We start from the raw sequence: 140605 nt of genomic DNA on the forward strand, positions 1-140605 counted from the left end.
AGTAGAATCTCGCTCGCTCTCAGTCATATCATCTGACAAGCCATGGCCTGCTCCAAACATTTATTCAACCATATCGGGTAAAATTCGGATTCCGAACCAGACCAACACACCCCAAAATTTGAAACGCAATGAACATTTTTGCCAAATATGTCCTGTCTTCGTACCACCGACAAACAAAGACAGCATAGACACTACACTTCATGTAACATCACCACACAAATCAGTTCTTCCAGAAAAGAGCTACTCAGATTCGGTTAAAATTGACCCCGACCAACTCCTCTCTCCGTCTCACCAAGCAAAGTTCGCAACATTACACCATGAATATAATGATGTCTTCAACACTGCAATCAAGGGTTATAACGGTGCTTCTGGCCCATTTCAAGCAGTCGTCAACATGGGTCCTGTTCAACCACCGCAGCGCAAGGGCCGTGTTCCCCAATACTCCCGTGACAAGTTGGCTGAGTTACAACAAAAGTTTGACGAACTTGAAGAGCTCGGTGTTTTTGCTCGCCCGGAGAACGTACATGTCAATGTAGAATATGTGAACCCCTCATTCTTAGTCAAAAAACCAAACGGTGAATTCCGTCTTGTCACCGCTTTTGCAGACGTTGGCCGCTACAGTAAGCCACAACCCGCCTTCATGCCAGACATCGACAGCACACTACGCCAAATTGCACAATGGAAGTATATCATCACCACCGATCTCACTAAGGCCTTCTACCAGATTCCCCTGTCACACGAGTCACAAAAATACTGTGGCGTTGTAACCCCATTCAAAGGTGTCCGCGTATACGTGCGTTCAGCCATGGGAATGCCAGGCTCTGAGACAGCGTTGGAGGAGTTAATGTGTCGCGTACTTGGTGACATGCTTGAGGATGGTAGCATTGCCAAACTCGCAGATGATCTGTACTGCGGTGCAAATACAATCGAGGACCTTCTTGTAAACTGGAGACGTCTCCTGTGTAAGTTAGCAGCCAATGACTTAAGACTGTCACCATCGAAAACTGTCATCTGCCCGGCAACAGTCACAATTCTCGGTTGGGTATGGAATGAGGGAACCATCCGCGCAAGCCAACACCGTATCTCTACGTTGTCGTCATGTTCTCCACCGGAAAAGATACGCAACCTACGATCATTTATAGGCGCATATAAGGTCCTAGCTAGAGTGCTTCCAGGCTGTGCTTCTCTTGTTGCTCCACTAGAAGATGCGACTATTGGACAACAATCCCAAGATAAAATTCAATGGTCGGATGAGCTTCGTGATTCCTTTCGTGTTGCTCAGGCAGCATTATCATCAAATCACACGATCACACTCCCCAGACGCACAGATCAGATATGGATCGTCACTGATGCAGCCATTAAAAAACACAGTGTTGGGTCCACCATGTATGTCTCGCGTGGTGACAAGCTCCACCTTGCAGGTTTCTTCAGTGCCAAGCTTCGAGGCCGTCAGGCAACATGGCTTCCATGTGAAATTGAGGCCCTTTCTATTGCCATCGCAACAAGGCACTTTGGGCCATACATCATTCAGTCCCACCATAAACCGTGTATTCTTACCGACAGTAAGCCATGTGTGCAAGCGTACGAAAAACTTTGTCGGGGTGAGTTCTCAGCAAGCCCACGCATAACAACATTCCTCTCTTCTGTTAGTCGTTACCAGGCCAACGTGCGCCATCTGGCGGGCAAGGACAATATTCCATCAGACTTTGCCAGCCGCAATGCCGCAGAGTGTACCACCCCTACCTGTCAGATATGTTCGTTTGTAGAACGTGTGGAAGACTCGGTTGTCATGAACACATCCGTTGAAGACATATCATCAGGAAATAAACGCCTACCATTCACCAATAGGGCAGCGTGGCAAACTATCCAGTTGGAATGCGCTGATTTAAGACGCACACATTCTCATCTCACCCAGGGGACTCGTCCATCTAAAAAGCTAACTAACATCAAAGACGTCAAACGCTACCTCAACATCGTCACTATTGCCAAAGATGGTCTACTTGTAGTCAAGCGTACTGATCCATTCGCTCCACCTCGCGAGTGCATTGTTGTACCTCGACAGGTGTTAGATGGCCTCCTGACAGCAATTCATATTCGTCTCAGTCACCCGTCTTGTTACCAAATGAAGCAGGTCCTCCATCGTTATTTTTTCGCACTGGACATGGACAAGGCAATCCAACACGTATCCACCTCTTGTCACCAGTGTGCCTCACTTAACAAAGTACCTCACACAATTGTTAAGCAATCAACTTCAGATCCACCAGAATCTGTTGGCAGTTTATATGCAGCAGATGTAATTAAACGTGAAAGACAATTAGTCCTAGTCGTCAGAGAATGCGTCACGTCATACACCACAGCGTGCCTCATAGAAGACGAACGCAGTGAAACATTGCGCAACGCCTTACTGCGACTTTGCATTGACCTGAGCCCCCTTGATGGTCCACCCGCAGTTATACGAACAGACCCAGCTCCAGGTTTTGTAGCCCTATCGAAAGACAGCCTTCTTCGAAAATACCGTCTGAATATTGAGGTCGGCCGCATCAAGAATCGCAACAAAAACCCTGTCGCAGATAGAGCAATACAGGAAGTTGAGGATGAGATTCTCCGCCAGGATCCACTGTGCGCAACTATTACGCCACTCTCCCTCTCCATAGCAATCGCTCATGTTAACTCTCGCATACGGTCAAGTGGCTTATCGGCACGTGAAATGTGGACCCAAAGAGACCAATTTACCAATTACCAGCTTCCAATTAGCGACCGTAAACTTATTTTAGACCAACACACGAAACGTTTGGCTAACCATAAAGCTAGCGAGAAGTCAAAAGCTCCTACAGTAAAAACCACCAGTGCACCCAAACTTGAAGTTGGGGACCTCGTCTATCTGCACTGTGACCGCAATAAGTCTAGTGCCCGTGATCGCTACTTGGTGACTGGTATCGATGGCCAATGGCGCAACATCCGCAAGTTCCGCGGTAGTCAACTCAGGCAAACGTCATACCGTGTCAAAGAGTCGGAATGTTATATCGTACCTTCTCCGAAAGACACCGATCAAAACCCTATGTCATATCATCTGGACGAAGACGACACTCCACTATCTCCAACACATCCACCAATACCACCAAGTATACCTTCCGATCTAACACCGGCAACAGGTTGCACTGACACTCCCTTAGAAACTGAGTCGCAAAGTATTGGCTCAATAAACCCAATATTGTTGACTCCTGGAGACCAGACACCAACATCCCTGGCTGATGATAATCCAAAAGTCATGCAGCCCGTTCAACATAGACGATCAAGCCGTAACCGCCGGCTTCCGGAACATCTAAAAGACTATGTCATGGACTTTTAAGTCTGTATTCAGTTTAGATTATTTTTTGTGTCTTTCCAACAACAATTTTGAATTATCATGTTGCCTGTCATTTTTCCTCTTGCGTTTTCTTTAGTCTTTTCGAAAATGATGTAAGTTAAAGACGATAAGTGGTTACGCCACTATGTGTGTTTATTGTATTTACAATCATGTTAACGCCCTCTTGTGTTCGCTTTACATTTTGCTACGCATGCTCTGTTCTCTCGTTGTGTTTTCCCCGCCATGTTGGTTCTGTTTTCCCGTTGAGAAATAAACGGAGTTACTCGCTCGTTAGCGCTCCAACTGAAGTGTCTGGTTGTAGTCCAAGCTCTGTATACAACAGGTCTGTGTCCATACTGGCGCTTGTCTTGTTTCGGGAACCGTCGATTTTCGCTTTTCTTACATAACTCCATATATCCCTGACACAAACGCACGTTCTTACTGGTCTTGCAATCTCCACATTTCATGTTGACCTATTCGTAGCTCAATAAACAACTACACTACTGAGAAATTTCGTAATATTGCCGGACTGTATCCGTTACACGTGGATATCCGTTATTCTAATCTAGATCCCAGAAGGGATACGATATCAATAAAGGTTGTTGCTCACATCACGTGTGTACGTACGCGCCATATAGTACCATATAGTGGATATTCTGAGAGTAGGAGTTGTGGTACCATAGTGGATATTCTGAGAGTGGGTGTTGTGGTACCATAGTGGATATTCTGAGAGTGGATGTTGTGGTACCATAGTGGATATTCAGAGAGTGGGTGTTGTGGTACCATATAGTGGATATTCTGAGAGTAGGAGTTGTGGTACCATAGTGGATATTCTGAGAGTGAATGTTGTGGTACCATAGTGGGTATTCTGAGAGTGGGTGTTGTGGTACCATAGTGGATATTCTGAGAGTGGGTGTTGTGGTACCATAGTGATATTCAGAGAGTGGGTGTTGTGGTATCATAGTGGATATTCAGAGAGTGGGTGTTGTGGTACCATATTGGATATTCTGAGAGTGGGAGTTGTGGTACCATAGTGGATATTCAGAGAGTGGATGTTGTGGTACCACAGTGGATATTCTGGGAGTGGGTGTCGTGGTACCATAGTGATATTCTGAGAGTGGGTGTTGTGGTACCATAGTGGATATTCTGAGAGTGGGTGTTGTGGTACCATATTGGATATTCTGAGAGTGGGAGTTGTGGTACCATAGTGGATATTCAGAGAGTGGGTGTTGTGGTACCACAGTGGATATTCTGGGAGTGGGTGTTGTGGTACCATAGTGGATATTCTGAGAGTGGGTGTTGTGGTACCATAGTGGGTATTCTGAGAGTGGGTGTTGTGGTACCATAGTGGATATTCTGAGAGTGGGTGTTGTGGTACCATAGTGGGTATTCTGAGAGTGGGTGTTGTGGTACCATAGTGGATATTCTGAGAGTGGGAGTTGTGGTACCATAGTGGATATTCTGAGAGTGGGTGTTGTGGTACCATAGTGGATATTACGAGAGTGGGTGTTGTGGTACCATGGTGGATATTCTGAGAGTGAATGTTGTGGTACCATAGTGGGTATTCTGAGAGTGGGTGTTGTGGTACCATAGTGGGCATTCTGAGAGTGGGTGTTGTGGTACCATAGTGGATATTCTGAGAGTGGATGTTGTGGTACCATAGTGGATATTCTGAGAGTGGGTATTGTGGTACCATAGTGGGTATTCTGAGAGTGGGTGTTGTGGTACCATAGTGGATATTCTGAGAGTGGGTGTTGTGGTACCATAGTGGATATTCTGAGAGTGGGTGTTGTGGTACCATAGTGGATATTCTGAGAGTGGATGTTGTGGTACCATAGTGGATATTCTGAGAGTGGGTGTTGTGGTACCATAGTGGATATTCTGAGAGTGAATGTTGTGGTACCATAGTGGGTATTCTGAGAGTGGGTGTTGTGGTACCATAGTGGGTATTCTGAGAGTGGGTGTTGTGGTACCATAGTGGATATTCTGAGAGTGGATGTTGTGGAACAATAGTGGATATTCTGAGAGTGGGTGTTGTGGTACCATAGTGGATATTCTGAGAGTGGGTGTTGTGGTACCATAGTGGATATTCTGAGAGTGGGTGTCGTGGTACCATAGTGGATATTCTGGGAGTGGGTGTTGTGGTACCATAGTGGATATTCTGAGAGTGGATGTTGTGGTATCATAGTGGATATTCTGGGAGTGGGTATTGTGGTACCATAGTGGGTATTTTGAGAGTGGGTGTTGTGGTACCATAGTGGATATTCTGAGAGAGGGTGTTGTGGTACCATAGTGGATATTCTGAGAGTGGGTGTTGTGGTACCATAGTGGATATTCTGAGAGTGGATGTTGTGGTACCATATTGGATATTCTGAGAGTGGGTGTTGTGGTACCATAGTGGGTATTCTGAGAGTGGGTATTGTGGTACCATAGTGGATATTCTGAGAGTGGGTGTTGTGGTACCATAGTGGATATTCTGAGAGTGGGTGTTGTGGTACTATAGTGGATATTCTGAGAGTGGATGTTGTGGTACCATAGTGGATATTCTGAGAATGGGTGATGTGGTATCATAGTGGATATTACGAGAGTGAATGTTGTGGTACCATAGTGGATATTATGAGAGTGGGTGTTGTGGTACCATAGTGGATATTCTGAGAGTGGGAGATGTGGTACCATAGTGGATATTCCGCGAGTGGGTGTTGTGGTACCATAGTGGATATTCTGAGAGTGGGTGTTGTGGTACCATAGTTGATATTCTGAGAGTGGGTGTTGTGGTACCATAGTGGATATTCAGAGAGTGGGTGTTGTGGTACCATAGTGGATAATCAGAGAGTGGGTGTTGTGGTACCATAGTGGATATTCTGAGAGTGGGAGTTGTGGTACCATAGTGGTTATTCAGAGAGTGGGTGTTCCGGTACCATAATGGATATTCAATAAGTGGGTGTTGTGGTACCATAGTGGATATTCCGAGAGTGGGTGTTGTGGTACCATAGTGGATATTTTGAGAGTGGGTGTTGTGGTACCATAGTGGATATTCTGAGAGTGGAAGTTGTGGTACCATAGTGGATATTCTGAGAGTGGGTGTTGTGGTACCATAGTGGATATTCAGAGAGTGGGTGTTCCGGTACCATAATGGATATTCAATAAGTGGGTGTTGTGGTACCATAGTGGATATTCCGAGAGTGGGTGTTGTGGTACCATAGTGGATATTTTGAGAGTGGGTGTTGTGGTACCATAGTGGATATTCAGAGAGTGGGAGTTGTGGTACCATAATGGATATTCTGAGAGTGGGTGTTGTGGTACCATAGTGGATATTCAGAGAGTGGGTGTTCCGGTACCATAATGGATATTCAATAAGTGGGTGTTGTGGTACCATAGTGGATATTCTGAGAATGGGTGATGTGTTACCATAGTGGATATTCTGAGAATGGGTGATGTGGTATCATAGTGGATATTACGAGAGTGGGTGTTGTGGTACCATAGTGGATATTTTGAAAGTGGGTGTTGTGGTACCATAGTGGATATTCTGAGAGTGGGTTTTGTGGTACCATAGTGGATATTCTGAGAATGGGTCTTGTGGTACCATAGTGGATAATCAGAGAGTGGGTGTTGTGGTACCATATTGGATATTCTGAGAGTGGGAGTTGTGGTACCATAGTGGATATTCTGAGAGTGGGTGTTGTGGTACCATAGTGGATATTCTGAGAGTGGGTGTTGTGGTACCATAGTGATATTCAGAGAGTGGGTGTTGTGGTACCATATTGGATATTCTGAGAGTGGGATATGTGGTACCATAGTGGATATTCAGAGAGTGGATGTTGTGGTACCACAGTGGATATTCTGGGAGTGGGTGTTGTGGTACCATAGTGGATATTCTGTGAGTGGGTGTTGTGGTACCATATTGGATATTCTGAGAGTGGGAGTTGTGGTACCATAGTTGATATTCAGAGAGTGGATGTTGTGGTACCACAGTGGATATTCTGAGAGTGGGTGTTGTGGTACCATATTGGATATTCTGAGAGTGGGAGTTGTGGTACCATAGTGGATATTCAGAGAGTGGATGTTGTGGTACCACAGTGGATATTCTGGGAGTGGGTGTTGTGGTACCATAGTGGATATTCTGAGAGTGGGTGTTGTGGTACCATAGTGGATATTCTGAGAGTGGGTGTTGTGGTACCATATTGGATATTCTGAGAGTAGGAGTTGTGGTACCATAGTGGATATTCTGAGAGTGGGTGTTATGGTACCATAGTGGATATTCTGAGAGTGGGTGTTGTGGTACCATAGTGATATTCAGAGAGTGGGTGTTGTGGTATCATAGTGGATATTCTGAGAGTGGGTGTTGTGGTACCATATTGGATATTCTGAGAGTGGGAGTTGTGGTACCATAGTGGATATTCAGAGAGTGGATGTTGTGGTACCACAGTGGATATTCTGGGAGTGGGTGTCGTGGTACCATAGTGATATTCTGAGAGTGGGTGTTGTGGTACCATAGTGGATATTCTGAGAGTGGGTGTTGTGGTACCATATTGGATATTCTGAGAGTGGGAGTTGTGGTACCATAGTGGATATTCAGAGAGTGGGTGTTGTGGTACCACAGTGGATATTCTGGGAGTGGGTGTTGTGGTACCATAGTGGATATTCTGAGAGTGGGTGTTGTGGTACCATAGTGGGTATTCTGAGAGTGGGTGTTGTGGTACCATAGTGGATATTCTGAGAGTGGGTGTTGTGGTACCATAGTGGGTATTCTGAGAGTGGGTGTTGTGGTACCATAGTGGATATTCTGAGAGTGGGAGTTGTGGTACCATAGTGGATATTCTGAGAGTGGGTGTTGTGGTACCATAGTGGATATTACGAGAGTGGGTGTTGTGGTACCATGGTGGATATTCTGAGAGTGAATGTTGTGGTACCATAGTGGGTATTCTGAGAGTGGGTGTTGTGGTACCATAGTGGGCATTCTGAGAGTGGGTGTTGTGGTACCATAGTGGATATTCTGAGAGTGGATGTTGTGGTACCATAGTGGATATTCTGAGAGTGGGTATTGTGGTACCATAGTGGGTATTCTGAGAGTGGGTGTTGTGGTACCATAGTTGATATTCTGAGAGTGGGTGTTGTGGTACCATAGTGGATATTCTGAGAGTGGGTGTTGTGGTACCATAGTGGATATTCTGAGAGTGGGTGTTGTGGTACCATAGTGGATATTCTGAGAGTGGATGTTGTGGTACCATAGTGGATATTCTGAGAGTGGGTGTTGTGGTACCATAGTGGATATTCTGAGAGTGAATGTTGTGGTACCATAGTGGGTATTCTGAGAGTGGGTGTTGTGGTACCATAGTGGGTATTCTGAGAGTGGGTGTTGTGGTACCATAGTGGATATTCTGAGAGTGGATGTTGTGGTACCATAGTGGATATTCTGAGAGTGGGTGTTGTGGTACCATAGTGGATATTCTGGGAGTGGGTGTTGTGGTACCATAGTGGATATTCTGAGAGTGGATGTTGTGGTATCATAGTGGATATTCTGGGAGTGGGTATTGTGGTACCATAGTGGGTATTTTGAGAGTGGGTGTTGTGGTACCATAGTGGATATTCTGAGAGTGGGTGTTGTGGTACCATAGTGGATATTCTGAGAGTGGGTGTTGTGGTACCATAGTGGATATTCTGAGAGTGGATGTTGTGGTACCATATTGGATATTCTGAGAGTGGGTGTTGTGGTACCATAGTGGGTATTCTGAGAGTGGGTATTGTGGTACCATAGTGGATATTCTGAGAGTGGGTGTTGTGGTACCATAGTGGATATTCTGAGAGTGGGTGTTGTGGTACTATAGTGGATATTCTGAGAGTGGATGTTGTGGTACCATAGTGGATATTCTGAGAATGGGTGATGTGGTATCATAGTGGATATTACGAGAGTGAATGTTGTGGTACCATAGTGGATATTCTGAGAGTGGGTGTTGTGGTACCATAGTGGATATTCTGAGAGTGGGAGATGTGGTACCATAGTGGATATTCCGCGAGTGGGTGTTGTGGTACCATAGTGGATATTCTGAGAGTGGGTGTTGTGGTACCATAGTTGATATTCTGAGAGTGGGTGTTGTGGTACCATAGTGGATATTCAGAGAGTGGGTGTTGTGGTACCATAGTGGATATTCAGAGAGTGGGTGTTGTGGTACCATAGTGGATATTCTGAGAGTGGGAGTTGTGGTACCATAGTGGTTATTCAGAGAGCGGGTGTTCCGGTACCATAATGGATATTCAATAAGTTGGTGTTGTGGTACCATAGTGGATATTCCGAGAGTGGGTGTTGTGGTACCATAGTGGATATTTTGAGAGTGGGTGTTGTGGTACCATAGTGGATATTCTGAGAGTGGAAGTTGTGGTACCATAGTGGATATTCTGAGAGTGGGTGTTGTGGTACCATAGTGGATATTCAGAGAGTGGGTGTTCCGGTACCATAATGGATATTCAATAAGTGGGTGTTGTGGTACCATAGTGGATATTCCGAGAGTGGGTGTTGTGGTACCATAGTGGATATTTTGAGAGTGGGTGTTGTGGTACCATAGTGGATATTCAGAGAGTGGGAGTTGTGGTACCATAGTGGATATTCTGAGAGTGGGTGTTGTGGTACCATAGTGGATATTCAGAGAGTGGGTGTTCCGGTACCATAATGGATATTCAATAAGTGGGTGTTGTGGTACCATAGTGGATATTCTGAGAATGGGTGATGTGTTACCATAGTGGATATTCTGAGAATGGGTGATGTGGTATCATAGTGGATATTACGAGAGTGGGTGTTGTGGTACCATAGTGGATATTTTGAAAGTGGGTGTTGTGGTACCATAGTGGATATTCTGAGAGTGGGTTTTGTGGTACCATAGTGGATATTCTGAGAATGGGTCTTGTGGTACCATAGTGGATAATCAGAGAGTGGGTGTTGTGGTACCATAGTGGATATTCTGAGAGTGGGAGTTGTGGTACCATAGTGGATATTCTGAGAGTGGGTGTTGTGGTACCATAGTGGATATTCTGGGAGTGGGTGTTGTGGTACCATAGTGGATATTCTGAGAGTGGGTGTTGTGGTACCATAGTGGATATTCTGAGAGTGGGTGTTGTGGTACCATAGTGGATATTCTGAGAATGGGTGATGTGTTACCATAGTGGATATTCTGGGAATGGGTGATGTGGTATCATAGTGGATATTACGAGAGTGGGTGTTGTGGTACCATAGTGGATATTCTGAGAGTGGATGTTGTGGTACCATAGTGGATATTCTGAGAGTGGGTGTCGTGGTACCATAGTGGATATTCTGAGAATGGGTGATGTGTTACCATAGTGGATATTCTGAGAATGGGTGATGTGGTATCATAGTGGATATTACGAGAGTGGGTGTTGTGTTACCATTGTGGATATTACGAGAGTGGGTGATGTGGTACCATAGTGGATATTCTGAGTGGGTGATGTGGTACCATAGTGGATATTACGAGAGTGGGTGTTGTGGTACCATAGTGGATATTTTGAGAGTAGGTGTTGTGGTACCATAGTGGATATTCTGAGAGTGGGTGTTGTGGTACCATAGTGGATATTCTGAGAGTGGGTGTTGTGGTACCATAGTGGATATTCTGAAAGTGGGTGCGGTGGTACCATAGTGGATATTACGAAAGTGGGTGTTGTGGTACCATGGTTGAATTTACTCACAAACATTCAAGACAGAAATAATGTATTGCAACATTATTTGTTTAATTAAAAATTAGACTATATATACAGTGGAGTACTATACTACAGGCTCCATATTACGTGATAACCACCGTTGTAATTCAAATTTCTATATCAAAGAATAATAGGCTCAACTTAGTGTTGTCTGAGTGGGAGTGGCATACTAGTACATCAGTCACAATGCCTAGGTCAGAGGATAATACGATTACCGATGTCAGAAATCAGTCACAGTGTCTAGGATAATGCGATTACCGATGTCAGAGATCAGTCACAGTGCCTAGGTCAGAGGATAATACGATTACCGATGTCATAGATCAGTCACAGTGCCTAGGTCAGAGGATAATACGATTATGGAGGTCAGAGATCAGTCACAGTGCCTAGGTCAGAGGATAATACGATTATGGAGGTCAGAGATCAGTCACAGTGCCTAGGTCAGAGGATAATACGAGTACCGATGTCAGAAATCATTAACAGTACCTAGGTCAGAGGATAATATGATTACCGATGTCAGAGATCAGTCACAGTGCCTAGGTCAGAGGATAATACGATTACCGATGTCAGAGATCAGTCACAGTGCCTAGGTCAGAGGATAATACGATTACCGATGTCAGAAATCAGTCACAGTACCTAGGTCAGAGGATAATACGATTACCGATGTCAGAAATCAGTCACAGTGTCTAGGATAATGCGATTACCGATGTCAGGGATCAGTCACAGTGCCTAGGACAGAGGATAATACAATTACCGATGTCAGAAATCAGTCACAGTGTCTAGGATAATGCGATTACCGATGTCAGAAATCAGTCACAGTACCTAGGTCAGAGGATAATACGATTACCGATGTCAGTAATCAGTCACAGTGTCTAGGATAATGCGATTACCGATGTCAGGGATCAGTCACAGTGCCTAGGTCAGAGGATAATACGATTACCGATGTCAGAAATCAGTCACAGTGTCTAGGATAATGCGATTACCGATGTCAGAAATCAGTCACAGTACCTAGGTCAGAGGATAATACGATTACCAATGTCAGAAATCAGTCACAGTGTCTAGGATAATGCGATTACCGATGTCAGGGATCAGTCACAGTGCCTAGGTCAGAGGATAATACGATTACCGATGTCAGAAATCAGTCACAGTGTCTAGGATAATGCGATTACCGATGTCAGGGATCAGTCACAGTGCCTAGGTCAGAGGATAATAGGATTACCGATGTCAGGGATCAGTCACAGTGCCTAGGTCAGAGGATAATAGGATTACCGATGTCATAGATCAGTCACAGTGCCTAGGTCAGAGGATAATACGATTACCGATGTCATAGATCAGTCACAGTGCCTAGGTCAGAGGATAATACGATTACCGATGTCAGAAATCAGTCACAGTGTCTAGGATAATGCGATTACCGATGTCAGGGATCAGTCACAGTGCCTAGGTCAGAGGATAATAGGATTACCGATGTCAGGGATCAGTCACAGTGCCTAGGTCAGAGGATAATAGGATTACCGATGTCAGGGATCAGTCACAGTGCCTAGGTCAGAGGATAATACGATTACCGATGTCATAGATCAGTCACAGTGCCAAGGTCAAAGGATAATACGATTATGGAGGTCAGAGATCAGTCACAGTACCTAGTCGCATTACCAGTGCACAATAATAATAATAAAAATCATAGTAAAAAATTAATTGAAAAATAGTTGCAAGGAAATAGTGAAGCAAGAAAATATGAATAAGGTACAGCATTTTTGAAAACATTGTCAATATCAGAAAACTGATATTGTTGATGTCAGAAAACTTTCACACTGTCAATATCAGAAAACAGAGATATTGTTGTTGTGAGGAAACTCACATTGTCAATATCAGGAAACTAATATTGTTGATGTCAGAAAACTGTCAGTATCAGCAAACAGTGATATTGTTGTCAAAAACTGTCACATTGTCAATATTAGGAAACAGTGATATTGTTGTCAGAAAACTGTCACACTGTCAATATTAGGAAACATTAATATTGTTGTCAGAAAACTGTCACATTGTCAATATCAGGAAACATTAACATTGTTGTCAAAAACTGTCACATTGTCAATATTAGGAAACAGTGATATTGTTGATGCAAGAAAATTTACACATTGTCAATATCAGGAAACAGTGATATTGTTGTCAGAAAACTGTCATTGTCAATATCAGGAAACATTAACATTGTTGTCAAAACAAATTTCACATTGTCAATATCAGGAAATAGTAATATTGTTGTCAAAAACTGTCACATTGTCAATATTAGGAAACAGTGATATCGTTGTCAGACAACTGTCACACTGTCAGTATCAGGAAACAGTGATATTGCTGATGTCAGAAAATTTACACATTGTCAATATCAGGAAACATTAACATTGTTGTTAAAAAACTGTCATTGTCAATATCAGGAAACAGTGATATTGTTGATGTCAGAAAATTGTCACATTGTCAATATCAGGAAACATTAACATTGTTGTCAAAACAAATTTCACATTGTCAATATCAGAAAACATTAACAGTGTTGTCAAAAAATTGTCACATTGTCAATATCAGGAAACATTAACATTGTTGTCAAAAAATTGACACATTGTCAATATCAGTAAACATAACAGTGTTGTCAAAAAATTGACACTTTGTCAATATCAGGAAACATTAACATTGTTGTCAAAAACTGTCACATTGTCAATATTAGGAAACAGTGATATTGTTGATGCAAGAAAATTTACACATTGTCAATATCAGGAAACAGTGATATTGTTGTCAGAAAACTGTCATTGTCAATATCAGGAAACATTAACATTGTTGTCAAAACAAATTTCACATTGTCAATATCAGGAAATAGTAATATTGTTGTCAAAAACTGTCACATTGTCAATATTAGGAAACAGTGATATCGTTGTCAGACAACTGTCACACTGTCAGTATCAGGAAACAGTGATATTGCTGATGTCAGAAAATTTACACATTGTCAATATCAGGAAACATTAACATTGTTGTTAAAAAACTGTCATTGTCAATATCAGGAAACAGTGATATTGTTGATGTCAGAAAATTGTCACATTGTCAATATCAGGAAACATTAACATTGTTGTCAAAACAAATTTCACATTGTCAATATCAGAAAACATTAACAGTGTTGTCAAAAAATTGTCACATTGTCAATATCAGGAAACATTAACATTGTTGTCAAAAAATTGACACATTGTCAATATCAGTAAACATAACAGTGTTGTCAAAAAATTGACACTTTGTCAATAACAGTAAACATAACAGTGTTATCAAAAAACTGTCACATTTTCAATGCAAGAAAGAGCAATATTGTTATTGTCAGTATCAAGAAACATCAAGACAATAAGTGTTATGTCAAAGTCATGTATTGCCAAAGTCACATGGTAGTAGTGTTACCAAGTTCACTGAACTGTGCCATTGCCAAGGTTAAGGAATAGCAACATTAGATCATTACATTAAATAGACATTATCTGGCAAGAAAACTTCTAAGGTCTTATTTTCTAGATATTAAAAACTATTTAGATTAATAATTTGGTAATATAATGAATTCAATTATTAGACATGACATGGTGCCAAATATTGCACAGTGTATTATTTTAATAGTGTCATTCCTGGCCACTAGTAGATTTAATTTCACTTGTCTACTTATTTGAAATCAACAAAGAAAATAGTAACAAAAAATAAATTGAAGCAAAATAAGACTTGTTCAACCTCTTTAGTTTTCCAATAAAAACATTAAGTACTATTAGTGGTAAAATTAATAAAAACACAACATAACTACATTGCATGAAAGACAGTGGTTGTGTTAAAATGTGGACAGAACTGTTAACATTTACATATAATTAGCATATGTAAATTAAATACCATGTATAAGAACCAATCAGACATTGGTTTGCAATACCTTTCTGACAGTCAAACATTACTAATAACTATATGTTGTACATGTAGTATACCATGTATGTTTTGTTATTGATTTAAAAAATCAAGTAATGCAGACAACTTCGAGAATGTTTGAATAATTGTGTTCGATACTGCATCTTGATCAAGTGTGATTCATAAAAATGTTATGGCAACAAAAATATTTGGTAGATGAATCAAAGAAAATGCTAGATTGTGCGTGTCCTGAATTTATCTATACCTAGCAATTTGAAGTGCAGGCACACTTGTGTTTGCATGAAAGTTGCATTTACACACTGTTTATTGTAAGCAACACCTATCATCGAATACACTATTAAGATTGCTACTAATATAAGTTGGTTTGGAAACAGATCTCGAAATATTGAACCAATGAAACTAGCCTGCAGCAAATCAAACGTATGTTTCATTGTCATGATCACTCAAGGCAAATCAAACGTATGTTTCATTGTCATGATCACTCAAGGCAAATCAAACGTATGTTTCATTGTCATGATCACTCAAGGCAAATCAAACGTATGTTTCATTGTCATGATCACTCAAGGCAAATCAAATGTATGTTTCATTGTCATGATCACTCAAGGCAAATCAAACGTATGTTTCATTGTCATGATCACTCAAGGCCAATCAAACGTATGTTTCATTGTCATGATCACTCAAGGCAAATCAAACGTATGTTTCATTGTCATGATCACTCAAGGCAAATCAAACGTATGTTTCATTGTCATGATCACTCAAGGCAAATCAAACGTATGTTTCATTGTCATGATCACTCAAGGCCAATCAAACGTATGTTTCATTGTCATGATCACTCAAGGCCAATCAAACGTATGTTTCATTGTCATGATCACTCAAGGCAAATCAAACGTATGTTTCATTGTCATGATCACTCAAGGCAAATCAAACGTATGTTTCATTGTCATGATCACTCAAGGCCAATCAAACGTATGTTTCATTGTCATGATCACTCAAGGCAAATCAAACGTATGTTTCATTGTCATGATCACTCAAGGCAAATCAAACGTATGTTTCATTGTCATGATCACTCAAGGCAAATCAAACGTATGTTTCATTGTCATGATCACTCAAGGCCAATCAAACGTATGTTTCATTGTCATGATCACTCAAGGCCAATCAAACGTATGTTTCATTGTCATGATCACTCAAGGCCACTTTACTTTATTTAAGATGTGCCTTCTAAAAATTTGATTTCTTACGAATTTTACAAAATCAAAAGCCTTCATGATGCTTACAGTGGTCAGTGAGAGGTTTTCTGCAGATTATACAAAGTGGTTAGGCAACTTTAATTTACTGAAGAAATATTGCTATGTTTGTAACCCAAATTACAGTATTCATATCCATATTGCATCTTTAATGTACCGGTAATATCTGTCTTGTTTAGCAAATATGTAATCAACTTGGCTTGTATATAATGTGACACAGCAATACGCTACAGCATTAAGAATTGAGGGTCAACAAACTTTTTCGAAAAATAGACCTTCACAATTGTGTTTAATACTATGGAGGGGCTAGACTTGCTTGTAGTTGCGATTCTGATATAAAATTCTTGAAAAATAAATATAAATTGTGTGAACGAGGGGTGAACGCGAAAGTCATGTGACCACGAAATTCGTGTAAGCTCCCTTATATTACCGGGCAAATTCGGGCTTGTAATGATTGACATGTCAAATATGTTTCAACCAGAAGACAGGCTAATTAGCATATCAACTGAGACCCCGGAAACCATAAACACTTTCTTGGATAAACTTAGATCCCGATAACTTTACTTACTTTCTCATATCCGAATCACATATGCCATTTTATTTTAGATTGAATTTCAAAAAATGTCCAATGTTATCAGGAGAATGTTTGGAGACGGCCTTAACAGTATTAGCATACCAAAGCCTTCGTCGATATCAGCGAGAGGTCGTGGAGGCCTACTCAGATGGCCGAGACGTGTCTGCACCTACAGGCAGTGGAAAATCGCTGACTTTCAAAATGGCTTCATTTTGTATCGACTACAGGCATGTGTGATGTCCGGTTTATTGTTATGATCCGTGGTTCGGCTGCTCCACCCACCGTATGACGTAAGAAATCACACAGAATATCATATTATGTGCTCATGCTACAAATATGTGATTAAGACCAAGACTTTTTGTGTATATATTGTGAAAATGAAATGCAAGCTTCCTTAAGTATGTGTCGTTAGGAGAGGACATAATGCAAGCTTCCCTAACCAAGTATGTATTTTCAAGAAAGAACATAATGCAAGCCTCCCTAACCAAGTAATATTTGTTAGAAGTACACATAATGAAAACCCTAAACAAGTATGTATTTTAGGAGAGAACATAGTAAACCTCCTAAACAAGTATGTACTGTTAGGAGAGAACATAATGCAAGCCTCCCTAACCAACTATGTATTTTTAGGAGAGAACATAATGCAAGCCTCCCTAACCAAGTAATATTCGTTAGAAGAGGACATAATGAAAACCATAACAAATTATGTATTTTTAGGAGAGAACATAATGCAAGCCTCCCTAACCAAGTAAATATTTGTTAGAAGAGGACATAATGAAAACCATAACAAATTATGTATTTTTAGGAGAGAACATAATGCAAGCCTCCCTAACCAAGTAATATTTGTTAGAAGTACACATAATGAAAACCCTAAACAAGTATGTATTTTAGGAGAGAACATAGTAAACCTCCTAAACAAGTATGTACTGTTAGGAGAGAACATAATGCAAGCCTCCCTAACCAACTATGTATTTTTAGGAGAGAACATAATGCAAGCCTCCCTAACCAAGTAAATATTTGTTACAAGAGAACATAATGAAAACCCTAACCAAGTATGTATTTTTAGGATAAAGCAAGCCTCTCTAAACAAGTACCAAAAAATAAATAAGGTTAACTAAATAATTTTTCCAGCATACTTCACATGCTTCATCAGCAAATGGAAAAATTCAAAAATTTTTAAATAAATGAGGCAGCAGAGAAAATCATTTCATAATCAAAGTGTCTCTATCTTCTTATGTCTGAGGCTTTTGTAAGAATTAAGTTCACATCAGTGTCAGGATAGTTCTGAAATCAAAATGCAAGAGATAAAAAATTGTTACTTAACACAAATCAATGAATGTCTAATTGTTGCAGTTGAGACAAGCTTTTGTATACTATACAAGAAACCCACCACCAGTAGAAACACGACATTGACTTATCTCACCTGTAGTAATTTCATGTTAGATGAGAAGTCACCATCAATTAATTTATCACGAACCAAACTAAAATAGAAAGAAAACAAAAATCAACATGAAACTGTCACTGCTGAATTAGGTTACTACTATAACTGGAAAATAATAGATACTCTGAAATTATGGTTTTAGACACAATTACCAGGGCAGGAATTATCTGGAATAGAAAACTAAGCTGAGTTTGATTTTGTTAGGAATAGAGTAGAGGGTGATTAACCACTCTAGCAGGTTTTTTTGCACTCTCTGCTTTGAGCAAGCCGATTTACTATTAACCTTCTCAACACCAGACTTTCTCACCAAATTTTTTTCCTTATATTTGTCAATATTTTTGGAACTGAACCATAATTTTAGAGAAAACAGACAAAATTTGAGTCAATTTACAGTTTTTGTTCAAAAAAGTTGGCTATATTTGGCCCAATATTCTGAAGGAACATGCAGAATATAAACAAAACCATTTTGTGAATTACATGCAGACATACACCAAACACAATTATACATCCATACGTATAATTCATCAGCATGGTTACAATGTATGTGTTCATAGTGATGAATCTCTGAACAATAACTGTAGAAATGAGTCTTGTATGCACTCATAGAGTTAACAATAAATTAGTAATCTTTATGGACTAAATACAACTTTTGTGACAAAAAGCATGCAACATGATGTATGGGTTTCCAACCAAGTTTGAATGTGCACAAAAAGGAATATGGGCTGGGCATGATAAGGTACCGTATTCATTTATGATTTGTCAATATGTTATATAAGAAATAAGAAATTTATTGCATTCTTAGAACTAGTCACCAGCAATAAAATGTTAGTAATAAAATACAATACTGTATAATGACAGCATACTTTGGTTCACCAATACCTAAAAATGCTGATAAAATCATCACACAAAAGCTAGAAACAATTGAGACAAAAACATAATGCCACTGAACAATAAGTTTAACACTAACACTAACATGCTTCCGAAATTGAGAATTTCAGTCATCGGCATCTTCAGGAATTTGTTATGAATTTTATTTCTCAATTTCATAGTTTTTTTCAGATTAATGTGAATTCTCCAAACAACTATTGGGACAGATATAGGGTTCAACAGAATTCAATCCACTATGCAGTCAGCTTGAAAGCGGTTATAAATGTGTTTCAACAGGTTTGTTCTATGAAGTGTATTTTCGAGTCTAAAAATGATCTACTTTAGTCATGTGACCATTACATCTGTACAGATAACAAATTACTTATTTCTACAATTTATTAACAACTGTCACACAAAATTTTATTGTACCTAAAATGTTGAAATATATTGCCTGTAGAGGGCGCTATTTTACATTGCAATATCTATCACAATACAGTGCAGTATGAAATCTTGTGTATCAAAATATCTGATATACTTACATTATCATAGCACAACAAATATCAATCAGAAATTCAAATCTTTTTTCATCGGAAAACAATGAGTCCCAAAGTCTGATAATATCTGTTGGATGGAATTACAAATAGAATAGTGATATGATGTAAATGGGTATAAATTAGCAGATGTGGTACATTAAGAATTGTAATTTTTTCATTCCTGATGGCCAATGTCTTATAATAAAACATTTGAATATACATAATTAGGGTTCCTACCTGGAAGAGGAAATTCTTGTGATAATAATAATGTAACCCATCTAAATATAAAGAATTGAGGTTTAAGATCTTGTTCTTGTAGCTTCAACCAAAGTCTCATGTCTTTAGATTTCAGTTTCAGCATGGTATTTGTCATTGTTGCATTAATACCACTCGCTGAATCATCCAAGGATTTTATAAAACTATCACGTATTTCAGACATTAGGTTCATAAAACAAAAAAAGGCATCAGCTTCAGCATGTTCTGAAATGAAATAAAAGCGGCTTACAAAAGAATGAGAATCATTAGTATGTTTGAGAACTTTTGAGAGTATGTGGGAGCAGATAACATCATATTAAAATTGAATTCGGATAAAATGCTACTCAAAATGTGAAAATAACGTCATTTCCTGTATTTTTACACTTTTATGTGACATTTCATGTTACATCTGGATTAAATAGACTTGAAATTATAGGGTTTACAGTTACCATACTCAGTTCAGAGAAATCAACAAGTTTGGTCCATTTTAGGGCATTTAGCCATATTTTACCATGGAAAAATATATTTTCTTTATTTATTACTCAGATCAAAAACAATATCCGCAGAGGACCAGCTAATGGTCATGACCTTAACAGGGGGTATAGTTGCTACCTCTGCTGTGGTAGCTAGGTATGTGCTCATCTGATGCTACAGTACCATCCTGTTTCAAAGCTACACTGTATGAGATAACATCTTCAAATTTTGCTTGGCTACATAAGGGTGGAAAAAAGATATAGCCTAATTGCTCTATTTATTAGTAGTATTATTATTTTGGGTTCATATACGCTTGTACTGGAGATGCACATCTGAACAAGCGAATACAGTAAACAAAATGAAAGAGAATTGTTGATGACAACAAGTGATTGAAAAATAAATAATTTTTAGTGTGATTTAATGTGACATTTTCTTAATATACAAATTGAAGGTAAACCATTGGCTATAAACACATTAGAAACTGATTGACTATCAACCAATTTTGACATACCGGTTATACATGTAAAGGTTTTTCACCTTGGTCATTACATATAGAACATCTGATCCTCTTTATGCATGACAAAATTAGTCTCTACAACCAAATTATACTAACTTCTTTTATCTTTGTTTTTCAAAAAACAATCATGCACATTTACTAAATTGTCATTTAGTGTACCGGGGGTATTAACTATTTCAGCTGCTTTTGGTCATGAATTATATTGATTCTAAACACCAGCTCATAAAATTTCACCAATGTTTGGTGCTTTTTTGTTTGTTTACGCATGTCCAGTAATTCTGAACCATGTTATTGACTGAATAGGCTCAACCAAATAACAATATGGCTGCCTTAGTTTAACTCAGACAATTTGGTTACAGTTATCAAATTCAAAATTGCATGTACATGACAAAAAATGTTTTTACATCAAGACCCTTCTAATTTTGTCTCCTGTGCTTTGAGTAATGTAAATGTTTGAATAGTTTGTAAACAAAAGGAGACACAACATTTGCTTCTGCGATGTCAAACAGACATAACAATGCACCGCTAAATATAGGAAGACATTTACTTACGCTGCACACCCTGTGGTGTGTACCTACAAGTTGATGTCGGTTCCATTAGCATTTGTTCCCCAAAATTGTTGAAAACAATCTTAAATTTAGAGGAGAGGAATACTATATAGTTTACAGTGAAAAACATACTCATTGTAATTTGAAATGGCCATCAGATCGTTAAATTTCAATTCAGTAAAAATGTGACAGAAAAGTTGGAAAAAAAAGGCCACTGGTCAGATATTTTGAATTAAATCACTCAATTTGAATAACTAAATGGTGTTTTCCAAGCAAACAGATATTAGATAAAATAGAAACCTTGTATTTCTTTATCAGAGTCTGAAGCAAACACGTAGTATATTGGACCAATGATTTCATTCATTCCTTGTACATAGCCTTGTCCAGGATTTAATTTGGCATAGATAAATAATATTCTTTCAACAACTTCCCAATGTGCTTCCTGTCCTTCTGGTAATGTAGCATACTCATCTGGCAGGGATCTCTTTTTTTGATGAACCTACAAATGTAAAATTTGATGTGAGTTGTTCAATTCACTTTTCCTTTCTTTACACGCTATACAACTAGCATGAATGTAAAAATATGAATGTAAAAATGTTTTGTAATGAAAAAGAGATTGAACAGTTTGGATTAACAGATTTTGAATACACCTATTCTTCACAGTCATTTTGAACACAGCTGTTTCAAACATGCCTTGTAATTTTTTAGGAGAGAATTCTGCTAACTTTCAAATTACTATTGAAATAGCATTATAGATATTATACATATATTCATGATTGGATACCACAGGAAAATACTGAACTCCACTCATTATAATTGTTGGAAAGAACAATTTTGGGGCAACTAAATGCATCACCATTGGGTGCAATTTGCATGCTGAAATTTGCATAAATTTACATATTTTAATTTGCATAAATTTACATATTGAAATTTGCATACTGAAATTTGGTCACCTTCTTTCCTTTTATGTACATAGATCTGCTTTTTAATATAGAAATTATATTTTTGTTTGTAAGAAAGAGTTAAATTTACAACATACTGCTTACATTTGTGATACCCAACCAATTTTTGCCTACATCACCAGCATTGAGTACTGTGTACTCTACTCTCTTTCTCAGTGTTTCAGATTCAGCATTTATAATCTCCATGCATTGGTAATTTGTTGGTCGCTGGAAAAAAGCTATTTCTGGCAGTAACCTCCTGTAAATAAAGTAAAGTGCATGTAGCAGAGACAGAAAGTAAATGATTGGACTATACTGTAAAATACTTTATTTTCACTTGGAATTAATTTTTGCTATTTTTGCTGAAGGAATGATTTAGTGAAAATATAATTTTGTGAATATATAATCCAGCTAATACATCTTTTTTCCTATATTTTACATTCAACTCGTCAACATAAAATAAATTCCATACAAAACACCCATAAAGTCTTTTCAGCAAAAATTAATTCCAGCTAAAGTAAATTTTACAGTAATTATTAGAGTTTTTATTTTACAGTAATAGTAAATAATTACTTTTTCTTGTCATGAAATGTTTTGATTTATTTGAAAGAAGTTTTGTTGCAGCAAAGAGTTCAAATTAATCATGTGATGTCATTATCATAACCGGCATTGCAACTCACCTGTCATCTGTTTCGTAAATTGGTGTAAATGCAACTAGAAAAATTTTATTTTTAGTTTGTTTTGTGCAGAAATATTGAATGGTCTGTTATACCTCTAGTTCTTGGAATACTAGAATTGTTGTTGATTTTGTCATCAGCCTCACCTATCCATGTGTATGTTCTATGGAGAGCATTTTAGCCCTCGAATTTTAATACAAAATATAGAATGTGCACTACACCACAGGTGAATTCTGACTTACCTTGTGTCTTTATCTATTTGCAATAAGACATCATTATCTTTAAAATATTGAGACCAATTACTGTCTGGATTGGGGTTTAAAGGCTATAAAAACAAACCAGCACAAGACATAAAGCATGTTTAAAAGATTAAATAATTATACAAGCAGCCTCTCGGCTGAGATAGCTCCGCTGTTAGCAATGCACATTTCAATTAAAGAACAGAAGATATCATTAGAAGATGAACAATATGCATAGTATCAATGCTATGGGACTTGCTGTTTTCAACAAGAATGCAAAAATATCATTTTTCACCATAAATGATTGTGGTTTTTAACAAGAAGTCGAAAATATCACTTTTTACCAAAAATGACAAAAATATTCATCAAAATTAGAGAATTAAAGATATCATTAAAAAATGAACAAATTGAGAGTGGTCCACACGTAGTACATATATATGTAATATCAAAGCAATTGGACTTGCGGTTTTTAACAAGAAGTCGAAAATATCACTTTTTACCAAAAATGACAAAAATATTCACCAAAATTAGAAAATTGAAGATATCATTACAAAATGAACAAATCTTAGAGAGGTCCACATGTAGTACCTATATATGCTAATATCAAAGCAATTGGACTTGCGGTTTTTAACAAGAAGTTGAAAATATAATTTTTTACCAAAAATTACAAAAATATTCACCAAAATCAGAGAATTGAAGATATCATTACAAAATGAACAAATCTGAGAGAGGTCCACATGTAGTACCTATATATGTAATATCAAAGCAATTGGACTTGCGGTTTTTAACAAGAAGTCGAAAATATCACTTTTTACCAAAAATGACAAAAATATTCACCAAAATTAGAGAATTGAAGATATGATCATGAAATGAACAAATCTGAGAGAGGTCTAACCAAGGTACATATACACCAAGTATCAAAGCATTCAGGCTCGTAGTTTTCAAGAAGAAGTCGAAAAAGTAAAACATTGACACGAACGACGGACGATCACTCATATGATAAGCTCCGCTCAACAAAGTCGACAGCGGAGCTAATAAAAAAGATGAAACAAGCAGCCTATCAGCTGAGATAGCTCCGCTGTTAGCAATGCACATTTCAATTAAAGAACTGAAGACATAATTAGAAAATGAACAATATGTATAGTATCAAAGCAATCAGACTTACAGTTTTTAACATGAAGTCGAAAATATCACTTTCTACCAAAAATGACCAAAATATTCACCAAAATTAGAGAATTGAAGATATCATCACAAAATGAACAAATCTAAGAAAGGTCTACATGTAGTATCTATATATGTAATATCAAAGCAATTGAACTTTTGGTTTTTAACCATAAGTCGAAAATATCACTTTTTACCAAAAATTACAAAAATATTCACCAAAATTAGAGAATTGAAGATACCATCACAAAATAAACAAATCTGTGAGAGGTCCACATGTAGTACCTATATATGTAATATCAAAGCAATCAGACTATTGGTTTTTTACAAGAAGTCGAAAATATCACTTTTTACTAAAAATGACAAAAATATTCACCAAAATTATAGAATCGAAGATATCATCACGAAATGAACAAATCTGAGAAAGGTCTACATGTAGTATCTAAATATGTAATATCAAAGCAATTGAACTATTGGTTTTTAACAAGAAGTCGAAAATATCACTTTTTACCAAAAATTACAAAAATATTCACCAAAATTAGAGAATTGAAGACATCATCACAAAATGAACAAATCTGAGAGAGGTCCACATGTAGTACCTATATATGTAATATCAAAGCAATCGGACTTGTGGTTTTTAACAAGAAGTCGAAAATATCACTTTTTACCAAAAATTACAACAAGCAGCCTATCGGCTGAGATAGCTCCGCTGTTAGCAATGCACATTTCAATTAAAGAACTGAAGACATGATTAGAAAATGAACAATATGAATAGTATCAAAGCAATCAGACTTACAGTTTTTAACAAGAAGTCGAAAATATCACTTTTTACCAAAAAATTACAAAAATATTCACCAAAATAAATTAATTAGAGAATTGAAGATATCATCACAAAACGAACAAATCTGAGAGAGGTCCACATGTAGTACCTATATATGTAATATCAAAGCAATCGGACTTGCGGTTTTCAACAAGAAGTCGAAAATATCACTTTTTACCAAAAATGACAAAAATATTCACCAAAATTAGAGAACTGAAGATATCATCACAAAATGAACAAATCTGAGAAAGGTCTATATGTAGTATCTATATATGTAATATCAAAGCAATTGAACTATTGGTTTTTAACAAGAAGTCGAAAATATCACTTTTTACCAAAAATTACAAAAATATTCACCAAAATTAGAGAATTGAAGATATCATCACAAAATAAACAAATCTGAGAGAGGTCCACATGTAGTACCTATATATGTAATATCAAAGCAATCGGACTTGCGGTTTTTAACAAGAAGTCGAAAATATCACTTTTTACCAAAAATGACAAAAATATTCACCAAAATTAGAGAATTGAAGATATCATCACGAAATGAACAAATCTGAGAGAGGTCCACATGTAGTACCTATATATGTAGTATCAAAGCAATTGGACTTGCGGTTTTTAACAAGAAGTCGAAAATATCACTTTTTACCAAAAATGACAAAAATATTCACCAAAATTAGAGAATTAAAGATATCATTACAAAATGAACAAATCTGAGAGAGGTCCACATGTAGTACCTATATATGTATTATCAAAGCATTTGCACTTGCGGTTTTTAACAAGAAGTCGAAAATATCACTTTTTACCAAAAATGACAAAAATATTCACCAAAATTAGAGAATTGAAGATATCAACATGAAATGAACAAACCTAAGAGAGGTCTACCCAAGGTACATATACACCAAGTATCAAAGCATTCAGGCTTGTAGTTTTCAAGAAGAAGTCGAAAAAGTAAAACATTGACACGGACGACGGACGACAACGACGGACGACGGACAATCACTCATATGATAAGCTCCGCTCGACAAAGTCGACAGCGGAGCTAAAAATATTCACCAAAATTAGAGAATTGAAGATATCATCACGAAATGAACAAATCTGAGAGAGGTTCACATGTAGTACCTATATATGTAGTATCAAAGCAATTAGACTTGCGTTTTTTAACAAGAAGTCGAAAATATCACTTTTTACCAAAAATGATAAAAATATTCACCAAAATTAGAGAATTAAAGATATCATTACAAAATGAACAAATATGAGAGAGGTCCACATGTAGTACCTATATATGTAATATCAAAGCAATTGCACTTGCGGTTTTTACCAAAAATGACAAAAATATTCACCAAAATTAGAGAATTGAAGATATCAACATGAAATGAACAAACCTAAGAGAGGTCTACCCAAGGTACATATACACCAAGTATCAAAGCATTCAGGCTTGTAGTTTTCAAGAAGAAGTCGAACAAGCAGCCTGTCGGCTGAGATAGCTCCGCTGTTAGCAATGCACATGGCAATTAAAGAACAGAAGATATCATTAGAAAATGAACAAATCTGAGAGAGGTCCACATGTAGTACCTATATGTATAATATATCAAAGCAATTGGACTTGCGGTTTTCAACAAGAAGTCGAAAATATCACTTTTTACCAAAAATTACAAAAATATTCTACAAAATTAGAGAATTAAAGATATCATTATGAAATGAACAAATCTGAGAGAGGTCCACATGTAGTACCTATATATGTAATATCAAAGCAATTGGACTTGCGGTTTTCAACAAGAAGTCGAAAATATCACTTTTTACCAAAAATTACAAAAATATTCACCAAAATTAGAGAATTGAAGATATTATTACAAAATGAACAAATCTGAGAGAGGTCGACATGTAGTACCTATATATGTAATATCAAAGCAATTGGACTTGCGGTTTTCAACAAGAAGTCGAAAATATCACTTTTTATTAAAAATGACAAAAATATTCACCAAAATTAGAGAATTGAAGATATCATCATGAAATGAACAAATCTGAGAGAGGTCTACCCAAGGTACATATACACCAAGTATCAAAGCATTCAGGCTTGTAGTTTTCAAGAAGAAGTCGAAAAAGTAAAACATTGACACGGACGACGAACAACGACGACGGACAATCACTCATATGATAAGCTCCGCTCGACAAAGTCGACAGCGGAGCTAAAAAGTAAAACATTGACACGAACGACGACGAATAATCACTCATATGATACGCTCCGCTCGACAAAGTCGACAGCGGAGCTAAAAATTATTATTTCACATTGTTTCAATTATGCAATTTTTTCATCTTTGTCTCATCAATTTTATAGTGAAGAAAGCTAACAAACCATATTTGCTCTATAAGACGAACATTTCTAACAGAAGAGCATATAAACCAAAAATATATCTATTGTATGGTGGATCATTAAAATATGACATATTTTTAGCATATGCTGATGTTAGTATAGACCATCAATTGTTCATAGAGCTGGTTGATACATGAATTATATTATCCATGAAATGAATAAATATGTGGCATCTTTTACAGTTAAGAACATAAAGCTGGGATTGTTATAAATGTCAAAATGGATGCTGAAATTCAAATTAACCAATCCAGAAACGGTATCAAGACATCATCGTCAGTTCTAATTTGAATTGATAAGTTAGTTTAACAGTATTCAATCAGCAAGTGCCTCATTTTAAATAAATGGGCAGTCACAGTTAGTATTTCACATGAAAGTGTACGAGTATGGGAACAGACAATGTTTAGCTGTTGAGTCAATCTGTACTGAATTTGAATGAGGGCTTTTTTATAAATATATTTATAAAGTACAGCTAAGTACCCTAAGCCTGAACAGCTTTGTGCTCTTCACAATGTCACATAGTTGACATTCCGATTGTTGAATGTTATCTTTGATTATTTTTTGATTTCAATAAAATTTGTACGACTTGAAATTTATGTAAAAAAAAAATAAAGTCACACAAATTTGAATATGTCATAACCCATTTCACAAAATAACTGTAGTCAGGGATGGAAATAGAATTTTTCCCAGCATGCACAGTGTGCATGTTGAATTTTGCACTAACTTGTTGTGAAATGCACCAATTTTAAAGTATTAAAAAAATTTACGGGTTCTCAATCTATGTGATCATGAAAGAATTTGCTTTTTTTGAGTTATCTTACAATATTGGTTGAACTTAATTTAGGCTTAGTGAATATAATGAAAAAATGTGTTAATTTCTACATGCACAGCGTGCACATTGTATTTTGAGTTTACTTGCACTAGCTAATAATCTATGTGCATAGTGCAGTGTGCACATAATATTTTGAGTTTACTTGCACTAGCTAATAATCTATGTGCATAGTGCAGTGTGCACATAATATTTTGAGTTTACTTGCACTAGCTAATAATCTATGTGCATAGTGCAGTGTGCACATAATATTTTGAGTTTACTTGCACTAGCTAATAATCTATGTGCATAGTGCAGTGTGCACATAATATTTTGAGTTTACTTGCACTAGCTAATAATCTATGTGCATAGTGCAGTGTGTACATTATATTTTGAGTTTACTTGCACTAGCTAATAATCTATGTGCATAGTACAGTGTGTACATTATATTTTGAGTTTACTTGCACTAGCTAATAATCTATGTGCATAGTGCAGTGTGTACATTATATTTTGAGTTTACTTGCACTAGCTAATAATCTATGTGCATAGTGCAGTGTGCACATTATATTTTGAGTTTACTTGCACTAGCTAATAATCTATGTGCATAGTGCAGTGTGAACATTATATTTTGAGTTTACTTGCACTAGCTAATAATCTATGTGCATAGTACAGTGTGTACATTATATTTTGAGTTTACTTGCACTAGCTAATAATCTATGTGCATAGTGCAGTGTGTACATTATATTTTGAGTTTACTTGCACTAGCTAATAATCTATGTGCATAGTGCAGTGTGTACATTATATTTTGAGTTTACTTGCACTAGCTAATAATCTATGTGCATAGTGCAGTGTGCACATTATATTTTGAGTTTACTTGCACTAGCTAATAATCTATGTGCATAGTGCAGTGTGCACATTATATTTTGAGTTTACTTGCACTAGCTAATAATCTATGTGCATAGTGCAGTGTGCACATTATATTTTGAGTTTACTTGCACTAGCTAATAATCTATGTGCATAGTGCAGTGTGCATCAGAGTATTTAGAGTTTACTTGCACTAGCTAATAATCTATGTGCATAGTGCAGTGTGCACATAATATTTTGAGTTTACTTGCACTAGCTAATAATCTATGTGCATAGTGCAGTGTGCACATTATATTTAGAGTTTACTTGCACTAGCTAATAATCTATGTGCATAGTGCAGTGTGCACATAATATTTTGAGTTTACTTGCACTAGCTAATAATCTATGTGCATAGTGCAGTGTGTACATTATATTTTGAGTTTATTTGCTCTAGCTAATAATCTATATGCATAGTGCAGTGTGCACATTATATTTTGAGTTTATTTGCACTAGCTAATAATCTATGTGCATAGTGCAGTGTGCACCAGAGTATTTCAAACCCTGATAGTTGTCAGTGAACACCATCAATCAGGTAAAAGACAGTCTGTCAAAACTGAATTGAAACTGAATCAATGAAAGAAAATGAGTTACTCAGTATACTATAGTTTGGTATCCGTTAAGTGATGAAAGAAACAGAGAATTTGACCTCTGTTTGTACAACTTACATGGTCTTGTATAGCAGCACTATGTTTACTTCGTTTGGCACCGGGGATAATAATTAACTCTTGTATAAACTGTTTATAAAGCTCTCTGGTGGAAGAAGAATAAGTTCATATTACCACATGCCCTTGTCAATGAATTTTATCAATCTGGCCTGACATGCTTAGAATATTGTTTTACTCTGAAATTTAAATTTCTGTGTAGTATCCTAGTTTGCCGGTACAATTGCAATGAAAAAATGTAGAATGCATTATTCATGGTTATAAGATAATGCCAGTGCCTTTACCCAAAGATCAACAGAAATCTAGAGCACTGTTTTCAAAGATAAGAAAACTATGAGTCATTATCATAGGAACGCATTGAGTAACACATCAACAGTGTTATTATTCAGTCACGTACCTTTGTTTCTGAAGTGTTTCAGGCCAATGTGTTGTGTTATATGGTAAGTAATTTAGTAAAATCTATGAAAAGAAAGGAATCAGTCAATTTATAATTAAGAAATTCGTATGACCCAGGTGGAAATGCTAATTGTGGGTTTTGACATGTGCACATATACATGTACATGTATGAGTATGAGCATGTAGCAAAAACAATATTTCATGTCAACATCTGTTGATAACATGACACTGATAACAGTCCCCATTGGTAGTTTTTCAAAGTGATTTCTCAAGAGATACCAAACATCACAAACAAAAGACACATAAAAAGGAAAACAATATGGCCACCAGTTGGTCATTTTGAATCACATAGTGAACATAAAATGCATCAGTACCGGTAATCCATTACAAGTATTAAGACACCAACTTTTAGTGAAACCAGGCACATGCCTTAATTTATTTTAAATATGACATGGTGAAATGTTATTTTGGGAAATAAAATTGATTTCTTTGAACAAAATCTGTCAAATCCATGAAATGATATAGAAAACATAAAAATAACAAGTTATTAATTTGGATTAAAATTGTGAAACAAAATGACATGCATTACCCTAGTTGTATACCATGCATGATGTCATTCCCAAGATTGAATGTAATCAAACTACGCATGATTGAGAAATAATTGATGACATTTTCAAATGTTGTCTTTCGTACACAAGCCAGGCGGTCAGAGGTCGTCCAAATGAGAAACAAAATAACATTTAACATACTGGTACATGTATATCATGCGTCTTATATTTGTGGATATTTTGAACAAAGTCTGACTGTCAAGTCACATCTGAGAAATGACTAAGGACACAAGAAAAAAAACATTGATGTCCCTATTCCATAGGCTCGTAAGACCTATTTTGACATATGGCAGTGATATATGGGGCCATGAGAGTTCTTATAAATCAGAAGTTGAAGATATCCATTTACATTTCTGCAGATTTATTCTCGGTATCAAGAGAAACACTCCCATAATGGCAATATATGGAGAATTGGGTGAATATCCGCTACATTTATTTATACAAAAACAAATGATCAAATACTACAACCACGCAATGAACTCGCTTAACGTACTAATTAAAGAAGTAGCAATACTAAACAAGCAAATGAACAGTAAATGGTATATCGCAATAACGACACAATTAAACAACATCAATGAAAGTGACAAAATTAATTTGGACAGAATAACAACAACTGCTGAAAACAAAAATTTACAAATACAATTGGAAAAACAATTTAAACAGTACTGGAAAGAAGAATTGAATAATGCTCGAGAGGGTAATAAATTGAGAACATACAAAAAATTTAAAAATAAATTTTAATTAGAAAACTATTTGATATCACTGAAAAATGTTGAACTGAGACAAACATTATGTAAATTTCGACTAAGCAACCACAATTTAAAAATAGAAACAGGACGACATTCCAAACCAAAAACACCTGTAAAGGAAAAAGAGTATGTGAACTTTGCACAAAAAACCAAATAGAAGATGAACAACATTTCATCATGACTTGTCCAATTTACAATGACCAAAGAAAATTAATATTTGAGAAATGTAAGAAACAAATTAATAATTTTGATAATTTTACAATTAATGAACAATTTGCACTGACAATGAGTTATAATTTTACCTCATTTCATATCACACTCTGACAATTCATTAAAACTGCCCTTAACTTAAAGCGCGGCTCCGCAATCCCAGGAATTGCACCAGTGCATCACGGGAAATGTAACTTGCATGGTCCGCCCAGTTGTTTACTTGGTACACAGCTGTTATCATTTCAACTGAAGGCGTTAATTTCGTAAGCTAACGTCATGCATTACGCTATTATCTGATTTGAAAGGACTTGCTGAATCCCGTTGTTCGACGTTCACTGGGCCTACGCACTCTTTTGAAAGCCGTTTTCTGTGTTTGTTTCGCTCATGGTCGACTGTAAAGCACAATTTCTGTAAATGGCGTGACGGCATTGTAAGGTTCTCTCTGAATTGAGCTCATGCCTTTGCTTTCTTGCTATTGTACTAATATGTTACGTGTGCGACCTTTTTATACAATGTATTTATTCATTCACTCGCTGCTATTAGGCGTCGTTTATACAAAAAGTATTGGACGATGCTCGGACGACGAAATGCATGGACTGACGAAAGATACATCCAGCGCAAGTCACAACTTATGAGGGCTGATGACGTTGTGGTCACACAAAAAGAAGTGATGCCGGAGTGTGTTGTAAGACAGCAGATACGCGGACTGTATCCCAATCTTCCAGGCGTGCCTTATATGGGTCATCTCTGGTACTGAAAAATATGTGTCTTTCATTGATACAAACGAACCAAACGGCCCTTTTCAGGGCCAACAAATATTCCAAAAAGAGAACTACCGTATTGTCAATTACTTGCATCATGAAAAAAACTGTAGTTTATTTGAATGACCTACACAATGTAGTTGTCGTACAACGTTTGCCATAATGTGTCTTGTCGGCTCGGCAATAATGACGTTATGCAACGTCAAAAAAACAAAAACAAAAAAAAAAATTATTATACGTATATGGCTGTGCGGCACGGGTCCGACGCCAAATATACATAAATATATGCGCGGCTCATACTAGTACGTGACAAAAAGGGCTAAATATTTCACTGCGGGGACATGTTTCAGGGAACATTATAATTTTTTGTGAGACCTTTCAATTTATTTATTTCGAGAACGAAGAGAAATTTGAGAAGCATACTCGACATATTGTAGGGGACGTATTTGGGACTCCCTCGACTCTTTTCATCGATATCAGAGTGAAACCCATTTTTTTTACAGCCCTGTAACCGCGAATGTCTTTCTTTGCGCACACACACTACAGAAATTATTGGTATGTTTACGCAAAGTCCCTCCCCTCTCGCGCACACCCCAGCTCGTGCGATTCGCACTCGCTCGGGTCGGACCGCTTTGTGGAGCTCCGACGATGTCCCCTGAGATGAACGGACGGACAAACAGCTCACAGCATATCATTTCTTATTAGCTCCACGATATCACTTACATGATCAACTCCGTAATTACATAAACATACCTAGAGATTGAACAAATAACTCGGGATTAACACCTTACATTTGCATAAACCCATGACAGACAGCCAGTTTGAGCAGTCAAAACGACTGTTTGAATCATGCTTTTCCGTCGCTTTTACGCGGAAATCGCACTGACATCGCACCGAACTCGTAAATTAACATCGCAGTTGTATCGCGGACATATTCATGTTTGTGTACGACATGAAAATAAAGCACCACAGGCGTTAAGATTGCCGAAAAGAGTGATTTTGCGGAGCACCCCGAAGAGATGTTTCACGCTTGAGTGTCATTTGCATACTGAAAAGTGGCGGCCATCTTTCCTTTTATACACCCAGACCCGCGGTTTAAGACAGCAACACTTCCAAAATTGTTAACCCTTAATGCATTAACGCATCATTATTGTTATTACTTTTTAACAATGGTTTCTTCTACCTTTAATATTGCTGTTAGTGGGATTTATTACTATTCATGTTTTTTATTTGTTTTTATTTCGATTATTATTATTATTTTTTTTAATCATTACTTTAGTCTTAATGTTTTGTATTATTAGTCTAGTTTTGTTTAGTGTAAATGTAACCATTTTAATTAATTCCTCCTGGGGAATTTTACGTGTTTAATAAAGTATAAGTATTACTGAAATGCAAATTAAAGTAATTGATGACAACATTCAACCCAATATGTCTTGCCTTTGTTCAAACCAAGTCTGTTGAAACCAATAGAATGAAAACTTGTAAAAAAAAATGCATAAAAAATGATGTGATTCAGTAACCTATTGTTAGTGATGTTTGTATCAAGTTTTAATAAAATTGACTCAGACATACCCGAAAAATGTTTGTTAACATGTTTTTTTTTGGGACTAAAATGGCCACAAGTCAGTCAAAGGTCAACAAAATGAAACAAAAAACAAATCAATTGTCACTGAACAAATTTGAGATATTGTAATATATATTCTTGCCATAGAAAACAATTATGATAAATGCCTTGAAATATTTAGAGATAATAATAAGAGACTCACTTTCCAACATGTAGACCTCATACCAGGTTGATCTGGAACACCTAATGATAAAACATATTAATATCAAATTATTATTGAATGATCATTTATTAACCATTTGTTGTTATTTGTATCTTTAACATTCTTTTTTGCATACTCTTCAAACCTGTGAAACCATACTAACTTATTTAAATTATAGATGACTAGCATTTGATGGTGACGGAATGAAGGTTACGTCATCTGCTTTTGTCAAAACCAAAGTAGTTAGTGATTTATTAGTGAGTAAGTTTGCTAACTTGCTGCCCAATACTTCCAAGACTTGCTGTAATCTTAATGAGCATTGGGTGATCAAAACTACATTTGCGACTAGTGCTGTTGGCTGAGATTACTAGGGTTCAAAGGCAGGATTGTTTGGCATTAAGTATGTCTTTGGAAACCTAAATTTCCCATAATGAAAATAAAAGCATACAATGTTCGTTTACAAAAACTAAAACATTCCTCATATAGGTGATAACTTTTTCAAGAAGGTGTAAACATTATAAAAAATACCATGCTACACCAGCATTACTTTGTACATTCACGTTATGGGATCTTGGCACGTGCTGAAATTTATATATTAGAAGCTACAAGGCTATTTAAATGGTACAATGTAAAAGAGAAGATGCAGCTTCTATATTAGAGCATCTACACATACAAGTAATACAGAAATTTTTGATTCTCAATTGTTCAAAAAGAATGGTGTGGCTTCTAATACAGATTTCCCTCACTGATCAATGAGGAATTTTATATTGATGGTTCATCTTGTATAGCATTGTGATTGGTAAAATGGTGTTTAATCATTATCGTATGTATGCAGCCATGTAGAAATACACATAAGGATGTTGACATGGCACACCACAATATACAAATGGCCATTGGCCAATCTCATGAAAGTAAGATTCTATTTGTTTTTATTTTTATAGAATATGTATTTAAACATCTATTTTTCATAATATTTTATGATATTTTTTTTTCCATTTTATTTACAATATATTGAAATTAGACTCAAAACCGAAATGTTAGATTCTAGAAAATATTACAAATTTACTTGGCCGTCATTAGCCTCAGAGTTTTATTAGCTCTAATTTTAGTAGCTTGTATGTGTGGGGAATGCAAGCCTCAAGTCATTGTTGTACTATCAAAAGCATATAATGGATTGAAGATTATAGTGAGCTCTATATATAACATGTGTATGTATAGGAGAGAATGGAAGAAATATATATACCCAGAGTGGTTTGAAAATGGTGCATTTCTGGTCATTTTGCTTGTTGTTATGTAAAACGAGACAGCTCCTTCATGATAAAATATTTTCAGAATGTTGTTCAATGATACAGCAATTGTTTTCTGTCAACAGGCTGGAAATCATTTTGATCAGTTGGGAAATAAAAATTATGTTTTCGTCATTTTGAATCCCGCTCACTCATGCATGAACTAATAACTTTACTTCAGCAGCTCACACGCTTCTATGTTTATGTCAGGTCTATTTTTAGTAAATCAATAAACTACTCTCCTACATAGCTCACCAGGCATTGTCTGCTACAGGTGTATGTATCATTATAATAAATTCTCTCACTTGATGGGTATTTTTGGAATGTACTATGTACTAAAATTAGCAAACATTGTACACATGCGAAGTAAACACAAATATCCAGAGTAATTTTGATTTGTTAAATATTAGGCCTGAACTTTTAAATGCTGTGACACGTACCATACAATGTATATAATTGGTGGTTGGCAGGCAATCAAAATTTTATTTGACAGGCAAAATTTAATTAGATGTAAATTACAAAATAAACATAAATAATGAACAAAAATCAATTGTAAATCTGTGGTTACAGACTAAGGACTGCTATCTTTAATTTCAATAAAAATTTAAGACAGGCACTTTCTGGCTACAACTTTGTTGGTTGGAATTACAAAATTTAAACCATTTCTGAAAATTCTAAAGAATTGTAAAAAAAAAAAAATTTCATGAATTTTACTGATTGCGATAAACGCCCACTACAAAGTGTCTGGTTTTAATATAAAAACACAAACACGGCTTCTTGGAAATGATTATACCACATATAAATAGTCTATTTGGCAGAGCTCCAGAAGGAGTACCTACACTTTATGCAATTTTTTTTTAAATTATGCTAATTTATTCATGACGTAGCAGTTTCTGTGCTCATGAATATTCATTAATTTGTGGGTCATTACATTTTAAAAGGGGCGATATATTATTTTTGGGGGAAGAGTTAGAAAGGGGGATTAGCAATCCTTAGGGGGTCAATACAAAAGAAGGGATCGACCCATTTGGAGAGCAGCCATGCTCCTCGTGCCTGTTGTTGCACGTGACCTACAGCTGTCAACTGTGTTCGTTCTTCGACTGTGTTCGTTCTTTGACGACTTCGACTGGCTTCCATGTGAGGTAGTATTCTTGTGTTCTGTTTTCCTGACTTGAGTTTTTGAATCCGCTGTTTATGATTTTAACGTCTTTCATGTCTTTTGTAGGAGTGTCCAATCCGTGATTCGAACTTGCGATCTTTGAGTTCCCAGCGCACTGTCTTGTCCACTGTACCACGAGTGTCTTCACACAGGAGTTGGGATTTAAGTCCTATTAATAGGACACTGTCTTCACTAGCATTCAAAAATCTAACTAAACATACTGGATTCGAACCAGCGATCGCTCACATTGCTGACATAGTACAAATCAACTGAGCTATGTGGGTAGTCATGCAAATTAAATCATTTGTTGTCATATTTAGCTTTATTGCCAAATGGTGTTTGCGAAAAAAAGATGGGCAGGCAAGGGAATTGAACCCAGGTCCTCCTGGTCACTATGTAGAGAACTGACCCACAAGACCACAATAGATTGACTGGATGTGTTTGCATTTGATAAGACTATATAGTGTGTATATATATAGAAATACAACATATTTCTATTATTGAGTTACAATTGTCCAAAAAATTGCCAATTTTGTGTTTTTACTTGTGTAAACTATATGCATGCCATAACCCGTTAGTGTACATCTTGCCAATTGGGTGTTTGCCATTTGCGTTGCCCATACCTGACCCGACCCTAACCCTAATGCCAAGACACGTTCCTGTTAATAATTCCGTTGCCCATACCTGACCCGACCCTTACCCTAATGCCAAGACACGTTCCTGTTTATAATTGCTCAACAATGATACTCTGTTGTGCACTGTCTGCGGGTAAGTTGCATTGATGTCAACTGATTAAACAAGTCGCGTTTAAGTAATTTCCACTATTAACAAGTGGTTAAATTGTGACAATAAATGTGTGGACAAATATTTGAGATTAATGTTGGTGTAGACAACTCTCGTTTAATTACTTTACACCATTACAAGTTGTTAAATTGAGAGAATAAATGTCTCAACAAATATTTAATACTTAGTTTGATGTAAACAACTCACGTTTGATTAATTCCCACAATTACAGGTTGTTAAATTGAAAGAATAAATGTGCGGACAAATATTTTAGACTTATTTTGGTGTAGACAGCTCTCGTTTAATTATTTTACACCATTACAAGTTGTTAAATTGAGAGAATAAATGTGTGGACAAATATTTTAGACTTATTTTGGTGTAGACAGCTCTCGTTTAATTGTTTTACACCATTACAAGTTGTTAAATTGAGAGAATAAGTGTGCAGACAAATATTTTAGACTTATTTTGGTGTAGACAGCTCTCGTTTGATTAATTCCCACAATTAAAAGTTGTTAAATTGAGAGAATAAATGTGCGGACAAATATTTTAGACTTATTTTTGTGTAGACATCTCTCGTTTGATTAATTCCCACAATTACATGTTGTTAAATTGAGAGACTAAATGTGCGGACAAATATTTTAGACTTATTTTCGTGTAGACAGCTCTCGTTTAATTATTTTACACCATTACAAGTTGTTAAATTGAGAGAATAAATGTATGGACAAATATTTTAGACTTATTTTGGTGTAGACAGCTCTCGTTTAATTATTTTACACCATTCCAAGTTGTTAAATTGAGAGAATAAATGTATGGACAAATATTTTAGACTTATTTTGGTGTAGACAGCTCTCGTTTAATTATTTTACACCATTACAAGTTGTTAAATTGAGAGAATAAGTGTGCGGACAAATATTTTAGACTTATTTTGGTGTAGACAGCTCTCGTTTGATTAATTCCCACAATTACAAGTTGTTAAATTGAGAGAATAAATGTGCGGACAAATATTTTAGACTTATTTTGGTGTACACAGCTCTCGTTTAATTATTTTACACCATTACAAGTTGTTAAATTGAGAGAATAAATGTGCGGACAAATATTTTAGACTTATTTTGGTGTAGACAGCTCTCGTTTAATTATTTTACACCATTACAAGTTGTTAAATTGAGAGAATAAATGTGCGGACAAATATTTTAGACTTATTTTGGTGTAGACAACTCTCGTTTAATTATTTTACACCATTACAAGTTGTTAAATTGAGAGAATAAATGTATGGACAAGTATTTGAAACTTATTTTGGTGTAGACAACTCTCATTTGATTAATTCCAACAATTACAAGTTCTTAAATTGACAGAATGAATGTATGGACAAATATTGACCATTATATTTGTGACTAAATACCTGTTGTTTAATTAATTTCCACCTCTACAAGGTTGAGAGAATAAATGTGTCGACAAATATTTGATACTTATTTAGGTGTAAGAACTCGTGTTTGACCAACTTCCACCATTGCAAGTTGTTAAAATAATGAAATAAATATACTGGTATCATTGGATATTTGATTTAATTGTGAAACTTTCGAACAAAACGTTAACTGCTGGCTTCGAACCCTCAATCAACAATTCCGCAGACACGGTATAAATTCAACAACACCACAGAAGATATTCGTCTGTTGCCTGAATTGTTTTCGTAATATAGGGAACGCCATCGACACTTTAACAAAACTTACCTTGACTTGGGTCTTGTTTATCTCTTGTCACAATCTGGAAACTGTTGAACAAATTGCGCGTCGTCCAGTTTAAGACGTTAGTTATTTTATTATTTATTCATTCAGTTTTGTATGGTGCAGTTTTGTGAGGTTTATTATTTTTTGCGACGTTCTTTGTTTACTTGTTTACGGTTTGAGAGATTTCAGTTTATTTGATTTACGTTTTTACGGTAGCTCTGAGCGGGACTCGAACCCACTGTCTTTTCAAGCTAATTTTGTTTTATTTTGATGGCACGCTTGTGTACCACGCCACGACGTTGGTCGTTAAGTGGTGTTCATTTTTCTAACTACTCTAGTGTTCCGATGAGTTGAACGGAAAAGCCAAAACGATTGCTGGTTTCTGATTGCTTCGGTTCTGGTGAGTGTGTATCTAGTGTGATTCGAACCCATGTCGTTTGTATTGGGCGTTTTTTTATTTCCCATGTTAGCTACGCCGTAATATGCAACCACTTCCCCGTTTTATTGTGATTTTGAATGTTTAATGATGTCTTCCTCACCCGTCACGCCATGACCCAGTTTCAACCACACGGCCATTTTGCAACACAGTTCGTGACCCTCGGCGTCACCCGACTGACTATATGAGCGTTCTCTTCAACTGTTAAGCTAGGATTTATTACCGTTATTATCATTATATTGTCACGTGATTTGTTTTACCTTATGTGTAATGTCTTAAGTATCTTTATTGTAATTTGTATATACCAATTCGTATATACCGAGGAAACGACCCCGATTGAAGGTCATGTATTTTATGACGTCACCAATTCGTGTGTAGGTACTGCTTCTAGATCTGTGCCGTCTATTTATATGTGTCGTGGAGGAGGTACGGGCCTCCGATTGTTAATAAAAAAAAAACTTGTTATAGGTAACAAGTGACTGTGATTATACAAACTCTACAAACAATGTTCAATTTATTTAATTTTTCGATTGATACTCTAGATGAACGTCATTGTGCAATCAAAATATGGTTTTCATAATGTGCATCTCATCCGGGGGTCCGCATCCTTGAAACTATAAACATATTTCCTGCTAGATACGTAGATGGTGGGTGGGTCAGCAAAACAAGTGTCAAGAATTTAAATAACTTACCATGAGAGCACAAACTGTAGAGACGTTTTTTGTCGATTTCCGGTCCTAGCAAGACGGCCTGAAACTCCGCTAACCTACAGAAACAGTGTTAACGTTTGAACTTCAATACATAAATAACAAAATTACGACAAACAAACATTGCTCGCACCAAAACATTACCTTGCCCTGTAGGTCGCCATTTTGGAAATTATGTAACCTCGTTCAACATGTGTACAGAATGCATCGTAGAAAATACTGCAAGCAGTATACATATATTTTAGCTACTATTCAATATTCAATTAATATTATTAATTAATTAATATTAACATGTTACTATTCATATACAATGCTGCAATTTACATAAATGTATGTTTGTATAAATAGTTTTGAGCGAGGTCCAAAACTAAAATGGCAGACTTGGGAACGTTCGTGTCTGATCTGTTTCAATCTCAGGTAAAGGGGAATGGTAGTTTTGCTTTGTTGTCTGAGTTCACATATAACATAGCAGTTGACGCTTTTATGTGGTTTGTCGGTGTCGATTGGGTATTATCTGTTTCTGTTACCGATCCTCGGATGTCAAATTCTTTAAGTAATTTTGCATACGTAAAAATGTGGATTTAGAATTACTTTGTACATTGTATCCGGCATTGTATATAAGCATAGATATGATATAAGTGCCTTAATGTAATTTCTTATACTTATAAGTTACAACGTTTAGGCGTACAGGTCTGTACGTTGTGTTAATCTTGATTGAATGTGACAGCGCATGACATTAGGGTGATTGGTTATTGTCCGGGTAATCGTATTCCAAAGGTTATTATTATTCCAGTGTACACGTGTATAAGGGGAAGTCTTGCTTTTATTGTGTCCAATGTTAAAGCTGCGATACCATTACTATAGGTAAATTGCTCACAACTCTGTTCGGGAAAAATTATATTTTTCCTCACATCCAATCATGACCTAAATATTCTGAGTTTTTATTCGGTTTTGGATGGACAAAGTAAAGTTAAAATATCATGCTCGGTTGAATACTAGTACTTGTGATTTGGGTGTTTATGAGATTGTATCATGTCCCCACATAACCTCTTGTATGCAAATGTGGGTTATGTAAATATAAAAGACTTTAGTCAGATCTCTTATAGCCATGGTTACTAGTAACCATGATATAGCAAAGAACAATTTCAGTGGTTCAGCTTTTAAAAGTATGATCATGAAAAAAATATATAGTGCCTAGTGGTACAGTCTAACTAAGGCTTTCATTAAAAAAAAGTGACTTGGCATTCATGAAGGTGAAGATCATATATAATAACCAGAATAATATTGGTTTTAACCCTATAAATTTAATGTGGTGGTCAAATGTTACACTATTGTCAACATGTACTCCAGGTCTTTTTCACAGTAATAGTAGTATTTTGTACCTGTTCATATTTTATTGCAGCTGTACCATAGTACCATGAACCACAGTACATTGTTTGTACATGTACCTACATGTTTAATCTTTCATGGATAATTTATGAATTAATGGTTGTGGTCTATGCTTGACTTGTTAAAACACAATGGCTGTTAAAACGTATCCAACCAATCACAGCAACTGTGGTATTTAAGTCATTGTTGCCCAAAAAATATAATTTTGAAATGACCTACATGTATGGCTCATCCAATCAATCTTGAACATAAAGGGCAGCACATAAAAAACTTCCAAATAGTGAATCACCATCGAAATGAGATTACAGTGAATTACATGAAGGCAAGAAGGTGTTTTCATGGAGATTTATAAAATGGTTATACATGTAACACATAGCCTGAAATTATTGTATCATATGATTTTAATTACCGTATTACCCCGGGCACGCGCCCCTCCCTGGGCAAGCGCCCACCCCCTGTTTTCACAAAAGTTACATGTTGGGGACATCCTCCGTTAAACGCCCAGGGTGATTTTTAGCCAAGAACGGGGTCAACAATAAAGTTTTATTTGTCAAAAACGAACACGTTCGATTTATTTAAATAGTGTGTTTGTTACGGTAGTTCTTTTTTTGGAGTGTGTGGTGGCCCTGAAAAGGGCCGCTTTGTTTGTGTTTTTACGTAAAAACTCATTGGAACTTAACGACGTAAGAAGAACCACGCAGCATGTGGCGCACACGTTCTGCTTTCTCTTCATTCACGATGAATCCAATATTGCAATATTGCAACGATCCATACCTTGGTGAGTGGTTTGAAGCACTTAGCTTTGGTTTCAAAACGTAGCATTTCGCTGACTGTGAATCCATAACGGGAGCTAGCACTTTTGAGACATCACGTCGTAAACTTGCTACTTTCTTTTCATCCTTCATCACAGCATGTGGATTATTTTTCTGTCGTTGAAGAAAAAACATTTTGCCGACCTCAAGTCCATTACGATAACCATAATGAGGCATGCCGACGATGGGAACTTGTTGCATCATCGTTATTTTTGTAATTTTGTCACGTGTGTGGGTGCGTGAATAAATCATGTTAATGAGGTCGACCAGAGTTTATTTTCAGTCTGTTATTTATGTATCGCCATTTGGATATGTTTATGTATTCACAATAGTTTGTAAACATTTCACATCAGTAATAAAAGGTTTATTTGTTTCATAACCCTGTCTGCTATTCTTCAGTAATTACGATGCGATGTATCAATACGTGCGTGAACAAAATTATGCTAATGAGGTCATCACATTCTTGGATTACAAGCGGTAGTTTTTCCCGGCCGTTTCGACTTGCACTGATCACGGTTACCGGTACTAAAAAGTAACCGTGCATTGATTACAATACTTACCATACTTTGTAGTCAATTTCAGTGAGTAATACAACTTCATTCGCTGACATAAAACAAGTTTTATTCTTGAAATTCGACCCCGTGTCTTAGTGTTCCCACAGTTCTTGGCTGAGTGCTCACGTTTATTGAAACCTCGCATAAATCAAGAAATAAGTTCGTATACAAAGTGTACGAAAGCATTCCTTTATTTGACCTTATCATACGATCACAAAAACAACTTTTTAAAATCTTTTTTGGGGTGGTCCTCGGGTAAGCGCCCACCCCCAATTTTTCTCGATTTTGTATGTTCAGGCCCCTGGGCGCGTGCCCGGGGTAATACGGTATAAGCCTACCAAAAAATTGTGCTTTTCATTACAAGTACTTTTTAAATTATTCCGGTGCGAGACCTCCTAATACTGAAAATTATTTCTACTTCTGTTTACAGATATGAATGATAGAAACAGTTATGGCAGGAATTGAACCAGATGAAGTTGATACCTACTCACCAGATTCTTTACTGGACATCACATGCAATCACTGTTTGAAAAATCCACAATCATTTTGTAATGTTAACAGTTTAGGATTACCTTCTCAGATTCGCCCAGGCGTCTATATCCCTCTGGAGATAGCTGAAAAACTAGTTAATGCTTATTATAAGAATTACAAGTCTGGAAATCTGTTTTTGAGCTTGTTTTGTGACACCAATGCAAGTAGACTGCAGAGAGTATGCTTACAAGGATGCCAGAGTGTATCAGAAGAAGGATTGAAGGCTGTCTGTCAACAGGATTTAGTTGAGTTAGACATTTCTGAGACGCATTTTGAGCCGTCATGTTTATCACATTTACAGCGTCTAAAACCCACTCTTCAATCATTGAACCTTCATGGGTGTGATAATTTAATGAACAGCGCCACTGCATATCAGTTTCAATTTACTAATCTTCGTGTTTTAGACATTGGACAGACGTCATTGAAGCAACATCAGTTGCATCAACTCATCAAGCCTCTTCTCAACCTTACTTCTATAGATTTATCTGAAGTTGTCAGTGATGGTGACTTGACATTTTTAGACTCAGTCCTGAATCAACTGAGATCCCTCGTTTTATTTGATTGTAAATTAACATTACAGAGCTTTCATTACCTGTGTCAGTTCAAAGCTTTGAGGTAAGTGTTACTTCGCGTGATATGGCCCTGAATATGGCCCATTCAGGGCTCGAAATTTCCACTTGTCTTTTAACCTGAGGTTAGTCAATTCATACCAGAACTGGTATCTTAGATGGTAATCTGTCAGACTGGTAGCGTTATTAAATATGATTCCTATTCCAAAAATTAAGCTTTAGTTTTGATAATGGGTTCAGGAATTTTCACTTTGCTCAGTCAGGAATACCAATTTTATACATTGCAGCTGTACTTTACTTTATAAACAAACTTTGTAAATACAGATCATTTAAATTTAAAATATTTAATAATGATTGACTCAAGACCTCTACTATGCCCATGGTCTCATTCAAGTGAGACCGCCCACTTATTAAAATGAAGGACATGCAGGTTGGATGATGTGAAATTAACTTATTAATATTAATTAGAACTCACAATGATGCTGCCATATTGTTTCTTGATTGGTGATTTGAATTATACCAGTCATTTTAATTTATGAAAAATCATATTTATAAAACGTTTATAACATTTCCAGCCTTTCACTGTAATTTATGTTGATAGTTTGGTATGTTGATAATACATGTATGGTATATCTTAATCTTTATGCTAGTCTCAGAAAATTAGCAAACTGTGTTTGTTTTAAAGTCATATACAGACTCCATATTTCTAAATATCCCAACCCTAACTTGGTAGTACATATAATTCAATTCATCAATGTAACAATTGTCAAATTTTCAAGGGATGTCACCAGTATTATTAATTTAAAATTTACGGTAATATAAATGATACCAGTATATCTTGGATTAAAAGCAAAATGGGATGATGATGAACTGTTGGCAGCAATGTATAGGTCAATTGCATCGTATTGAAACATTGTTCTTTTTGAGTTTAAGACACATGTTTTCATCAGATATTGAAGGTTACATGGATTCTTGCTAAATGAAGAAATTACACATCTTGAATTATTCGTATCTCTCAAAAAAATTCTAATTGTATGAGTAGTGTAATATAAACTTGGACAAGTACTACAGTTCAGTCCTGGGGTATCTTAACTTCCATGCTGGCTTTGCCTTTTCATAACAAAATTTAAGACAAGGATTATTATCATAAATAATTTCAACTATTGACCTGTACATATAATATTCACACATGTAGCTGATGTAACATATTTTGGCAAATTACTCTGCACAATTTACATTTTAGATTGGTCACTACAGTTTAACAAAAACATTGCAATTTTTTTAATTTTTGGTAAACTGAGTGATTATTCTATTATACCATTATTCTATTAGATGTTTTGAAAAAAAACAGGGGTCATCAGCCGTTTTTTTAAAAAAAATTGTATGTTTATATTACGTACAAATGTACAGTGTATTTAATACATAGCTCAATGAGGAATAAAATAAAACATAACCCTTTGATATATACTGGTATATAAAAAACAAATTGTGAAATTTAAGGTAATGGTGTGAGAACAATATTTTCAATTAATAAAAATATTGGGTCACCAGCCTTTTCAAAGTGCTATTCAAGTTTTAATTGTGCCACACTAATGCATGTGAACATGAAAACACCTACATGTTCACTTCGAAGAGTTGGACCATATATTGAAGTACATTTGAACATTTCCTGAAATTATTGAGATTTTTACTCGTTTTACACAGAGATTCATGAAGTTTATATACACATGGACATGGTACATTTATTACAAAAATAAAATCCCCAAAAAAGAAAACATTTTTGAGATATAAAGTTTCTCTCCACATTGGTATTATGCTGACCCTTTTAAAAGCCTATATTCAAATTATCCGAGATTTGCACGTCACAGAAGTATTGATTTTCCTTAACTTTTTCACCACCAGACTTTATCACCCAAATTTTTCTGTCCTTTTTTTTTTCTAATATTTTCAATATTTCTGGAAATGAATCCTATAATTTTCAGTTTTCACATTCAAAAAAAATTGGCTATTTTTGTCCCAATCTTCTGAAGGAAAGTGCAGACTATAAACAGGACTATTTTGTGAATTTGTGATGAAAAGAGGGAACTGGTGGTGAAAAGGTTAAAATTAGCTCAATGTTAAGTTACACTTGAAGAATACTGTATGTAAAAATATTTTTGTGCCAGACGACATTTCTGAACATTGAAATGTCACTGTCTCTCTCTCTACCTTTCCATGTTCTACTATGGCAGGTCCAGGTACTGACATTTTTGTCCATGTGCTGAATATTGTTATAAGACCTTATCTTCTGTTTATTTTAGGCATTTGGATATTTCTCAAGACAGTAGATATCATGTGAAGACATTTCCGAATGTAGTACCAATGTTACTACAAAAGTTACAAACATTAGTTTCACTTGATGTCTCTGGAACGGATCTCCTATTCCCAGAAAAGGCCATGGAAGTTGGGTAAGAATGAGTTTTTAGTCCCCGTTCGGAAGAAGTCCGAAAACGGGGACTTACGTTTTGACCTTCGTGTGTCCGTGCAAGCGTGTGTGCGTGCGTCTGTGTGTGCGTCCGGACCTGTATCTTAGCAATGCCTGACCAATCACAATCAAACCTCACACATACATCATACATGATATCATACATATGCACGTCATTTTGTTTCATGATCTGATTCAAGATGGCCGAATGGCGGCCATTTTTGTGCTAAAAATCATCAAAATCAAGCATTTCCCGGCTGTTTATAGATGGATTTTGTTCAAACCTTGTAAATACGTTGGACATAATAGGACCTTGACAAACATCATTTTGTTTTACGATCTGATTCAAGATGGCCGAATGGCGGCCATTTTTGTGCTAAAAAATCATCAAATATCAAGCATTTCTGGCATTTATGGATGGATTTCGTTCAAACTTGGTACATACATTAGACATTACGGGTTCCTGATTTTATTTTTCAGATCAGACTCAAAATGGCTGTCCGGTGGCCATTTTGTTTTAATGAATGGGTTTCCAGACCCATATGTCTGGCTTGTTTTGACTGATTATGTTCAAATTTTTAATATTCATTATACATCATGTCACAGATATACAGATATATTGGTTTGACGATCTTTTTCAAAGTGGCCTCATGGTGGCTATTTTTGTGCTAAAAAAATTGTTTTATTTTTTAGATCGGATTCTGAATGGCTGACTAGTGGCCATTTTGTTTTAATGAATGGGCTTCTAGAGCCATATCTCTGACATGCTTTGACTGACTATGTTCAAATTTCATATATTCATTATACATAATTCATAATTTTGTTTTAATTAATGCTGTTCTAGAGCAATATCTCTCAATACTCATTTGACGATCAGATACAAATGTCAATCATTTAAATGTTAAACAATCATCATATTCCTGACATGTTTATATTCCAGCTATATTACTATAAACAAAACTTTATATCTTAAATTTGATAACTAACGGGGACTGTGCCATGCATGGCTTGTTCTTGTTGCAACTGTTTAACGATATTATTAGTTGCATTTGACAAATTGAAGCATACATTTTTTGCCTTGATTGAAATGAAATGTACAATAATAGCAATTGTCACTAAAAATATAACTGACTTAATCTTATACTATGTTTACACGGCAGCATTCTATCGAAGCCGAACTACTGCTCCTCCCACGAATTAACAGGAGATTATTTCCAATGCGTTCATACATTCGGGAGCCGAACGAGAGCCGAGATCTGCCAGAGTTTGATTCAGTTCGATCAGAGCCGAAAGTAACAGTGCCCTCGAATAATTAGTGACTGAAAACGATTTTAGTGTCGTGCTTGTGTTTTTTCTTTACATGGCACGAAACAAAAAAGAAACAGTCGCAAGCCTGAGCATGGAGGTAGAAAAGACAATGACTGGTATTATGATTTAGGTACTAGTATCTCGAATAAACAAGAAACATGGCAGCTTAAACATGACATGCGTTTAATACAGCCTATTCGCTCAAGTTACTGTCATGCAAAATTACCGTTTTGTAACTATTCAACTGTAGTGATAACTAAACTACTAGGAAGAATCACAGATTCTCTCTATCTATCATAGAGGGACTATGGAAGAATCTAAACCTACCAGGAACACATCACCGTACCACGATCGCTTCTACGATTTTTATCTTTAGTGTCTTTAAAAAGTTTCTGTTCAGTTGTTCTTTCAAGTTTTTGTCGCATAATTTCGTATGCCATTTTTTGTTTCCCGTTGAGCTATCAATCTATCGCAATAATTCGTTACTATACATTAGAACGCGTACCTCTTTGTCAAGCCGGAAATTGTGTGAAATTACGAAAGATATTGTCTCCGCCATAATTGAAATGAGAGGTTACTCGAGAAGACGATTGAGGGCGTGATTTGGGCCCCGATAGTTGGACCCGATGCGTTTACACGATCGAAGCCATGTCAGGACTAAACCCTATCGGAGTTCAACCCCGAGGGTTTAGTGGAGCCGAACCTGGCTCAAATGATGAAAAGGTTAATAATTATAATAAATTGTTATCTGCTGATTTATACATTATATTATTACCCTTATTCTCAGAGATTGTAAAGGAACAAAGTGTAATATTAATGCATTTAAAGACTTCAATAGAAAATTAGAATTTTTGGGATTATTGGACACTGATGTCTGTGAGGAACCTAATTTGCCAGCTGTGAAGGTAAATTCATTTAAGAATAACATGCTGCTTTGCCTTTTTCTATTGAATATGTGTGGGTTTGTTTATAAATGTGGTTTATTTTCTGTAACTTTTACTGTACAATTTTTTGTTTATAATTTTCTTAGTGCAAATTTTGATTTTTCAAAATGTTACTCCCCACCAGTCCTAATGTTTACATGTATCTCCTAAATTAAGGAATGTTTCCGCATTACTATAAATGGAATAATGTAGCTATGTTGCTCTGTTGTATATACTAGATACATACGAGAAAAGTTCGCCATGCTTTGCTCTTCAAACAAAATCTTTCTCATTTAATTAATATTCCATCTTTAAATTACATTAAATTGAAATACTATAACAGTGATTCCAGCAACATTATAATATTCATTTTTTACAATGCATAACTGCAGTTACGTTACTGCCATGATCATTGATGTTTTGATTCAAAATGCTTGGTTCATTTCAGTTTTGTTACTATTAACAACTGGAACTCTGTCATGACATGACTTTTTTTCTTATATTTTTAGGTATCTGGAGGAGCCAATGAAAACCAGATATTGATTTCATTAAAAGTGTACATGAGTAGATGTCCATTTATTTCAAAATCATTGGATAACTTGTTTGATATCGTCAGAGGAACACATTTACAAAGGCCATCTCTAGCTGTTACAGTAAGTACATAATTATTCGGATTTCTTACGGCCATAATTTTTTTTTTACAGTTTTCATATTGACTTGTTTCTTTCTTTCTTGATAGCTGATTGTAGCGGCAATGAGCAGATACCCATATAATTCCCGTGTGCAGATTTCTGGCAGGTAAATACATGTATTGAATACAGAATACTGAGATAAGATAACAATTAGGGAATTCTCCAGATGGTTGTTTGTTATTCATCATTTAGACAAACTCCAAAAACAAGGCTTTCAATTTGGGTTCTGTCTTGCCATCTGGAGCCAACTCTCAGATATACATTGCCCCCTCTATTTCAAACTTGGTACAGGGATAAAATAATGATGTCATACATACATGTATGTATACTCGTCAGTTATTTTTGATTTAATCAAATTTGCCTGACCTGTTTTGCAACCAGTTTTTGGAGATGGCTGGACTTGTATCAATCAAAATATAGTACATATACTTTATGATGGCAGTATATTTTTAGCTGTAGGTGCATGTTGTTATTTTTTGCTCTGTCATCGACTTAGACGGATTACTGATTGTCTATCATCTGTTGTCACCATCAACTTTTTACTTTTTCTTGAAAATGTCCTTTGTTTCTACTTGTTGTATATTTGTTCATTTGGTGAAGATATTTTCAAATCTCTAACTTCAAATGAATTGTTTTGTCATTTTTACTAAAAAGTGAAAAAGAAAAAACAGTTTTGCTTCTATATTTTTTATGTAGACACCTTGAGTGAACCTTACGGTACTCAGATTTGTTTATTTTTTGACGATACCGTCAATTTTCTAATTTTAGTGAATATTTTTGTAATAATATTTTTTCAAAATGCTATTTGTTTTTGGAAATGGCTAACCTAATTACTTTAGATTCACTTTAGTTAGATTTGCTCAATTTGTGATGATAACTTAAATTTTCTAATTTTAGTAAATAATTTTGTCATTGTTGGCGAATTCCTTTACTTTTATGCATAATGCCTGTGACGTATTATAATTTTATCATGTTGATTGAGTTTCTTTGGTTATTGAAAGAGATAATGTGATTAGCAATGACTTATTTACTTTCCAGTGCATCTCTGTATCATTTAACAAAAAGAGATTCTGATATCAAGTTAAACTTCAAGCTTAGAAGGTAAGTAGTGCTTCTTTACAACTTTCTGATAGCTTTTAAGTTAATTTGTGTTTCTGCTTCCCTGATTTGCAGTTCTTTGAAACCATTTATTTTCACTGTCATTTAATTTCACTGTTTTGATATTTTATAATTTCACAAATTTTCCGTGTAAACAAATGAAATTTTACATGTGATACATGTATTACATTTACATTTAATTAAACGACTTCTACTCATTAGCAAATTAACAAACTTAAAATCCAGTGAATAATTGTGTTTACAGTATTTTCTATATTTTTTGTACTTGTTAGTGTTGACACCTTTGGATGTTTTCACTTAAATCATTTGGGAAATTAAAACGAGAAAAAATTGTTATTAAGATATGCAAATAATCATTCCGTGCAATGTGGACGTCAAAATCAGACCAAAATTTGAATGTTGTTGCCAGACCACTGAATAACCGTTTGACAAATTTGTCATTGAAATACAGATCATGGATATTCTCTAAACAATCCCAACACTTTTTTTTATAAATTCAAATAAGATTGAGGTCAAGCGAGCAAACATACTAGACGTTTGTCAAGAAAGGGGGAAAACACTCACCTACACGTCAGAAACACCAGAACATCTGAGATCACATGAATACACAAACTGATGAGGTTATGCATATATATTCGCGTACAGGTCAAAATGTTTTTCAAGATCAATATATCAATGAATTAGCATATAACTACCAATCACATTGACTTCAAAGCCATACTGGTCCTTGCTACACATTAGAATTAAAAATGAAAAATACAATTTGACTTTCAGAGAATCCATCCTTGTCTTGCTGGATGCCATGGAAAATCTACCAAATGATTCGACTTTACAACGTAATTCCTGTCTGACACTCTGCAACTTTCGTATACCAGAAGAATTTGAATTCATGTATGAAAGAGTTGCCAAAATACTGATCAGATTGGTGACTAGTGATTTAGATGATGAGTTCATACAGCGAGTGGCTGTACATCTATGTACAGTACTCATTTCGCCGAACCTCCCGCCCGCTTCCGGATTTCGATCGCTTTTTTTTCGCTCGCTTTGTTCAATCCGACCGCGCAATTTCCGCTTTTTTTTCGACCGCGCAAATCTGGAAGTATCCGCTCGCGCAATCGCTCGCTCGCTCGCTCGCTCGCTCGCCTGACAGCACAACCGCCCGCATTTACAGTTCATTACCTACTGTTTCATGTACAAGTGTATCATTTTTGTTTTTATGATGTTAAAATAAGAATAAATACAATTAGAAATTTATAGAACGACCGTTGAAAAAAATACGGTGGATCACACGGCCATATAAAATTGGTGATAATAATGTGCACCATAAACATGATCGAACCAAACATGTGAAATCAAATACGACACTGACACAGACACAACTAATATGAAATAAAACCATTCTATTTTTGGTGGAGAGCGAAAAATGTCTACTGTAGAGTACGGTATTCGTTGAGTTAAACCGTGTGTAGGGTTGACGGTTGTCATGCACGCATGGTTTGGGTTTAACACGGGTCAAGTTGTAGTTATGTTAAAATCCGTGGCACCTATAACAATTGAAGAATATCTGCAGGAATAGTAAGACTGAAAAAAACGACTGATCGATTGTTATAGAATGACCGTAGTGTACAATTTGTCAAACAAATACAATACTTGCAAATGTAATGTCGGCCAGCGCCCATCTTACTTGTCCGAAGTAGTCGACACCGACTTCACTGGAGATCGCGTTTTCTAACTAGGCGGCTGGCAAGCGGACTAACACGTTACATAAATCTGTTAAATTACAATTATGGTTTTTATGTTTGCGCCCAATGTCTCGTTATAAAATAAAGGATTCAAATTTTGCAGGGTATTCCGTTTTTTGCGAACTCTGGGCGAAATACTTTCATGAGCTGTACGTAGTTCACTTACAGCCAAAACAAAGTCAGCTCGGACATTAAGTTGTGAGACGCGAAAAAACAAACGCTGCCAGTGATAGATTACGTTCACTGAATAAAAGAACAAAATAAACGCAATCAAAGGCGCCGACCACACGCTTTGAAAATAAATAGAACGCGTTGCTAAGAGGAATCGCATCTGCATCTCGACGACGTCTCCGGTCATGAGCAGGGTTTGCTGCGTCTTAGAAAAATTTAAAGGTAAAAAGGAATCAGTGTCGGGGAACCATTCACAATGTTTGCATGAAAAATCCCACGCGAAAGCGTTTTTTTTTTCTTCCTGTTACAAACACTATGATACCTGAATCCCGATTAATTCATAAATATGAATCGGTAAGGGTCAATTTCCTGCAATCCTTCAAGATTAAATTTGCCTCCTAAAATCTTTCTAACGATGAGCTGGAAGATTGCCATAATTGAGTGCCACCATTTCTGTTCTAAGATTTATTCAGTATAATAATACAAATGTTCACCCCAACAGAAGTGGACATACAGTTTTAGCGACCCGAAGAGCTCATTGTCAACCGAGGCGAAGCTCTACGATAAAGACTTTCCGTTCCCAAAAAATAATAAGAAGAAAAAAACTTCTCGTTCCCGACATTACGAAATTCTTTCGTTTTGGGGAAAAAACCTGGAAAAAAAACTGATTTTGACAAAATAATTTAGAAATTGATATTAAGAATAATTCATAACGAAATCTATTTCATATGTACCCATAATTTGATTTCATAATTACTGATTACACACGAATATTACAGAAAAAAATAATTTGCTATATTATCTATATTTGTGCCTTTTATTTGTTTTGAATCGTGACTGAAAGGAGCTAGATGAAATTACAAACTATGTAGTGTGTTCGACAACTCGTGTATGAACAACAATTTTAATAAATATGATTTTACTTGGTAAAATTACTGTATTTTTCTACATAAAAACAAAAGAATTTCACAATGTCTTTGTTATCATAGCGTTGTTGGTAATAGTTGAAAATGATACATCCACGTGAACCTGCTTATATGAGATCGAAGGAGTCTGTTTTCAACAGCCGTATACATCTAACTGCGTCATCGCTAAGTTTCCTTGTGGACCACGAGTTCTGTTCCTTGTTTGCACGTTTTCATGTTCACACAATCGCAGACATTATTTGTAAGGGTGCCCTTTGAAATGGCACATTTTCTCGATGTTTTAGCGAGCACTCCGCGACTATATGGCTTGTTCTCACATCAGCATAATTTCCTCGAGTTCACTCATCGCTTTCCCACATGCACTTCTCGTTCTTTGCTGCTAACTTTTTTTGCACTCTAATATGGTGTTGTTTTTGTCTTTCTAAACATCGAGTTTATTTTTGACATTCAACGAGATCGCTTGAATTTTGAATTTGATGACGGTTCGAATTTATCCACTTTTACAGTGATCAACATTGCGTTCGAGTAGTAATTACAAGCCTGATTTACATTTTTCTTGCGGTGTTTTTCGTCAATGTATTAAATATAAGTGCTTTGGGAAATAACATAATTATATTGCGCGAGTGAAAGAATTTGGTGAGACTGTCACAACACGTTTTATTTATTTCCAACGCGCGTGGTCGGCGCCTCTGATTGCGATTATTTTGTATTTTTGTTTTCAAAATGTATCACTGGCTGCGTTTGTTTTGTTTTCCTCAACAAATTAACTGTTCCGAGATCTCTTTCATTTTTCGTCCGGCTGCTGCCAATCCAATAATTCGTCGCCGCATGTACTCAGACAAGCGATTAATCGTCACAATCATTATACTAGTAGTTTAAGTCCAATTGATTTGTAGAAATTCAGCTATGCGATAATTATATGTGCAGTTTTGTTTTGCGCACCCAGACACGAGCAAAAGTTAACCAATAGATTTTCTGAACTACAGCATTCGTATTACTTATGCAAATTGAGTAAGGGTCATAGTGCGAGTTGCGTTCAAAAATAACAAAGTGTCAAATTATTTTGAGCGCCGTTCGGAATAAATTTAGTCAAAATCACACACAGAAACACACACACAACACACAAACACTAGTACTCAATACATATCGCGATTGACCAGTTATATAGCTGCTTGAACTACACACACAAGGACGTAAATATGTAAATACAGGTCACAGTTCGACTTGCGTAGCAAACGTTACAATGTGTCAAGTGATTTGAAGGCGTCTTTGTTCCAAAACAGAGAAGCAATAGGCGTTGTGTTTTGAATCGTCATTAAAACCTAAATTTATTACGAATAAAAACTTAAGTTTATACATACAATGTACGATCATTGTTACTCCAGCGGTCGGCTGGCAAGCGGACGATGTTTCTGAAGCCAGCCATAGCAGGAGTGAGCGAGCGAACAAAAGCGAGCGAGCGAGCGAACGAGCGAACAAAAGCGAGCGAGCGAGCGAACAAAAGCGAACGCGAGCAAGCGGAAAAAAAGCGGTCGGTTTCCGGTCGGAAAGCAGCGAGCGGTCGGAAATTAAGCGATAAGCGGTCGGAAAAAAAGCGATAAAAGCGGGAGGTTGGGCGGAATGAGTACTGTAATGCTGTTGTCTGTCAAGTTGATGGAGCTCAGAAACAACTGGTTGGACAGATTGGTATTGTTGATGTAAGCTCCTCATTTTTATAACTCCTGATTCACCTTGCAATGTAACAAACAACACATTGGGCTTTCACACGTCATCTATCCATGTAGCGACTGCCAGCTTGTGTGATGAGTGTAAATGAGTACAGTATGAAATTTGGTACAACAGCATTCTATGAGATTGTGATGTCAAAATTGTCTTGTATACTGTTGCGGTCTTCAGTGCTTATTAAAACACACAACCATCTTTATTGTAAAGAGTCTTTAGCAGATTTTCACGGTGTTATTGTCTACTTTCACTTTTGTCAACTACATGTATCATAAAATCAGGGGTTTCCAGACATGTATGACTACTTGCCTGTTATATTACCGTACTGGACTGCGTTAGCACCCAGTGTCCTCAACTCAGAAAATCATGATTTTTTTAGGCGTGGTCGCTTACCTGAACACCCCCTCAGAAAAGAGTGCAAATGACAATTTTAATTATTCCCTGTTCGGACGCAGTCCGAAAACGGGGACTTATGTTTTGCCCTGTGTGCGTCCGTGCGTCCGTGATCACCTGTATCTCGAACATGCATGGACCGATTAAGTTCAAACTTCACTCATACATCACACATTATATGGGACATATGCACATGCATTTTTTTCATGATCCGATTAACGATAGCCGAATAGCGGCCATTTTAAGGCCGAAAATGCATCAAAATTGCACATTTTCACCATTCCGGACCCGGATCTCAGTTATGCATGGACGGATTTTGTTCAAATTTGGTACATACATTAAACATAATAGGACCTTGATGCACGTCATTTTTTTTTTGGATCGGGTTCGAAATGGCCGACTGGCGGCCATTTTGTTTTAAAGAATTCAGTTCTGGATCCGTATCTGAGACATGCTTGAATTGATCGAGTTCAAACTTCACACACACAAGGTACATCATGTCACAAATATGTATGTGCATTTGTTTCATGATCGCATTAACGATAGCCAAATGGCGGCCGCTTTAAGGCCGAAAATGCATTGAAATCACACATTTTCACCATTCCGGATCCGGATCTCAGTTATGCATGGACGGATTTCATTCAAATTTGGTACATACATTAAACATAATAGGACCTTGATGCACGTCATTTTTTTTTTCGGATCAAGTTCGAAATAGCCGACTGGCGGCCATTTTGTTTTAAAGAATTCAGTTCTGGATCCGTATCCGAGACATGTCTGGATTGATCAAGTTCAAACTTCACACACACAAGGTACATCATGTCACAAATATGTATGTGCATTTGTTTCATGATCTCATTAACGATAGCCAAATGGGGGCCGCTTTAAGGCCGAAAATGCATTGAAATCGCACATTTTCACCATTCCGGACCCGTATCTCAGTTATGCATGGATGGATTTTGTTCAGATTTAGCACAATGTGTTGTACATATGCAGGTGCATTTCGGTCATAATCTGCTTTGAATGTATATGTCACTCAAATATGAACGGAACGGGGACGTGTCATTGACAATGACTTGTTCACCATGTGACAGATTGAGGGGGATATTACGTCTTTGAGGGAAAATAAAATTACAAAATTAGTTGCATTGTCATTGACTTTTACAATGAAGAAACAGAAATGGTCACACAAATTTGCTCATTTTGTTACAATATTAATTTGTACCACTCGAATTTACGAGGTTAAAAATATTAGTCTGCTGGAACACTCAAAGTCAAAATCTTCATCATTATCTCGACTGGCAAATGTGTTGGATCATACACAAACTCTCAATGAAAAGCACTTTTCGCATTGACCTGCAACAACGTCCTTTGACCTGGGTCAAGTCTGTTATTAACCAATCAGAATGCTGTGTGGTACCGACACAATTTCTCGGAAATTCCTGAAGACTTTCTGGTAACGCAATGCAGAAGTGAATTATCAATGTAGTAACTAGCAATTTTTGATAAGTGAACTAAATATGGCAAGAAATATTTACAGCATTTTACTTTTATTGAAAGGTCACTGTCAAAGCATAGTTTACACATGGTTACCGTGGTCTACGCATTCACAACTCGACAGTCTATATCCATGCTGCATCATATAAAAACGTTTACCAGTATTCATAAAGCAACAATCAAAGACCAAGCTTTAAATTAGTGGAATTTTGAAGGGGTGGGTGCTTTGCCGAATGTGATCCCGAATATAAAAATTGCGGAAAAGTGGGGTGTGGGCGCTTGACCGGGCATGGCACTAACGTGGTTGAGTACGGTAATTGATAAAATTAAATACATGCATTATATCTATGAAATGTATCTTTTTAAGGCATGCGTGGTATAAATCAGAAGATACTGCATTTATGATGTGTTAAGTGCATTATCTACCTTACAAATAAGTTGCGTTTCAAACTACCTTGAGACACTACTGATGACATCCCACCACATTGTTCTGTCTTGCATCAGCCATGGAAGTTTGTTTCTTTTCATGCCAGTATCTTATTTTTGCTGCTCTATACAGGTTTTAGCTTGCCAGCCTCTTCTGTTCTGTTTTGTTTAGCATAATATTTCTATTTCAAAATATATTATGTTCACTAAACTTAATATTTTTTTTTGCTTTTTCAACAGACAATGATAACAATAATTAAAGAGAGATTGGAGCAGAGAATATGTGACGAAGTAATGGAAATAGCATGGAGTACATTGTGGAATGTGACTGGTGAGTGTGCTATATTACTTACACTACTGTACTGTATCCATAGCATGGAGTACATTGTGGAATGTGACTGGTAAGTGTGCTATATTATTTAAATTTGACATTTTATTTTTGATTTCAGACGAGACTTCTGAGAATTGTAAAATGTTCCTGGATGGCGACGGGATGCAGTTGTTTTTATCATGTCTCTCAGTAAGTGTACTAATTATGTCCCAACTGCTACAAGCACATTTAGTAAATTTTGTATTATATTTTTTTAAATTCAGTTGACAGTTTTCAGAAAGGAATTACTCCAACCAAAGTAATGGGTACGTTTACATTGCATACACCGCGTACACCTGGGTGAACTTGATTATATGCACCATGGTACACATGGGTGGACTTGATTGTATGCACCATGGTACACCTGGGTGGACTTGATTGTATGCACCATGGTACACCTGGGTGGACTTGATTGTATGCACGATGGTACACCTGGGTGGACTTGATTGCATGCACCGGGGTACACCTGGGTGAACTTGATTATATGCACCATGGAACACCTGGGTGGACTTGATTGTATGCACCATGGTACACCTGGGTGGACTTGATTGTATGCACCATGGTACACCTGGATAACGTCATTGTATACACCATGGTACACCTGGGTGGACTTGATTGTATGTTCCGCGTTACACCTGGGTGGACTTGATTGTATGCACCATGGTACACCTGGGTGGACTTGATTGCATGCACCGGGGTACACCTGGGTGGACTTGATCGTATACACCATGCTATACCTGGGTGGACTTGATTGCATGCACCATGGAACACCTGGGTGGACTTGATTATATGCACCATGGTACACCTGGGTGGACTTGATTGTATGCACCATGGAACACCTGGGTGGACTTGATTATATGCACCATGGTACACCTGGGTGGACTTGATTGCATGCACCGGGGTACACCTGGGTGGACTTGATCGTATACACCATGCTATACCTGGGTGGACTTGATTGCATGCACCATGGAACACCTGGGTGGACTTGATTATATGCACCATGGTACACCTGGGTGGACTTGATTGCATGCACCGGGGTACACCTGGGTGGACTTGATCGTATACACCATGCTATACCTGGGTGGACTTGATTGCATGCACCATGGAACACCTGGGTGGACTTGATTATATGCACCATGGTATACCTGGGTGGACTTGATTGTATGCACCATGGTATACCTGGGTGGACTTGATTGTATGCACCATGGTACACCTGGGTGGACTTGATTGTATGCACCATGGTACACCTGGGTGGACTTGATTGTATGCTCCGCTTTACACTTGGGTGGACTTGATTGCATGCACCGGGGTACACCTGGGTGGACTTGATCGTATACACCATGCTATACCTGGGTGGACTTGATTGCATGCACCATGATACACCTGGTGGACTTGATTGTATGCACCATGGTACACCTGGGTGGACTTGATCGTATACACCATGCTATACCTGGGTGGACTTGATTGCATGCACCATGGTATACCTGGGTGGACTTGATTGTATGCACCATGGTATACCTGGGTGGACTTGATTGTATGCACCGGGGTACACCTGGGTGGACTTGATCGTATACACCATGCTATACCTGGGTGGACTTGATTGTATGCACCATAGTACACCTGGGTGGACTTGATTGTATACACCATGGTATACCTGGGTGGACTTGATTGCATGCACCATGGTATACCTGGTGGACTTGATTGTATACACCATGGTATACCTGGGTGGACTTGATTGTATGCACCATGGTATACCTGGTGGACTTGATTGTATGCACCATGGTACACCTGGGTGGACTTGATTGTATGCACCATATTACACCTGGGTGGACTTGATTGTATACACCATGGTACACCTGGGTGGACTTGATTGTGTGCTCCGTGTTAAACGTGGGTGGACTTGATTGTATACACCATGGTACACCTGGATGAACTTAATTGTATGCAATGTGGTTCACATGGTGGACTTGATTGTATGTACCGCGATACACCTGGGTGGACTTGATTGTATGCACTATGGTACACCTGGGTGGACTTAATTGTATGCAATGGTGGACTTGATTGTATGTACCGCGATACACCTGGGTGGACTTAATTGTATGCACCATGGTACACCTGGGTGGACTTAATTGTATGCACCATGGTACACCTGAATGGACTTAATTGTATGCAATGGTGGACTTGATTGTATGTACCGCGATACACCTGGGTGGACTTGATTGTATGCACTATGGTACACCTGGCTGCACCAGTTAAACCACATGAATTCTGGTTTATTTCTCGATTGTCCATGTCCTAATTGGTTGACTTCCCATGTGATAGGCATATGCAAGTTCATTCAGTATCGTTGACCCCACATATCATACCTAGCCTATCACATCAGTTCAACTCACCTTTGTCTGTGTATTTGCAATGCATATTTATACCATTCGTTATTTTCACATTTATTGCAATAAATTTTACGTGACGTAGGATTTTGTGACATTCTAAATGACTTTGACATTGTAGATATTTAAAGAGACGCCAGAATTGCTACGTAATATGATGGGATTAATGGGCAATGTGGCTGAAGTAGAAGTACTTCGACCTCAGCTTGTCAAATATGCAAATGTATTCAGGTAAGTAATGCATACATACTTTCTTCACTTCTGTCCAGTCTGATTAAAATAAGATCCTTGTTTGGGCTTTTATTTTAATTTGTGTTTAATTATTAGTCCCCGTTCGGACGAAGTCCGAAAACGGGGACTTATAATTCGGTCTCCGTCCGTCCGTGTGTCCGTCCGGAGTCATATCTCAGAATCCCTTGGACCGATTCCGTTCATTCTTTGCATGTGCCTAGTACTTTATGTAGGACATATGCACATGCAGTGGTTTAGCGATTCGATTCAAAATGGCCGACTGGCAGCCATCTTGTTTTTTGAAAATGTGGTATTTTTTACATGCTTTGTCAGTTGTCATTCAAACTCCATGACGATTTATTTCGCAATTGGATCAAAGATGGTCGACTGGCAGGCATCTTGTTTTTGTTTTTTTTATGCGGTATCTTGGACGTGCTCTGTCAGTTTTCATTCAAATTTGGCATGTACTTTATACATGTTAGGATGCATGTCCATGACAATTTGTTTCAAATTCTGGTCAAGGATGGCCGATTGACAGCCATCTGACTTTTTGGCCTTACTACTATATTTCCACAATTTATGTACTATTTTCATTCGTATTTGGCACATACATGTACATCATACATATCAGTGTGTTTCATAATCAGATCAAAGATGGCTGAATAACGGCTGTTTTTATTTTGGCCATATTACTATGACACGAAACACGTGTTTTGATGTAAATAAACAATCTGTTGTATACGCCACTTGGAACTCAAGTTTCAAGGACACGCTCGCGACAACCCCTCCGCTTTAATATGACGAGCACAAAGAGAACTTAACGGGGACTGTGTCATTTTCAATGACTTGTTTATTTTTATTATATATTTTCTTTTAAATTATTTTATTAACTTTATGAGTACCGACGGCGTACTAAAATAATTAACAAACAATTGCAAAGTCCAAGAAAAAGATTGTGTTGCGTGTCGTGGGTTTCATTTTGAAAACAATCATCTTAATCAGGGAAGAGTAGGAAATCAAACGGGCGGTGCACCGCGGTCATTACCGCGGTGTACCGCAGAACGCCGGGGAGAGCCGCGGACTGCTTATAATTAGGGGTCTCTACCGCTGTACCGGTCTCTACCGCGGTCCTCGGTAATGTGTGAAATACGTACTTAACAGTTTCTTTGTGATTCCACGAGTCATTGTTTTAAAATCCGATGCTGTAAATGAATACGATATGCGCGCTTGTTTAGTATTTAGTACATGTATTTAGCGTAACACTGGAATAAAGTTTACAATTGAAAAGAGGACGATTTACAAAGTTTCAGCGTATCCAAGCCGTATCCTGGTTCTTGATTGATTTGGCAGTATCATGTTCACCATTTGTGTCACACTCCAGAAAAAATGGCCAGCAAACGAGAAACGGGCGAACTAATCAAAACAGGTCAGGCTGTCTGCATTGCACTGACAATGACATGATTATTTTCTGTTTTGTTTCATAAATCTTGCCTTGCGCATGTATTCTTGGTTGACAGAATCTTTTTTAAACAAAAGACGTTATTTTTCTGTTACATGTTCGTGTTCCATGGTACTCGTGAGTGTGAAAGGCATTTTGAATGAATAATTATTGAGTTTATGATACCGTACGATAAAGCTAGCTGGCTTGATTAGAATTTCATTGCGTGTGAACCGCTGAGGTCATTGCCCGTTACTGTGCCAACCGCACGTAGTTCAAAAGCACCTGACGTTGTTTTGTTTTGTTTTCACTGGAAATGAAAGCGATCGAATACTCTGCGTTCAAAGTACGCTGCCCCAAGTTTGAAATTACAGTAAATTGTAACGCATGGATTTTATTTACATGAAATTTAGTTTATTTCAAAATGATATAGATGTCAAACCATAATTATTATTATTTGAAAAGTTGTTTCTTGACTTGACTTTTCTGGCTTTAATGTTTTGTGTGTGCGTGTTTGTTTACAATATCATTATCAACAACGGTTATTCAGTGGCCCCGTCTCTGAGGCAGTAAGTCGCGGTTTCGACTAAGTCGCGTAGTTCGATGGCTCCGGACGATTGTATTGTGTTTTGCCGTCAGTTTTAAAGTAGAAAAACTAAGTCTGGTATTATCGCGTATTTAATTGCCCGCTCAATCAGTTGGAGGTGACAACTTAACACCTATAGACCGTCAATTACTGAAATAGAAAGTGTGATAGCAGCAGTGTGACTCGAGGGGTCGACAGGGGTATAAAAAATAAGTTTGCGTAATTATTGCAAAGGCAACGCATTATCAAGTCGGCAAAGTTGAAATATTCACAGCCAGTACGTAAACAATGGAAAATAAGTTTGCGTAATTATTACGAAGGCAACGCATTATCAAGTCGGCAATGGTGAAATATTCACAACCAGAACGGTAACATTTTTTACGTCGGCAACGCAGAGCCAGTAAAAATTTGCGTAATGGGATGTGTATAATAAAAAGGTCAACGCGCGGAGCGCGAATGGTCACCAAGGTAACAACCCACTTGTTCAGCGCGTGACTTGGGGTTAAACTTGGGCCAAGGTTTATTAGATTAGTCAGTTTCGCCAAGAAGTGCGCTATTTTTTTTCGCTGATCACCCAGTTGTTGTAGTATATATTGTAGCACCAAGTGTGTGACACTCCCTCTTCGACTTCGGGTTGCTTTTCCTACTTAGTGCATGGTCTCGAGGTAACGTAAACTGTGGCCTCTCATCGAGTGTTTTACACTCGGAATTTGTACTTCGCCCGATTATATTGGTATATGCGAAACATTAATCTTTTAAAATATATCCTGAGACTATACATGATGTAAATTCAAAATAATGTGATAATATTTTACATTATGTGGGGTCTACATTATTCTGGGTTGCTTTGCGATGTTATACCAAGACTCGTGAAAATAAAATAGTGTTCTTCTGCGAACTAATATAGACGATTTTTCCAATCTTCTGGTACCACTCGATTTTATTATTTGAACTTGGCGGCAAGTAACCTTTAGTTTCCCAGTCTATTGTGTCCATTCATAGTCTTAACAATAGGGTGTAAATTGCCATGCGAGCCTACCGCACTTGACCGCGGTAAACCGGGGTCATGGAATCTATGCATAAATTTGCATAAAATGCGGTCGACCGGCGAGCACCCACCACCACCGCGGTAATGACCGCGGTAAACCGCGAGTTTGATTTCCTACTCTTCCCTTATAATAATCAAAGGTTGGCCAGGGAAGATGCCGGAAATGGTGGTTTACACAAGTTAATTTTTCAATTGCCTTTGAAGGCTGAAAATTCATGTTTCGTCGTCTACTGGACAATTTATTTAATTTTTCATTTTACTGACGTGTTTTTTGGCCATATTTTTTTGTAAGTTGCACGAAACATGGCCAGACATTTAGAACGTCATGCTCCAGAAATCTAAATGCACAGCTGTCAATTACTTTCATATAGAGTTATTGTACATTATATTGATCCATTTTGATGAATATTTACAGCAATGGCTTAAATACCGTAGATGATTTGGCCTCATCAACAAAACATCACCTGTCTCCAGGGCAAACGACCGGAAAAAGTTACCGGTATTTGGTCAAACTGGTTGAAAAAAATCATCACTCCCAGAATAACCACTGGCCATGCAAAATAACGACCTAAACTGGAACCATTAAGCCACATTATAAGCATAAACATCATAGATGATTTTCGTTGCATTTGACAATGATAAACGAAAAGCGATGTTTTTCCCGATCATTTTCATTGCTAACATCGGTATAATCAGTGATCGCGCTAGGTTTCTACAAGTTGCGTATATCGAATGCATCAGTCACAAACAAATGCGTTTCCACAGATCATCAACGCGTACACCCACTTAACACACGACACATGTTTAATTTTAGTAGTTTTTATTAACAGCACGTTTTTTATACAATGTTGCAAACTAAGTATTTCAAGCCACAGTTAGTATTAAAGTGCGTTACCTTCACAATTTGCGACGATCTTTTTTCTGATGATAAAGTTCAAGTGCACGATCAAAATCAAAACGATCTGTTGGTGGTCCGTGCATCGAAATTTGCTGAACAGGTTGTCTCCTTTTTCGTCTATTACTTCTTGCATTTTATTAAAAATTGTTTCAGCATCACCACTTTGAACAGTATAGTTACCACCAAAAATAGTTTCAGCTCTCCCGTCCTCATTCAACACTCGGAAAAATACAATTAATTTCTTATAAATTGTCACATTAACAGTTTTGTCCACAAGTATTCCAATAAAGGGACTTTCCGCAATTCTTCTTTTAACATCCTCTCTTATTGTCTCGGCAATAGTTTCCTGCATTTCTGTCACATTCGAATGGTGTGTTGGGATTGCAGTATCTTTAGAATTAAAAGCCTGGCAGCCGTTCACACGCTGTAGGTCGATAAGCCCTCCATAAACATCATTCGGTAATTCTTGTTTGGATAAAAAATACACCGTGCGAAAAACAGCTTTCCGCGTTGTGTCGGACTGGGTTTTATTAGCTTCAACTGCAGCTCCAAGTATTCGACTACTCTTGTCATTCATTACAGCTCTCCTGTGTCTGGAACTGTCCATGTGTCGTTTCAATGCCGATTTCTGTAAATCCCCGCATCCTTTTGTGAAGGCATTATTTTCTCCTCGTTTCTCGCAGTTGGCAGAACATGACAGTTTTATCTTCGCATTCCCGTTTTTTCCGGACGTAGCCATTTATACTCTGCTTCCCAGGCTAACTGATACGTTTTCTGACGAACAAACTTGGCTTTCTCGTTGCAAAGAATACCTTTTTCTGTAATATCCGTGACATCGGGGTGCGTATGTCGAGAGTCTGTCAAAGGCCCGGGCATTGGCGGTAATTCAGCAACATCGGAGTCATTTTTGTTTTTGTGATCATCTGCTGAGAATGTTGATCTTGCTCTTTTCGTGGTGACAGAACTTGAAAAATATGAAAAAATAGGCTTCTCCATGTTGTCACTACCATGTGCTCTATTCGCGCGCGGTTATCAGCCATCGCGTCAAAATGACGGGTGGATGACGCGATTTTTGGTGTTTCCAATTGGCTTAAATTTATTGTTCAGAGACGCAGAGAAAAAAAAAGTTGTCAATTTCTCAGTGGCCTTGTGAGAGTGAAATGCGTGGTGGCCACATACACGTGTTACTGAATTTGTACATTTGGCGTGTTTGTTAATCGGTGTTGGAATGACCCGTTTAGTTCGGCATCAGCGAATGATCGCTATCAGGGGGTTAGTGAAAGTAAATTAAATTGTCGTATTTTTGCGTACATAGTATGCACTGTGTTTATTTTGTTGCGTACAATGTGATATTGATGCGTAATATACGCATGTTTTTGCGTAAACGCGACCACTGTATAATCTGCCATTTTATTTGAGTGTGTTTATGAACTGACGCTGACTGGTGACATCATCAGGTGCGCTATAGAAAGAGGTCTGTGATTCATTGACTAAACCAGTCATAGGAGGTCTTGTTGAAATCTCATTACATAGGCATTGGTTCAGATGTATTTGGCGATAGTTAAAAAAAATACCGAATCACAAATACGTAACAAAATACATAAAACATCTGTGATGAAACTTTTTAAGACATAGAAATTTTCTGCTCATGCCTGATGTAATTATAATTATGTTTTTGTATGCAAGTCATTTAAGCAACACTTCATGAAATCAAACTAAGCGCTCTTTGGATGGCAATAACAAATTAATATGTTGATTTTCTTGCAGTGACTTATTAGATAATAGGAGTGATGGTATTGAAGTGAGTTACAATGCTGCCGGTGTCATATCACATATTGCGTTTGATGGGGCCGCTGCTTGGAATGTAGAATATCCTAGTAGACAGGAAGTGCTCAGTAAAATGGTAAAGGCTATTGAATCATGGGATTTACAATCCAACCGTAACATTAACTATAGGTAATATAGTGATTCAGTTTTCAAGTTTTTAAAATTTTATTGCTGTGATTTTTCACTTTATAATTCTAAAAATTAGGTGACCATTACAATTTCCTCTTTTCATGTGGGTGGTTGCCATTGTTTACTAATATGTATTCCTTCAATACAATATGCACGATTCAACCATTGATACTTTTCAAATTTTTCCAATGCAAAGGCTAGGCTTGGAATGAAAACAGTCTTTATGCAATTTGAGAGAGTTCAATACATTTATTAAAATGATGTATGTATTAGTTCTATTAGAAAGGCATCAAAAATTGAATTTGTTTGTATTTGAAATAATTAATATATTTATACTTTTGATAAACCTACATCCTTCATTTAGTAAGCACATTGACTACTACAGTAATAGAAAAAATACGGTACAACACATTTAGATTGTGTAGTCATTCATTATTTAGAATCCCCAGTATTTTTTCACTGATGGATGTCTTAGATCTGAGCTAGGAAAAGATGTTACTCATACCAATTTCACATCATTTCATCTCTAGAGGGTGGCATTTATAATAAGTGTCCAGAAATGGTGTGTATTGTTTTTCAAATTTGTCAACATCTCTGAAACCACTGCACTTGTTTGATTTTTCATTTCTTAGGTCTTTTGAACCTATTTTGCGTCTGCTGACCTGTTATCATACACCACCAGTACAACACTGGTCTGTATGGGCATTAGCAAATCTCTGCACTGTGCTTCGTAAGTAATATCATACCATTACAATACACCTAGTGTATATAATAATACATGTATATACAATATTAGCTTTACCTATTTAAATATTACTGATGAAATTACTTTGATGCATACTTGCAATAACAAGAGTAGATTCTGTTACTTTTTTTAGTATTGACACATTTTTAATAATGCATACATTTTGAACAAACGTAAATATTTTTTGTGTTTCTCGTTACACCATTTTCACTGCACATTGATGCGGCACACATATTACAAGTAAGGTGCGGTGCGCCTATTGACTATTGTGTGCACAGAGTGCACCATTGTAGTGGTGCAAAATGGGCTAGCCCATTTTTGGTTTTTGAGGGGCATTGCACTGTATGTACAACATTAGCTTTACCTATTTAAATATTACTGATGAAATTACTTGATGCATACCGTTAACGGTACTCGCAATAACTTCAGAATTTCTATTCGATTAAGTCTTTTGATTTGAAGTTTGTTTTATTTTTCCCTTTATAGCTGAAAGATACTGTGCATTACTGAAGAAAGAGGGTGGGTGTGAAATCCTACATGATATTGTGGTCAGTCAGCAGCCCTTATTGTACCCAAGAATAAAAGAACTGGCACAGATTACTCTAGATAAGGTCAGCTATGCTGATGAACATGAGGTGTTCATGGAATAAGGCAGCTCATATGGTTTCTTGTAAACATGTTGTCTTCAGTAGTAGTGGAGGATTGTTTATGATTATTTTTGTTTTCCTTGTCCCATAGTACATGTCTCCCATTGTGTCTTATTTCAAAAATAATGTCAATGCCAGTCTGTTGGACACTTTTCTTGTCATGGGGTTGAAGTTAATATGCAAATAACTTTATGAGTAAAGCAATGTACACAATTTTGGAAATGTGCGATATATATAAAAGGTCTATGCGTATTTTGAGTCATTTGTCTGCGCAGATTTGTTTTCAGATATTTTTTTATGCACATCATAAATCAGAGCTCATCGAATTGTTCAGTCTCAATCTTTGTAACGTCACCATAACCTAAGATATGTATTTTTGGAACACATTGTGCGATAGTAACGCTGTATAACTGAACATTCACAAACAGTCCCAATTGTGATAATAGTATTTTGATTGTAACGTAATCTCCAAAAACAAAATGTAAAATGTTGTGCTGCTACATCACAGCTACCTGAAAATAGTTTCATTGTTACATAATACGTATTTGAGCAAACAAAGTAATCATATTTTTCTGTAGTACAAAATAATAACATTAGAGCCATCATTGATGTATAATATGGACAAACACTGATTAAAAGTTGATTTTTACTCAAAAGACTGATTTCACTCGCTGGCTTTAAGAATATATTTTTATAAGATTTGATTACAAGCAAATATGTACACTTTGACCATTCAGTATAATTACCTGGTAACACAACAAATGAATTGTAAAAGATATATATCACCTTCTGGAGTGCTTTCTTTTGATATAGTAAATAGAAGAAGAGCTATTGCTCAAAACATCTAGTTTTTTTGAATAGCAACTTAAAATAATGATTATCAAATATTATAAATCATTTGTTTGGTTTACTCTTGAGGGTCATTTGAAATATAGTTCACTGTTTTGGTTAGTGATGATTTCATTATTCATGTTGCTCATACAGGGACTTTTGTTTTGAGCTCCGTCCAACCGCTCGTCATATCTCGGACATTATTTTGTTTTGTGGTTTGATTCAAAAAAAGTGCTGACTGAAAATATATATCATTAATAGTATTATACAAGTATAGCACAAGATAATAGCTTCCTCTCATATTTTGGCATTTGGTGGTGCACTTTTAATTTAGCTAGAGTCGGAAAGCCGGAAACAGTTGACTGTTTCAGGTTAGGTAGGCATGGCTACAGCACTAGAAATATCTCAAATTTACTTGGATACGAGTAATCATTTTCACCAAAAAAATCAATAACTGTCTATTTCAGTGGAAAACAAATCTAAAATGGAAAATGTGTTGGTGAGCATTTCACATACACTTTAACCCACTGAGTATGAACAACACTCATGTTTTTGTTTTGTTATTTGATTCAAAATGTCCAACTGGTTTATGTGTGGATTATATCATTTTATACAATATGAGAACGACTTTATTCCTAAGAGGTGTCACTTTGACTGGACAAAACCTGGAAGTAATACCATATTTTAAACATGCTGAATACTTTCCACTAATCCAATTATAATCTATTGTTTATAAATAACACAGTTACTAAAAACTGAACAGGGACTATGTCATTGTCAATGACTTGTTAGAAAAGGTTTCAAAATTAGGCAGCAAGCTCAACCTTTTATTTCTGCTTAATGTATCAGTTTGCTCAACTTTGAACTAATGTTGTATCTACATTTTAAGCTTATTTTGTAAAAACACAAGAGGTCTTTGAGTTTACTCTGTCTGTGTGTATGCATTTATGTCTGTCAATCCCCCTTTTAATTAACCTTGGTAAGTAGACAGGATAATGTGCATATCAAATATATGTGCAAGTTTTGGTTAATTACAGTTTGTGCATATGTTTTAGTGTTTGCAGATGTATTTGTAGAAGTATTAATGAATTTCCTGAAACTTGATACTAAGGTATTCAGTGAAAATTGATTATTTTTTTTATTATTTAATTCTATGCATATATATTACTTAATTTGTATAAGTCGTAAATTCTTAATTTGTATTTTTTTTTTCAATTGTTGAAGTAAAGCAAGATTAATCACACGTATCTTGTTAAAACAGAAACAAATCTTTGTGTATTTGCTGCATATTGTGGTTGGATAGCTCATTGTATTTCAATAAAGCTAGTAACGGGACAAATGTGTTAAAATGAATTCTGACATTACCTTGCATGCTACTATATATTAACCAATACATCATCTGAAAACTTTTATGTAGGTGAATATATGCTGTTTTAGTGTTTGTCGAACTTGATGTCTTGACATCCATTTTCAAATGTCAATGAAAATATTGCTGAATGAAGTGCATTCTCCTATCGCCACCTCGCCACCTTGCCCAATCCTGGGTGGGATTCACCAAATTACCACAAAGTCTGACAAGCTTTCAATAGTTGTGCTTAATGCAATCTGTCAGAAAAGTTGTATTTCTGTAATTATGTATGATATATTTGATTCACCCTTGGCGTAGTTTACAAATTTATATATAAATAGCTATGGCTGACGATGAAATATGCAAGTTATGAAATGTGTTTACAATAAAGTCATTTGTTGATACTGTATTCTCCTTACACAGTGTATAATTCATTTTGTCAGATTTGAATTCTTTATCACTTGGTGTCTATGCTTCGCTAAAAGGGGCAGTGGTCATTCCGCTGCATCCTGTTCGATATTGGACTCATAATGTATAAAACGCATGTAAAATACATTGTTTACATAAAATTCGAACACATGCTGCTCGGCAGGGACCAACCTTTAGATTTCCAGCCTACATTAATGTTATTTGACTTCTTGGTAGCGTTTGGAATTAGTTTCCCTACTGCACTACTACTTCTACTACATGCTAATTAAAGCGTGGGGGGGTCGTCACCTGTGCATGCGCGAGAATTGAGTCCCAAGCAATAACAACGCATGCTAAAAACGCAAAGGCTCATGGGTGACGACTCCCCCGGCTTTAATTGTAAGATGTACGATGGTCACTGATAGAATTACCTCAACAAAAAACCATCGTTGGATTTAATTGAAACTTTGTATATGCTCTTTGATAATGCACAGACTGATTTTTGTAAGGGAAATCTTTACATAATAAATGCCTAATTTGCATTAATTATCCAATTTTAGCTTTTCACAGTCATTTGAAATGCAATGTCCAGAAATATAATACCATGAACAAATAAGTCGATCACTACTGAACCTCCAATCAGTGCACAACCCCCAACATTCTCATCAACTGATTTCCACCATAGAACACAAAATTATATACATGTAGGGGCAAGGTGTTATGTTCATGGATGTATACATAGTCAGCTGGTGCACGAGTGATAATAAAATAAATGTGATACGGTATTTACTATATGGGGGCCACCATCTTGAATATGGCATGAAACTATAAAGAGACAAGTTATGAAACACGTTTTTCAGATTCTTACAAATTAGGAAAAAATACCAATCTTTCACAGCCAAAGGTTTCGTTGGGGGTAATATTTGTCATTTTTGTGTGGGAAAAATGCCTTGGATAGGAACACCTAATTACACGAAGAACATAGAACACTTTATTTGAAACCGAAATGGTCATCTAACTGTAAGGTCGTTGCTGATTTTAAATGAATAATTTAAAATAAACAAAATAAAAATATTTTATTAGCTTATCATATCAGTGATTGCCCGGCGCTGTCCGTGTCAATGTTTTACCTTTTCGACTCCTTGAAAACTGTAAGTCTGATTGCTTTGCTATTATATATATGTACTACAGGTAGACCTCTCTCAGATGTGTTCATTTCGAAATGATATCTTTAATTCTCTAATTTTGATGAATATTTTTGGTGAAAAATGATATTTTCGATATTTTCCAATTGCTTTGATACTGTACATATGTATTTTCTAATGATATCTTCAGTTTTTTTATTGTAATGTGCATTGCTAACAGCGGAGCTATCTCGGCCGACAGGCTGCTTGTTCAGATTGGTACACAGTTAACTTGAGAAAACTATGACTATTTTCTCTATTATGAACTCTATAATGCAGACATTTTTTAATGTACGATATCTGTGAACATATTCCCCCACTACTGCATGTGTACAGAACAGTGTTGGTTGGTTCAGAAATATGGAAAGCCGCAACTGTCTTAAAACTGTATGGTATATGATTAACATGTTTATAGTTAAAGATATTGATGAAAATATTTTGTGGTTTTAATCTGATCATTTTTAAACTTGCTAATCTTATCAATCACATAAATAATTTTAAGCAATTTTTATTTTTGGTATGACTAGTATTTCTGATTTTCAAGATTTTGGTGAAAATTTGTTTTGGCCTTGAAATAAATACAGTATCAATCACTGTCATATTTCAACCAAGTTCAATATTTTCAAAATATACATGATATTTTGGCTGAAATTTTGTTAGACATAACAATAAATTCAGAAATGAAGATATTTGCATTGCTAATCAATCCAACTATATGTCAGTAGTTCAATCTCCAAGATCTCTTACATAATTAATGCAGTGCAGTTTTTATCAGTCCTGATTTCTTCTTTGTTATTTAGTATATAAATTCTCAATGGGCAAGGTTGAAATAGTTACACTATGTTTGGTCAGAATTGCAGAATTGTTCGCATCTAAATTTTAGCCAGTATTTTAACATTTACCCCGGTAATTGTATTATTTCAGAACTGTTACTCTCTCACTTTTTTCCTGATTGTACCAGGCAGCAAATGTATCATTAGTTCCTATCCCTCCCAAATTTTCATTTTGTTTACCTAATATGTAGATCCTTAATGGGCAAAGGAGTAAAAGTCTTGCTATTTTCTACTGTTTATTAAATGCTATTTTCGCCTTCTCTGAATATGTAATTCATTGTGACGTAATGCAAGGTACAAAATAGATCAAAAGGATTGGACCATTTTTGAATTTTGGCCAAAAAAATATTTTCTAATTTTGGCATCGCCCCTGACGTGAAACCTTGCTATATAAGGACTTGATCTAGCATAGATGCCTGCTTGTAACGAAAAATGCAGAAAAAAAAATGTTTAAGCACTTTTCTACCTTCTGCTAACGTGGGTTAAATACAGAAACAGTTTAAGAAGCAAGTCCCGAGGCTCTCGTACTCTAGATGAGATCTCGGCAGCCATTTACCAATTAAGGATTGAAGCAGCATTCTAGATTTGGCCTACATTGTTTTTGTTTTGTATTTCATCTCTATCTCACATTCCTTGGGGTCTGAGGAATTTTTGGTTTACGTATCTCATAATGCAAATAACCAAAACGCATTATTAATGGAATTCAGTCTATGTCGTCTATTGAGAGTTTCAAATTATAAAACCACTAAAACATACTTCAACCATAAAGTGACCAACACACGTCAGAACGTCAATACCCGGTATATTCAGGAGTGACTGCAATGAACAAATAAGTGTTACAAGATATATATATATATATATATATATTAAGACTAGTTTATACACAAATGTAAAGGACACGTTCAAATAAATTGTAAAATCACTTACTGTAAAATATTTTATTTTCGATGAAGGAATGATTCAGTGAATATATCTTTTTTCCAATATTTTACATTCAACTTGTCAAAAATCAGTGAAAATAAATTCAATACAAAACACCCAAAAAGCATTTTCAGCAAAAATTAATTCCAGCTAAAATAATTTATTTACAGTATTATACGCATGTCCATTTAATCAGATCGCGTGTCATATATGTATATCTATTTAATTCTTTCAAACGTTCTCTTTCATCACTAAATGGCACCCTCACTCACCAATAAATAGAATGAGTGGTTGGTCATGAGTTTGATGATTCATATGCATCTATTGGCTCAGCATTAATGCATTCATTTTGAGATGAGGAAAAAAGGTCATCTGCATAATACAATTAATAAATTAGCAGAAGTGTGCAAGAACACAAACCGTGCATATACAGCTGTTGACAATATCTGGCACACTAACATGTTGTAGTATTTTTTTTTTTTTTTTGCTAACCTGGGAGAACATTAAACAAATCCATGCCACGCATTAGCCAGGTGGTATTGTTCCATATACAATATTTAGTGGAAGTAAGAGCCCTGTACGTTTCTTTTTGTCATGCGAGTAGTACATTGACGTGTGTGTATTAATAATCATTGCAGTTATAATTATTTATTGTTTCAGGCTCCCATGACACAACTGCAATACAAAGTACAATTGCCCACTGGGAAAGTATTTAAGTTACCATTTAAATACAATATTTGAATTTGTATTTTATGTACAGACAACTGCATACGTTAGTAGTTGTATTTATTGTATAGGCATGGCGGTTGTTGTGTAGTTAATTGTAGGCAATTAGTTCATATTTATTCAAATCATCTCATTGTATATGTGATGGTATTAGTAGGTACTTGTCTTATGTTGGATGTCAAGGTAGTGCATCCTAATATATATGGATAGGGTTTGGCTTCAAACAAGTAAGGAATATGTGTATTCAAACAGTATAGGGAGGACAATAGCAAGAAGTTAAATGAAATAGGCTTGAGAACAATACACACTAACTTAAATTGTGTGGCACCACCAAAACGCGCATTACGCATTACAAAATTACCTGAATACGTTTACTTCAGAATACATTACAGTATTAACTGGTGTAGCATATCATAAATGTCTGTAGGAGTGTACAGATTTGTGCTACAAGCTATTGTATACTGATATAACCTATCTTGGTATATTATGTACAGTTGTTATCTGTATTTGTGTAATGTGCACAGTCCGAACTAATATGACATGTATTTAATAATAATAATAACTTGACATTATACAGATAATCACAAATCTGTAATTAGCGAAACAAGGTTCTTACACGTACAAAATTACAACTGTCGGTGGCAACTTGACCAGTATATTTAGCTTTCAGTAGTGTATACAATAACATAAAACATACGTACGTGTCAGACCCTTGTTTCGCTGATTACAGATTTCGATTATCTGTAATTAGCGAGACAAACCATTTACTAATTAAAATCCCGTTATTTTCGGCAAATGTTTTATACTATTATATACTAGTCAGGTTGCCGACCCAGAAAAGCGTAGAAGTGCGTATGACTTAGGTTTTTTTGCTGAAATGTGTTCTACAGTATGTCTACTTCAAGATTCTGATGGGTGCCCAGTTGGCACCCTTGAGCATTTTTTCTAATTTGCATAAATCCAAAATGGACGCCAATGACGATCACGCATGCTATTATGATGATATCTTCGCATCAAGATGGAAATTTCAACTGCTGTATATTATGCAAATTGAGTATTGATGCCTCCAGAATAAATATTAAGCCGCATGTTTGTTAAATTCACAATTTCCATAAATACTTCATTTGCATAAATCCAAAATGACCGCAAATGAGGATCAAACGGGCTACTAAGGCGATATATTCATGACTATATTTAATTTTTGGCTGATCTGGAGGTTATTAATAAATCATCAGTAGCTGTTGTTTTTTAGTCTACTCTCATTCTGTGACAGCCAATCAGACTCACGCATTTCGCAGAGTGCGCGCGCAACAATGCATTCTTGTATGATCGCGTATGCAGTCTGTGAGATGCCGAGTTTATTTTTTATTTTTCAATTTAAGGCCAAGATTCAATGAGTTTTTGCTGAAGTAAAGTTTTCCAATATTGAGGTAATAAACCTTTACATTTGTTTAAAGTGGCAGATTTTGCTGTTTCTGTATGATAAACTGGCGATAAACACAACTATGATGGGGTTCCTATGACCCCCCCCCCCTCCCAAAGTTACAGTTTCTCGGCACAGACGATGATCAATTGACCCTCAGTCACCTCTAATGGGTTAACCATTTTAAGTATATTGACCTCGTCATTTGTATTATTCCTTAATAAATATCACCAAACAGCCAATAAAATATTTATTATACAAAGTGTGTAAATAGTAATTATGTATTGAGCATGTGCCAGGAAGGGACTTGAACAACTTCTGCAGAATTCCAAGATGGCAATTCACATGTACAGTAAAATACAGTAAAGTAAAATAGCAATTCTGAGAAAAAAAATTTTTCTTATTTGTATTCATCAATAAACACAGCTTCATAGGACTATAAAAACTTATCTAGAATCTGATATAACATTGTTGACTACAGTTATTGCTAACACTCGTTGTAACACTCCAGTACCTGAATGGTCTGGTTACATGGCTGGTATTACTAGGACGATGGTTCCTGAGCCAGGACATTCAACAAGATTTGCATTCGGCCCATTGATAGATTCACCACCTTTACATCCTGATACTGTGATAACAATCTTGTTTATTGAAGATTTCATGAAACAGAATGATGTACCGTACACTCATGTATCTGCCGATATGCAGCTGTACAAGGTAGTTATGCAGATTCAATGGTCTTTCCCTGACAAATGGAATAATCTCGTAGTGCGTCCTGGTGGTATGCACACACTGATGTCTTTTATTGTTTGCATTGGTACTCTGAAGAATAATAGTGGCCTGGAGGCAATTCTTGGTGTGGCATTCAAGGGTGTTGTTCACATGCTCAATGGAAAGGCATGGCCCAAGGCACTTCGAGGATTGAGGATGGTCACAGCAGCACTACTAGAACCATTGATTCTCACAGGAAAGTTTACTTTGGAAGACCTGGAAGATGAGTGTGATATCGTTCGCAGTTCTTCACGTACAGGTCGCCTTTGGATAGACTGTCTGATTACACCTGTCATAATCCCGCACTTGTTCCTCCGTGCGGAAAGGGAGGGAGATTGGTTGCTCCATGTTTATTGTCTGAAGTGTATGATGCCATATTTCTTTGCAGCAGGCCACTGGAATTATGCACGATATATTTTGTGGCACATTTGTGACATGTCTACTTCATTACCAGAAGTGGTACAAGCTGCTTTCCTGAGAGGTGAACATGTTTGTCGACACCGTCGTGTAGTGTGGAATTCACTTTTCCTTGACCAATTTGGTGAACAAATCTACATACGATATGGAAAGGCCAAAGGAGGGTTAGTAGAAAAGACCCTTTCTGAAGAACAAGTAGCTGGTTGGATACTTTCTCACCACCTATGCAATAGTCTATCTCTTGCTTGTGACAAAATGTATGATGAAGCGCTTGATGACGATCTTGGTATGGAACTAAATTCTCACAAAGAAGAGGGAAAAAGAAGGAAAGAACTAGATGCCTCCGACAGGAATTATTGCAGAACTAAAGAAGTACGGTAATCTTCTTACCACACAACCAGGCGATGCACTCATCAATATTGTTAGTGTCCGTGTTGCTCAAGATACTGTGAATGTAGATAACGCATTGTCATTGGTCAGCAAATGGTTGCCGAATTCTCAGCAAAATTGTTGGAAGGATTTCATACTCCACTGAGAAAGAAAGTAATACCATGGAGACTATGAAGAAAAGCACTAAAATAGGAGATACTAATGTCTATGACATTGAAAAGTTGTATGCACGCCTGCTTGTTATCTCCCAGAAAAGAGACGTCCACTTGCCTGATCTTTTTCAGTACGAGCTCTCATCAGTACCTTCTTCAATCTTTGATGAGTTTGGAGACATGCGGAAAGGAGTGAAATCAGTTCTTGTGACAAAGTTGGCCGTGTTTGCTTCTACACATCTTTCACCTGTAGACATGGAAATAGTGGATGGAAATGAAGCTCTCTATCATACACCTTGGCCAAAATTGGGAACTGTAGAACAGTTCTCATAAAGCTTTTACCAGTGTTTTAATAGACCATATGACATTTATGTAATTTTTGATAAATAAATACCAAGCTCCACAAAGTCACATGAAAGAATGCGACGTGTGGGAGGAACATAAGGAGCATAACCTCACGAGAAATATGACACCACCTGCACGAGATGTTATCATGAAAAGTGATCACAACAAAACTCAATTAATCAAATTGATTTGCAATACAGACTTTGAGTCACCAACTCTTCACCTCATTGGTGAGGAGCAGTGCTTGTTTGAACATAAAGAAGCAGATGTGAATATCATCAGTTATTTACTCATGTTCCATGACCAGAAAAATCATGTTCAAATAATTGCTGATGATACAGACATATTCGTGCTATTGGTGTACTATGTATGGAAGAACAGCATTTCAACTCAAGTTTCCATGAAAAAACAGGATGGAAGGGTAATTGACATTAACGCAAATTATTAAATTATGTATTAAATTTAGGAGATAAATGCGGTGATATTGTGCCTTTACATGCTGTTTCTTGGTGTGACACTGTATCATATCCCTCTGGAAAAAAGCAACATGTGTTAACCTACTGCTCAAGAACAACCTAGGTCTTGGAGTTATATACAATTCAAATTCCACTGATGTTGAAATCCTGTTTTTGGCATCAATTTCCTCACTCTTCTTTATGGTGGAACATCAACTTAAAATTTTAACAATCTCAGATACCAAAACTTCAGCAAGATGAAGGATCCTCCAAAAATCAAGTTCCTACCTCCAACTCGTGTAGCTGCAGTACAACACATAAAACGAGCTCATCTGCAGACACTCGTTTGGTGTGCAGCAGCACAGAGATATCCACCATCAGATATCACGCTATGACTGGAAACTTGAAGGGAACTGTACCCCTCACCCAATCTACGAACCTACCAAACTTGCTCCAACTGCTTTGTTGAAGGTAGTTGCATGCAACTGCAAATCACAGAACAGCTGCATCATGCAATTGCCAACTGGCTAGGCTTTCCTGTACATCGTATTGCAAATTGTTGAAGACTAGAATTAAGTTAGAGCAACTACGATTTCCCTATTTGATATTATTGTACATGTGGAATACTTTACATCATGTTGAGTTGATTTTGTTATACGATATCATATTTTGTATAGGTAGCATAACTCTTCACCAGTTTCTCAGCTTTTATAATTATTTGATGCGGTGGTTAATCTGTGCTTTGAAAAAATGTGCATTTACGTCGATACTAAACATATTTTCAAGTGGATCTTTGGATTACAACTGCAGTGTTTCGATACAAATTTAAATTACTATTCATGTCTATAAAATTGTGGATATTAAGTCTACTTATGTTTTGTGGGAATGACTACCACTATTAACACGATTGAGGTTACCAAATTTATGCTCAGATGGTATTGACATATTGTTTATTATCACAATATAAAATACGTGATTTAGATCATCGGGATTTTATTCAAATGAAAATATATATATATATATATATATATATGTGCAAATAAAGAATTTAAATTGAAGAAAAATGGATAAGGTCAAATTGTATTCTCAGGACCCAAATGTGCCATTATTAGCATGTTTCATCGTCTCTGGCATTCATTTTGAATTTATGCAAATAAGGTATTTATGCAAATGATAAATTTAACAAACATGCGAGTTAATATTTATTTTGAGGGCCTCAATACTCAATTTGCATATTATACAGCAGTTGAAATTTCCATCTTGATGCAGAGATATCATCATAATAGCATGCGTGATCGTCATTGGCGTCCATTTTGGATTTATGCAAATGAGGTATTTATGCAAATGATGAATTTAACAAACATGGGGATTAACATTTATTTTGGGGGCCTCAATACAAAATTTGCATATTATACAGCAGTTGAAATTTCCATCTTGATGCGGAGATATCATCATAATAGCTTGCTTGATCGTCATTGGCAGCCATTTTGGATTTATGCAAATTAGAAAAAATGCTCAAGGGTGCAAACTGGGCACCCATTAGAATTTTGAGGCAGACATACTGGAGAACACATTTCAGCCAAAAATCCTAAGTCATACGCACTTTTACGCTTTTCCCAAAAAACTGGGGCTGGCAACCTGACTATACAGAAAGTCATTCCCCAGAGTCATCCACACTTCCGAAACTTCTTTCGCGCCTCGGTCTCTGCATCCAGCTCCTGCCTTTTTCTGGGTTTTCTACCCTGTATTCATGCCACTCGGAGCTGAACGTAAAATTGCGTAATAATATCTGATCATGGAATAAGAATCCTGGCAAAGTCGTGTGCATTGTGAAAATAAATGATCATATTCACTATCATGTCAATAGTCTCATCTTTCTTCATCAAACAACGAATGACACCTGTCCAACAGGAGTTGCATACATAGTAACTTGTTTGAGCTGATCACACTCCACTTGATTGCAAAATAAACGGCAGAAAATGCTCGCAATATGGGGTAGGATGTTTCTCAATATGTGTCTGAAATAGGGGGTGTCTTTTTCTTCAATATGTCTGCTCTATGAGGTACTAAATTTATAGTGCGTCCGCAATAAGGGGGTGGTTTGCCAATGTGCTGCCAGCCCTAGGGGCCTATTATTTTTTTAGCAAGAACGCACATGGTGTAAGGTTTGAATATAGAGTGACCCCTCCCCCGGGACAGGTATACTACACTGGAGTATCATTTGTTGTAGTCTGTACTGGTATAATGCATACTGATGCAGTCTATAGCATGGTAGCACATGACTGTAGTATGTATTGTCTGTACTGATGTAACCTTGTTTATTCATGTGTAATGTGTGATTTTGTAATGCGTCTGTGAAAATACATATATGTGTATTATATAGATGTGTCAGGGATATATTCTGTACCAGTGCAGTGCATACAGTTTTAGGCTGTACTCTGGTAACATTTCTGCAGTTGTCGTCTGCCTTTGATGAAGTGGAAAGTGTTTTAAAAGGACAACATGTGGTGGAAAACTCAAATATGTATTCAAACCCGTGAACAACCAGGAAGTCAGTGGTTATGTAACAGCTTTAACATAACAATGATAGCACTATTGTTCCCTGGGTATGTACATGAATATATTTATAGAGACGGGTAAACAACAGTAATGCCTTTTTTGAACGAAATACGAATATTGTAATGCCGGAATGGTGCGACTTGATGCGACGCCATCTCAAACTTATTTGGCAGGTGAATATACGTTCTGAAATTCTTTTACGTCCTTTTTTCATTGAAAGCTTTAGTTATTATCAATTATTGTGACAAATCTAAAGAATCACTTGAAGCCCAGGCACTTGTTTCAAAGCGCTACATCGGGCGACTATACTGACTATTGGATAATTTCAGTAAAATTCATTCAATTGTGGCTTCTTGAATGACATAGCGCTGATATTACAATTACATAACTTATTCTGATCATACAACCATCGAAAATCTGATATTAACTTGCAACTAATTCTTTCAACAAGTCAAGAAACTGCAAAAAATGTATCAATGTCATCAAAATACTGAGACGATTGGAAACTAAAAGTTAATATTGATAAATCTAAAGTTATTGTTTTCAATGGAAAGGGTAAAAATCTTAAGCATGTGTAACGCCCGGGAATATTACATAAACACAAGGTGGTGGAGTTCAATGCAAATTTCTGTTCTTTCAAGTTATTTCTAGATTCCACACAGTAAAATCATAACGTAAATACAACTAATAGGAAGTAAAACCCTGACTGGACAACCGCCACTGATACACAGCTTCAATATTATAGTCCCGGGATTATAATATTAATTTGGTCTCAGCTAACTGTCAGTGAAATTTGCGTCAATAAGAATGATGAATGGCTAGGATTAATATAGATTAAAAGACAAAACTTCAGCGAACCTAGCAGAACGTAAACCCAATATGGGCGGGTACTGGAGCATGACCATTGACCGGTCAAGAGAAAGGGAATTAAAGAAATTGAAATAAAAAATGGTATTAAATCTAAGCATTACATTATCAGAGATGTTAAAACTACTACAATGGGGCACTTTACAATGTCAAAAAAATCATTTCACTGAAAAATCTTAGAATTACCAACAATCGTCACAAGAGGGCGCCGTGTTTTGTGTCTCACACAAACATCTCAATTTTAAATGAAATGAGAAATAGTTTTATCTTCTCACTAAGGTGACGTCTTGTTCGATGGAATTTCTAACGACGGAGAACGGGAGGTTAGTTTATTACACATAAATTTTATTCTGAAACGATAACCAAATATATTTGTAAATAAAAATGTAATTCGTTGTTATTTACTATATACTAGTAAGAGTATTTGGATGAACATTTAGTGTGGAATGGTACAGGGGTGTCAAAGGTCTGTTAAACACGTCCCGTGCGCAATGATAAACCTTTACAGGAAATGTTTATTTAAAAGTACCAATGTTTAAATATTCAACCACTGCACGGAATAATAACACTGGTACATAGCCCTCTCACATTAGTCCACAGAATGAATGGGGACAGGGCTGTAGCCAGATTTGTTTCATTGTGGTGGGGCTAGTACGGTAGTGAGCTCCTTATTTGTCTAATAATAATCCTTTCATATAAATCGCGCCCTCTAGTGGAAAAGCGTTTTTTGGCGTAAAAGATGACACGAAGGCCCGTCAAAGTGCAGACATCGTTTTGATCTGCAGTTGTTCCATCAATAAAGGTATTTTTGATGAAGAACGACCAAACAGTGTCGACAGTCTAGTTTTTGGGGTTAACATGTTTTCATGTCAGATAAAAATATAATAAAATTAAAACGCCAAAGGTCCGAGAATTATCGGCATTCAAGAAAGGTAATTCATCGGACTTAGAAACAAATCAGCTCGAGATTTGTCGACAGTGCATACCAAACATAGTGGTCGATTTGAACGACATTGCCTTCACCTGGATACGTCATTTTTGGTGTCATAAAAGCGCTCCATCATTAGAGAGCACGATTCTTAAAGCGGGGGAGTCGTCACTTGCGCGTGCGTCAGATGGCCATAGCGTGTCATTGTTTACAAACAAGCGTCTACCCATGAGTCTTTGCGTTTAGCGTGTGTTGTTATCGTAACTTGGGACTCAATTCCCGCGCGTGCGCAGGTGACGACCCTCCCGCTTTAAGAATGATGCACTCGCCATGATGTATTTCTTTTGTTACAATGTATTTATTTTTCTGTTTATTATCAACCGTGATACTGCCTGGTAACAATTCCCATACGATTCCCGAAAGTCGAATTCCCCAAACCACGATAACAGTTGATACGATACAAGATATGAGTTTACTAACAAAATGTATTTATTATTTCACTGTATATTATCAAGTTGAATGTACAAAAACTGATTGGTACCATTCATCCACAAATCTAGAGGCATGACATCATTTCCGTCAACATCGCTAGTAACCAGGATTCTGCTCAAACATAGCGGCGTAAGTAGGTAATTCTCTAGCAGTGTTGGCAACTTCAGTTTTCTTACGTATTCTGTGGACAACCTGTCATGCTTCATCATTGCCTTACGTATCACTTGTCGACATTGGTGATGAAGTGATGGAGGGCTGGATGACAGTATTTGCAAGTGTTCCGTAAGTTCTTCTGCTGTTTGCTTGTGTAAGAGTTGGGGTAAAAGTCCGCTATAGTCTGTGATACGCACGATACTTGTATTGTCTAAAATATGGCAAAATCCGTTCGTTGACGCCACCAACGCCGGCAAATCAAGAAAAATTCGTCTGTGTGCACGAGGATTCACCACAATGCGACAACTCATGTCCCTCCAAAGCGTATGGTTATTTAAATACTCAAACAGAGCCGTTCGGCCAAGATTGTTTCTAACATTTGGGTCAGCGCCGTTCCTCAGTAGTTCCACCACCACGTCTTCCGATGAATTGGATCTTGCAACGGTATGCAGACACGTGTCTCCGTTAATATCCTGTTTATGAATATCCAAGTTATTTCGTATCAGTAATGTTGCACACTGGGTCCGATGTACCCTGGGATACCTGCCGATTGCATGTAATGCAGTTCTTTCCTGGTAGTCGGAATGGTGTACGTTAACCCCATGTTCAACCAACTCTTCAAGAACGTCGATACTTCCGAATTCGGCGGCTTTCATGAAAGGCGTGGCCCCGTGTTTATCAGTTTTCTCCATATCGCCTCCGTATTGTCTTAGCAAGCTGATACAGCCTCTGTAGTTGTACATTGCACCTAAATGCAACGCTGTATTTCCGGCGATGTCCTGAGCGTTAGGATCTGCTCCATGGGAACACAGCATGTCAATGTACGTCTCCAATAACTCGTCCGCATCCTGCTCTTTACGGATAAACATCTTCTGATAATGAAGTTTTCGTATTAGATAATGCAAGGCAGTTCTTCCCATTCGGTCTCCAAAATTAGGGTCCAGTCCACTCTCTAATAGCATCTTCAAAATATCCACATTCAAATTGTTGCCAAGGTGATAAAACATCAAATGATGTGGAAGATAAATAGGATCACTTTCATCTGGACCATATGGCAGGATGGTGTCCCAGGAGATGTTCCGCGCCACGAACTTTCTGCATTTCTCCACATTTTGTTCTCGTATTATTTTATGCAGTGTCCGTATCTGTGCACGTGCTTTCACTGGTGATACTTTGGAATTACCCAGCCCCATTAGAATTAGTGTAACAGTTAGCATCACAATGTGCTAATCATTTCAACGACAGAGTTGTGTTTATTATTCAAAACAGCCGTGACAACAGACCATTGTTAATTTCTTTGATTAAGCACAAGAGGGCGTTCACAATTCTTGCGTTCTCACGTATTTGTTCGCGCACGCGTTAGCGCGCCCGTATGCGTCGCACACTAGAACTTAAGAATACTCTTGGGGCGGTCATCCCGTTGTGTCGTCACCGGAAGCGCTGTCCCAGCACAAACGCTCGGTGTAGAAGACGCCGAACTGCAGCGTCAATGCGGTCATCCGGGTATATTTGACCTTTCTGGCAACCATCACAGTGAAAACAAAGGCCGAAAACCCTCAGAAAACGGTACTTTGGGATGGTTGTTGAGACTCCCCTTAACAGTGTAACAAGATTACCTCTGCGTGTGTAACATGCATAAATGTGGTTGCTCGGAATTACTTCAAAGTTGAGTTTGTGTCGTTTTTTCGAATTTAGCTAATTTCACCGGCTCTTCGCTCGACGTTCCACAGCAGCTCGCGCAGAGTCCATAGAAAAGCATGGTACAGTGGTGCGCGTCTTAGCAACGTGGAATGTCTTGTGACGTAGCTCCGCCCCGAGGATTAGAATATTTTCAGTTTCGTTAATTTCGCAGACGGAAAACGATTTTTTTCAATGTAGTTCAATAGAAGCACGTTTACTTGGATATGGTATAATGAATACAAGGCGAGTACTCTACAGCCTGGTTGCTGTCACACTGATACCGATGGTTCACGGCATAGGTAAGCCCACCCCATCCTCCACTATAACTTGCACGAGCAGGTTTCAACTGTTATGTAAATGTATTCAGATTGTGTTGACCTTACGGATACGTAATTTGCATATAATACGGAGAGTGAAACCTTGCCGTTGACCGGACACCATACCCTCCAAAGTAAATAGTACACGCCAAACTCGTGCACGACGTGCTCTGCCACAGAGTCTCGAATTTATTTGCATTTTATGAACATGGCTAATATTGAAATTTTAAGTGCAACAATCATTCGCAATGATTTTGCACCCGTTCACAATATGCTGTACTGTTTCATAAATAGCTATTCATGAATATTACTTTGCCAGTTAAATGAAGGCCTAAATGACACCTGGAAATGACACTTAGGATATCACGCGTTCCCATGGCAACTGCCGATACTACTGTTCAGATTGAACATGCTTCACAAGTGAATATTATTCTAAGTTTAAAACCCATTGGAAATAAGTGCCGTATTGTAGCCTCTGAGATTTTAACCCCTCTTTTTCCGGAATTACTGGTGCTCTAAATATTTCTCAATACGACGATGCGGCAAATATTAAAGGACGGTGGTCGTCGCGCAGCGCGTGTTCGAATATCAGGTAAACAAACAAATGTATTTACACGCGTTGTTTGCGTCGCTATGAGTCCCGCATCGAACAGGACACGGTGCGACGACCACCGACCTTTAAAGTATTGACCTACCTTATTCAATTAGTAAAACAAATGTTGGTTCAATCGGGACAAATCTCAAATTATCACTAAACGTAGAACGTTAAAAGCTCTTATTTATTTAATTGTTGACGTGACATTTTTTTATTGAACAAAAATGTTTCCTTCTATTCACTGTTAATTGGACTCTGATCGTGCACCTGGTTTTCTCTTTGTTAGATATGCTACCGGCAAGTAACCATTATAATGCAGATGTGGGACGAACAAGTCCTTATGTTTCACAGCAGCGCCCTCAGTACAATAACAATGGTGGCGACTACAGTAATCGTCTTTCAGGCCTCGGAAACAGTGTTTTGACTAATGGTCAATTGGCGAGTGTTAACCATTTACCATTTGATAACCAAGACATGGCCACTGAGCGCTCACCAGCTGATACCAATGGTCAAGGCACGGGTGGTGACTTCTCACAATTTGATACTGATAAAATTTATCAAATGCTGGACAGAAATCTGGAATTTGAGTTAAATGAAGAGAGGGCGCTTCGTACAAGTTTACACAACCGCGTCATCAAGCGTCAATCAAACAAACCTCACGCTGGAGTTCTAAAAATCCACGACTCTGACTTGACTGGTCAGCAAGACGAAGTGACAAATCATAATGGAGATAACGACGTGGTAACCACGTGGTCTGAATGGACGAGGTGTAACGTCACATGTGGTGCGGGGTATATGTGGAGAACACGCAGCTGTTCACAGCCTTCTCGTTGCCCCAACTCAGCATCAGAAAGCAGGTTATGTCACGTGGTAAATTGCTACGCAGAGTCTTCAGTTGGTACGGATATACACACATTTCATACAACCTCAGACAACTAAACTATCGCAAAATAATTACTTCCCCACGTTCACATGTAGCAGTTATGCCGGCCACAGTCCACCCCAACACCCGGTTAAGATACACTATTGTCTAAAGGTGTTGAGCGATTTTGTGCCGGCGTAGTACCGCCGTAAATTTAACGCCGGTTTTAATTTTTTAGTGAGAACAGTCGGATTTTACATTTATTAACTTTTATTTTGCATGCATGCATGCACTTGATATTTGTCAGCATCGTAGCCATGAAAACACTGATTTTTTTTCTCCTCTAGATTACATTGTAGTTGTGGTCGTTCTCAGTGTTTTCGTCGCAGCAGGCATGATTGCAATGAGTCTATTTCTCCTCACCAGAACCAAGAAGGGGTCAGTTTTACATAGTTTAATCTCAGACAACTAATACATAATATTAAATTTATTAGTAGTCTGAGGTTTAATCTGTAGAGAACCAAAGTTGTGCGGGTGCCGCTTTACACCTTTCCTATAAATCGCGCCCTTCAGTGACGAATCGCTTTCGTGACGTAATTAGATAATACAAAGGTCGTTTAAGTCGTCGGTATCGTTTTGATCTGTAGTCATCAATCAATGAAAATTATTTTTTCGAGAGATTTCGGGATGACAAACGACTGCACTACCAAACATGATAGTTGAATGGAAGATTTGAACAAGACCGCTTTCATGATCGTATACGTCATTTTGACGTCACAGACGCCAAATGGTGCGATTTATAAGAATGGTCAGTAATGAATCATAATTTAGTATAGGTAGATTGTTGCGTTTTGACGTCATTTTATTTAAAATAAATATATCGAATCATATTTTAACGTGTTACAAATAGTCTTTTTAAAAATGCGCTTTATATTCATTATTTTATTGATTTTTTTAGTGATTATATAGACTTAACCAGTGACGTAACAGTCAAACGTAACCCAAGAGATCCCTGTCCTCCCAGACCAGTCCCTACAAAGTAAGTAGACATAATTACAGTCACGTGAATTTCCTGTGAGTGAACGGTTTTTGTCACGTGACTCACGACAACACATACATGTTTTAATCAGTTTAGTTTCAATTCTCCGTTCCCACTATGATATATAGGAGCAAGGATAAAGTAAGCGAAGAAGGCATTTATCAGACTATCGGTAGTGCTCAGGGCAGCAAAGACGATGTGTATCAGACGATCAGCAGTTGCCGTGACGTCGAAGAAGGCATATATATTGACCCAATGCAAGTTCAGGGACCAACACTAAGAAGAGAGTAAGTAAAGCGCGCCCTCATATGATATATATATATATATATCCCATCGACTACCGTACGACTTCGCTGGTTCCCGGCGTCCTTTGCGAATGGCAGGTAGGACGCAGGTAACTAGTATTCGCCATAATGTTCCATTTGGGCCGGTTTTCCGGCCGGAAGGAACGCGACTGGGTGACGTAATTTGAAAACATTCCAAGTTCCGTTTTGCGTAAACGTGTCTGTAATGCTACAATAAAGCCATGCTCATACATACTGCCTGCTTAGATTTACAGATTTGATATGTTCTGTGCAAATTTATAACAAAAGAAACAATTCTTTTTATTCGCCCAAATTTCGAAAGCAAAAGGAAACCCCTGAACGGCCACGAGCGTAAGCGCTGACGTCAGGTAACTAAGGGAAGTGGAACAAGCAACGAGAAAGTGGTGTACCAATAAGAATGCCGGAACCGTTACTAGTTACCGGCCTCTTGTGGCTTGGTACGCCATGACACTTGAGGCGGGAACCAGCCAACCGTACGACCAGATCTAATATTGATATGATTTGTTGCAGGAGTCAACCAGATTACCCAGCACCGCTTGCTCCGGGTGCAAAAAGTTACAGGTAAATAGTCAGTTAGATATATTCCATTAGATACGATGCCATGTTCACTTAACTAAACGCGCTGCGCAAGTGCGACATTTGTGTTGATAAATATTGATTTTCCCACAATCCAATGCGCTCTACTAATGGAAATCACAAGTATGAGGTTTGACCTGGGCGCGACTTGCACTAATTATCGCGGGTGACTTCTTCGATACCTTCCAATCACCTAAAAAATACCTAATTAAAGCTTAGTAACGTCTCAGTTTGTACTAGTTGATCTGCGCAACAGTCAAAGTCGCCATCTTTGTTTATATGAGACCCATATATCTCGCGCATGCGTGGCGCGACAACTACCGCCCTTTAACATTATAACGTGTCACTGTATTCCAGGGATGATGACGATCTGTATGAAGTTCCCATAACAACACGGAACACACAAGAAGAGGAAAATCCATACATGGAATTTGACAGCTAGAGCTGACTAGCCATAGGGTCATTGACCTCAATTTATTAGGAGACGATATTAGTTCTTGGACAATAGTCTTAATATTTATAAAGTGTTTGTATTAAATGTTATAAAGAATGTTGAATTGTTCAAGTTTGTGATTTAATTGTCAAGATGAGAGGGGTACTTCAGAAAACCCCGTACATCATGATTGCATTTCCACGTTGAGCTATAAAAAAGAGAAAATCAAGTTCAAAATCAAATCATTTGACGTTCTCGTCTTTCACGCAACACGCGAGATTTCGCAGTGAACGGAAATTCCCCTAATAAATTGAAACCAAAGAATATGCCAATATGTCTAATTAGTTTTAGTACAGCGCCCTCTCGTCAACTTATGCTGGAAATCCGACATTTTGCAAATCTCGTTATAAAGTCCATGGAAATGTCAATATTCAATTTGTTAGATATAGGAAATAGAAAGATGGAGGGCGATGTTTGTCACGTACTGAAAAGATTTGTTAATGACAGACATTTCCACACAATTTGCAAGAATAACGCTGGAACCAGGCGATCTATGTGAATATGAATATTTTAAATACACTGCAACATAGGTGAAAATGATGAAAATTAATATCTGATAAATTCAATAATAGTCTTCAAACTGTGAAAATACGTTGAGGGAACTCCCATTTATATTACACACGTATTGCTAGTATGACAATACAATGTTATACGGCTAGTATTGGACCACATATGAATGGCTGATTCAGTTAAATTGGGATACACAAGCCAGTAGAGGTTTCAACCTACAACCATAGACCACTTTCCCGGAAGTTGAAGATACGGCGTTTCACAATCGCGCGCATACCGTTTTGGGGTGTAACGTAAACTTGCACGTGTCATACTGTGCTGTCGGGTGTACCAATCGACGTGACAAAAATAAGATTCTCTTTTATCGATTATCAACAGAGTGACATGATGTTTGTATTTACACCATACAAAGATCGGGCATCATTCTTGCACCCCAGTCTCACTATTTCCGCGAAAGTGGTCTATTCTCCAAGCATCGCCTCGCTTGAATAACTTGGGGGCGATTGTAGATAGTTCGCTGCCATGGGAACCTCACATCAAATTGAATTTGTAAAAAAAGGGCCAGTAAAATTGTATGTATTAAATTCGATGTGCTACGCTCTGTGTCAAAATCATCTCTTTTTACCATTTTTAATAGTTTTATTTTACCATACTTTGAACATTGTGATACATTTGTATTTTAAATGGACACATGTAGTCTATTGCTTCTACACATGGCGTGTCTATTATTTCGGGAGCAAAGAGTGACACTCAAAGAAATTACTAGTTTAGTTAACAGGCTCAGTCTATAGAACAGAAGTAAATTATATTTAGCTACCCTAAAATACAAATCAATAACTGAGCATAATATTTATCATGACGCTTTTAAATTAAAGGGCGGTTGCCGTCAGGCAACATCTGTTGGAATTTAATGTAAACGAACATTGTGTTTTAAGTCGCTGTGAGTTCTATATCGAACACGACGCTGCACGACGACCACCGCCCTTTAAACCCAACGACCAATCCATATTCATAATACTAGATCATAAAAACAGTTATATTCAGTATAAATTAAAACTAAATACATAGTTTAGTTTTAGTTACACCGGGACCCGTGTTATTTCTTTCATCATTGAGCTTTACGAGTTTTCCCTTTGTTTCCTCATTTAAATCTAGTTTTGAGAAAAACCTTTGTAATTTGCTACACTTTTAGATATATTGTTATTTCAGTCGTAACCGGTTATTTTGATTATCCTTCTTTGTATTTTTTGTGTTTTGTCTATTATAAAATAAAATAATCAGACTAGTTGTGGAACCTTGAAGTTTGTGTCATGAATTAGTTTCCGCGTATCAGTTGACCGACTTAATTAGTTGATTATTAGCGAATTGCTGTGTTATGTCTGTCATCGTTTAGGCCTATTTGGAGTTTTGGACGGAACTTGGCTCAGTGATTTGGAACTAATTACGAGATAACCGTCGCTATTCTGACTACGATTCTGACAGTTGGTATCCGTAGTTATTAATGTAGTGAACGATTAATCAAAAGATATGACGTATTCAGTACTTAGTGTGATTGGCTTTATGATTGAAGGTTACGCCCTAGAGTCTTTTTACTGCTTTGTAATTGGTTAAGCTTTTGAAAATGAATAAAGAGAGTTTGAGTTGGTCTTGAGGAGTACACCAGAACAGACGCAGTTCTGGAGAGTCTTGGGCGAGTCTCGGGTCAGCCTTGCGATAGTCTTGGGGATTTTTCCCCAGAGCGCTTGTCTTATAGAGTGCTCAAAAGACCGACTAAGACGAGAGTTGAAACGTATTTCGTTGTGTGTGTCTTATTTGACTGTAAAGCTTAAGTGACTTACCCGATCCCGTACCTCAAGGGGACGCGATAGAGAGACGAGACGAGGTTCCCCCTGACACGTGTGGAGAACCCTAGAGGAGAAGAATTTTCCCCCTGATATTTGCAGTGCTCCTCAATTATGCTTAGATCTTTGATACTAGCATATGACTTGAGTGAATGAAATAATTGCAAAAATTATTTTCTTATCATCATCTCCGATTGAAATGGATAACACCCTTTGCGTATTCAAATTTTCAACTTTGACAACCAATCAAACAGATAGACAGTTTTGTTTATCTTGGTGTCCATGCGATACACATCTGTCACGCCTATTACCAAATAGAGATTTCGGCGCCTTAATATGCGTGAGAATAGCAAGACTTTTAGCATAATTCTGTATCACAAATCAATTCTTCCCCACATCGACTATTGCAATACTGTCTGCTCCCACTATGATGACGTGAATATACCGAGGTTGCAAAAGTTACAAAAAAACATTGGAATACGAATTTCCTGAAAATCAATAATATAATATAATTTTGTAATAACATGTATTGTAATACTCAAGATAAATAAAAATCCACTTCTAGTATCCCGTTGTGGAGTATATAGACTTGGGAGAATGAGGTTACCCTTTGCCACAACTGTCACCCTTGGGCAAGGTATAGTACCTGTAAGCCTTGGGTGCCAACTTCCCACATAACAAGTTTGGTTGACATCAGTAAAGGTATACGGTCGTAAAACACTGCACAAACAGATCCGCATAGGTGGACAATATTTCATGTAAACATGTATATATATGTTTCAATTGTTCTTAGAATTTGACAGGGGGATCGTAAACTATTATAGTGACAACCAGTGTGACTGGCCTGTCAACGGGTGCTAAGGATTTCATGGTGAAAGATATTAGTCACATCCGTTAATGTAATTTCGTTTTACTTACACGTAAATCAAAAATCACGCCTAGTAAATATGTGCCCAAGATTCAAGAAAGTGCACTCTACTAGGGCTAGTGCAAAATAATGTGGAATAGTGCCACACCGACCTGACTGAGTGCACACTACTAGGGCTAGTGCAAAATAATGTGGAATGGTGCCACACCGACCTGACTGAGTGCACACTACTAGGGCTAGTGCAAAATAATGTGGATTGGTGCCACACCGACCTGACTGAGTGCACACTACTAGGGCTAGTGCAAAATAATGTGGAATGGTGCCACACCGACCTGACTGAGTGCACACTACTAGGGCTAGTGCAAAATAATGTGGAATGGTGCCACACCGACCTGACTGAGTGTACACTACTAGGGCTAGTGCAAAATAATGTGGAATGGTGCCACACCGACCTGACTGAGTGTACACTACTAGGGCTAGTGCAAAATAATGTGGAATGGTGCCACACCGACCTGACTGAGTGCACACTACTAGGGCTAGTGCAAAATAATGTGGAATAGTGCCACACCGACCTGACTGAGTGCACACTACTAGGGCTAGTGTAAAATAATATGGAATGGTGCCACACCACCTGACTGAGTACACACTACTAGGGCTAGTGCAAAATAATGTGGAATGGTGCCACACCGACCTGACTGAGTGTACACTACTAGGGCTAGTGCAAAATAATGTGGAATGGTGCCACACCGACCTGACTGAGTGTACACTACTAGGGCTAGTGCAAAATAATATGGAATGGTGCCACACCGACCTGACTGAGTGTACACTACTAGGGCTAGTGCATAATAATGTGGAATGGTGCCACACCGACTTGACTGAGTGTACACTACTAGGGCTAGTGCAAAATAATGTGGAATAGTGCCACACCGACCTGACTGAGTACGCACTACTAGGGCTAGTGCAAAATAATGTGGAATGGTGCCACACCGACCTGACTAAGTGTACACTACTAGGGCTTGTGCAAAATAATGTGGAATGGTGCCACACCGACCAGACTGAGTGCACACTACTAGGGCTAGTGCAAAATAATATGGAATGGTGCCACACCACCTGACTGAGTACACACTACTAGGGCTAGTGCAAAATAATGTGGAATAGTGCCACACCGACCTGACTGAGTGTACACTACTAGGGCTAGTGCAAAATAATGTGGAATGGTGCCACACCGACTTGACTGAGTGTACACTACTAGGGCTAGTGCAAAATAATGTGGAATGGTGCCACACCGACCTGACTGAGTGCACACTACTAGGGCTAGTGCAAAATAATATGGAATGGTGCCACACCGACCTGACTAAGTGTACACTACTAGGGCTAGTGCAAAATAATGTGGAATGGTGCCACACCGACCAGACTGAGTGCACACTACTAGGGCTAGTGCAAAATAATATGGAATGGTGCCACACCACCTGACTGAGTACACACTACTAGGGCTAGTGCAAAATAATGTGGAATAGTGCCACACCGACCTGACTGAGTGCACACTACTAGGGCTAGTGCAAAATAATGTGGAATGGTGCCACACCGACTTGACTGAGTGTACACTACTAGGGCTAGTGCAAAATAATGTGGAATGGTGCCACACCGACCTGACTGAGTGTACACGACTAGGGCTAGTGCAAAATAATGTGGAATGGTGCCACACCGACCAGACTGAGTGTACACTACTAGGGCTAGTGCAAAATAATATGGAATGGTGCCACACCGACCTGACTGAGTGCACACTACTAGGGCTAGTGCATAATAATGTGGAATAGTGCCACACCGACCTGACTGAGTGTACACTACTAGGGCTAGTGCAAAATAATGTGGAATGGTGCCACACCGACTTGACTGAGTGTACACTACTAGGGCTAGTGCAAAATAATGTGGAATAGTGCCACACCGACTTGACTGAGTGTACACTACTAGGGCTAGTGCAAAATAATGTGGAATGGTGCCACACCGACTTGACTGAGTGTACACTACTAGGGCTAGTGCAAAATAATGTGGAATGGTGCCACACCGACCTGACTGAGTGTACACTACTAGGGCTAGTGCAAAATAATGTGGAATGGTGCCACACCGACTTGACTGAGTGTACACTACTAGGGCTAGTGCAAAATAATGTGGAATAGTGCCACACCGACTTGACTGAGTGTACACTACTAGGGCTAGTGCAAAATAATGTGGAATGGTGCCACACCGACTTGACTGAGTGTACACTACTAGGGCTAGTGCAAAATAATGTGGAATGGTGCCACACCGACCTGACTGAGTGTACACTACTAGGGCTAGTGCAAAATAATGTGGAATGGTGCCACACCGACCTGACTGAGTGCACACTACTAGGGCTAGTGCAAAATAATGTGGAATGGTGCCACACCGACTTGACTGAGTGTACACTACTAGGGCTAGTGCAAAATAATGTGGAATAGTGCCACACCGACTTGACTGAGTGTACACTACTAGGGCTAGTGCAAAATAATGTGGAATGGTGCCACACCGACCTGACTGAGTGTACACTACTAGGGCTAGTGCAAAATAATGTGGAATGGTGCCACACCGACTTGACTGAGTGCACACTACTAGGGCTAGTGCAAAATAATGTGGAATGGTGCCACACCGACCTGACTGAGTGTACACTACTAGGGCTAGTGCAAAATAATGTGGAATGGTGCCACACCGACCTGACTGAGTGCACACTACTAGGGCTAGTGCAAAATAATGTGGAATGGTGCCACACCGACTTGACTGAGTGTACACTACTAGGGCTAGTGCAAAATAATGTGGAATAGTGCCACACCGACTTGACTGAGTGTACACTACTAGGGCTAGTGCAAAATAATGTGGAATGGTGCCACACCGACTTGACTGAGTGTACACTACTAGGGCTAGTGCAAAATAATGTGGAATGGTGCCACACCGACTTGACTGAGTGTACACTACTAGGGCTAGTGCAAAATAATGTGGAATGGTGCCACACCGACCAGACTGAGTGTACACTACTAGGGCTAGTGCAAAATAATATGGAATGGTGCCACACCGACCTGACTGAGTGCACACTACTAGGGCTAGTGCATAATAATGTGGAATAGTGCCACACCGACCTGACTGAGTGTACACTACTAGGGCTAGTGCAAAATAATGTGGAATGGTGCCACACCGACTTGACTGAGTGTACACTACTAGGGCTAGTGCAAAATAATGTGGAATGGTGCCACACCGACTTGACTGAGTGTACACTACTAGGGCTAGTGCAAAATAATGTGGAATGGTGCCACACCGACCTGACTGAGTGTACACTACTAGGGCTAGTGCAAAATAATGTGGAATGGTGCCACACCGACTTGACTGAGTGCACACTACTAGGGCTAGTGCAAAATAATGTGGAATGGTGCCACACCGACCTGACTGAGTGTACACTACTAGGGCTAGTGCAAAATAATGTGGAATGGTGCCACACCGACCTGACTGAGTGCACACTACTAGGGCTAGTGCAAAATAATGTGGAATGGTGCCACACCGACTTGACTGAGTGTACACTACTAGGGCTAGTGCAAAATAATGTGGAATAGTGCCACACCGACTTGACTGAGTGTACACTACTAGGGCTAGTGCAAAATAATGTGGAATGGTGCCACACCGACTTGACTGAGTGTACACTACTAGGGCTAGTGCAAAATAATGTGGAATGGTGCCACACCGACTTGACTGAGTGTACACTACTAGGGCTAGTGCAAAATAATGTGGAATAGTGCCACACCGACCTGACTGAGTGCACACTACTAGGGCTAGTGCAAAATAATGTGGAATGGTGCCACACCGACTTGACTGAGTGTACACTACTAGGGCTAGTGCAAAATAATGTGGAATGGTGCCACACCGACCTGACTGAGTGTACACGACTAGGGCTAGTGCAAAATAATGTGGAATGGTGCCACACCGACCAGACTGAGTGTACACTACTAGGGCTAGTGCAAAATAATATGGAATGGTGCCACACCGACCTGACTGAGTGCACACTACTAGGGCTAGTGCATAATAATGTGGAATAGTGCCACACCGACCTGACTGAGTGTACACTACTAGGGCTAGTGCAAAATAATGTGGAATGGTGCCACACCGACTTGACTGAGTGTACACTACTAGGGCTAGTGCAAAATAATGTGGAATAGTGCCACACCGACTTGACTGAGTGTACACTACTAGGGCTAGTGCAAAATAATGTGGAATGGTGCCACACCGACTTGACTGAGTGTACACTACTAGGGCTAGTGCAAAATAATGTGGAATGGTGCCACACCGACCTGACTGAGTGTACACTACTAGGGCTAGTGCAAAATAATGTGGAATGGTGCCACACCGACTTGACTGAGTGTACACTACTAGGGCTAGTGCAAAATAATGTGGAATAGTGCCACACCGACTTGACTGAGTGTACACTACTAGGGCTAGTGCAAAATAATGTGGAATGGTGCCACACCGACTTGACTGAGTGTACACTACTAGGGCTAGTGCAAAATAATGTGGAATGGTGCCACACCGACCTGACTGAGTGTACACTACTAGGGCTAGTGCAAAATAATGTGGAATGGTGCCACACCGACCTGACTGAGTGCACACTACTAGGGCTAGTGCAAAATAATGTGGAATGGTGCCACACCGACTTGACTGAGTGTACACTACTAGGGCTAGTGCAAAATAATGTGGAATAGTGCCACACCGACTTGACTGAGTGTACACTACTAGGGCTAGTGCAAAATAATGTGGAATGGTGCCACACCGACCTGACTGAGTGTACACTACTAGGGCTAGTGCAAAATAATGTGGAATGGTGCCACACCGACTTGACTGAGTGCACACTACTAGGGCTAGTGCAAAATAATGTGGAATGGTGCCACACCGACCTGACTGAGTGTACACTACTAGGGCTAGTGCAAAATAATGTGGAATGGTGCCACACCGACCTGACTGAGTGCACACTACTAGGGCTAGTGCAAAATAATGTGGAATGGTGCCACACCGACTTGACTGAGTGTACACTACTAGGGCTAGTGCAAAATAATGTGGAATAGTGCCACACCGACTTGACTGAGTGTACACTACTAGGGCTAGTGCAAAATAATGTGGAATGGTGCCACACCGACTTGACTGAGTGTACACTACTAGGGCTAGTGCAAAATAATGTGGAATGGTGCCACACCGACTTGACTGAGTGTACACTACTAGGGCTAGTGCAAAATAATGTGGAATGGTGCCACACCGACCAGACTGAGTGTACACTACTAGGGCTAGTGCAAAATAATATGGAATGGTGCCACACCGACCTGACTGAGTGCACACTACTAGGGCTAGTGCATAATAATGTGGAATAGTGCCACACCGACCTGACTGAGTGTACACTACTAGGGCTAGTGCAAAATAATGTGGAATGGTGCCACACCGACTTGACTGAGTGTACACTACTAGGGCTAGTGCAAAATAATGTGGAATGGTGCCACACCGACTTGACTGAGTGTACACTACTAGGGCTAGTGCAAAATAATGTGGAATGGTGCCACACCGACCTGACTGAGTGTACACTACTACGGCTAGTGCAAAATAATGTGGAATGGTGCCACACCGACCAGACTGAGTGTACACTACTAGGGCTAGTGCAAAATAATATGGAATGGTGCCACACCGACCTGACTGAGTGCACACTACTAGGGCTAGTGCATAATAATGTGGAATAGTGCCACACCGACCTGACTGAGTGTACACTACTAGGGCTAGTGCAAAATAATGTGGAATGGTGCCACACCGACTTGACTGAGTGTACACTACTAGGGCTAGTGCAAAATAATGTGGAATGGTGCCACACCGACCAGACTGAGTGTACACTACTAGGGCTAGTGCAAAATAATATGGAATGGTGCCACACCGACCAGACTGAGTGTACACTACTAGGGCTAGTGCAAAATAATGTGGAATGGTGCCACACCGACCTGACTGAGTGTACACTACTAGGGCTAGTGCAAAATAATGTGGAATGGTGCCACACCGACCTGACTGAGTGTACACTACTAAGGCTAGTGCAAAATAATGTGGAATGGTGCCACACCGACCAGACTGAGTGCACACTACTAGGGCTAGTGCAAAATAATGTGGAATGGTGCCACACCGACCAGACTGAGTGCACACTACTAGGGCTAGTGCAAAATAATGTGGAATGGTGCCACACCGACCTGACTGTCATGGAAATCTCTATGACGTCATATATTTGATATCATATATAGGATATATGATATTCCAAATTCAATAAGAAATATAGTTTTACTACCGCGAGTTTTTAAACAAAATGCAAAAATGTCATTTAATTGAACAGGTCATGTTTTCCATGATTGCAAAATATCCACTTTTTAAATAATTATTGGGTTCAGTGTATCATGTTTTTGAATTAGTAGTTTGTATATTATCGTAGTTATCGTAGTGGTATTTTATTACGTATGTCTTCAATGACTCAGTAAAAAAGCAAAATAGTCTGTAATGCATTGATCAAACTCCAATGAATTTCTACTAATACTCCTTTTCTTGTCTTGAATATTGTTTTTCACGGATTTATAGTTCTCGATGAGAGTCAGGCATGTCATTGGACGGGCAACGAAGGAGGGATAGCTGGTATAGGAAATTATAAAGTCATTTTACGTTTTTACAGAAAATACAATGAAAGTTCTATTTACAGTAAAATATAGGTTTTTCCCCTTTACAGATAAAGCTAATTTCTAATTATATTTTACATTTTTATAATATATTTGATAATTTGTGTTTAAGAATCAAAATTGGAAATTGCGTACGAATTACGACTGGGCATTTAATGTGGAAAATGTTTTATGGATTACAAAAAATAAGAGCTTTGTACCAATTACGGACGAATAAAATAGCTGATTACATTTTATACATTATCCATATCTACGAATTTTCGTTCTTATTTATTAAAATTATATTGTTACGAAAATAAGAACAACCACCAACAGCAGCAAATCCTTCGCTCTTGAGTTCACGCGAGACTAGCGCGAACTCTCGGAAAACCGTGAACCCGGAAGTTAACTGACTTTGTTGTCAATGTCGTTTGGATCAGTTGTGTCGCCACATTTTGATTTGGTGCAGCAGAAGCTTTCCTGTGTCTTATTCCACGTTGACTATTTCAACAGCATCAGATTCTAAGAGTATTTTCCATGGTCAACAGGAAGAACTAAGAGCTTCGACAAGTACATTCCTCTTTCTTTCCACGAACTTGACAAAGACACAAACCAACTGTAAACAACATCGATCTGCTATTTCCGCTGTTTTTTGTTGAAACAGCAACCAGCACTACCCGATCTGTATTGTAAAATGTCTATGAACATGAGTAGTTTACAGTCGGCGTTGCCAGCAGACTATCCAATCACTGGACTATGTATAGTGGCCGATAAGTCACGTTGTCCTCCAGGTTACCAAGTGGTGAGTGTCCGTTCCGCCAATCACATCATCCGTTACATGTTACTGATTTTGGGTTTGATTCAACCCTTTGCTACATTGTTATTTTAACAATGCTGAAATTGTCACAATGCTGTATACACTTGGGGATTCATTGACCCAGGAACAATGATTATTGAAAAATCAGAACAAATTTAGTAATAACATTGGGTTGACATGGAGGAAATGGGTGTACATGTATTTAAAAAAAAGAAGAATTTGTATACTGTAAAGGGGGTAATTATTCACTGGGTTTTAATTTAGCTTATTTCGCTGACTGGAAAAATGCGCTAAATTAAAACACAGTAAATATGTAAAATTTAGCATAGAACACATTATCTAAATGACGAAACCGTGAATTTAAAACCCACTGAATAGGCCTGAAATGGTAAATCAGTGAAATTTAAACCTAGTGAATATTAGTCATTTTACAGTAGTTTACCATTTACTTGATTTGTATTCATCAATTTCAATTCAAATTGAAACAACGTTTCTACAGTGAGAAGCATAAAGCTGGGGTTGTTATAAATGTCTCATAAATATATATTTTTATAAATCAAAATGGATATTAGAATTTAAATTGACCAATCCAGAAATAGTATTGGGACATCATCATCAGTTAAAATTAATATTGATGAGATAGTACAACATTTTGCACTCAGCAAGCGGCTCATTTTCAATAAGTGTGCAGTCACAGCTGCTATGTCAACGGAAAACATAAGTGTGCATTATGGGCATAGACAATGTTTCACTCTTTAGTCAATCACTATTGAAGGGCGATAGTTGTCGCACCGAGCATGTGTAACATTTGTGTTGATAAACATTGATTTTCCCATAATCCAATACGCTTTTCTAATTAAATCATGAGTATGAGTTTTGTCCTGGACTCCACTTGCACTAATTACCGCTGACGACTCCTTCAATACCTCCCAATCACCAAAAAAAAATACCAAATTAAAGCTTGATAACGTCTCAGTTTGTACTCGTTAATCTGTGCAACAGTCAAAGTCGCCATCTTTGTTTATATCAGACCCATATCTCGCGTATGCGCAGGTGTGACAACTATCGGCCTACAAATGTTTGAATTTGAATGAGAGCTGATAATTCCAATTTGTTTTATAAATACAGGTACAGCTTTATGCCCTTCACTGTATTAGCCAATGGAATAACTTTAGATCATTTTCCAATTTCATTGATGTCCATGTGTTGTGACCTAAAGTTATTTATCTGTGTGATTTCAATGCACACTATGCTGTGATTGGCTGGTTGAATTCAACTACCGTTAAAATTTAGAAATTTTCATAAAAATCAAGGGAATGTGATTGTGATAGTACAGAAAAAAATACAGAAAAAACATATATTTGATAGAGAAACAAATCATCAAGAAAAGTCTAGTTCTACTGAGTGAAGGAAAAAATTATATTGTAACAATCTCCTCCATTCATACTGGTATAACTGAGTTTTAGAATGTGCCATCTGCAGGCCTTTACACATGTACATGTATTTGTAGCAAATAGCATTAACACATTTTATCTGATGTTGTGTTATTTGAAATCAGTTTACTAAGATGAGAATGGTATCAGGGTAAGTTTGCATTGCCTATTTCAATACAAAAAGCCAAAAAAAAAAAACGTTAGCCATATTCCTAAGCAATGCCAACAACTTTCCAGTCATTAATTCTATGGTAAAATAAACTTTAAGACTTTTTTGCCAACTTTCAACTATGTGTTTTGACTTGACAACAACACACTAACTTACATGTAAATGCCTATCAATTTTTGTAACTTTGCTCACAGTTTTCACCAGAGCTTGTCAACTTTGGCCAACTAGAAAAGCCAATTTTTTATTGGCATTTCATACAAATTTTAGAACTTTCTGTGAACATTTACCACTGATTCATGACTTTAAATGAAACTATATCAAAATCACAGTTATTTAATGGACTAATATCATTTTCACTTGTGAGGCGAAATTCAACACAAAATAGTTTTTGGATCGGCCGACACTTGTTGACTTTGCTATTCAATTCAGCTGAATTTAATTCCAATTAGTAGCCAGCCATTCAGTGTTTAGAAGCGTAGGACCATGTATCATTAGTCATAATAACTTTGATGCAATTTTAAAAATACATAATGTTTTTATATAGGAATGAAGAATACGATAGAAGAAATCAAATTATGAATAGGATGACATATTTTTTTGATTTCTTACTAAAAAGGCATTGTGTTTTTTTCTTTAGCTTGATAGGACGGTTGAAGGTCAAGATGCTGACATATGGAGAGATGGCTTTTTTGGTAAAAAAACTCTCAGATATTGTTGTATAACAAGAATCTTTCCTTTAGACCAAGTAAGTGAATGTCCCTCTGTTAAATTTTTTGCATATATATGGTTGCTATAAAATACTATTAAATCATTCATTTGACTAGAATCCAATCCAATATACTGTAATCCAATTTACATGTATCTCCATGTGATCAAGACAAACAATCACATATTTCACTAGCTGGGGAGAAAGCAAAATCCTCAATTTGCCGTATCAAGAATATTGACAGCTGCAAAATTAAATTAGTTTACTTTATTTTCTGATGTCAGTATAATGTGTGTTATTTTGTAGGGAAGAGTAAATAATGTGTTAGCAGACATGGCAATACTTAGTAAAGAAAATCCACCTCCAGTTGGATGGTCTACTTTAGCAACAACATTGGACTCTAGTAAGTCTCTTCTCTGATTATTATATAACATGATGAGCATAACAATAACATGAGTGCTGGTCATTGTACAGTACATATTTGAATTTCATGTAAACAAACAAATGCTTTTTTACATATATTGTACACTGGTACATTGCAGGGAACTACCCCATAGTATCAACATGGAGCATCACATTGATTATAATATATATGCATATGGAGATTTATTCAAGGAAATTAAATAAGTTAAAAATAAGTTTTAATATCAGTATAGTGTATTTCCTGATGATTAGAAATTACTCGTGTAGCCTTTGTTTAAAGATGGTGCAAAGCAGCATTTACAGTGAAGGACATATAGCTGTGGATGTTATAAACGTTTCATGAATATAAATGGCTGATGAAATTTAAATTGATCACCCCTGAAACGATATGGTGACATCATTGCAAGTTCTGATTAATATTAATGAGTTAAACATCATGTAATCAGCAAGCCCTACGTTTTGAATAAGTGGGCGGCCACAGTTACTATGTCACTTGAAGGCTTGTGCATACATTATGGCTGTAGACAATATCAAGCTTTTGAACCAGATTGAGTATTTTAATTAAAGCTGATGATCGGTATTTACAAATTGTTATAAAAATGTTTAGAAATTAAAAAAACAGCTTTCTGTCCATGTTTGTAGGCATTTTTCAATACTATCTACTTTATTGAAATCATGTACAGATATATTTCAATCATATCAAACCTGTATTTATTTTAAAATTAGATTTAGAGAACACTATTTGTGTGAGATGGAATTGATTGAACTATTGAAGCAACATGTGTGTCTAATATTTGGATAACAAGGATAAAAATGGAATGGTATTTTTCTTTATTGTCTGCTCCTTCAAAAGATTGGAATAAATGGCCAATTTTTTAGAGTAAAAACTGAAATTGAATCAAATTTTGTCTGTTCATTTATTGAATAATATTAATAAGATAAAGGTGCAAAAGTCTGGTGGTGAAAATGTTAATTGTTCACAAGTGGTATAATTTAATAATATCTCAATAATTTACCACTTCACATACCTAACATTGACTTGTGTACATGTATGCTTGTAATTCCACTACAGGTGTTAGCATAAAATATATATCAACAGTTAAAGAGTTTATCAATTCTGTTTTTAAAAAATATTTATAGTACAAATCAAGCGTAATTTTGTTTGCTATCAAAACCACCAGTTATCTAAATTGTGCAACATAACTGCCTAAATATATCCTGTATTGGTAACAATCAGTAAGAGCACTAAGTTAAAATTAATGATGACAATGATACTTATTTTTAAAAATATAAGTTTCTATGAAATTGCAAAGTTACCTACATGTAATTGCCAGCTTGGGAGTTAAAGTTAAATTGGTGCAGGACAGAAATTATTATTATGACAAGAATGTAAATATTTAAACAAACAAACTTAAAACTGTATTTAGAAAAACCAAATTACAAAAAGTATGAGAAAAGGGAAAATCCTTGTGGTACATGTAATTCAGTGTGACTCAGTTTTCATTTTGTTCCATGTTTGTTCCTGTCATATTAACAGAATAAATGAAGTAATTGTATGATGTATGCAGGCTAGTCACTAGACTGGCCCAGTCATAGAAATTTTATTGTTTTATATGATAATTCTTGCAGAACGAGTTTGTAGAATCTTCTGCCAAATTACCACAACTTGTCTGTTCTGCCACGCCCTCTATACTTGTCACCATGTTTTTGAGGTGATAAATATGCTAATGAGTAGCATGACTTATAAACTGCCAACCAATAAGAAAGACAGCCTTTGGTTTGATTTGTTCTACGCAACTATAACGTATGCGTGGCACATAGAATCTTTCCTTTTTGAGAAGTGTTCCACTCCCCGGGCTCCCTAACGTCACTGTATATCATGAATAAGTAATAGCAATGGATATGCTGCAGAATTGATCACAGTTGGGCCAGTCCAGCTGGCTACTGATCAGGAGATATTGTATGCAGGGAATATACACAAACACTTAGTATGTGTACTACTAAGGTTATACACAGTAAACCTGTCAAAGAGAAATACATCTGTCCAAACTTCAGTTTATATTCTATTCTTGGGATGGACATTTTCACCATCTGAAAAAACATCACGATGGAAACAAAGACTGAAAACTCTCTGAAAACGGTACTTTATAATTGTTAAGACTTCCCTGAACAGTGTTACAAGTTCAAGTACTTTGAGTTTGTGTTGTTTTCTTGACTTTAGCTAATTTCACCGGCTCTTCGACCGACATTCCCCATTAGCTTGCACAGAGCCCATAGAAATACATGGTACAGTGGTGTGCATCTTAGCAACATAGAACGTTCTGTGATGTATCTCCACCCCGAAAATAGAATGTAATCCTCTTCTAGTAACACATATAATATGCGTGACTATGATAAATGCAATAAATGGTTTACATGTACTTGTGTGTGTATATCTGACAATAAATTAAATCTTTCTATTTTTAGAGGAACCTGTTTTAAAGAAACATCAACTGGCAGTTCGAATGTTACCACGATCATATACGCAAGCTGCTGTGTGTGATCTCTTGCTATTGGCTAAAGCTAAACGTGCCCCTGCAGGCTACACTCTGATTGGGTAATATTTACTTTTCTCTTATTAGTATTGATTGTATACCATTATTAACTGCATTTATCTCATCAGGAAGACAAATTTCATATACCCTGACATTTACAGTTAATAACTGTTTTGTAATCTTAAATTTTGAAGTTTACTTGACAAAATCATGTGGTGACTTGAATGTCTATGTCTCAACAGAAGCATTGCATTCCGGTGAGCAACAGCCTGGCACAACAGTCCCAAGAAAGTAGTCCTATGCAATAAAAAACTTATCCTATTTGATGTTTATTTGTTGTCATAGTAATCCAAACCTTTCTGTACTAGGATTTTCATCTTTTGCATTTTCGGCAGCCAGCACAGTTTGTATTGGTGGGTTTTTTTCCTACATGCAGACACCATTAGAGTGGAATGTTGGTGTGATTTACATAAACTGAGGGGTATATTGCGAGTTATTCCATTACAAGTGACTGACTCTCTTCCAATCAGCTTGGTGTACTAGAATGTGAGAAATGACAATTCTTGCTTGGATAGAGTCCAATCAGAAAGACAGAATAATAAATCATTGAAGTGTTCTATGACATCATACATGTTCTATGACATCATATTTGGTAATCTGTGACATCACATTTGATGTTCCATGACATCATACATGTTCTGTGACATTACATTTGGTGTTCCATGACATCATACATGTTCTATGACATCATATTTGGTATTCTATGACATCACTTCCATGGTGTTCCATGACATAATCCAGTAAAGCCTGCATAGATGTGTGAAGCAGTCTTTACTTGAGTACACTGTTATTGCACAGTGACTGTCCAAGTATGATCCATCAATTGGAAGTATTCTGGGGACAGTGATATAAGTCACTTATAAGGCAAGTTTTTTTTTAACATTCCGCATTTTATTTTTCAGTGAGCTAAATGGTATGTTGATATGTCTGAAGATAGGACCCATTCCACAACAACAACAACAACAACAGCAGCAGCAACAATCCTCACCACCATCATTGATCAGTATGCCACCTTCTTATATGTCAACACCACCATCCTATTCAATGGGACCAATTCAGTAAGTCAACCTAAGTGTAATTACTGTTATACAATACTGCAAACAATACTAAGTAATTAATTCAATATACAATATACTTTGAACTGTAATGTATTGAGATGCCTAAGTGTATTGCATGCTTGGTACAACCTCGTGAGTTTGACAAATAAAGTCTTCATCCATGTAATGATTTGATTCTGATTTGAGTCCTCTAATTTATGGTAGTAGGAGTGACGACCTGGTATATTACAGAGCCTAAGAGTGATATACTACAGGAACAATTTCAATGTTTAAACAGAAATGAATCATCAAATATCGAATAATACATTATGTTATTAAACATGGATGCTAGCAAATACAGCTTTGGATGATCACTAGCCAGATCTTTCACATTTGTATTTTGTGATTTTCATGTAATTCGTGTGACTTCAAATGGGGTCTTATCAATCCTTCATCATGTTTATTTCACCAGACAAAACCAATCATCTCCCAGTCACCTGCCTTACTCAAGGCCAGCAATACCAGCAAGACCAGCACCAGTTGCTCCACCACAGACTTCCCCAACAAGAACTGGGGTTCAAGTACAGCGGTCTCAAGAGCTTCCAAGGCAGCAAGCAAATCCATCATTTGGTGAGTTCAGGCCCTGTAACATGAATATAGTTTTTGTGGCAAAGTGCACACAAAATCTCAAATTGTACATAAAAAAGAAAAATCAGTAGAGACAACTGTAATATTTGAGGTTTAGAACTCTCGCCTACACAATAATAATTTTAAAAAAGATAGTTGGCATATATGATCCATTTGACTGACATTTCATTCAAAATTTAAACTTGATTACACAGCATTGTATACAGTTCTTGGTTCATTTTGTTTTGGAAGACGATCTGTAAATATTATAACTAAATGATTTTTTGAACTATGAGCTGCAATTATGTATCAAAATATTGATGTAACAAGTCATCACTCTAAGATAAATTAGTTTATATCAATTAACAAATTATTTGACATTTGAGGATGCCAAATCTTGTGTAGGATTACAAAATAAAAATTCTATATTAAGCATTTCCAATTATGTTAGTTTGCCATGTTTTTTCCATGTCATCCTCATTGTTAACCATTCTTATGTTTGCAGTAACTCAACAAGATATTTATCACATTGTTTTAAAATTTAGATATGTTATGTATCAATATACCGGTAACCTTTAGTATATCTGACATGTGTTTTATGAGATATGCTAAGTATGTTTAGCCCTTCTAATATTTAACATGCTATTATTAGAACATGCTGAACTATGACCTTTGAGGTATATATGAGCTGTCTATACTGTGGTATTATCACATACATAGTATGTGTATTTCCACAATGTGACATACCCCGGTAATACATAACAGATCAAATATGCATATCACATGGTTAGATGTAACGTAGTGCATTGTATGGGCTGCCTGATGGTTGTCTGGAGCTTCTGGGTTTTTATATACGGTCTAATCACAATGGATTGTGGTGAAAATTGTGGCAAGCTCATGTGTGTATTTTCAGAATTAGTATTCAGTCCTTTCAAAAATTAAAATTAAGAAAAAAAATCTTATCAAATTGGAGTAAAAGTTTTGAATGAGTGATATTGTCATACAGCATAGGCAAATCATTCCTGTGAAATAGATGCTATTATTTGGTGCATTGGTTTCAGTATTGTTCATTTCATGACAGCCAACATGAACATTCAACATCATGTATTTCTTAGGTTATAGTTGTGTTTAGTGTAAAACTGAATGGTAGTAGGATTTTATATTGTGCACATTTACAAATGTACAAGCTCTCAATAATTTTCATATTCTTTTTTGTATTGTTCATATATAACATTGTATTTTTTTCTCATACTCCTCTTTAGGAATTGAAGGCGTCCCTTTTCAATTGAACAAGAAATTTGACACAGTACATGCTCTCTCAAATGTAAGTTACAAAAATTGCAGTAAAATGTGCTATGGTGATGTCAAATACACCAGGGTTATGTCAAATACACCAGGGTTATGTCAAATACACCAGGGTTATGTCAAATACACTGGTTATGTCAAATACACCAGGGTTATGTCAAATGTCAAATACACCACCATGGTAATGTCAAATATCAAATACACCATGGTAATGTTAAATGTCAAATACAGCATGGTAATGCCAAATGTCAAATACACCATGGTAATACCAAATGTCAAATACACCATGGTAATGTCAAATGTCATACACCATGGTAATGTCAAATGTCAAATACACCATGGTAATGTCAAATGTCAAATACACCATCGTAATGTCAAATGTCAAATACACCATGGTGATGTCATATGTCAAGTACACTGGTTATGTCAAATACACCATGGTAATGTCAAGTGGTAGTGTCATATGTCAAATGCACCAGAGTTATGTCAAACACACTATGGTTATGTCAAATACACCATGGTAATGTCAAATGTCAAATACACCATGGTAATGTCAAATGTCAAATACACCATGGTAATGTCAAATGTCAAATACACCATGGTAATGTCAAGTGTCAAATACACCATGGTAATGTCAAATACACCATGGTAATGTCAAATGTCAAATACACCATGGTAATGTCATATGTCAAGTACACTGGTTATGTCAAATACACCATGGTAATGTCAAATGGTAATGTCATATGTCAAATGCACCAGAGTTATCTCAAACACACCATGGTTATGTCAAATACACCATGGTAATGTCAAATGTCAAATACACCATGGTAATGTCAAATGTAAAATACACCATGGTAATGTCATATGTCAAGTACACTGGTTATGTCAAATACACCATGGTAATGTCAAATGGTTATGTCAAACACACCATTGTTATGTCATATGTCAAATACACTGGGTTATGTCAATTACATCATGGTTATGTCAAATACACTAGGGTTATGTCAAATACACCTCAGTAATGTAAAATATACCATGGTATTGTCAAATACACCACAGTAATGGCAAATGCACCAGGGTTACGTAAAATAAACCAGGGTTAGTTCAAATACACCACAGTAATGTCAAATACATCAGGATTATGTCAAATACACCACAGTAATGTCAAATACACCATGGCAGTGTCAAATACACTATGGCAGTGTCAACTGCACCACAGTAATGTCAAACACACCACAATTATGGCAAATACATCATACCAATGTCAAATACACCATGGCAGTGTCAAATACACTATGACAGTGTCAACTGCACCACAGTAATGTCAAATACACCACAGTTATGTCAAATGCACCACAATTATGTCAAATACATCATACCAATGTGAAATACACCATGGTGACATCAAATACATCATGGTCACAAACATTGCAGTCAATCTGTATTGAATTGTTACTCCATGGTGAATTTACTAATTGATTTAAATTATAATAATAATACAGCTCATGCTCATTCTACTGATATTGTTTTCTTGTAGGTGAATGTTCCTGAGATATCTTACAAATCAGAAGTTGAAATAAACAACCATTTCCAATATGAATTTAATATTGAGAGATCAGCTGTGCAGAGAATCAGCCCATAGTCCTAGACTGCACTGACTCAATGAAGAAACTTAGACTGCCAAACTGCTCTTAATAGATCATTTTCTGTTGACTGCGAGATCCCGCGTTATGCGTGAAATCGAACGAAAAACAGAACAAACAAAGATCATAGCTTACATTATTTCTCTTCTTTATGCTGAAACAGGGTGCCAATTGAAATGTCTGGAAAGCTATGTGGTGTTCGTTATGGACAGGTCATTCATATGGCTTTTAGAAATAATTCAAGAAATAACAAGATTGCTGTGTGCTGAGAGTTAATAAATGTTACTCTATGAGTACAATATGTCAAGAAATAGATCACAGACCAATTTCAATTCTGATATTTTTCCTATAAAAATACATGGGAGATCAAAAAGATTCTCTTTTCAAACTTCACATCAAAATTAGCACAATAAATATTGATATAATTAGTAAATACTCTTTTCTTTTCCATGTGCATATTTAGTTTATAGAACAAAGTAGCAAGTTGTGATTATGCATATTAATTAGCTGTATTAGCATAATAACAAATTCAAATAGCACAATACTGTATTCGTCTGACTTCGAGCTCAGGGTACTCAGTTTCACAAATCATTTTTTTTAGGGGGGTTAGTGCTTAGCTGAGTACCCTTCTCAAAAATTATACAAATGACAATTTAAGTTTGAATAATCATGTGCCAGATTAGGAGATTTTCAGGAATGTTGAATAATATAAGAACAAAATGCAGAAAAATGTGGCTGAGAATGTCTGCTGGTGAAAAGGTTCCCAATATATATTGTAATATATATTCATTTTGCTGACAACTTGATCAGTGGTGTGTCCCTGGAATCATTAACCCATCCATAACAATATGGTTCATTGCTGCTTGCAGCTATATTTAAATTTGTGGCATTACCTATTACATACTTATGTGATTTAATATATTATAAGTGACTTAATAATGTTTGTATATTTGTGCATTATTGTTATTTGAGTGATATCTCATCTCATCTCATTAATACTATAGTGTTTTATGCATCATGATGTTAATTTTATATATTTTCATGGTTTTTTTTTTCTGTAACTCCTTTATTATCAATGACTATTACAATACTCATGTATCAACTTTAAAGTCATCACTCTGTTAGGATAAATACCATTCAACTCAAATTTTAAGTTTATTTACAATCATGTATTTTCAATTAACCTCAATTTTTAAAATGTGTTTTTTCAATTTTAATTGTTAAATTAATAAACTCATTTATTATAGATTTTTTTTCAATGTTAAAACAAAAGCAGATGATGATACTTATTTTATTGTTTATAACAAGTTAAAATTGATCTGTAATTCAGACATTCTCTAAAATTACTAGTCATGCTAGTATAACAACCTATACCTAACCTGAAAGGACATCCGGGTATTTTCACCGCCTGGCAACCATCGCGGTGAAAACAAAGGCCAAAAACTCGAAGAAATCTGTACTTTGGGATGGTTGTTGAGACTCCCCTGAACAGTGTAACGAGATTAGCTCTGTGTATGTAACATATATAAATTCGGTTGTTCAGGATTACAAAGTTGAGTTTGTGTTGTTTTCTTGAATTTTCACTGGCGTTCCACAGCAGCGTGCACAGAGCACATAGAAATGCATGGTACAGTGGTGCGCATCTTAGCAACGTGGAAAGTCTTGTGACGTAGCTCCACCCCCGAGGATAGGTGCGTATTGTGGTGATGCATATGGTGGTGCAAATGATAGTAGACAGCAAATCCCTTTGTTCACGTACTTTAGGCATGCCCTGTGTTTAAAGCAATGATTGTGCACTCTTCGTTTGTCAAGGAATATTGAAATATACAACATCCTATCTGGATGTGTTTCACACACTTTCAGCAACCCTTTCTTCCCACCACCACCACCACTACTTTCTAATTGGCTTGTTTATGTAATTACATAGGGAAGCCAATATTAGAAAGTTCTGTCGTTGAGGGCGCTCTAGTTATCAGGTGGTTGGACTGTTGCAACATACGTTCATCTCATTGCTACCCAAAGTTTTCGTTGGCTGCCATTAAGATTATTTATATTGAGTGCTTTGAAGATATTTCAGCGCATAGTTACCAGTCTCTGCGATTATAACGTTAACGAATAGTGTTCGCTCTGTTCTCTTTTAAAACACTCACAATTAAAAGCAAGTGTATTCTTCTTGCGAAATCACTCTTTACATCTCGTAACAATCAGTCTGAAACATTTGTACCATCCGTAGATTAGCCGTGACAATGTCTATACTCATGAATACGATATTTTACTACAAGAGTAGCGGGATATTGTGATAACATGGCTGAAGTGTTTGTTGCTATGCGGTTGTACGAGATCTAACATTATTACATGTATTCTGGGACCACAGTTCTGGTTTTTTCGAATTCTAAGCACTCCCCTTCCAGGGAAGGTTTATGATATTTCTCTTGAGATAAAATTTCACCACAGGTGTGGTAATTTCTTGGTAAGTCCGATATAGTAATGACGTCATTTTTAATTATGTACAATTATTAAGTGAAAATGAAAGATCGTAAAGTAAGGTGCCGAATTAAGCGTATGCAATGTGTTTCGAGATCATGATAGTTAGGCAAATTTGTTTTACTTGCGTATGTATAATTTTCATATTGTGAAATTGTACCAACATTTTAATTATTGTACATTTTGTGGTACGCTGCGCTTTCCTTTTATTTTTGTTTCTATCTTAAATGGTAGAATAGAGTTTCAACAATTACAGTGTGTACACCTTTTCGTTAAATAGTTACAGGACAATGTTTTGGCCCTTTTCTTTTAAAGATCGGTTCCTGGCCTAGAGGATGTAAACACGGATTACGCTAGTCATCATACTATAATAATAAATTAACCGTCATTTCCGAAAATCATAATGTGATAGTGACTCTTCGTTGACAATGGCAATCACGTCAGGGAGTGGCATGCAGGACAAATGGCCGCCGTGCCTGGTTTGTATCCATATCAGTATACTTGTATAAGTTTATTATTTCTATTGTGTATCAGTGTGGAACTAGTGTCGGTTGTGTTTCAAGAAATCCATCCAGTATATAAATCGTTAAGTTCTGTATTGTAATATTATTCTCAATAAAATTCTCTCGTTAAAACTATGACACCATTATATTTTCATTTTACGTTTATTATTTGGCCATTTCCGGTCATCTCGTTTAGTTTAAAGAAAACTCGTTATAGCGGGCATAAAATGCAGAATAAAGGAAAGATACAATGTACAACCAAACTGCATTTATTTAAACTTCCCTAAGGTGTAGTTAGCGGCAACTCCGCACAAACCCAGCCATAACTGTAACTGATGCTTCTCATACCAACAGGTAGAGATTCTTGCCAAATGCTGGAGTTGAATCCCAATGACTTATCACAAACGTGATGTAAGATTAACTAAAAAGCAATCATTACTTACGTGAAGAGAGTGGATGTGTACCTAGGACACTATATCACAGATGCCGACAAAACGTATCACTCAGCGGGCGACAGGATGCTAACTTCTAAACCCAGATACTGCGTATTTATCGTACGTTTCTTGTAATTTCTCTATAACGTAACATTACTTCCTCTTCTTAAAACCCAGAAATGCCATTTCTAGACCCAATTTATTTGTTCATAATACGACAGGATATGCCCACTCTTTGGCAAACACCAGACGTCACTCCTTTGGCTTGCCTTTGGCACCTTTGGCTTGATATATATATCATTCTTTATTACATTAGTTTGTGTGAATGCTCTGAGACTGATCATTTCATCTCATGTAGCACATTAATTCCTATATTATTGTACACATTGATCTATATATGTGTGTACATTTACTTTGTCACATGTATATTGTTATTGTTGTACGCTCGTTGTACTTTGTTGAAATCCTAATACAATTAGTGGATTTAGATTAATGGGTGGGTATGATATAAGTGTTTTTTCGCGTATACACATTTAGCTATCACAGAGGCGACGACATTTTGCATGAGAGGGCGAGATCTGAAATGTACACCCTAATCCCTGCATTTTGAGTGGGCAAATGTTGCTAACACAAAGGATTTCAGCTTGATTGGGGTGGGGTAGACGCCGCCCCCAACATGTTTTACGGGTGGGCGACTGTCTCTCTGTCCCCTCTCCGTGCCGCCGCCACTGTACCAAACTACCAACGTTGCTTGACCAAATTATAGGTTTTTAAGTAAAGTAATTCATGCTACATACGAATGAATATACTACCTATAATAATAAAACTAGTGAAAAAAACCAAGAAGATCCAATTGGCTATTTCCGTGCACATATTGATAGAAGTCATCTTCCCCTGTACGTGCACACAGGGACGTACTTCCATGTAGACACAGTAACAGAAATAGCTGCAATATTATTCTATGTTTGTGTCGCTATGCGCCTTGACTATGGCACGTTTAAATCAACATGTTGGTCTTTGTATAAAGATAACTTCAAAAATCGCCCGCATGACATTGATCACACTATCAACTGGTATTTTTTACAAAAGTTCAAGTTTGATCCGTATCACGAAATATCGATGTTTGTTTATCAGAAATAATTGTTAGGCTATGTAGCAGCGTACGCCACATGGAAACAATAGAGCTGTATTTATTTAGTATTAAAAGCGAAATGACATGTTGGTTGATCTACCTAGCTATGGCAAGATGTGTCAGAAGCCAAGAATTCAGATTACGAGACTATATACCTTGTAATTCACGTGACGCACATATCAAATAGACATTATCTGTGTGGCGTGATAACGACCAACGCTTTAGTGGTACGCCCTCTATCTTTCTTATACGATAAGCCGTTAGTTAACAATAAGAGCGGGGTTTAATGTGATAGTGATTGGACTTCTTAGGACGTCGTTGCTAGGCACGTACTTGAATTACGAACCTATTGGGCCGCTCCTCACCGGACGTACTTCCGTTTTACTATAAACAACGTTATGATTCTGTAGGAATGTTTCAATTTTGACTGCGGTGTTAGTCATAGTGACACATCGACTTCTGTGCGCTACAATAAAACATATTTACAGTAAAGTTGCAAGGCTCCGACTAGGTACACGTTAGACATAGGTAAGATAACGACACGGGTAACCATGACTACCCGATCGCTTTATAAATATTCATAAACGTTCAAACGTACGCCCCTTTAAGTTGTCATTTTGTCTGGTTGCTGTATATTCAACAAGTGGCCAATGATCGTCCTAGCGCAAATAGTGAGCGACGTAATCCCCTCCGACGCCTACAGCAAAGCGTGCAACTTAGAGCAGTTGGGAGTGACATAGTATACGCTGAGACAGTACCCTACGTGCTTTGCCTACAAGTTGTGGTAACGGGCTCAATGCATTTAACGATATCTATTGTGCCGATTTCTACCTTCTTCGTGGGCTGGTGAACAACAGAACAACAGGTCGTTGCCTGCCTCGTATTTTATTTTTTAAAAACAGCGTGATATCTTCTCCTTGTCCTTCATTCAATCAGTGTGACCGTGCATTTGTCATTTAGCGGCAGCGTGAACAGTTTACACCTGGCGATGTTCCAGCTACATATTGTTGACTTCAGTTACCTTGGGTAGGATATCTGATAGTGTACGGTAAGCTCCACCGTCCTTCCTTCTTTTGTATACCTACTCCTATTAAAGCTTACCTAAGCACAGTAAGCTATCCCTCCGGCTAAATATATGAAAGTACCAAGAATAATTGAATCTTAACATCGCGTAGTATTCAAATTATATCCGGCGAACTCACAGCCAGTGTCTGGCAGTCTAGTTTGTATATTATTGACGAACACAGTCAATTGTATTGAGTGAATTGAGGTACGTAACTACGAAGTAAGGGAAAGGTAGGATTGTTCTAAATACGCAGTCTCCCCTGACGTTAGTAGACTTGTTGACTGCCAAAACTAGTTAATGGGTTATTTAGTCGTATATAGCTGCAGTATTATAACACCGAAGTGTTACATTGGCGTCAAAGGTGACAAGTACAGTAAATTCCGTCAAATGTTAGTACGAGAAATAGGTGGCACGCATGTGATAGGTTCATTTACGAAAATAAGACGCATGTAAAATGCTAGGATGACAAACTTTTCGAAGTTTAGAAAATGGCAACCACAAGGCTATTTATTTATTTATTTATTTATTTATTTATTTATTTATTTATTTATTTATTTATTTATTTATTTATTTATTTATTTATTTATTTATTTATTTATTTATTTATTTATTTATTTATTTATTTATTTATTTATCTATTTTTACAAAATGACACAAACTTTTTTCGAGATTCTGGCATTGACGTGTCCACATCTGTTAAGGTCGATGTGTGGACATTTTCTGATAGGCAGAAACATAAACTTAGATTAGGTTGTTACTAACGACAACGCATAATTGTTTTTCAAAGCTATATTACCTCATGTTCTTCCACGTCTCTGGTAACAGTGTCACACGGTCGACAAAGAGCATGCATTACATAACCACATTTTCAGTAAAACCTTTTGTTTTCCAGCATACCATAAATCCGCACGCGCAATGTTTACGATTTTTTAGTGTTGTACATTCCCAGACTGACTAATTTATAAATACAGCGATAGCAATTCAGACAGGTCTCTTGACCCAAACTGTAAATAGACAATATTTCAAGAATTCAATATTTTCGCACTTTACAGACTATGGATGTATCATGATATTTACATAGCAATACTGTGTCTATGTTGTTACGTACATACACATGGTATTTGGTAAACGTTGGTGTTGACGTAGTTATAATACTGTGTCTATATTGTTACGTACATACACATGGTATTGGGTAAACTTTGGTGTTGACGTAGCTATAATACTGTGTCTATGTTGTTACGTACATACACATGGTATTGGGTATACTTTGGTGTTGACGTAGCTATAATACTGTGTCTATATTGTTACGTACATACACATGGTATTGGGCATACTTTGGTGTTGACGTAGCTATAATACTGTGCCTATATTGTTACGTACATACACATGGTATTGGGTATACTTTGGTGTTGACGTAGCTGTAATACTGTGCCTATATTGTTACGTACATACACATGGTATTGGGTATACTTTGGTGTTGACGTAGCTATAATACTGTGCCTATATTGTTACGTGCATACACATGGTATTGGGTATACTTTGGTGTTGACGTAGCTGTAATACTGTGCCTATATTGTTACGTGCATACACATGGTATTGGGTATACTTTGGTGTTGACGTAGCTATAATACTGTGTCTATATTGTTACGTACATACACATGGTATTGGGTATACTTTGGTGTTGACGTAGCTATAATACTGTGCCTATATTGTTACGTACATACACATGGTATTGGGTATACTTTGGTGTTGACGTAGCTATAATACTGTGCCTATATTGTTACGTGCATACACATGGTATTGGGTATACTTTGGTGTTGACGTAGCTATAATACTGTCTATATTGTTACGTACATACACATGGTATTGGGCATACTTTGGTGTTGACGTAGCTATAATACTGTACCTATATTGTTACGTACATACACATGGTATTGGGTATACTTTGGTGTTGACGTAGCTATAATACTGTGCCTATATTGTTACGTACATACACATGGTATTGGGTATACTTTGGTGTTGACGTAGCTATAATACTGTGCCTATATTGTTACGTACATACACATGGTATTGGGTATACTTTGATGTTGACGTAGCTACAATACTGTGCCTATATTGTTACGTACATACACATGGTATTGGGTATACTTTGGTGTTGACGTAGCTATAATACTGTGTCTATATTGTTACGTGCATACACATGGTATTGGGTATACTTTGGTGTTGACGTAGCTATAATACTGTGTCTATATTGTTACGTACATACACATGGTATTGGGTATACTTTGGTGTTGACGTAGCTACAATACTGTGCCTATATTGTTACGTACATACACATGGTATTGGGTATACTTTGGTGTTGACGTAGCTATAATACTGTGTCTATATTGTTACGTGCATACACATGGTATTGGGTATACTTTGGTGTTGACGTAGCTATAATACTGTGTCTATATTGTTACGTGCATACACATGGTATTGGGTATACTTTGGTGTTGACGTAGCTATAATACTGTGTCTATATTGTTACGTACATACACATGGTATTGGGTATACTTTGGTGTTGACGTAGCTATAATACTGTGCCTATATTGTTACGTACATACACATGGTATTGGGTATACTTTGGTGTTGACGTAGCTATAATACTGTGTCTATATTGTTACGTACATACACATGGTATTGGATATACTTTGGTGTTGACGTAGCTATAATACTGTGCCTATATTGTTACGTACATACACATGGTATTGGGTATACTTTGGTGTTGACGTAGCTATAATACTGTGCCTAAATTGTTACGTGCATACACATGGTATTGGGTATACTTTGGTGTTGACGTAGCTACAATACTGTGCCTATATTGTTACGTACATACACATGGTATTGGGTATACTTTGGTGTTGACGTAGCTATAATACTGTGCCTATATTGTTACGTACATACACATGGTATTGGGTATACTTTGGTGTTGACGTAGCTATAATACTGTGTCTATATTGTTACGTACATACACATGGTATTGGGTATACTTTGGTGTTGACGTAGCTATAATACTGTGCCTATATTGTTACACCATACACACGAAATTGGACGTGTTTTTTTGCAAGTAGCATAGAAATATGTTTCTAAAGACATAGGCAATTAATAACTGCATGTTGTAGTGTGGTGGTATCTCACCGAGTACTGTTCCATATTAGGTGAACAGTGAACTGGGAAATTATACTCTACCATTTTACGCAATGAGACAATATAATGCAGCCCAACAGACGAAAAAAAACTATCATTGGAAGTTCGCGTAGTTTTCTGTAAATGCTGTAACGTTATCGTGCTTTCTACAACTCCTGGTAACATGGTTTGACCACCATCACAACCACTATCAGACTCTCAGATATCCACCATCACAACCACTATCAGACTCCCAGATCTCCACCATCACAACCACTATCAGACTCTAAGATCTCCACCATCACAACCACTATCAGACTCTCAGATCTCCACCATCACAACCACTATCAGACTCTCAGATCTCCACCATCACAACCAGTATTAGACTCTCAGATCTCCACCATCACAACCACTATCAGACTCTCAGATCTCCACCATCACAACCACTATCAGACTCGAAGATCTCCACCATCACAACCACTATCAGACTCTAAGATCTCCACCATCACAACCAGTATCAGACTTTCAGATATCCACCATCACAACCACTATCAGACTCTCAGATCTCCACCATCACAACCAGTATTAGACTTTCAGATCTCCATCATCACAACCACTATCAGCCTCTCAGATCTCCACCATCACAACCACTATCAGACTCTCAGATCTCCACCATCACAACCACTATCAGACTCTAAGATCTCCACCATCACAACCACTATCAGACTCTCAGATCTCCACCATCACAACCACTATCAGACTCTAAGATCTCCACCATCACAACCACTATCAGACTCTTAGATCTCCACCATCACAACCACTATCAGACTCTAAGATCTCCACCATACACGACCAAACCATCAACAGAAGCGGCGGCGTGATTTTCTCACCAACCTTGCACCGAAAGCGCAACCTTACTAGGGGGTCTGGGGGATGCTCCGCCTTAAACAAATGAAATATAGACCCTCTGAAACGTTATTTTCTGCATTTTGACGGGCAAATTTTGCTGGCACAAAGGGTTTGAGTTTGATATTGAAGGGACGACGCCCCCGTGCTGCCACCACTGATCAGCAGTACACGATTAGACTATCGCTACAACACACTCTGACTACTAACACCAGCCACTCAGACTAACATACACTGAGATCACTACAACACACTCTGACTACTAACACCAGCCACTCAGACTAACATACACTGAGATCACCACCACACACTCAGATTACGATCACCAGCCACTCATACCTCCCTTACCAGACACTCAGGCCACCACCACCACCACCACAATCAAATCACTATCACTAAACACTATGGTCACCACCACTAGACACTCAGACCACCACCACATACTCACACCACCACAACCACAATCAAACCACTATCACTAGATACATTCAAACCACGGCACAATAATGCGCATCGGTAGATACTATAGTGGACTGTAACTGTTGTCACGGTGCGCTGAGTGAACACTGTCTGCTATTCAAAATGTCGTCGCCAGATCGGAACTAATCCATCCCCGCTATGCATTGCTGACGGCGATTCATTCGCACTACTCTCATCACTCATGTTATCGATACCTTGATAGCATGGCATGTCGTATTTAAATTCATGTAATGATTTAAGTAAAGTTGTTTTATTTTCGCTTTTAATCGAATCAACTTTAGCCCTGTATCACCAATTTTAGGTACACCATGCAGTTTACTGATAAATGTCGTCACATATTACATTTGAATGTGTTATCTGATGAATACATTGATGGCTACGTTCACTAGACTATAGGTATCATTAGTAGAGATGGCGATGTGCACGACCCAATATTCACTAGACTACAGGTATCATTCGTAGAGATGGCGATGTGCACGACCCATTATTCACTAGACTACAGGTATCATTAGTAGAGATGGCGATGTGCACGACATATTATTCACTAGACTACAGGTATCATTAGTAGAGATGGCGATGTGCACGACACATTATGCACTAGACTACAGGTATCATTAGTAGAGATGGCGATGTGCACGACATATTATTCACTAGACTACAGGTATCATTAGTAGAGATGGCGATATGCACGACACATTATTCACTAGACTACAGGTATCATTAGTAGAGATGGCGATGTGCACGACATATTATTCACTAGACTACAGGTATCATTAGTAGAGATGGCGATGTGCACGACACATTATGCACTAGACTACAGGTATCATTAGTAGAGATGGCGATGTGCACGACATATTATTCACTAGACTACAGGTATCATTAGTAGAGATGGCGATATGCACGACACATTATTCACTAGACTACAGGTATCATTAGTAGAGATGGCGATGTGCACGACATATTATTCACTAGACTACAGGTATCATTAGTAGAGATGGCGATGTGCACGACACATTATTCACTAGACTACAGGTATCATTAGTAGAGATGGCGATGTGCACGACATATTATTCACTAGACTACAGAGATCATTAGTAGAGATGGCGATTTGCAAAACACATTATTCACTAGACTACAGGTATCATTAGTAGAGATGGCGATGTGCACGACACATTATTCACTAGACTACAGGTATCATTAGTAGAGATGGTGATGTACACGACCCATTATTCACTAGACTACAGGTATCATTAGTAGAGATGGTGATGTGCACGACATATTATTCACTAGACTACAGGTATCATTAGTAGAGATGGCGATGTGCACGACACATTATTCACTAGACTACAGGTATCATTAGTAGAGATGGCGATGTGCACGACACATTATTCACTAGACTACAGGTATCATTAGTAGAGATGGCGATGTGCACGACCCATTATTCACTAGACTACAGGTATCATTAGTAGAGATGGCGATGTGCACGACATATTATTCACTAGACTACAAGTATCATTAGTAGAGATGGCGATGTGCACGACACATTATTCACTAGACTACAGGTATCATTAGTAGAGATGGCGATGTGCACGACACATTATTCACTAGACTACAGGTATCATTAGTAGAGATGGCGATGTGCACGACACATTATTCACTAGACTACAGGTATCATTAGTAGAGATGGCGATGTGCACGACACATTATTCACTAGACTACAGGTATCATTAGTAGAGATGGCGATGTGCACGACACATTATTCACTAGACTACAGGTATCATTAGTAGAGATGGTGATGTACACGACCCATTATTCACTAGACTACAGGTATCATTAGTGGAGATGGTGATGTGCACGACATATTATTCACTAGACTACAGGTATCATTAGTAGAGATGGCGATGTGCACGACACATTATTCACTAGACTACAGGTATCATTAGTAGAGATGGCGATGTGCACGACACATTATTCACTAGACTACAGGTATCATTAGTAGAGATGGTGATGTGCACGACACATTATTCACTAGACTACAGGTATCATTAGTAGAGATGGCGATGTGCACGACACATTATTCGCTAGACTACAGGTCTTTATAGTGGAGACGGCGATATGCACAGTCCATATAAACATTTTCTCGGTCAAGTAGACAGGTTAGGCCGACAATAATTTACACAATTTGAAAAACCTGTAAAAACCGTGTGATTATTAGTGCATTTCCATGGTAACCATGACGACACGAGATAAAAAGTAAGCACTGATTGTTTAACTGTCGATACAAGTAGAATACTTATACGGATGTCAGTAGTACTATTGCTCAAGGCACGGCAACGCCCATGCATTTTGCACAATTGTAACTTAATATAAGAGGACAATCTGTCGAAGTTGTCCAATAAACAAAATATATTTCGTTTAGAGATGTCCTTGATTGATACTTGCATGGATTGCACAACTGAATATTTTGAAAAATCAATAATAATGACTCCTTTCTTCTGATATTTATTTTGAAAATCACAGCTTCCGAGAAAATGCAAGCTTTTTGGTTTTAAGATATCCATTTTTGGGGTGGACAATTAGAAAGTCTTGGATGGCAGATTTGAAAAAAAAAATGTTCACGAAAGTATCATGAAAACAAAATGCTGGGATAAATATCAGAAAGAAAATCTGCACGCCTAAGTTATAGGGAAAACTTATTTCACACATTGGACAACAATACAATAAAATCATCATAGAAACATACTGCACACAATTAGATTAGAGGCCCTCGAAGTTTTTAATGGTCATACCCCCCAACGAACCACATACTTCATTATAGGTATTGAGTCACGTGCTATGGTCACGCGAGAAGCATCCGAGTGGGGATCGGGTAAACGGGAGATTTATTGGCAGCAAATTCACCAGCGATAGCCCGACTTCGCCAGACAAAAACGAAACAATTGAGCGCATATCTCTCCCAAGTCGACAACAGTTTTATTTTTGTATTTTGCACAATAATTACCCCTTTTTTGTTGCCATGAGAACTTTTAAAAACATTCTTGGAATGCTCGTGCTATCTTGACCTGTCACGTTTCAGCTGCTAGTTCGTGCACGTGACGAACTGTGTTTTTTCCTGACTAGAGCCGCAGCAGCCTATACCAGAGGAGCTCAATATAACATAGTATAATTTTATCATATACAAGCTGACATACAATGTTCACAGTTTTATTCACAACTCGTACATTCCATCTTCGCCTAGTTACGATGCTAGTAATTATCGCGGTAAGCTCTACTTTGTAGGCAACGTGAGCTTTGTAAATCACCAAGTGGTCGCGTAATTATGGGGAATTCCCCGCTAGTAGATTTCAAACCTGCCAAGGAGCAACGAGTTTTGTAGTGAATGGAATACAGCATAATATTCAATGCAGCCCGATAATCAGCCGTGCTAAAAGGGTATACACTCCATCTGTCAAAGCTGTGTCAATAAATAGTTGGATTCCGTGTACACAATAATAGAACAACTTAAAACTAAAGAATATTTGCTTCAAAATTTCACTTATCAGTCTTCACCGATTGTATTCATGGATGGTTTAATGACTTAACCCCGGGTGCCCCACTTATGGCACATTGACAGAAATATAAGAGGCCATGGTTACTGCTAACTGCGACGAACAGAACGGTGGTGAATAATTTAATCGCCATCGTCACATACTTCAGCTGAGTTGTTAGTATTCCATGAACCAGTCGTCATGATAATGCGTACTACAGCCGAGTTATCAGTATTCCATGAACTAGTCGTCATGGTAATACGTACTACAACTGAGTTTTTAGTATTCTATGAACCAGTCGTCATGGTAATACGTACTACAACTGAGTTTTCAGTATTCCATGAACCAGTCGTCATGGTAATACGTACTACAACTGAGTTTTCAGTATTCTATGAACCAGTCGTCATGGTATTACATACTACAACTGAGTTTTTAGTATTCTATGGCCCAACCGTTTTAGCAATATTAATACAATAGTCATGGTAATATTACGTGCTACAGCTGAGTAATCAGTATTCCATGATCCAGTAGTCATGGTAATAATATGTATTACAACTGATTTGTCAGTATTCCGTGGTCCAGTCGTCATAGTAATATTACGTACTACAACCGAGTTTTCAGTATTCTATGACCCAACTGTCTTGGTAATATTTTTTTGTGAAGGACTTCGTATTGTAAGAATACGTGGTCACCTGAAAACGAAGGATTGAACGCCCACGGGTTGGTGTGTATAACCATTGTAGTAGCTAATGCGAGTTTATGTCTTTTTTTTCCAGACAGTGTAAACAATTCCGTGGTTTAGCAGCAACTCAGCGACAAGTACAAAGAATCTTTTTCACCAAGGCAACCATGAGTCGCCATTACGAAGGCTTTCAAATGTACAACACGAGGACTTCCGAAGAAGCCCGAAGGCGCAATCGTTATGCGACGAATCAAATGAACAATGAGTTAGGCACACAGAAGGAATTAGAGAGACTACATCTGGAAACAATGAAAAAAGAAAGAAGGCGACTGGAAACAGAACTAAGTAAAATTAGAAATAAAGGACAATATATGGTAAAACGTCCAACAAATGTTAGCAACCAAGCCGTTAACTTTACATTACGACAAGCTGGTCCACTGTACGGCAGTAAGAGTAATCCAGGAGTGGGATCGGCTTGGCACCCACCTACAGGTAATAAAAATAATGGCGTTAAACGAAGAACAAGTAGAAAACGTGAAGCAGAAAAGGAGAGCCCACAGGGCAGGCATACTACAGACACAATCGACAGTCAAAAGCAGCAAGTTGGTAACGACACTGCACCACAGCAACCACAAGATGTAAACAAAACTGAACCAAACGTACCAACCGTTGTCAGTGCAGATATAAAAGCAAAACCACTGAAGGAAGAAGTCACTGTGGAAAACGGAATTAGAAGGAAATCTGTAACAACAGTGACAAAAAGTGGAGCGATAGTAGAAGTGATATCGTCACAGGGTGCTATGGCGGCAACGCCAACACCGTCGCCTCGACGCAACAACAAGAAAACTAAGGATACAATTTCAAATCTGAATATTGACGAAGCCCGGGAATCTGTGGCAAAACGTCTCCTGTCACACGATCAAGACAAAGCAGCTCCAAGATCGAGTAGAAAATCGCCGTCTTTGACGACAGTACCAGAAGAAGCCAAACCAGTGGCAGTACCGTCATTATCCAAGGCGCCACTTTCAGACCAAGGTTCCAAATCTGGATCGGCATCATCAACAACGGGAGGATCAGACAAGCCTGCAGAAACCGCATCAGCCACAAGAGACCCTGACAGAGCGACAAAACGAGAGGTGCGAGTTAAGTCGCCACCGGCCGCACAGATAGAAGAAGCAGAAGAAGATTCCGCGAATGCTAGCCAAGTAGCTGAGAATCGTGCACGAGACTTAAAACGTGTCAAACAAATGTTGGAGAATCCCACACAGGTATTCGATCAAGGAAAGTATGCACCTGACGGGGGGCTTCGTACCATGCATTTGATGCCCGATTCAGATGAGATGTTTGTGGAGGCACGGAAGGCAAGGTATCTTCGTGGCAAAGACTGGACTGGTCAACACTCAGAACTATCCATAAATGAAATATTTGGTAAAGAAAAAATCGACACTAACAAGGAACGTGAGGGTTCTGGTATTTCTAACTAGCTTGTAACCGCTGCACAAAGAGCACATTAGCTGTTCAGTTGTGTCTATACCCAACAATACTACTAATATGCGTAACTTGTTGTGTAGTTTCATCGTAACCAGTGTTTTTTTGAAATATTTTTATGCAAGAAATAATAATATAAGCTGAATGACAAGAAAATTTACCCTTCCACAAAAGAACGTTTTCTCATTCAAAATTCGTTGCTACATACAATGCTTCCAGTTCTGTCCTAAAACCTGAATGATATAACAATGTTTCGACATTTCATGTCCGAATATTTATTAACCGCCGCCAACTAATGTAACTTATCGAAAATTGAGATGTGCTGTTGTCATGCCAATGGTCATAGTGCTATTTTGAAATGAGATGCTGCCATGCTATTGGCCAGAAAACTATTTTAAGATGAGTTTCTGTCATGCTATTGGCCAGAGTGCTATTGAAATGACGTGCGTGGACCTTTTATGGAAAAGTGAATTGATAATTCAGTAATATGACATTTGCCCCGTTTTTTTTCTAACTGTCACGACGCGGTAAATCACCATGTCTGTGACCAAATATCCAATAGTGTGCTTGGGTAGTGCGGAACAAAGTACCTCATATCGTAATATAACCGTCCGTGGCGAAAGGTCACAAGAAATACTTGAAGGTCAATTCTTGTTGTCAGTACGGTCCTCTAAAGATCCATTTGTTCCATCCCATGCTTTGTTCCTTTCAACAATAGTAGCCATTTCAAAATGGCGGTTTAGAATGAGCTACGTTCACCTAGTTACCACAAATTACGATTGTGTTTGTCACTGTGCACGGTGAATCAGTAATACAGTCCTCAAATCTAAAATAATATCGCAAACAGTCACATTAATAGGCCCTGTTATTGCCGCCAATCAAATTAATTCAGTGCTTGTTATTATCCGCAAATCACCTAGATAGAGGCCATGTTATTGCCACCAATCACATTAATAAAAACCCTGCTATGGCCACCAACCACATTAATAGAGAGTCGGTTATTGCCCGCAATCACCAAGATAGAGGCCATGTTATTGCCACAATTTTCTAAATCCAGGCCCTGCGCATCACATTAACAGAGACCCTACTATTGCCACCAATCACATCGGTATATATTGTCCTCTCAATTATTGTCTCAGATTAAAAACTGTATGTTAAATACTTATTTGATAAAACACTTGATTGAAAAGAAAAGGAATTTGAACAGATAATTAAATATAAACGTTGTAGGAGTGCGTGGTATGAAGTGGTTTATCTGAACATGTAATCAGCAAACATGCAAACAGAGCAGTCAAATAATCTGGTTATTGGAATATAAATGATCCACTTTATTTTACGAACACTGTAGACTTAAGCAACATCCAATCAGGCACATGTGTAATTTCAGTTGATTTGAGTAGTTCAGAGATAAATGTGAATTTCTAAATTTAATGGCATACTCGCTACTGCATCAGGATTACCATCACGTATGGTTACATCCGGGTGATTTAATTTGAACGCGCCTGATTATTATCGATTGACCAAACCTGTTCATAATCCTTCTTAATGTTTGAAACAGCCATATAATCGCGTGTAATTGTATTTTCTGTATTGTGAAAATAGATTTGAATTACACCGTAGAAAATTTTCCTAATCAGATTCTAAACCACGTACTACATGTAGAAACGAAGCGATGTAGTTTTACCAAGAGCTACACTCAGTAAAACAAATAAATTAAAATACATTGGTTCCTGGGTAACCTTGGAATTGATAATTAATGTACACTTCTTATTAATTTAATAGGTTGACACAATTATAGCATGTTATTTTATTGATACATACAGATTGTTTGTTTTCCCCAAAATTTCCACTGCTGTTAATTTTATTAAAATTAATGCTCGAGTTCACATTTGACGAGTTATAACCATGACAAGACATTCCGTGATTTGTTAAGATTATATACCTAGATTAGTGACGTATATCAACAGGTGCGTTATATTACACACGTACACGTATATTATGGGATAGCTGTATAATTTTGGCTGACCTTCATGTATGTGATTTATTTCACCTCTGTCTGTTCATGGTTGGTTGCCATGGCAATAATACGGGCTTGATTGATTGTCGTGATTGAAGTCCAACATAGAGAATGGGGACGAGGTTTCTCTCAGTACTACTTAACAAGAAAGTCAAAATTCAGAATAGATTTTTGTAACTCTATATTATTTACATTGTCGTGGACTTGTAGGTGACATACTAGTGTATTTCATTGGTGTGCATTGCTTGGTACTTTCAATTTTATTCACAGGATTGGGCTTCCAAGATTATTGTATATATTGTGTATATAAATAGCCAAAATCCTGTATATTCTGTTATTTGCAGCATTACGTTTTTCAGTCACAGACCATCAACGTTGTATGAAAACCGACACTAGTCAAGCGTGTGTTACTAAAATATTGCTGGATACATATGACGCTGATTCATTCACATTTCACTAACCATTACATACTAGTATGTATTAGTAACCCATACATTAGAGTGTAACTCATGTATACATTGGTTTCTATTGTTATTAGCCAATGTATGCATTGATTAGTATTGTTAGTAACCATTGTATGCGTTGGTTTGTATTGATTAGTAACCAACTTAAGTATTGGTTAGTAACTCGTGTATGCATTGGTTTGTATTGGTTAGTAACCAATGAATATATCGACTTGTATTGGTTAGTAATTGATGTATGCAACGGTTTGTAATGGTTATTAACCAATGTATGCATCGATTTGTATTGGTTTGTAATCTGTGTATACATTGGTTTGTATTGGTTAATAACCCGTGTATGCATTAGTTTGTATTGGTTAGTAATCCATGTATGCAACGGTTTGTAATTGTTAGTAACCAATGTATGCATTGGTTTGTATTGGTTAGTAATCCATGTATACATCGGTTTGCATTGGTTAGTAGCCCGTACGCTGATACATTGAATATTTAATGTACACTTACAATACACTTATATGCATTGGTTGTAATTTAATAAAATTTACATACACTTGAGTGTATTAACTATATTGGCCAGTTACCCATTTAAGTAATTTTAATAGCTAATATGTTAACACATGGTATATTTCACGTGCAGATATTACACTGATTTGTATTTAGTGTTGTCTCATGTATATATTTGTGTGTATTGGTCAAGTACCAACACGTTGATACATTGTATATTTCTTGTACATATATTAAATTGGTATGTATTGCAAATAGAAATTATTTTTCTAGATCAATTTTCAGTTGAAAATAAATCATCACACTAGTATTATTAATATTTTCTTTTATTTTGAATGAGTCAATAATCATGACGGATTTATAAATGTTGCAATGGTACACGAGAAACTGATATGTGGTAAACTTGCATGTACGGAACTGATATTTAGAAAAATGTGTGGAACTGGTGTGCGCGTGGAACTGGTGTGTGCGTGGAACTGGTATGTGTGTGGAACTGGTGTGTGTGTGAAACTGGTGTGCGTGTGGAACTGGCGTGTGTGTGGAACTGGTGTGTGTGTGGAACTGGTGTGCGTGGGACTGGTATGCGTGTGGAACTGGTGTGCGTGTGGAACTGGCGTGCGTGTGGAACTGGCGTGTGTGTGGAACTGGCGTGTGTGTGGAACTGGTGTGTGTGTGTGTGGAACTGGCGTGTGTGTGGAACTGGCGTGTGTGGAACTGGTGTGTGTGTGGAACTGGTGTGTGTGTGGAACTGGTGTGTGTGTGGAACTGGCGTGTGTGTGGAACTGGTGTGCGTGTGTGGAACTGGTGTGCGTGTGGAACTGGTGTGTGTGTGAAACTGGTGTGTGTGTGTGTGGAACTGGCGTGCGTGTGTGGAACTGGCGTGTGTGGAACTAGTGTGTGTGTGTGGAACTGGTGTGCGTGTGGAACTGGTGTGTGTGTTGAACTGGTGTGCGTGTGGAACTGGCGTGTGTGTGAAACTGGCTTGTATGGGACTGGTATGTGTATAACTTATATTCGTTAAACTTGTATGTGTGAAACCGGTATGGGTGGAAATTGTGGGTGTACAACTGGAATATGTGGAACTGATATTTCCACGTCCCCAACATGCATATACGTAGATGATTTATGTGGGACCCTCTCTCAATTTCCTCTACGCCTTATACAACTCAGATAGTGTTTATACAGGGTTTCTGCCCCAAAGCAATTTCCACGGGCTGGATAACGCTCACGTATGGTGCTGGCATGAAAAGCAATATAGAGGTCTATGGCGGCTATAATCACCACTGACAATTTATAAGAATCTTAACGTATGTTTTTTCTTCTGTAAAGAATGTATAAGCATGTACTGACGCTTTGCTAGTCACGCCCATAAACTAATATAAACACGGCAACACATATTCAGGCGATTATCAGCGTACAATAATACCGTACTGTGTGACCCCATCCCCCTGATTCCAATGAACACCACGACTTGACGTTTTATGTGTCGTTATTGCACGGGAATGTATGCTTTGTGTTTGTCGTGGCACCATGCAGCGCCGCAATGTCAAATTAATCAGCGTTCACAGGAAACGCCTTCCACGTCAATTAGACGATGTAATTTAGGCCAATTTAAGTTAAATATATGACTTTTACAAATATGTAAGAAATACAATTACTATGTCACTCTGCATACCAAACTCAAAACGCTATTCAAGCGCGTTTTATTTGGTTATAAAATCAATAGCTCTGATAATGACATTTACGTCTGAATGAGGTCGTTAAGTTCAAGACATTAATGGGTGGTTGTGCATTCGATAGTGATTTATCGGACTCGTCTTGTACTGGTCACGTGATACCTCAATACCATGTACCACGTGTACACATTGTCTTGAAATGCTTAGTACTACAGGTCGTAAGCCACGAATAAGAAAGTTATAGTCAAAGATATAGTTATATATAAACAAAATGACAATTCTCGACGCCAAGATCTCTGCCATTGCTGCTGATTGGTAGATATGCCATCAACACTTATATTGTAATTGATTTACAGATGAGACCGTCAATCATTCATACACACTTCACATGTAATATTAAGCCCGCCCACCATTCTCATATCAATATGGGATATTTTTAAACTCCAGATTTCCGTAAAAGACGAGTCACGCTGTTGGTGAGAAAGATGCTATTATCGATTGATTTTTACGCTTAACCTTAATTTTTACACCATCTTCGAGACATCAGGTGAAATACAGCCAATTATTACATATGCACTGCAGTTTATTTTGATCAAAATCGGCATTTTCACACCCCATATGCAAATGAGGTCTGAGAACAAACAAAGTAGTCCCTTCAGGAGCACCGTTTTTCGAATCATAGCAGAAATAAACAATATTTAGAAGCACGATATTTGGGGTACATGAATATACTTGCCAAGTGAAATGAAATTTGAACAACAGTAATAGTACTTTTTCGGCAGTCAGATATTTTGACTAAAACTAATTTGCATATCACCCATGCTTTGCTTGTGAAAGTACGGCCGCAGAATACACTGTATCACAAGTGAAAATAACTTCCATACGCAACGAAAGCCTAGGGGATGGTGTGGGGGTAATCACCTATTGATTCCATTCACGTGATATAATCACCTATTATATTGATTCCATTCACGTGATATAATCACCTATTATATTGATTCCATTCACGTGATATAATCACCTATTATATTGATTCCATTCACGTGATATAATCACCTATTATATTGATTCCATTCACGTGATATAATCACCTATTATATTGATTCCATTCACGTACGATATAATTACCTATTATATTGATTCCATTCACATATGATATAATCACCTATTATATTGATTCCATTCACGTGATATAATCACCTATTATATTGATTCCATTCACGTACGATATAATCACCTATTATCTTGATTCCATTCACGTGATATAATCACCTATTGATTCCATTCACGTGATATAATCACCTATTATATTGATTCCATTCACGTACGATATAATCACCTATTATATTGATTCCATTCACGTGATATAATCACCTATTGATTCCATTCACGTGATATAATCACCTATTATATTGATTCCATTCACGTGATATAATCACCTATTGATTCCATTCACGTGATATAATCACCTATTATATTGATTCCATTCACGTACGATATAATCACCTATTATATTGATTCCATTCACGTGATATAATCACCTATTATTCCATTCACGTGATATAATCACCTATTATATTGATTCCATTCACATATGATATAATCACCTATTATATTGATTCCATCCACGTGATATAATCACCTATTATATTGATTCCATTCGCGTACGATATAATCACCTATTATATTGATTCCATTCACGTGATATAATCACCTATTATATTGATTCCATTCACGTGATATAATCACCTATTATATTGATTCCACTCATGTATGATATAATCGCCTATTATATTGATTCCATTTACGTGATATAATCACTTATTATATTGATTCCATTCACATATGATATAATCGCCTATTATATTGATTCCATTCGCGTATGATATAATCACCTATTATATTGATTCCATTCACATATGATATAATCACCTATTATATTGATTCCATTCGCGTATGATATAATCACCTATTATATTGATTCCATTCACAAATGATATAATCACCTATTATATTGATTCCATTTACATGATATAATCACCTATTATATTGATTCCATTCACGTGATATAATCACCTATTGATTCCATTCACGTGATATAATCACCTATTATATTGATTCCATTCACGTACGATATAATCACCTATTATATTGATTCAATTCACGTGATATAATCACCTATTGATTCCATTCACGTGATATAATCACCTATTATATTGATTCCATTCACATATGATATAATCACCTATTATATTGATTCCATCCACGTGATATAATCACCTATTATATTGATTCCATGCACGTACGATATAATCACCCATTATATTGATTCCATTCACGTGATATAATCACCTATTATATTGATTCCATTCACGTACGATATAATCACCTATTATATTGATTCCATTCACGTGATATAATCACCTATTGATTCCATTCACGTGATATAATCACCTATTATATTGATTCCATTCACGTGATATAATCACCTATTATATTGATTCCATTCACATATGATATAATCACCTATTATATTGATTCCATTCACATATGATATAATCACCTATTATATTGATTCCATTCACATATGATATAATCACATATTATATTGATTCCATTCACATATGATATAATCACCTATTATATTGATTCAAATCACGTACGATATAATCACCTATTATATTGATTCCATTCACGTGATATAATCACCTATTGATTCCATTCACGTGATATAATCACCTATTATATTGATTCCATTCACGTGATATAATCACCTATTATATTGATTCCATTCACATATGATATAATCACCTATTATATTGATCCCATTCACATATGATATAATCACCTATTATATTGATTCCATTCACATATGATATAATCACCTATTATATTGATTCCATTAACATATGATTTAATTACGTATTATATTGATTCCATTCACGTGATATAATCACCTATTATATTGATTCCATTCACGTACGATATAATCACATATTATATTGATTCAATTCACATATGATATAATCACATATTATATTGATTCAATTCACATATGTTATAATCAGCTATTATATTTATTCCATTCACGTATGATATAATCACCTATTATATTGATTCAATTCACGTATGATATAATTACCTATTATATTGATTCAATTCTCATATGATATAATCACCTATTATATTGATTCCATTCACATATGATATAATCACCTATTATATTGATTCCATTCACATATGATATAATCACCTATTATATTAATTCCATTCACGTATGATATACTCACATACTATATTGATTCCATTCACATATGATATAATCGCCTATTACATTGATTCCATTCACGTGTTATAATCACCTATTATATTGATTCCATTCACATACGATATAATCACCTATTATATTGATTCAATTCACATAAGATATAATCATCTATTATATTTATTCTATTCACGTGATATAATCACCTATTATATTGATTCCATTCACATATGATATAATCGCATATTATATTGATTCAATTCACGTATGATATAATCGCCAATTATATTGATTTCATTCACATATGATATAATCACCTATTATATTGATTTCATTCACATATGATATAATCACCATTTATATTGATTCCATTTACATGATATAATCATATATTATATTGATTCAATTCACGTATGATATAATCACCTATTATATTGATTCCATTCACATACGATATAATCACCTATTATATTGATTCAATTCACGTATGATATAATCACCAATTATATTGATTCCAATCACATACGATATAATCACCTATTATATTGATTCAATTCACGTACGATATAATCACCAATTATATTGATTCCATTCACGTACGATATAATCACCTCTTATATTGATTCAATTCACGTATGATATAACCACCAATTATATTGATTTCATTCACATATGTTATAATTACCTATTATATTGATTCCATTCACATATGATATAATCGCTTATTATATTGATTCCATTCACATATGATATAATCACATATTATATTAATTCCATTCACATATGATATAATCACCTATTATATTGATTCAATTCACGTACGATATAATCACCTATTATATTGATTCCATTCACGTGATATAATCACCTATTGATTCCATTCACGTGATATAATCACTTATTATATTGATTCCATTCACGTGATATAATCACCTATTATATTGATTCCATTCACATATGATATAATCACCTATTATATTGATCCCATTCACATATGATATAATCACCTATTATATTGGTTCCATTCACATATGATATAATCACCTATTATATTGATTCCATTCACATATGATATAATCACCTATTATATTGATTCCATTCACGTGATATAATCACCTATTATATTGATTCCATTCACATATGATATAATCACCTATTATATTGATTCCATTCACGTGATATAATCACCTATTATATTGATTCCATTCACAAATGATATAATCACATATTATATTGATTCCATTCACATATGATATAATCACCTATTATATTGATTCAATTCACGTATGATATAATCACCAATTATATTGATTCCATTCACATATGATATAATCACATATTATATTGATTCCATTCACATATGATATAATCACCTATTATATTGATTCCATCCACGTGATATAATCACCTATTATATTGATTCCATTCACATATGATATAATCACCTATTATATTGATTCCATTCGCGTATGATATAATCACCTATTATATTGATTCCATTCACATATGATATAATCACCTATTATATTGATTCCATTCGCGTATGATATAATCACCTATTATATTGATTCCATTCACATATGATATAATCACATATTATATTGATTCCATTCACGTATGATATAATCACATATTATATTGATTCAATTCACATATGATATAATCACATATTATATTGATTCAATTCACATATGTTATAATCAGCTATTATATTTATTCCATTCACGTGTGATATAATCACCTATTATATTGATTCAATTCACGTATGATATAATTACCTATTATATTGATTCAATTCTCATATGATATAATCACATATTATATTGATTCCATTCACATATGATATAATCACCTATTATATTGATTCCATTCACATATGATATAATCACATACTATATTGATTCCATTCACATATGATATGACCGCCTATTATATTGATTCCATTCACGTGTTATAATCACCTATTATATTGATTCCATTCACATATGATATAATCACCTATTATATTGATTTCATTCACATATGATATAATCACCATTTATATTGATTTCATTCACATATGATATAATCACCATTTATATTGATTCCATTTACATGATATAATCACCTATTATATTGATTCAATTCATGTATGATATAATCACCTACTATATTTATTTCATTCACATATGATATAATCACCTATTATATTTATTCTATTCACGTGATATAATCACCTATTATATTGATTCCATTCACATATGATATAATCACCTATTATATTTATTCTATTCACGTGATATAATCACCTATTATATTGATTCCATTCACATATGATATAATCGCATATTATATCGATTCAATTCACGTATGATATAATCACCTATTATATTGATTCCATTCACATACGATATAATCACCTATTATATTGATTCAATTCACGTATGATATAATCACCAATTATATTGATTTCATTCACATATGTTATAATTACCTATTATATTGATTCCATTCACATATGATATAATCGCCTATTATATTGATTCAATTCACGTATGATATAATCACCAATTATATTGATTCCATTCACATTTGTTATAATCACCTATTATATTGATTCAATTCACGTATGATATAATCGCTAATTATATTGATTCCATTCACATACGATATAATCACCTATTATATTGATTTCATTCGCGTATGATATAATCACCTATTATATTGATTCCATTCACATACGATATAATCACCTATTATATTGATTTCATTCGCGTATGACATGATCACCAATTATATTGATTCCATTCACATATGATATAATCACCTATTATATTGATTCCATTCACATATGATATAATCACCTATTATATTGATTCCATCTACGTGATATAATCACTTATTATATTGATTCCATTCACATATGATATAATCACATATTATATTGATTCCATTCACATATGATATAATTACCTATTATATTGATTCCATTTACGTGATATAATCACCTATTATATTGATTCAATTAACGTACGATATAATTACCTATTATATTGATTCCATTCACGTGATATAATCACCTATTATATTGATTCCAATCACATATGATATAATCACCTATTATATTGATTCAATTCACGTATGATATAATCACCTATTATATTGATTCCATTCACGTACGATATAATCACATATTATATTGATTCCATTCACATATGATATAATCACCTATTATATTGATTCCATCTACGTGATATAATCACTTATTATATTGATTCCATTCACATATGATATAATCACATATTATATTGATTCCATTCACATATGATATAATTACCTATTATATTGATTCCATTTACGTGATATAATCACCTATTATATTGATTTCATTCACATATGATATAATCACCTATTATATTGATTCCATTCGCGTATGATATAATCACTTATTATATTGATTCCATTCACATATGATATAATCACCTATTATATTGATTCCATTCGCGTATGATATAATCACCTATTATATTGATTCCATTCACATATGATTTAATTACGTATTATATTGATTCCATTCACGTGATATAATTACCTATTATATTGATTCCATTCACGTGATATAATCACCTATTATATTGATTCCATTCACATATGATATAATCACCTATTATATTGATTCAATTCACGTACGATATAATCACCTAAGATATTAATTCCATTCAAATAAGATATAATCACTTATTATATTGATTCCACAGACTGCCTTATCTTTCTAATATTGCCTCATATTCATATTATATTAGATATTGTTTATACATCTCTGTTGCTGTGTTAACAAGCCTCTAATTTTGAACTTTTTGGAAGTTGATGCACACATTTCCGGGTGACCACTGGATGTTATACACTTTTGCAAATACTTGAAAATTGAAATTGAAACAAGAGGTTGAGAATTGTTGATGTGATGTGCCTTCATCATATGTACAAAACTAAGAGCAGATTTGACAACATTTAGATCACTTAAAATTAATTTATTTGACTCAAGTGATGTCAAATTCTCTGTTGCTGTGATTGGTGGGATGCTTTGTCAATGCTATTTTTAGTTTTGAGATATTGATTTATAGATTAACTGTAAAACACATTCATGAGTAACCTGAAATAAGTGCACTTGTTTCAACTTTAATAATTTTTGTTTCACAAATCATACATTTCTTACTTATCCTTACAAGAAATACACAAGAAATTTTCTAACTAATTTTCTAATTTGTATAAGTTTTAGTTTCTTATAAAAAAAATTATTACAAGAATGTCCAGCAAATCTTATTAACTATTATATTCCTTACAAGAAACCCAAGAAAGTTGGACTGAAAAATAATATCATTTAGTGTATGGAAATCAATTTTTCTTATGATATGCAGTACACTGATTGCTCCATACACATTTCTGATACTTGCATTGTGCATACAGACCTTGCAACTCCAACTGGTGTTGTCATTGTATCTTCAGTATAAAACATTCATCAACCACCTTTGACCTTGGCATTATCACTCTTGCAATTGCTTTGTTTTCATTGCCATTCAGTCATTTATTCAAAGCTACCAAATAAGGAATAAAGCAGTTGTTGTTTCCCGCATAGTGAATGACTACGTGTGTATATACCCACCCCTGTCGGTCATTGCCATTGAAATCAGTGTCTTAACATACTGACTTGCGGTTCTTTCAGTAAACAATAATATACAGTAAGATTCAATTGCTTTGAATGTGTGCCTAAGGTCAAATATTTGCACATTGTAGCACGTGCTAGTATTGCTAATTGTTAAAAGTAAATACACAGTTGCCCACAAGGATAACTCAACTAAGCTTACAATGTGCCATTATAATGTACATTGAATTTCAAGGTAGACCTTTCAGGATATTATACTTGCTATATTTGTTTTTAAATTTAACATTACAATTTAGGTTGCAAAACTTTTAGCCAATAATAACTTTCCATTATCTGAGAAAACCTTGTGAAATTAAGACGCTATGTACTCAAGGATTTATTTGGCATGGAAGACCTACAATAGTTCTGCGACATTCCATTTTGTATTTATTTCTGCACGACACCAGAAATGAAAGATTTATACTACAGAATAAAACATGTTTTGATGGGTCGGGGGATTCAGTACTGCTGAAAATAGTATTTTATTCATTTTTCCTGCCGGGTACATCTGTGCATCCTTTGTAAATTGATACAAATAATTTCAAAGACATCAAAGCCGAGATTTACGCTTTGAAAACAATTATTTTGTAATTTCTTAAATCCTATTGTCAATCATTACAAAGTATACTAAATCTACATATGATGATAGCAAGCAATCACAATAAGAACATAATTATGTTTTGGACTTATTTGCATATTCGTAGTGGGAATACCATTGTAGAGATGCAATAGAAATAAATTTCGAAACTCATGGGGGAGCATGCTTTTTTCTTTTGCTTTTTCTAAAAGTTTTTCAGAATTGTGGCAGAAACTAGAAAAAAAGTAGTGAGCAGCACTGACTGGAATTCAAATCATTTATTTTGTTTGCTTAACGTAATAATAAAATGTTTTTATGTGATACACTAACACAGGTAGTCAATAAATCAAGTTTATATTACCCGCAGAAAAATTATTAAATGCAACTGTAACTATATAATAACTTTTGTACATGACACCTTTGACCTCAACTAATTCTACAATAATTACGGTATAAATATCTGATTTTAATTTCATTTTATTACAAAACATTTAATTTGATTTATAACCACATTTTTGTCAACAAGGACATGGATCGACATTTCACTCCTAGACTCCACAGTATTTCACCTTGAACAGCATCATGTGTCTTTGTCATTGACCATGGTCATACAGAATTTCACTTCAAAGAGACATCAATAAAATGGTTGATTTCACATTAAGAGAGCATATCACAGTACATTGTGAAAAGCTGACCTCATTTCCTTTGCTAAACTTCAAGCAATATTACTTTTAATGAGCGTACTGTGCTACAAAGGAAACCAATTGAGTTATATGCACTTCATTTCATAGAGGTATGAATGTATTTTTATTGAAATTGAAAACAATGTGACCAATCACAATGACTTAGAATTGCAAACTGTTCATAGAATATACCAGCCGTGTAGAATATACCAATCCTATATATCACCTATTTGGAATATACCACCATTATAGAATATACCACCAGTTTTCAATATACAAACCATTTTAAATATACCACCTGTTTAGAATATACCACACGTTTAGAATATATCAACCATACATGTATTCAATAGACCACCCATATGAAATAGACCACTTATATGAAATATACTACGTGTATAGAATATATCACCTGTATTAATTATACCACTTGTATTGACTATACCGCTCACATTGAATATATCACCCATATGGAATATACAAACTGGATTTCAGGGGTATTCTGGGTAATCTTTTATAAATTTCTGTGTTTCAATTTGTTGTGCTTTTAGTTTTATCTGTAGCATGTCTTCTTGGTTTTGTAATCACAATAATGGTAGGCTGGTATTCATGACCTAGGGATTTCATGCAATGGTTACAAACAACTTTAACAGCAATGCCTTGAGAGAATCATTTTTAAAAATCATGATATATTCCTTAATATTTATAATTATAATTATAATTGGTGAATTCTCATAACTTAATGCACACTCTGGGTGGCAAGTATGATTACAAGTTTTGATCTGATCACAATGTGCATTATACACCTTAGAGTCCTTAGATTTGGTCAAACCATCACAGGAATTACCCTAAAACACTTTTGTATGCATGAGAACATGTAAATACCATCTTTAGAAACTGTCAAACGTTTGACATATGCTGGCATCACATGCCACTACAATGGCCATGTGAGCACAGTT

The 140605-nt window shown here is 36.7% G+C and overlaps 7 protein-coding genes across 10 annotated transcripts in view; 5 read left to right on the forward strand and 2 right to left on the reverse strand.

Annotated features, from left to right (window-relative positions):
- LOC146732610 (uncharacterized) overlaps positions 1-3654 on the forward strand; it is a 5576-nt gene extending 1922 nt beyond the window's left edge. The window contains exon 1 of the mRNA XM_085492203.1: positions 1-3654. This exon is cut by the window's left edge and continues 1922 nt beyond it. Within this exon, the coding sequence (XP_085348329.1) occupies positions 1-3349 (3349 nt within the window). The 3' untranslated portion in view covers positions 3350-3654.
- A 12615-nt stretch (positions 3655-16269) lies between these two features.
- Positions 16270-40752, reverse strand: LOC102810392 (TBC1 domain family member 13-like). The gene is made up of 12 exons (XM_085492525.1): positions 40733-40752; positions 40574-40647; positions 34494-34534; positions 30401-30462; positions 30007-30091; positions 23282-23364; positions 22468-22621; positions 21722-21920; positions 19865-20107; positions 19634-19715; positions 18210-18267; positions 16270-18070 (listed from the first exon to the last, which is right to left on the reverse strand). The coding sequence occupies exons 1-12, from the start codon at positions 40750-40752 to the stop codon at positions 18011-18013; spliced, it is 1161 nt and encodes a 386-aa protein (XP_085348651.1). The 3' UTR covers positions 16270-18010.
- A 203-nt stretch (positions 40753-40955) lies between these two features.
- LOC100369322 (protein zer-1 homolog) lies at positions 40956-70729 on the forward strand. Its single transcript, XM_085492501.1, has 15 exons — positions 40956-41005; positions 43774-44489; positions 46744-46890; positions 49003-49120; positions 49648-49791; positions 49878-49936; positions 50869-50931; positions 51724-51925; positions 55417-55485; positions 58067-58157; positions 58276-58346; positions 60705-60814; positions 66552-66740; positions 67373-67470; positions 67972-70729. Exons 2-15 carry the CDS (start codon positions 43780-43782, stop codon positions 68133-68135), a joined length of 2235 nt encoding a protein of 744 aa, XP_085348627.1. The 5' UTR covers positions 40956-41005; positions 43774-43779; the 3' UTR covers positions 68136-70729.
- A 12458-nt stretch (positions 70730-83187) lies between these two features.
- Positions 83188-84528, reverse strand: LOC144352796 (ankyrin repeat domain-containing protein 61-like). Its single transcript, XM_078009659.2, has one exon. It carries the CDS (start codon positions 84526-84528, stop codon positions 83188-83190), a length of 1341 nt encoding a protein of 446 aa, XP_077865785.1.
- A 1780-nt stretch (positions 84529-86308) lies between these two features.
- On the forward strand, positions 86309-89607 carry LOC102808385 (uncharacterized). The gene is made up of 6 exons (XM_006817076.3): positions 86309-86825; positions 87137-87227; positions 87748-87828; positions 87957-88115; positions 88665-88715; positions 89088-89607. Exons 1-6 carry the CDS (start codon positions 86402-86404, stop codon positions 89170-89172), a joined length of 891 nt encoding a protein of 296 aa, XP_006817139.2. The 5' UTR covers positions 86309-86401; the 3' UTR covers positions 89173-89607.
- Positions 89608-99566: 9959 nt separating this feature from the next.
- On the forward strand, positions 99567-111470 carry LOC100369180 (multivesicular body subunit 12B-like). The gene is made up of 8 exons (XM_006817075.3): positions 99567-99966; positions 102221-102328; positions 102596-102692; positions 105179-105308; positions 106209-106364; positions 106816-106973; positions 108233-108294; positions 109813-111470. Exons 1-8 carry the CDS (start codon positions 99859-99861, stop codon positions 109915-109917), a joined length of 924 nt encoding a protein of 307 aa, XP_006817138.3. The 5' UTR covers positions 99567-99858; the 3' UTR covers positions 109918-111470.
- A 3277-nt stretch (positions 111471-114747) lies between these two features.
- On the forward strand, positions 114748-129084 carry LOC102808137 (uncharacterized). Of its 4 annotated transcripts, none has more exons than XM_078009665.2 (2): positions 114748-114999; positions 124395-129084. In XM_078009665.2, exon 2 carries the CDS (start codon positions 124468-124470, stop codon positions 125782-125784), a length of 1317 nt encoding a protein of 438 aa, XP_077865791.1. In that variant the 5' UTR covers positions 114748-114999; positions 124395-124467; the 3' UTR covers positions 125785-129084. The 4 variants fall into 4 exon arrangements, with proteins under 4 accessions (XP_077865791.1, XP_006817137.1, XP_077865792.1 ...); XM_006817074.3 differs by lacking the exon at positions 114748-114999 and adding an exon at positions 115092-115519; XM_078009666.2 differs by lacking the exon at positions 114748-114999 and adding an exon at positions 115534-115767.
- Positions 129085-140605: the final 11521 nt, after the last annotated feature.

Source organism: Saccoglossus kowalevskii, chromosome 17, assembly GCF_978046115.1.
Source record: "Saccoglossus kowalevskii chromosome 17, keSacKowa6.1, whole genome shotgun sequence".
Classification (NCBI taxonomy): domain Eukaryota; kingdom Metazoa; phylum Hemichordata; class Enteropneusta; family Harrimaniidae; genus Saccoglossus; species Saccoglossus kowalevskii.

Excerpts from the sequence above, each read along its gene's own strand:
- LOC102810392 (XM_085492525.1), bottom strand. The coding sequence starts at position 40,752 with ATGGCGACCTACAGGGCAAG. Across the intron at positions 40,648-40,732 it reads ATGGCGACCTACAGGGCAAG|GTTAGCGGAGTTTCAGGCCG; the intron begins GTAATGTTTTGG and ends CTGTTTCTGTAG. Across the intron at positions 30,463-34,493 it reads TGAGGTCTACATGTTGGAAA|ATTTTACTAAATTACTTACC; the intron begins GTGAGTCTCTTA and ends TTCTTTTCATAG.
- LOC100369322 (XM_085492501.1), top strand. The coding sequence starts at position 43,780 with ATGATAGAAACAGTTATGGCAGGAATTGAACCAGATGAAGTTGATACC. Across the intron at positions 55,486-58,066 it reads GACAGATTGGTATTGTTGAT|ACAATGATAACAATAATTAA; the intron begins GTAAGCTCCTCA and ends CTTTTTCAACAG. Across the intron at positions 58,158-58,275 it reads TACATTGTGGAATGTGACTG|ACGAGACTTCTGAGAATTGT; the intron begins GTGAGTGTGCTA and ends TTTTGATTTCAG.
- LOC144352796 (XM_078009659.2), bottom strand. The coding sequence starts at position 84,528 with ATGGGGCTGGGTAATTCCAAAGTATCACCAGTGAAAGCACGTGCACAG.
- LOC102808385 (XM_006817076.3), top strand. The coding sequence starts at position 86,402 with ATGGCCACTGAGCGCTCACCAGCTGATACCAATGGTCAAGGCACGGGT. Across the intron at positions 87,829-87,956 it reads CCCAGACCAGTCCCTACAAA|GAGCAAGGATAAAGTAAGCG; the intron begins GTAAGTAGACAT and ends TATGATATATAG. Across the intron at positions 88,116-88,664 it reads GGACCAACACTAAGAAGAGA|GAGTCAACCAGATTACCCAG; the intron begins GTAAGTAAAGCG and ends GATTTGTTGCAG.
- LOC100369180 (XM_006817075.3), top strand. The coding sequence starts at position 99,859 with ATGTCTATGAACATGAGTAGTTTACAGTCGGCGTTGCCAGCAGACTAT. Across the intron at positions 105,309-106,208 it reads GCAGGCTACACTCTGATTGG|TGAGCTAAATGGTATGTTGA; the intron begins GTAATATTTACT and ends TTTATTTTTCAG. Across the intron at positions 106,974-108,232 it reads GCAAGCAAATCCATCATTTG|GAATTGAAGGCGTCCCTTTT; the intron begins GTGAGTTCAGGC and ends ACTCCTCTTTAG.
- LOC102808137 (XM_078009665.2), top strand. The coding sequence starts at position 124,468 with ATGAGTCGCCATTACGAAGGCTTTCAAATGTACAACACGAGGACTTCC.